Source organism: Trachypithecus francoisi, unplaced genomic scaffold (assembly GCF_009764315.1).
Source record: "Trachypithecus francoisi isolate TF-2019V2 unplaced genomic scaffold, Tfra_2.0 Lachesis_group2, whole genome shotgun sequence".
Taxonomy (NCBI): domain Eukaryota; kingdom Metazoa; phylum Chordata; class Mammalia; order Primates; family Cercopithecidae; genus Trachypithecus; species Trachypithecus francoisi.
This window is the reverse complement of record NW_022681465.1, coordinates 47,595,470-47,739,648: the sequence shown is the minus strand read 5'-3', so window position 1 is coordinate 47,739,648 and position 144,179 is coordinate 47,595,470.

Genomic DNA, 144,179 nt, shown 5'->3' with positions numbered 1-144,179 from the left:
TTTTAAAAATTTAAAGAAACAACAATTTACATTGTGTAGCAATTACTATCGGCTGTAACTGTACACTTTCGGAATAATTATTTCCTCAGATATTTGTATCATGATTGATAAACACTCCCTGGATTTCTCTCCTTTTCTCATGTGTTTGCAATTTGAAACATTTCTTGCCAGATTCATTATAAACTTGTAAGAATTCTCATTTGAAGAAAAGTTTGTTTTTATTATTCCACAAGAAGGAAAAATACAATGTAGTATTTAATTTACAATTTGTTAGTAAAGATATTACTTCCTCTCATGTTTGAAATTAAATTAACATTTACAAATGTATTTTTGGCCAGGCAAAATGGCTCAAACCTGTAATCTCAGCACACTGGGAAACTGAGACAGGAGACTCTCTTGAGGCCAGGAGTTTGAGACCAGCCTTGGACAACATAGTGAGACCCCATCTCTACAAAAATAAAAACAAAATAGCCAGGCATGATAGTACTTGCCTGTAGTCCTAGCTACTTGGGAGGCTGAGGCAAGAGGATCACTTGAGGCTAGGAGTTTGAGATTACAGTGAGCTATGGTTTCATGACTGTACTCCAGCCTGGCAACAGAGCAAAACTCTATCTCTAAAACAATTTTTTTAATATTAAAGTAAAAATCATTTTTATTTCTTTTTTCAGAAAACATACAGCTTGTTGGTGACAAGAACATGATCATCTATGGGACACCTACATTTCTTTCTTTTCATCAACCAAAAATACACTCTTTAGGCTATCCAAGTTTACTAATGGCGCTCATTTCAAAAGTTATTCTACTTTGGTTTGTTAGTAATCTGTAATGTATTTTTCTCCATAGAAATAATGGTAAACATAATAGCAAGGTAATCAAGTTAGTCCTTGGAAAAACATTCTCAACCAGGAGAATTCCTCAATGTAGTATTTTCAAGCTACAGAATATAATCCCCTTGTGTGGAAAAGTCTAAAGATGAGGCTTACTGCAAGGATGTGCTATAGCTTCTTGTGGTTTGATTGAGGGGAAAACATTGGAGTCTTAAGCTTCTTCCTGGTAACCTAGATATATCTACTTTTCTTCCCTTTACTCTTCCCTTTGGTTCTGCCTAGAATTTATCTCTTTCCTCGGTTCACATAGACACACAATTTACTTCAATAATAATAGTAGCTAACATTTTTTAAAGTGCTTACTATATATCAGATGCTGGTCCAAGCATTCCATGTGCATTATTTCATTTCATTACTAGGTGTAAAGCATTTTATGTTGGCCCTATTATACAGATGAGATTGATAAGGAATATAGAAGTTGAATAACCTGGTAAAAATTATGAAATTATGATGCTAGTAGGTAGTAGAATAAGAATTTAAAATATTTAAATTTGGGTAGTTTGACTCTGGAGTCTAGTTTTTGTTAACCATGAGAAAATAGATAAACAGATTGATAGTTGGTAGATAGATAGATTACACACACACACACACACACACATTTTACCCCTACTAACATGAAAATGGAAATAAAACTACACCTATCTTATTTTAAAAATTTAGCCACAGTGGGAAAAGCAAAGCCTCATATGTCAGCAATAACGTGTGCATCTCATCTCCATTTCATGGAAAAAAAGCTAGAAATATTTTCAAAAAAAATACTTTCTAGAATTGAGGCAGTCGCTCTGAACAGACAAGGAAAGAAGTAAATGCACTCTTGACAATGGACTCTGGCCTGAATAGGGAAATCACAGCAATTTCTTGAAGAGATCTGAAGGGAGCAACCCTTCTTTCTCTCTGTACCAGATGGTCCCACAGACCTTACCCTGGACTAGACTTCAACCAACATTGGAGAAGATGAAAAGGAAGCATTGGGGTACTGAGTTTGCCAGGTGGGAAAGAAGCCCAGCATAGGGATACAGTTAGGCTCACATGGTGTGGAGCAAAGAAGGTAGGAAGAGAGAAAAACACAAAGTAGCACATATTTACTTCTGCCATTTCAAAAAATAATTAAACAAATGTATAAAGTGAAATTTGCAAGTGTACTGTTTTACACAAAAGTTAACACTGAAAAATCTTAAGTCATTTAATGCTAATGTTAATTCATTTCTTTAATCCATTGCTGATAGCTGGGAACAGAATCAAATATCACGGACACCTCTTGAGCTAGTCATGAGTGACTTATGAGACTAAACTGTTCTCAGTTCCAGAAACTAGAAATCCTTCTCCAATGTACATTCTTTCATCCTTGCCAGGAAAAAGGATGCATTTTCCCACTAGGAACTGAACAAGGTCACCTTGGCCCAGGTTGTCAGGAACTAAAACAGTAACAAACACTTGTCTACAGAAAGAAAGCAATATTCCTATTAAACATTTCTAACATTTCTTTAAAAAGAAAAGATATACTAATTTGTAAATGTTTAATGAATATTTAACAACTATGAGATACTTTGGTTTATTAGTGCAGCTAAATAATTCTGTTAATGAATGAATGAGTAAATAAATGATTAGTCCACCAAACAAGTAGTCAGTTGACTTACTCTAGATAGGCAGAAAGGCAGTAGTTTTGACAGCAAATAAAATCCAGATGTTAGCCTATTGGGTACAAATGGAGGCTGTGCGTGTCTTTATAGAAGGATGTGTTTGATGTTGGCCACTATAGGAAAAACTAGACATTTATAATAAAAGAAAAACTGGCCGGACATGGTGGCTCACACCTGTAATCCCAGCACTTTGGGAGGCCAAGGAGGGTGGACGACCTGAGGTTAGCAGTTTGAGACCAGCTTGACCAACATGGTGAAATCCATCTCTACTGAAAATACAAAGTTAGCTGGGCATGGTGGTGCATGCCTGTAATCCCATCTACTCGAGAGTGCCATTGCACTCCAGCCTGAGTAACAAGAGTGAAACTCCATCTCAAAAAATAAATAAATAATTTTAAAACTTTTCATGTACTGACAAACATTGTACTGGGAGTCTGGAATTTGGAGATTCATGATGGATTCTGAAATGAATTAGTTTTGTGACTTTAGGAAAATTATTTTTCTTTTTTTAAGTTTTGGCTTCTTTTATAAAATTAGAAAGTTAGGGAATAAACAAAAATTCCCCAGAGTATGCTTTGGAACACCAGCTCTTTGAGAGAAACACACACAATTTTTTGTTTGGTTTTGAGACAAGGTCTTACTCTATCACCCAAGCTAGTGTGCAGGGGCATGAACATGGCTCAATGAAGCCTTGACCTCTTGTGTTTAAGTGATCTTCCTGCCTTGGCCTCCCAAGTAGATGGCACTACAGATGTATGGCACCATGCACAGATCATTTTTGTATTTTTATTTTTTGTAAAGACTGGGTCTCACCATGTTGTCCAGGTGGGTCTCAGACTCCTAACCTCAAGCAGTTCTCCCACCTCAGCCTTCCAAACTGTTGGGATTATAGGCATGAACTACCATGTCCGCCTCTTTTTTTTTTTTTTTAAATGCAAGAGTTTCTAGTCCAATTATGTTTTAGTTAGGGTTTCCTAAAGCTACACGTTATAAAATACCTATCTCAAGCTAGCTTAACCAAGAAATGGGGTTTATCCTCTGAGATAGCTGAAAAGTCCAGGGGTAGAGGAGGCCATATAGGTAACTCTGTGGCTTGAATATCATTGGTACCTGTATCACAGGAAGAATAATGCTCCCCTAAAGGTGTTCATGCCCTGACACTAGAAATTGTGACATGCTACCTTATATGGCAAAAGGGACTTTGCAGATATGATTAAGGGTTAAGGAGATTATATCGGGCCCAATCTAATCACACAAGTGCTTTAAAGTGAAAGAGGAACGCATAAGGAAAACGGACATGATAAGGCCTCAGCCCACTATTGATGACTTTGAAAATGAAGGAAATGAGCCACAAGTCAAGGAATGTGGTGGCCCTTAGAACTTGGGAACAACTCTCAATTGAACAGGCAGAAAGTAAATGGGGCCTTTGTCCTACAGTAGCAACCTGAAGGAGCAGAAATTAGATTCTCCTTTAGCGCCTCCAGAAAGAAACACAGCCCTGCCCACTCCTTGATTTTACTCTAGTGACCTATAACTGACTTCCAGAACTGTAGGATCACAAGTTTGTGTTGTTTTAAGCCACTATGTTTGTGGTATTTTATTATAGCAGCAACAGAAAACTAATACAGTCTGGTGCTTTTCATCTCTGAATTCTGCGTCTTTGTCAGCAGCTTTCACAAGCCAGGTGCTTCCAACAGTTTCAGTCCCCTTCCCATTGTCTTAATAGCATTTTTGAAAAGAAAAGACTTCTTCCCTAGTAAATTCTGGAAATATAGTTGGCCTGCTTTCCAGTCACTAGAAATGGATCATGTGTCCACCACATGCTGTTGATATAAATCACATGCCTATTTCTAGAACTGAGGTCAGCTCCTTCCGAATCACATGCAGTGAGATTGGAGAGGAAGGAGTTCCATAAAAAATAACTGGGATACAGATAGAACTTATACAGATAGCCAAAACAAGTGTCCACTAAGAATGACTTTGAAAACTTCTTTGTGAAACAAATAGAAACAATTTTCTCTATCAGGATTTCTTAGAGCCTGTAATATACATAATGAATATCCAAGAAGAGGAATATACTCTTCTATACTTCCCAAATATATTAGTTTTAAATTACTGCTGTAACAAATTGCCACACATTTATTGGCTTAAAACCATAAAAATTTATTATCTTATAGTTTTGGAGTTCAGAAGTATGCAATGGGTCTTCATGGCTACAATCCTTTTAGAGGCTTTGGGAGAGAATCTGTTTCCTTGCTTTTTTCAGCTTATAGAAGCTGCCTGCATTCCTGGGATAGTGGGCCCTTGCCTCAACTTCAAAGTCAGCAGTGGGGCATCTTCAAATCTGTCTCTCTGACTGACTCTAGTCCTTCTGTCTCCCTCTTATAGAAACCCTTGTGATTGCATTGGGGCCATCTGGCTCATCCCCCAACCTCAAGATCTTTAATTTAATAATATTTGTAAAGTCCCCTTTGCCATGAAAGGTAACATATTCTCTGGTCCCCAGGATTAGGGCATGGACATCTTTGGGAGCCGTTATTCTGTCTACCACATCAAACTTATTTTATGATGCAAAGCAGCCTGCAGTAAACTATGGCCCATGAGCCAGATTCCACCTGTTGCCTGTTTTGAAGCTAAAAATAACTTCTACGTTTTAAAAGAGTAAAAAATAACACCAAGAAGAATGTGCAGCAAAGACCATATATGGCCTGCAATACCTAAAATATTTACTATCTGGCTCTTTACAGAAAAAAAAAATTGCTTATTCCCAATGTAGAGTGTCTTACAGGATTAGTGCTTTTTGGAACACAGATAAAAAAAAAAAAAAAAAAACAGACTAGATGATTGCTTCTAGTTGCTTTCCCCCCTCTATCTAAATGAACATTTACTGATGACCTATTTGTGTGAGGTGCTGTTCTAGCCACTGGGGATATCAAAATACAAGTCATAGCCCCTGCTTCAAGCTACTTAGAAAATAATTAGAAAAATAATTTTTTATTAGTCCATTGGAAAAATAATCTATAGCTGGGAGCAGTGGCTCACACATGTAATCCCAATACTTCGAGGGGTCGAGGCAGGCAGATCACTTGAGCTCAGGAGTTCCAGATCAGTCTGAGCAACATGGAAAGACCTGGTCTCTACAAAAGAATACAAAAATTAACCAAGCATGGTGGCACACACCTGTAGTCCTAGCTACTTGGGAGTCTAAGGTGGGAGGATGGCTTGAGCCCGGGAAGCTGAGGTTGCAGTGAGCCGAGATCATGCCACTGCACTCCGGCCTGGGTAATAGAATGAGACTTTTTCTCCAAATGTGTGTGTGTGTGTGTGTGTGTGTGTATAATATTTATGTATACATATTTGCATATATATATATAGCAGTAAGTGAAAAGAATACTTTAGGCTGCTTTAGCATCCTAAAGTTGGGCTGGGTTCAGGGGAGTACAGAAGATGCCTTTTGGTGGGAGCTTAGCCCATGTCCCTTTTTCTGGGAACTGTCCACTCTGGGTACAAAGTTGGACACATTCAATTATTTCTGCAATGTGTGACCCTGCTCTGTGGTCACTGGTGAATACTCCAGGATTGACACCCATTTTAAGCAAGACTTTTTCTCCCAGGAATTTAAATTAGCAGTCACATTGGATTTTAGCTTGTTCATAAACCACTAATTCCCAGCATCATGACTGGCACATAGGAGCCTCATTATGTGTTTGTGGAATGAATGAGTGAGTACTGCCATATGTTCTCATTGCTCAGTTGGCAAAGCTAACATCGAAGGACTTTTAATTGTAAAAGAAATTTGAAACACCTTAGTAACTGCTTTCACCCCTCTAGAGATGGGCTAGCACTGAAAAGTAAAAGTTCTCTCTATAAAAGAGTGAGGCACAGAATACGTGAGATTTAGACTGACTAGAGCTCTCTTTCCCTCTTGGTCATTGTGTTTTGGGTTCAGTCCTACACTAACAGGCCGGAATCTAACCCTAATCTGCCCAGATCTTTAATCCAGGACTCAATCCTCCATGCAAAGTTAATTCCTCATTTGTGCTCCCGTGATACTGTGTCCATATTTTTATTTACCATTTAAACTAAAGTGTGATGATCTGTTTACTAGACAGTTTCCTTCACTGGCTTAGGAGTTCATATTGTGCCTCTGTATGATAAAATTCAATAATGTGTGATAAAAGAAGGAAAAAATAAATTATCTAATAAAGATGTTTAAAAAATTAGCAATTACAGATGCTAGTCTCTGTAGGTGCTGGGAAGGAATAGGAAGTTGCGGTAGATACATTTGCCTTCGTGTACTTAAAGATACATAAAAGTCTATCAGCAAATAATAAAAAATATGAGCAGATACACAGAGAGAGGAAGAGGTCTGAGACCATGTATTTCTGGATTAATAGAGATTTTTCCATGCTCTAAGGCCTCATGACCACTATCCATGGTGCTGGAGCAGATACTGGGGATCTCCTGGTAGTTAGTTTCTGTTTGTGCCGAGAGATCCAGGGAGAGTGGCTGCCATGGCTGGGCTGGCTCTTGTAGGAACACAGGTAGTGGCTATTTAGCAACTGTTATGGTAATGTTTCAAGATTTTAGCCAATGGTATGGCTGTATCTGAGCATGCCTGCTTATATCTGCGTTATAAAGCCTCACGTTCACTGAAAATAGTTGAAATCCATTTCTGCTACTTGCAAACAATCTTCAAGAAGGGCAGGGATTTTGAAGAAGAACATTTTCTTTCAGTCATCAAATTAGTAATATCTAGGCACATTGATTAACAACACAGAGGTAATTCCCTAATCTTTTAACCTTGACATTTGCATAACACCTCACAGTTCAAAAATATTTGTCCAGCCTTAAAATTAAATTTCCAGGAAGGCCTTGTTATTATTATTTTCTCTGTTTTACACATGGGGAATCTGAGGTCCAGAGAGTTTGAAGTGACTTTTCTGAGGTCACTCAGCACCTTAAAGGGATATGATTAACATCATTCATTCAATTCAATGAAATATTCCCCCAATACTTATTGTGTACCAGGTCTTGTGACAAGTGTTAGCTATGAACATGGATGAGATGCCCCTTGTCACCACCAACTGTCTCCATAATACAGCCCTATGGCTTCTCTAGGACAGACAGTAATGGATAGAGTAGTGCACAGATAGTGGAGTGAACCAAGAAAACAAGTGCAGCACTAATGCCTCACTCTCAGAGCATCCTACTTCTTCCACCAAGGGCTGGGTTTGACATTTTCCTCACATCCAGAGATTTCAGTCTTCTATAGGTTTTATCCCAAACCTTATGTAGCGTCATTCATGGGTTGCTCATGATTGGTATGCAGTGAGAAAAAAGAGTGCTCGACACAGATAGACCCTAGAAGAAGCTAGAAGAAGAACAGCCTGTGAAGAAAACTAAGAGAAACTGTCAGAACTTTAGGAGGAGAATCAGGAGACATTGGTATCAGCTTTACTAAGGAGGGGAGATTTGTTCTGTGAAGGAATTCTCGGTATTGTCAAATGTCACAAGGAATTTAAACAAGATGAAGTTTAAAAGTGTCCATTGGATTTTGCCAATAAAAGGTCATTGGTGAGTTTGCCAAAGCAATGTTCACTGGCCAAATATAGTTGTACAAGTTGTTGACTGAACAAAGACACCTACCTACATTTCACTCATGTAGCCATCTTTAGAGGAGGAGATGCACTTTTCATAATTGGATCGAAGTCCTGTTACGGAGAGTTGAAGATGAAATAGAAGGAGAGCAAGAGGGCATATCCTACGATCTAAGCTCAGTTCTCCTGTTGGGCAACTTTAAACAGCCCGAAACAAGAATTTTCACTGTGGCAAGAAGAGATTAATCAGAAGAGAGGGGTTAGAAGAATAAATGGAAAGGGAGAAAAGGAAAAAGGAACTGTGATGAAATGTGGGCTCTGGCTTTTCTTGCTAATAACTCCTAGCTTTTTATTCTCTTAATCCTTAAGTTTGTAGAGGGCCACATAGTTTTAAAGGTTGTTTTACATTGCAATTGATTATTTGAAAACCTTAGGAGATGTGTATAATCGAGCATTCTTATCTCCCTTCCACACATGAGGAAACTAATAGGCAAGAAGTTCAATGCAACTGATGGAGCCAGAGAATGTATGTAGTAATGGATCGAGGATGGATCTTGCTTGCAAATTCAGGTGCTCATTCGAGCACAGTCACTAAGAGTGAGTTACATCAAACCACAGGGTCTCTGTTTGCACAGTTGTTAAATGGAACATGTAACGCATGTTCTATAAGGATGTGAGGATAAACCAAACACCTAGGATAGAGCCAAGCACAATAAATGTACACAATCCCATCTTCACCTAGAACTCATATTCAGGTTATCTGACTCCAGGTTAATAGCTATAAACTTTATGGCTACTATGGTGATTTACTCAATTATTTATTTTCAAATCTGTGTAGGCTTCAGTTTAATGAGAGTCCAAGAGAGTTACTTGTAAAAATTAAGTTTCTTACTGTTTTTCAAACAGAACTTCTCCAATTGTACCATTACAATTTGGAATACCTCTAAAAATTGCCTATCTTGCTTCCTGCAGATGTACTCAGAGAGCTAATAGAGTTTTGTGGCTTTCAGGGAATGGAGAAGGAAGAAAGCATTATTTTTGTGTTAAACTATGGTATTATTAAGATGTAAGAATTGTTGCTAATTTTATAGCTCATATTTTATTGTACATCACATACATTTCTACTTATATGATTAGAGAACAAGAATACTAGGAGTACTAGGGGAAAATCAGCATGCATATGATCTAAGAAGTTGTCATTATAATTTTAAAATCCTTTGTATAATCAGTAAATATGAGTTTAACTTACATAATGATACACACACACACACACTGATATGATGCCAGCGTCTAAACACTGGCTGCTCGTGGAGATGCATTCTGGTAACAAAGAATATAGCATCTTAAAATTGATGCTAGCATTGTATATCCAAATAGAGAGTAAATGCAGCCAGAATATTTTGTATATGTTTAATATTGTAGTGTTGCTGACAACATTATATATTTGGTTATATTAATCTCAAAATGCACAATATAGCTGTATGATCTGTATAATGCAAAAAATGTACAACTTCATTTTGATATTTATTATCAGATTATCATCATGTGTATCAGCTTTAAAGAATCTGATCTTGAGAACAGTAGGTACTTTTTCTTCTAACATTGTACCACAGGGTATGCTAGATTTGGCTGTAGAGGATTCTCTCTGCAATTCTGGGTCTACGTAAAAACCCTCTTGCAGGTAACCAATGAAACAAAAAAAGAGGCATGTAAACAGCTGATTTATACAGATTTTTCAAAATGCTTGTATTCTGATCCAAAATATGTGTGGAATTTGTTTTAGGCTTTGTGAAAGAAAAATGGAAGTTACTCCAGCTGTGAGTCAAGAAATTAATTCCAGGAGAAAGAAGGAATACTTCTTTCCTAAAAGATAGCAACAAAATATGTTCTTGGTTTGGATGTGTTTCTTGATTTTGTGTTATTGGCTAAGAAATATACCTGCCCAGAAGAGCAATAGCATCTCATATGAAATTATTAACCTATTTCATATCTCTAATATGGGAACATTCCCATTCATAATGTTCTAGCTTAAAAAGATGACTGACTACAGTGTTACTCTTCAAAGTAGTAAAGAAAGGATTTGCAAAAATGTGTGTTTATGTATGTGTGTTTGTGTGAGTCTGTGTGTGTGTGTTTTTTATATGGTTTAGTGTCCATGAAAATTGGGTGGTAAAGTGATAAATGTCTTTATAGTAAAGATATTTATTAGGGATAGAAAAAGCACAGAACAAAGTTTTACATACAATAAACTCATTAGAAAGATCCTTGTTTACTAACAAATTCAGTTATTCCATATAAAATCAGTTCATCAGTGTTTTCACTATATCTCAGAAACTGTATTTATTTGGGTTTTATTCTCATTCCCTAACTCCACATTTGAATAGTGCTCTACCACATCTTTCTGTTTAGCCATTGTTAACAGCTGTTGTAGCTGAGCAGTCCGTATTCTTTTCCCTGTTAAAAAATTTTTAATGTTTCCTAATTCATGCTTTTTACTAAACATTGCTATATCATATTTAAATTAACAATTTGATCCAAGAATGGCATCAAAACTTTTTTATTAGAAGATAAAATGGGCCTATAACTTCTTGCCAATTTCAAGCCAACCTCAATGCCTCTGGTATTTAGTAGGCTGCTAAAGAAGATACTGGACCTGCATGACACAAGCTTGCCTATATAACAAATCTGCACATATACCCTTGAACTTAAAACTAAAAAAAGGACGATACGTGTGCCCTTGAACTTAAAGCTAAAAAAAGGAAGATACATGTACCCTTAAACTTAAAGCTAAAAAAAAGGAATATATTGAAACAAACTTTGTAGAGATCACTGAGAATAGAAACTTTCACAAAAAGAAATGTGCTGGTTGTTCTAATATTATGATTACATCCAGAATCATAACTTGGATTCTATATATATGTGTATATATAGATATAGATATATCATTTATATATCAGTTTTTTAGTAGACTACAGCTAATTTAATAATTCATTCGATATTATATCATGCTATGCCAAACTGATAAAAGACACTTTTTATAACCTCTATAATGCTTTATTCTAATGAGCATATTTATTCATAAAAATAAAATAGATGCTACTTCCTTAATTATTCTTACTTTAATTGGTATCCCTGTTTGAAAAGAAAAACAGAATACCAAAGAATAAAAATTAATCTGCTGATATTATGAATAACTGTGAGAAATAAAACAATCTGGAGCACTAATTATTGAAGACTGATTAAGTAAATTATAGTATATCCATATAATGGAATAGCATGCCACAGTTTAAGAGATGTTGTAGAAGAATACTTATTGAAATGGGAAATTGGCTCTGCCAAGAATAGTATTAATGGAATATAAAATATGACTTTATAGTAAAGATATGCCAAGATCTTAGAAGAGATTATATTTAGGTGGTCAGATTAGAGGTGATCAAAAAAATATTTTTTAAAAAATCTTTTCTTTGTGCTTCTCTGCATTTTAAAAATTATCTTCATTGGCCATTTAATATTTTTTAATTAGGAGGATGTTATAAAGATATCCTCATTATAAAGGAGAGGGAAAAACTATTCAGTTCACTTTTGTCGGTGGTCATGATGTTGAGTTCATGCCAATCCACCATCCTCTGCCATTAAACTCCCTGGTGACAAGGAGTCACCAAGACTCCTTGAGAGCAAGGAACACTGGTATTAATGGCAACAGGCCAACAAGAAATGGAATGAGTGACTGTTCTCAAGCTCCTGGTTATGAGTTTATACGTAAAATATTCTCAGGTTTGATTATGATTGCTCAACCTACTTGAAGAAATTCATCATCTGATTATAACTACTTAGCTTTTCCCCAAGTGTTGGGGTTTAAATGCCCCCCCTTACTACTAAACATATACTGATCAAAATTTTTACAGAACGTATATAAAACCACTGTCTTCATTTTAAAGACATACTTTGTAAAGTATTTTACAAAGGCAAAAGCACTTTTAACTTATTTTGCAAACGAACAAGAAAAGATCACTTCTGTTAACCTTTATCTTTACTCGATATTAAATCACCTGACACATTTGTCATTTCCCCCTCATTTGGCATTTTCTGCACATTGTTAATGCTGATTCTATCTGGTCATCTGCCAAAAGGAAATCAGGTGTCAACAGTCACTTTTGTGTTTGAGTCCCTACAGGAAATGAAGACATATTCTTTTGGTTCCAAAAAAATCCATAAAAAGTGACAAATTCTTATAGAATATTTAAAACATATATTTTTAGGATGCTGAACTTACAAGTGTAATGTTTCCATAGTTGCGTGAGCCAGAGAATAAAGACAGATCTGGAACTCAAGAATACTTCCTTCAAATATTAGGGTTTTGAAAATCAAATCATTATACATACAGTGTTGGAAAACATGGCCTAAACTTCTTGCCTTTTTCCTAAGAGGTAATTTTAGAAGACAATAAAACATAATTCAAATGGTACTGAAAATTTAAAAAATGATACTAAAAGTAAAAATTACTTGATAGAGAAATAATCTATTCATAGTCCTAACCGAATTGGTTTGAATTACCTAATGATACAAATGGAGATGTATGTTTCTTAGGGGCCAGCACTGTGAGTCAAGAGACATGCCAGCTCCACCCTCAATCAATACTGTGACCTTGGGCAAAACCCAGGACCTCTCAGGGCTAAGGTACCTCAGCCACGCTTTACACAGCAATTTTGATCAGTATATGCTTAATGGTAAAGGAAAGAATATTTAAGCCCATAATAATGAAGGATTGGACCTGATAATCTATCAGGTGCATTCTAGCCTGAAATTTATTTGTACACATGCACAAACACACGTGCACACACACACACACGCACACACACACACATATATAACATTTATAAATTTTAAAGAATAAAGCTATACTAGAAATGAAAGCTTATATATTGAACTGCCCACCTTTCTATTTGCAGCCAGTTACCACCCCAGTCTAATTTACTTTATATAAATTCATTTATTCTTTTACTCATTTCAAATACATGATATAACTATAAAATCAACATTTAGTTACTCTGAATAACCCAAAATAGCAAATAATTTAAAAATCACTTCCACTTGACTTTAGAATCTATTACATGCATTGTTTTTCCAGAAAATTTACCTCATAATTATGTTGTGTGAGAGTGAAATGAGTTTCAATTCCAAATTCACACATTGAATTCTGACGGCTGTGTGATGAGAAGTGTCCCTGTATTAACATTTGCCATGTTGCCATGGATAATTAGGACTGATTGCACGTGTTTTTTAACTCTAAATTTGGTATCAACTCTTATGAGTTCAGGTTACCATTTACTGCTTTATGTCCTTCTTTTGGACTTTGTCAGGATCTCATCTTTTCCTTTTACACATTTTTTACAATGTGTGCATTCTGCAGGAGACTTTTCATTTCCATACTCCATGCAATCATTATCTTCTCTGTTTCAATGAGAGTTACCTAACATAATAAAAAGTAGAAAATTCTTTAAAGAGACCGCCCTCACTAAAGCTTACTGTATTTATAAGATGTTATTATATAAGAATAATTCTTAACTGCACCCCACCCCGCTAAACCTTCATTGTAAACTGAACTCAATTCAGGTCCATCCAGGTGAAGTCCGCTCTTCTTGCCTAGTGACTTTCTCACTTCCTGGGTCACCATTCACCATAAGAACTTTGAACAGCTCTCACTCTATTCACTCTGTATGTGTCTTTGTCAGCCTATTTTACTCTATCTCTGGATTTTTTTTAAATTTTAAAGTTCCTCTCTACCAACAACCTCAAAAACTTTGCTTTGTGTATAGTAATACTTCAAAGACCCACTTCCCAGAGGTAGTATAATATATTTTGACTACTGAAATACTATCACCTGGATTTATTAGCCCCTTTGTAAGCTGAAACATTAATAATTGATTATGTCACAGAGGTTCAGCCTAATGTTACTTTTAGTATAGGGTTATTAATTGCTACATTTCTAAATATATATTTTTAAAAAATATCTAGGGCTTCATTTATGTATTCATTCAACAAATATTAATGACTGTTACAGACCACCAATGTTCTAGCTGCTATGGGAGCAGTGGGAACACAGCAGACCAAACGCCTATTTTCATGGATAATATTTTCTACTTGGGAGAGTTGAACAATAAACATAAAGGGAAAATATCAGATAGTGGTATGAGCTATGAAGGAAGAAAAACAATAGGGTAATGGATAAAATGTGTGTGGGTTAAGATTTATATTAGGTGGTCATGAAAGACATCTGAAGAGGTGACATTTCAGCTGACTCCCAAATCACCAAAAAAAAAAAAAAAAAAAAAAAGGCAAACCAAAGATCTGGGGCATTAGAGCAGATGCTAAGGCTGTAAGGAGGTGTGAACTTGACTTGTTAATGGGCAGACTCTCTGGTTGGGACACAGTGAGTAAGGAGAAGAGTGGGATGAAACGTGGTTGAGGATGGAAGTAGGGTCCAAACCACATAGGGGGCATTGTAGGCTGTGGAAAGAGAAAGCAGGGGGAAGCCATCAGATGATTTAATGGAGTAAGGCACACTCTTCTATTGTTTTTTGTTTGTTTGTTTGTTTGTTTGTTTTTGAGACGGAGTCTCGCTCTGTCGCCCAGGCTGGAGTGCAGTGGCCGGATCTCAGCTCACTGCAAGCTCCGCCTCCCGAGTTTACGCCATTCTCCCGCCTCAGCCTCCCGAGTAGCTGGGACTACAGGTGCTCGCCACCTCGCCTGGCTAGTTTTTTGTATTTTTTAGTAGAGACGGGGTTTCACCGTCTTCACCAGGATGGTCTTGATCTCCTGACCTCGTGATCCGCCCTTCTCGGCCTCCCAAAGTGCTGGGATTACAGGCTTGAGCCACCGCGCCCGGCCCACTCTTCTATTTTTAAAAGATGATTCGCTGCGTGCAGACTAGACTGTGGACTGGCAAAGGTGGAGTCAATAGATCAGTATTAGGAGGTCTTTGGCATCACCCAGCTGAGAGACAGTGGTCTTGGATTGAGATGGTAGCTGTGGCATGCTGAGTAGAAATACTCAGGATATGTTTTGAAAGTAACACTAATACAACTTGCTGCAGGATTGACTGCATGTAAAGGAAATACAAAATTAGGCTGATTCTGAGATTTCTTGCCTGGGCTGCGGGGAAGATGACTATAGGAAAGAAGCGTTGTTGGAAAGCACAGGGATCCTCATCAAGTTTTGGTATGCTAACTTTGAGATGCCTATTAAATTTCCAGCAAAGATCTCAAGCAGGCAATTCGACTGTAAGTTTGGAGGTCAGGTGAGGTCAGGGCGAGACATACAACTATAAAAGCATACATGAGATAAAATAAAATAATACATATAAAAATCTTCCAGTTTTCAAATAGTACTCAATATGATCTCTTGTTTTCTCTTTCGTGGGGAGAGATAATCAGAAATGGAGGTTAATTGTTCCACTTTGAAGGTGGAGGTGCAGAAAGCCATCTCTCTTTGAGGTAGTTCTTTTCCAAGCTCATTTATTTTATATTTCTATTTTTTCTTTGTTCTGATTCTTTACTCTCTCTTTTTTCATTTCAATAGATTTGGGGGTACAGGTGGCTTTTGGTTACATGAATAAGTTATTTAGTGGTGATTTCTGAGATTTTAGTGCACCTGTCACCCAAGCAGTGTACATTGTGCCCAATGGGTAGTATTTTATCCCACACCCCCCTCCCAACATTTCCCCTCACACACAGAGTCCCCAAATTCCATTACATCATTCTTATGACTTTGCATCCTCATAGCTTAGCTCTCACTTATAAGTGAGAACATATGCTATTTGGTTTTCTACTCCTGAGTTACTTTACTCAGAATAATGGCCTCCAGCTCCATCCAAGTTGCTGTAAAGACATTATTTCATTCCTTTTTATCTCTGAATAGTATTCCATGGTGTATATACACTACATTTTCTTTATCCATTCTTTGGCTGATGGGCACTTAGGTTGGTTCCATATCTTTGCAATTGCGAGTTGTGCTGCTGTAAACATGTGTGTGCATGTGTCTTTTTCATATAATGACATCCTTAGGGTAGATACCCAGTAATGGGATTACTAGATTGAGTGGTAGTTCTATTTTTAGTTCATTAAGGAATCTCCACACTGTTTTCCATAGTGGTTGTGCTAATTTACAATACCACCAGTAGTGTAAAATTGTTTCTTTTTCATCACATCCATGACAGTATCTTTAGTTTTTTGACTTTTTACTTATGGCTATCTTTGCAGGAGTAAGGTGGTATCTCATTGTGGTTTTAATTTGCATTTCTCTGAGGATTAGTGATGTTGACCTTTTTTTTTTTAAATGTTTGCTGGCTATTTGTATATCTTTTTTTTTTTTTTTTTTGAGATGGAGTCTCATTCTATTGCCCAGCCTGGAGTGCAGTGGCACGATCTTGGCTGACTGCAACCTCCGCACCCCCAGTTCAAGTGATTCTCCTGCCTCAGCCCCCTGAGTATCTGGGATTACAGACGCACACCAACACACCCGTCTAATTTTTGTATTTTTAGTAGAGACGGGGTTTCACCATGTTGACCAGGCTGGTCTCGAACTGCTGACTTTGTGATCTGCCCGTCTCAGCCTCCCAAAGTGCTGGGATTACAGGCGTGAGCCACTGCTCCTGGCCGTATTATCGTCTTTTAAGAAATGTCTATTCATGTCCTTTGCCCACTTTTAATGGGATTATTTGTTTTGTTTTGTTTTCTTGCTGATTTGTTTGAAAAACTCATTTACTTTAAGGATGAAAAACTCATCATGGCGACTTCATTTTGATGTGCTTATATGATCAGAGAAAAGGTACCTTTTCCTTATCCTTAGATTCTTACTTAAGAATCTGGAGGAAAAGATGTTCATGCGGTGTAGCTGCAAATATTATTGACAACACTGTATATCATCCAAAAACAAGAGTCAGAAATTCCACAAGCAAACATTCTTGTGTGATTTTCTGGAAGATGTTAGAAGTAGAAAAGTTTACTCAGAATTCCAATAAGCAGATAAATATTTATGTGGTCTTCTGTAGAAAAAAAATCCACATATTATGTCTTTTAAATTGCTTTTTTGCTTGTTATCACTAGAGAAGTGATATCATGGCCTGGCTTCCAAAAGATGTATGATGATGTAATAAATAAATGGACGACCATGGTCATCCCTTGACACATTTTAGTGGAGTCTCTTTAGTATTGCAGGGTTGTATAACTCGATTATCCTACATAATCATACTAAAGATCATCATTCCATATTTTAAAATTACACAAGTATTTTTGGGTGCCTATTATCCAGGATTTTTTTAATGTTAACCAAGTGAATATTGCCATATTAAAAGTTTTTTTATTTGTTTGTTTGAGATGGAGTCTCACTCTTGTCCCCCAGGCTGGAGTGCAGTGGTGCAGTCTCGGCTCACTGCAACCTGTCTCCTGCATTCAAGTGATTCTCCTGCCTAAGCCCCCCAAGTAGCTGGGATTACAGGCACTTGCCACCACACCTGGCTAACTTTTGTATTTTTGGTAGAGACAGGGTTTCACCATGTTGGCCAGGCTGGTCTCGAACTCCTGACCACAGGTGATCCACCTGCCTCGGCCTCCCAAAGTGTTGGGATTACAGGCATGAGCCACTGTACCCTGCATAAAAGTTTTTTAGAATATGAAAATGAGTTTTTATCTTTCCATGCATCCTTACTAATTGTAATCATTAATAGATCAGAATCACTTTAAAATTTTCATTTCCCCTTTCATCATAACTATAGATGGAGTTGGACAAGTAAATAAATGTCCAAGTCAATGAATTTACCTAATGATATGTATGTATGTTGTTCTTTGTTGTTGCTGCTGCTGTTTAAAGTTTGTTTTGTTATGCTTTGTTTTAGTGTAGTAGAAACTTTGACCTGAGTGGGTCTTGTTGTGATCTCTGAGGAGCTAGGAAGCTATAGAAGTGTAACTACTACAACCAAAGAAAACTGTCCTCGTTCTCTCCTCCAGCAATATGCAATCCAATTACTCTTGTAAAATGTCAAATAATAAGCTTTGAAGTTATGGAGTCTTCTCTCAGTAAAACTGCTTCTACTTCTACAGATCCACTGTTCTCTCCTTTCTTTTAATGCATATAACTATTACTCCATATCAGGCTCCGTTTTAGCCTAAAAATTTATATTGCACTAACAATCTCACTCATCAATGTTTCAAATTCTAAAGAAAAGCATTCTTGTTATTACTTGACATATGCGCAACATTTAATGTCTGTTATTTAACTGCTGTTTATTTGCTCTTTGCATTTCAAATTAATTATGACATTTTCTTTTCCATTGTCTTATTAATAATGTTCCAAATGCATTATGGGGAACATAGTAATCCTTAACTATAAGCTAGCAGAAAAATCCCAGTTCTTATTGCACAAATGGAAATTCAGAATGAGACTAGTAGTTACATTTGGGAAAATAATTAAAATTCATTCATTTATTCAATGCATTTCTTAAGTCCCAGTTATCGTGCTATTGATTGGGGACATAAAGATGTGTATGATACAGTCTTTCTCTCAAGAGGCTTAGTGTGTAGAGGAGGGAAATGTACATACAAAAGAGTAAGCACACCAGTGTTACGTGAATTGTGAGAGTAGTGTGGGGAGGAAGAGAGAAGCATTTTCAATTCTGTGTAATAGACTTTGCAGAAAAGGTGTCTTGTTAAAGCTTTGTGTTATTAAGGAAAAGAAACCACATTATCTACATAATTCTTATTTCTTTTATTGAATAATTTTATTTTTAAAAAAGTTATCTTTAACAGTAATTTTGCTCCTGTGATGCCAAAGCAATCTTTTGAAAAATGAAAATTTAAACAACTCATTCTTTGTTTACTAGGATGTTCTCCTCAAACCATTTGGTTGATAACTGCGATATATATTTTGGACGTAATTTAGACATAGCCCAGACTCTTGCCTGGAAGCCTCAAAGTTTTTGAAGTTACAATCATTGTTCAGACAAGTGATTCTCTGAGTATAATTAAATTCAACTCAACTCTGGTTTGAGTGCTCACTTGTTGCTATGAAAATGTACATCTGTAAGTTTATGTTTTGTGACACAATGTAAATTTTACTGCTTTTAGTTTCATGTAGGCCTAATGATTTTCATTGCAGATTTTTTCTTCTGATTTTTCTTTTAGAAAAAAAAAAACCAGAATGTCACTAAATAATAAGAAGAAATAAACAGGGTTTCCAAGGTAAATGAAAGTAGAATGGGTAGAAGGAAGGGTGAAAGTTAATTAACGTATTTTGAAAAACACAAAATAAATCATGATTATTAACCTTGGAATTAGCTAAAAAAATGGATTTTTCTTATTTTAAAATTTGATGGTCCTCTCTCTCACCCCTCATTTACCCCTCAGCATAAAGATTTCTGTTCTAACCAGTTCATTTTAAATTGCTATTGACAAGGTCACAATAACCACCTGAAGGTAAGTTCATTTTCCTTTTATTTTGAACTCTGGCAATATTTGATGTAACTGCCAATACCCATATTCTTGAACACTGTCACCCCTTTACTATATGATTCTAGATTTCCTTTCACCTATTTGGTCACTCTTTTAAGATTTTCTTTTAAGAGTATTTCTTAAATATTTGTTTGCTTCAGTGTTTGGTCCCATGCCCTCTTCTCCTCTTAGTTTACACTAGTAGTTCTCAACTTTTTTTTTTTTTTTGAGCCACTGCTACATTTGAGAATCTGAAAAAAGCTATGTGCTTACTTCAGAAAAATACAGATAGATATGTACAAAAACGTTTTGTGCATTATTTCAACTGATTCACTAGATTAGATACCTCTCCCTGTTCTACCCAATTTCATACCATAATCTTCTCCACTTGCCATCAGTGTTCAGAGTTCTCAAATTTATGCTTCCAGCTAAGATCTGTTTGCCCCATGTGCCAGATTCATATATCCAATTGCCTAGTGGATTTCTCTCACATGTTCCTCAGATGCCTAAAATTCAGCATGTCCAAAATGTAACTCCTCATCTTCTTCCCCTAAACCCATGTGTGCCTCCTCCTTTATTCCCTATCTTAGGGCATGGTACCACCATCAATCCAATTATGGGCAGAAATCTCTCCTTTCATTTCCCTTCACAATCCACCACAAGAATGTCTTTTCAATACCTCCATTGCTCTGCGTCTTCATGTCTGCCAACATCACCAAGGGCCACCATTTTCTCTGCTGACCTCCTGCGATTGCCTACTATCTGCTTCTCCTACCTCCAACTTGTTTCTCCTACAATGTATTCTCTGTGTTCAGGCAAATGAAAATTTGATTATGTCACCTCCCTCAAAGCTTCACATTATCCTTAGGAAAAAATTCAAATTTCTAAGCATTTGTTCACCAGAAACTAGAACAGTCTCGAAAGCATAGTAGATTCTTGGTATATGAGTTTCCTAGGCCTGCTATAAGAAAGTGCCACAAACTGGGTGGCTTAAAACAACAGAAATGTATTCTCTCACAGTTCTGAAGGCTATAAGTCCAATATTCCCTGAAGTCTCTAGGGGAGGATATTTATTTGTCTCTTTCAGATTCTTGCCACCCCAGACACTCTTTAGCTGCAATTGCTCCCTCCAACTTCACATGGTGGTCTTCTCTCTGTCTGTGCATCCAAATTTCCCTCTTGTTATTAAGACACCAGTTACACTGAATTAAGGCCCACTTAAATGACCTCATCTTAACTTGATTACATCTGTAAGAATCCTATTTGCAAATGAAGTACCATTCACAGGTACTGGGGTTAGGACTTCAACATATATTTTGGGGAACACAATTTAACCCATAACACTTAGTAAATAGGAGGAATATTTTGATTTACTGATTTTATTTTCTCATATTGATTTCCTTTTACAAGTCATATACTCTTCTAAGGACTTTACATGTCTCAACTCATGTAATGCTCACAATAAATCTGTGAGTTAGATTCTATTTGTCTCTAACTAATGAAAAAAAACTCCGAGGCAGAGAGGTTAAGTAATTTACCTAGGGTCACATAGCTAGTAAGTGACATAATAGGGATTCCAACCCAAGTGGTAAATGTTTGTTGAATGAATGAATTAAATAATGAAGTAATTGCTAACACAGTCTTGTAATAAGCATAAGCTGGATGATGAATGAGGGCTTAAAAGTCTCTTTTGATGTATATTTGTTGAATGAAAGAATGGATGTTTTATGAGGCTCTTTAGAAGCTACCTCATACCAGGCCCTCTGTTTTAAGGACCCTGTCCTTCCTCTTCCTGGTTCCTATCTCAATGCTATAGTCATTCTGATCTTTTGTCTCCTTGAACTATTCTCAATCACTTTCCATTTTTCCCCATTTTCCCCAACTCTGATGCTTAATAGATACTGCAGATCTAACCTTCAGTATTCTTCTGGCCTTTTAATTTGAGGTTTAAAATTGATGTCCTTGGTATTTTATCTTGACTCTAAAAACATTCTGCTTTGGCTTCCGGCTAACTCTTAGCATTCTTTCTTAACTCTAACCTGATGTCACTGATCCCCAACCTGGCTATGTGGTTGGCACCCAGCTTCTCCATAAGATGTTGGTAGAGTGAGGCAGGCAGATATTAAGCCAGAACGATCAGGCATGGGGTTTGGTCTGTGTTCTGGGAAGAAACATCAAGAACTGTGCAGAGGGAGGGGACAGTAATTAGGGTTCACAATGATGCCCAACAGCCATTCTGGGGATGCAAGGCTCTGAAGAACAAACTGGAATCCTAAACTACAAGCAGAGTCAAGCATAGGCTGCAAGAGGCAAGGTGAAATTACAGAGTACCTCAAACACATGTCGACGACTGAAGCTCTCACTCAGCTTTAACTGGGTCGCCTACAGGTGCAAGGTAGTTTCCCTCTGGGCATTTTAAAGGTGTCATTTGGCCTCTGACATTTGTACAAAGCGTAAGCAAAGTTCTCCTTATAGTCTTAAAATGTTGATAAAACTAGTGAAACGTATTTTTAAGAGATTGTGTTCACTGTAGACATATTATTTGAACTGAAATATTTGAGATGAAGAGCTCTAGTGGTGAGAGAGAGAAGAGTTTATAACACTGCATGTTTATGAATATAAATAATATTTTAGGATGATAAAGAACAAGTTGAAGATAACTTAAAATGTTTCTAATAAATCAAGAGAGATATAAAAATCTGAGTTTTGAATTATTAGTAATTTTTATTCAGATGTTTTTCATTTATTCTTTCTTTGCAAATTATTTTAAATGTTTGCTTTCATTGCTTAGTAATGTTTCACTGCACCAGTCAATTACAATAAAAATTTTTATATTTTTAAGTAAATTATTTTGTTAATACAGTCATGTACTTTTTAAATTCAATTATTGCCAGGAGATTTTTAATAAAATACAGTAGTTCTCTGCCTCATCCCCTACTTATCCAGGGCTCTCTCATAGATGCATCTACTTTCAACTCTTTTAGCTATTTCATCCAACATTTACACATCAACATATTTCCAAATAATGTGTATACTGTCTTCTGATTCATGATTTTAAGATACTATCTCTTGACTTTCTATTAATATAAATGATGATTTAACATTTACACTGTCCTACTCACTGTTTCTCTTCCCTATCTCCAAATAGTACAATATTTGATACTTATAATGACTATCAAATATTTTCACAGTCACTTGTCAGAGAGTACAGTAAAATTATTCCATTTTCTTTTTATTTTTATGTGTTTCTGAAGTTATTGATTGCCTTGCTTTTTTCACCTATTTAATTTTCTTTGCACCTATTGCTAATTTTCCTTACCTTCTAATAACTTCTTAGTACAAGTTTCTACAAGTTCAATCTTATCATATTTCTAAAAGTACATTATTTCTTGAAGCCTTCATTCCTGGAATCAACATTCTACTTTCATCTGGTTGCTCTTCATGCCCGTTTCTCAGTTCTCTTTCTATGCCTTTGCTATAATCCATAGAAATTCCTTTGCCTTCTGGATTGTTTTCATTTCCTGCACCTAATGTCTTCTCTTTCTGAGTCTGCTCCTTTATTTCAATGAAATCTATTTTTTAGAAATTTTTTTCAGGTAGAAAAGAGGCAAAGAGTATGAGTATGAGAGTCTTCAACATGCCTGACTATAGAGTCACACTGTCAATTATGGACTGGTTGCCTTTCATACCTGGTACACAATTTTTATCTTGATATGTCCAGGACAATCAACATCATCTATAAGATTCTGTTCAATTCTTTCTTGTGTGGATATCCTGTTTTCTGTAACTCATGTAATTCTATATATAAATGCATGTGTGTGTGTGTGTATAAAAATAGATTTATTTTAAGAGATTGGCTCATTCAGTTGTAGAGGCTGGCAGATCTGAAATCCAGCAGGCTGGAAATTCTGGCAAGAGTAAATGTTGCAAGTCTCGAGTTCAAAGTCTGGATTCTAGAGGCAGAATTCCTTCCTCTTCTGAGATCCTCGGTCTTTATATATCTCTTTTTTTAACACATATTTTTTAAATTGATAAGTAAAAATTAGATATATTTATGGTATACAACATGATGTTTTGATATATATGTATATGTATATGGTATATGTATATGTGTGTATATATACACATATATATATAGTGTGATTTTAAGAACACTTCAAATCACTCTTTTAGTAATTTTCAAGTATACAATATATTACTACTGAACTATATAGTCACCATGATGTACAACAGATGAATAAAAGGTAAAAATTTTGAGACTATATATCTGAAAATATATATACACACACATACATATATATATATATATTATTTATTTATTTATTTTTCAGGCAGAGTCTTGCACCATTGCCCAGACTGGAGTGCAATGACTTGATCTTGGTTCACTGCAACTTCCACCTCCCTAGGTTCAAGCAGTTCTCCTGCCTCAGCCTCCCTACTATCTGAGATTACAGGTGACTGCCACTGCACCCGGCTAATATTTTTTTGGATTTTTAGTAGAGACAGGGTTTGGCCAGGCTGATCTCGGACTCGTGAACCTCGTGAACCGCCCACCTCAACCTCCCAAAGTGCTAGGATTACAGGCATGAGCCACCCCTCCCCGGGCCTGAAAATATTTTTATAGTAACTTTGTATTTGATTGAAAGTTGGGTGGAATATAGAATTTTAGATTGGAAACATTAGGTTTTTCTTTAGAATTTTGAATACATTATTATTGTTTTCTTGCTGCTAGTGCCGTTGTTGAGAAGATCAAAGCCATGCTTAATCCTGATCTTTTGAGTGGTCTGTTTTCCTCTACTCTGAAAGCTATGTATTTATTTATTTAGTCCTCAGTGTTTTCAAATTTCAGAGACTTGGTGTTGTCATCCAGACTAAGCACTAGAGCTTTATTAGTTTGGAAAATTATGTCCTTTAATTCTTGGAAATTTTCTTAAAATATTTCTTTGATGATTTTCTCTTCTCTTTTTTAGGGACTATAGTACTATTTTTGTATATAGTATGTATACAAAGTATATAGTATACAAAAATATAGTATATTTTTGGAGGTTGTACCACCTGGAACAATATTCGAATTTTTCTTCCTTTTCTTTAATATTTTCCATTTCTCTATCATTTTGAACTTCTTTCTTGGGTATTTCTTCACCTTTAGCTTTGAATCTGCACTTCTTTCAAGTTTTATATCATAAGATAAGAACAGGAGACTCCATAAAAAGAACAATCAGCATAAAAATATTAAAAGCACAATATCTGAAACTGGAAAACTCAATAGAAGTTTAGTTGAAAGTTAAGTTTCTTAATTTTCTTACCTCTCTGAGGTTAATAATTATAGTCTTAAAAATTTTCTTCTCCCCTAGAGCCTTTCTTTCCTTAAAATGCTTTCTTGCTTCTCTTCCTTCTGTTAGATTTCCCTAGATATCTAGTAATCCTTAGTTGTATGCCAAAGATTAAGAGTTGAAGGCCGAATACTATTGCACTCTGAGCATGTAGATGGAATTTCTTTACTTTGATCTTCCTTTTGGGATGATATAGGTAGGTTATATTCGGGAACTCTTCAACATCAGTTTTAGGCCTTTATTAAGCAGCTGGTCAGATATCCCGCTAAGTACTCTGTCAATACCCTTCCTGGAGTCTGAATTTTTGGCTTCTAGAGATCGGTGGGTGGAGTGAAAGGACAAAGCTAGACATCTCAGCATTTAGTATGCTGCTTACAGAATGTAGGTAACACCTTATTCTTATGTTTTTGACATAGTACTCATGGCCCTAAATGTACCTGACATCCCCCAATCTAGAGATCCCACCTTCTCACCTTCTGCAGAGACACCAGTGACATGGATTTAGGTATTTAATATTTCTAAAACAAGTTTCTGTAGATCACAAGACACACCATTATTTCCCTTCTAAGAAAGAAAGAATTATTCTAGTTCCAATTGTAAATGACATCAACTGAAATGTGCACACCCATTTCAAAGATGTAAAAGGGGAAAAAATGTACACCTTAGCAACGACCACAATATAATGCTGGCACCCTCCTCCCCTTCACACCTATCCTGAGAGTACTTGCTACTGCTAACTTCTAAGCCTTAGTTCTTCATTTTCCCCACTATTAGCTTAGGATTCAGTTTTTTTGTATCTGCTAAAGCAGGTACACTTATCTGTCTGCTTTCCAGGTTCCAAATTTTTGTTCCTATAATCTACTGTTGTTCTTTTCCATTTTTGCAGTTCATGTACTTTAAAATATTATTCATAGTTATAGCAAGATTTGAAAGGGAGTAAAACTTGCATTGGAACAAACAATAGTTTAAGAGGATATATTAATAAATACATGAAAAGAGCTGGCCACTACTAACACAAAGTAATACGAATGTGGGCAGATCACATTGAAGAAATCTTTGCTTCAGTTGTAGCTAAGGAGCATCCAATCCATGGTATAGTTAGAAAAGAGTTGATACATAGAATACTTAACTGGCTTTCTCTAATCCCCAAATCATTCATTAAAAGGACACAAAGCCAGTGCCTTCTGGTCTTGTCCCAACTTCTTCTTTATATCTTGAGGGTTGTGATAACACTTGCCTCTTCTGGGATTTTATGAGAAAATATGAGACAGTGACAACCCTAATAACTTTTTTTTGCATGGTGCTTTATAACTTATAAGATGCTTTCATATGTGTTAACTTTTAATAAATGTGAGAGTGCTTTGAAACACTGAAACTACAAGATAAACAGAACATTTTAAAATTTCCCATGAAATATTTTATATATTGAAAGTCACCTAAGAGCCTTTTATATATGAAATATCATATGGGAATATAATATTATATCACCATCAAGGTGATCGGACAGGAAAAAAAACAAGTGTTTCTGAAGTTTGAACGTCAGTAAGCTCTTTCCAGAAGACACAGATCATCCTATGTGTTGTTGGAAGTCTTTCTGGAGGTCCATTGCTCCCTCCCATCTGCAGATAGACTAGGTAATTTTATCATCTGGAATGTCTACACCAGCCCTTGAAAAGTCACATTTAGTACAATCTTTAAAAAGCATCCATTTTGTTCAGAAGCGATTCAATCTGGAATATGATCTTTCTGTGGCTTCCCACTACTTGTGGCAGTAATTTTATCTTTCAGTGGAAAGCTTGCAATAATATTATGTTCTTGGAGGAAAGGGGGAAGGGGAAAAAGTCCATATTACAGTGAGTGACTCAAAATAATACAAAAAATTTTAATATACTAAAATCTTTAGAAAAAGCATAGAAATGTATGTACAAAACTGCTCTTTTCCTTTTTTAAAGGGTTTTGCTTGTCTTTTTGTGGAAGATTTCAAAAAGACCAAGGCAAAAGTATTTCTGCTTCTCTCTAATCTACTTGAAGTTAACTGTTTGGAGTAGGCTGACTTTGTAGTGGGAAAACATGGGCCTGAAATAGTTTAACCTCCGCTTCCTCCACAAAGTCTGGCCACAACTTCCTAAGAGTTCTTGAAGGCAGTTTGTACCTATGTCCAAAAGGAAACGATTTATGTTACCACCAAGAAAATTCACAGGATCTTTTCATGAGAAATAGCAGTTGCAATTGAAGTCACTGGGTGTTGTAACACAGTAAGTACAAGCTCCACTGACGGTCTATGAAACCACCGTGATATTTAGACAGAGGTACAACTGCTTCCATAAGGCTCATCCAGCTAGATGCAGAGTCATTTTGGGGAGAGAGTAGAAGGCCCTTTTGACCCTGAAACTAATAATCACAGAGATCTCAAATTCAGACTTTGGACATTATTTCTAAATGAGGTCACACATACAGCTGCAGAGCTACACTGACAAGATTGAAAGAAGTTCATTGTGTCACTTTAAACTCATGCCTTGCCACAAAGACATCAGTGCTGACAGCTGAAATCAAACCACCAGCATTTTCCACCTGAATTACTGCAGGAGACTCTGAAATTGTCTCCTTGCTTCCAGTCTTGCACTCTACCACCTATTCTCCAAAAAGCAGACAGAATGATCTTTTTGAAGAGCAAATATCATAACCCTGATCACAACCTTCTGATACATTCCTATCAAACTAAGAAAAAGATAAATCCTAAGTCTTTAGTACAACCTATACCACCCTACATCATCTGAATTCTAGCTAGCTCCCCTACTTCATTTCAATCAATTTCACTGCATTCCAAGCAAACTAACATTCTTACTATTTTTTGAACATGGCAGGGATGTCCCTATCTCAGGGTCTTTGCACCTGCTATTCCTTTTACTTAGAAAACTCTTCCTCCTAAGTATTTACATGACTTGCTTCCTCGTTTCATCTGCGTCTTTCTTCAAAAATGATTTTCTTAGAAAGATTGTACAGAGAACACCTTATTTAAAAGAACGCCTTTGTTACTATTCTTTCGGGATGCTTTAATTTTTTTTTACAGCACACACCATACACACACACACACACACACACACGTTTATTGTGCCTATTTGCTTCTTGTCTTCCTCACAAGAATATAAGCCCCATGAAGGCAAGGGCTGATTTTGTTCGCTGCTGTGAGCCTAGAACACTACCTGGAATACAGTAGGTGCTCAATAAGTATTTGGTGAGTGAATGATCATTGAATCATTTCACGTGTGGTGTACTAAGAATTAATCTATTTCTTGCTTATGTTTTGTGATAAAACCACTAACCTGGAACATGGCAACTTAGGGAAAGTTACACCATTTCCTGTCTTATATCCAGCTTCCTGTCCCATCCTCCAGCACTTCAAGAGGTCTCGTGACCATGTAGGGGACAGTCAGCTACATGTGTAAGACATTCATGCTGTTTCTACCCAGCTACCCTCTGCAGCAAACTGCCACTCCTTGGACACTGCTTTGGTATAGGATGTGCACACCAGCAATAAGGTCTGTCCTTGGGAAGACAGACCAGGCAAGAAGGCCAAACAGCCCTGGACATGAGTACATAGTAGTCAGGGAATTCTGGAGTTCTGAATATCTGAAGACCTGGTTTGTAGGGGGAGCATGGGCTATCATGGACTGGTCCTCTGGCATGGGAAGGGACATGGTTGAAGGACTAAAGCTGTCTAGTCACTAGTCACTCATGGCTATTTAATTAGAATTCAAATTAATATAATTTAGTGAAATTGTAATTCAATTACTCGGTTGGACTAGCTACATTTCATATGTTCAATAGCTCATGTGACTAGTAGTTACTTTATTGTCCTGGATGCAGATATAGAACCTTTTCACAATCACAAAAATTTCTATTGGACAACACTGCTCTAACGTATGGTGCCCTGGACCCTCTTGCCCAGCTTTAAGTGCAATACTCTAAGCTTTGTTAAATCTACTTGATTTATTCAGAGAACATTTATTGAACACCCACTATGTTCCACATGCCATATGAGTTACTGGGAAATCAGAAATCAACAAGGCACGATTTCTGTCTCCAAAGAGCTCACCACTACTGACACAGAGTAATACGAGTGTGGGCAGATCACATCGATGAAATCTTTGCTGCAGTTGTAATCAAGGAGTCTCAAGCAGAATTTAGGTGTTCCACTCAGGGAAATGGGATACAGGAAAAATGGAGTTTAAAAAAATAGAAAAATCATCTAACAGTATGGAAATCAAAGAAGCCCTTATTAGCTTGGAGACCCAGCACCTTGTACATAACAGAAACTTCTGCCTTTTGAATTAGATTAGATGTTAGAATAGCACAGAAATGATAAGTGGCTCGTCTTACTTCATGAAGGTTTTAAAATTTTAGTTTGTTTTTTAGGATAATTGAAGAAATTTTGTTTTTTAGAATAACTGAAGAGATAATTTAAAAAATCTACGTCTTTAAAGTTTTATTTCTCTGTGGTTTAACTTTATTTTTTAAATGACCCATTTATAATTCAAAATTTCCTCAAGTATTTATTTTTCAAGATTTCTCAATTTTTTCGTCAGTTCAGAACACACAGAAAGTTAGAATTCATTCAACCCTAATCATGTATTTTTCTGCTCAAACTGAGGAAATCTGTTTTAGAAAAAAATTACCTTAGAAAGTTAAGCCTAAATTAATTTTTCTGAATTGGACTCATTTCATTCTTGCAATTTTGTTCATCTCACAAATATATAGACAGTTTTGTGTAGATGTGCAACAATAAGCACAGGGTTTTTAACAAAGTGCTTACCTGACTTCCAAAATGGTTTCAAGTTTTCCTTCTTACTATTGCCTGACCATCATATCTAAAAGGCCCTCCCAGGAGCTTTTGAGAAATTGAAACTAAGGAAATAATAAGTTTCTCCAGGACCTCTGGGACTTTGGGACTTCGTTAAGCTTACTGGATCATTAGTTTTGTTTATGCTTCTAATTAGTGTTAAACTGTTAACTTGATTCTTCATTTCACATAAACTTTTGATAAGTGGCAGCTGTCAGTAAGGCAAGTTTGAAACATGTTATTCTGAAAGTGTAAAGACACATTTTCCAATACACTTTCTCCCTTGGAGAGGAATGCCCATTCCAAGAGATCACCATGCCAATTTTTGTAAATCTTCCCTCATTATCGTAAATGCAATATTTCATCCAAAGATATTGTCTAAATAAACTAAATTGTCATTTATAATCTATTAGCAATTCCACCTGTGTTTCCCAGAATGTATTTTTGTCCTTGACTGGTCTAGATTCTAGACTCTGAAATTTCTATATGCTTCATAGAGGTACGTATTGTATATTGTAGTGCTATGTATCTGCATCACCTTATGTATTTCTAGTAAGTCCACATGCACATTTCTATTATTGCAGATTACTTACTCAATCTCAAAATATTTATTTTTATGAATTTTAGGTATATTTAATATGCATAGGCAATTAAATCCTTTAATATCATTTTCTAATGGGCTTGCTATAATGAATTTATTCTGGAGGAAAACAAATGGGAACATTGTAAATCAGTTTAATTCTATTTATATAACCTATAAGGAAGACTTATTTGATGTGAAGAGAAATTGCCTTTGGAGAATTGGTAAATGTATTTCATTTTCAGTAGAATATCAGAAAGATAATAATAATAGTTCCATGGTGAGGTCTTTTTGGAAGATTCAGAAACTCCAATTGGAACCTTCTTCATAAATCATGTAAATCTATAGAATATCATTGTTACTGTCACATTCTTTTGAGTACATATTTTAATTTCCTTCAGTATGGCATCAGAAGTTGAACTGATAGCCAAAATTGCCAGTTATCCTGAGCACCAATTTATGAGGTCCATAAAAAGTAGCTATGCACAAAGAAGATGTATTTCATTGTAAAGTTACCTCTCAAGGAATAAAAACAAAGCTTTAAAATTAAAAAAGTAAGAAGTTGAGAATATCCTGTTATCCTAGTCTGTCTCTAGATATACTGGCTAGACAAGTTTCAGGATTTTTTAGTGATCGCTCAAACATTAACTTCTAAGAATTTAGTATATCTCTACATTTTTAAGAGAGGTTCAATATGCTGTTGAAAGAAAAGTTTATGTCTTAGCAGAAAACATCACATCAATTTTTTCAAGAAATAAATTCTACCTTTGTCTGCCTGATTGAATCAGTTGATCAAAATTTATTTACATTTAAAAAGCAGTTTTGTCATCTACAGTATTCTCACAATGTGCTCATTAGTTCTAAGATTCTAGTTTTCAAACTTGACACATCCAGAATTTTTATTTTTTAAAGAGCCCGGGTTCAAGAAGTATAATGCCCCTATTTTCTTATTAATGTTACTCTGGGTAACAAGTCTGCTAGAATTACCATTAGAAATGAATGCAACAAGAATTGTTCTAACTGCCATTCTTTTGTCTGTATTACACAAATGAATGTCAAGATTCATCTTTCAGTACTCTAGGATTCCAATGTTACTACTTTATTTTGTTTTGGAGAGGGGTTTGGAGGAAAAAATAAGCTCTAATAATTATGGGAAAAATATAAGTGAAATAAAGGATTTTTGGGATGTATTAATATATCGGAATAGGGCCTGCCTGATACATAGCATGTGCTTATTATATCCTAAAGAAGGGAAATATAATATGCAGGGTTTCCCAAACTTATTAGACAACAAAACTCATTTTTTGAGATGCCCCTATTAATATTTTTCAGAATAGGTGCTTAGCACATGGTAGATTCTCAGGAAGTGTTTGAATGAATGAACAAATGAACAAATTGCATTTGAGAAGTGCTAACTGATAAGCATACAATTTTATAGAATTTCTCTAAGGTCAGAGAGTGTTTCTAATTTATGTATTCAGATGCCCACTGCATCCTGTAACCTGTGAATACAAAATAATTATTTGCTATTGTTACTGAAAACAGAAATTAAGAAAATTGGTTTTTTAATAATAATACTTTTTTAATGGCACATGAGGAGAGGCTCACTGCCCTTTAAGCCTGTTCACACACAAGCTAGTTTTCAAGGGTATATAAACACATCTTCACAGTTACCATAGAGAAGTGAGTTTGATTAATGGTACCAAAATGAAAGTGAAGATTGCATCTGGATAGTGCATTATTTATGGCTAATATTTTAATTATCAAAAATATTACAGAAACACATGATCACAAATGGGCTACGGGAAGGATCTGATATACTGAAACGTTCTTATTGAGGCCTTCCTTGGTGGAGAATAGATAGAAACCCCCTCAACTTCATGTCCACATTCTCTCTTTGGTAGCAAACATGAGTGCCAGCTTCAACACCCTGCACCACTGCTCTGAGAAGACTATAGAATGGACCCAAGTGGATATTTTCTGGCCACCTCTGTCTTTCCAGGAAAATGCCCTGGAGTGCACACGCTTCATTACGGCCTTGGCAAAACACCAGCATGCACCAGCTGCGCGTGGACTGCTCAGCCCCTGCCTGGTGGAGAGGAATAAAAGTCATCAGTCTTCCTCTGCAGGTTTTCATTAACTCTCTGCTAATCTAGAGCATTAATTCTTGGACTTCTGGGAAAACAGAGTTGTCTAATCCTAAAATCTTAAAGGCAAACATCTTTCTTTTCAAATCTACTTCTGGAATTTGTGGGCTTTTGAAAGTAACATTCACAGCAGATTTGAAATATCCACTGTTTGTACAGGACAAGTCAATAATGGTGTGAGTTCCATCTATTACCTGTTATCCGAATGCACCAAATTAGAAGGAAAACTAGAGGGAGCTAGGATGGGGGGCAGGGTGGGAATCTGTTACTTCAGTTAGGTTTACAGGGAGTCCTTGTAAACAGGGTGCTAAAAAGTGTGTTGGGTTTTTTTTAACCTTTTGTGACACACAACAGAGCTGTGAAATCAGTGAATTAAATAGTTCCAGTCCCCTGGGCACACATGAGCAATAGCACAAAAATGGACAGCACCCATTATAACATTACTGTTATGGAGCAGATGGACAGCTTCGGTTTCAGTCTTTTGTCCTTACTTTAGAATGGGGCAGAACTGGGAAACGACTGTAAATTTTCTCAAAAGAGATGAATAGGAAAGCTGTTAACTTTTTTCTTATTAAAAAAAGAAACCTGGAAAAATTCCAAGTTACACATTTTGCAGCTCTTTGACTGCAATTCTTTAGTTTTTGATGCAAAACATCTGTAGGTGGTTAAGCATTTCCCACCCTCATTCCCCAAAACGGAATATCTCACTCCTGGCAAGACATCCAATGCCTGCAAAGACATATGTTTACCAAACCAGTTCATTGCCATATGTGTGCCAGTTTCTCCAGAGCGTGCTGCCTATGAGTTGATTGGCTTAGCTTAAGAGGCTCAGAAAGGAGAAATACGAAGGAAACAGAGGTCAAGAAAGAAGTAAAAGATGGGAAGAGAGCAAGAGAGAGGGAGAAAAAGCGGGGAGGGGGAGACAATTATTTTTCATTATACTTTGAAAACTTAATCTCTTCATTTTGCAGTAAATATTGATGAGACATTTTGCAGTCATATCACAGTTGCTTTTCTACTATTAGGTAATTTCCAAAAACATTGAATGTCAAGATAATGAGGGTACCAAATAGGTGAGCCATCAGATTTGAGGTATGTTGACATCTAGTCATCTCCAAATTTAATTCAATGATGAGTGACAGAATTAGCTAATGAAACAAACATTAATAATCACTTGAGTTTAAATTTTAATTTTGGGTTTAGAAAAGCTTAGCATATTTTGAAATATTCCAAAATAGAACTTTAAATAGAATCTTGCTAGACTCAATGAGTAATTTTAGTGACCAACGAGGGGGAAAATGGTTATTTACACAATACTTAGGTTCGTTGAAATAATTACACATTTTAAAATAATTCTGCAGAATAAGAAAAACTTACCTCTTTAGCAAACAAAAAAGGAAATTTTACATTTTATTTTTCAAAAGTTTCCGTCCTGTACATTAATTAAAATATTCTAATTAAAAATATGAAATATCAATAGGGACAAACTGTTGGTCATAAATGGCTTTTAAATGTTAATTGACCAACATGTTAGTAATCCCCTGGAGCATATAACAGTTTTCTTTAAGAGAACTTTACGTAAGAAAGATGACTTCAAGCTTTCAAAGAGGACCAGTGTTTGATATAAGTATTATCTATGAAACTGATATTATTAGTGATTCAATTTTGACTCAGCCAAATTACATTATTTGTATTATGAAACAATCTGAGAATTTCCAAAGTTTTATCTATCCTAATTTTTCTAACATTTATAACTATTTATAATCAGGGTGGACCTGGATGAAGCCTTGGAATAGCAGAAATGTATCACCACAAGCAACTTTTATATGTTCCCATAAAGTTTATGTTTTATCTTTGAAAAGTTTCTGCTGTTTAATAAGATTTAGCTTCTTACTTTTAATCTTATATTGCAGTTGCAAAAAAAAAAGAAGAAGAAGAAGAAAGATCTAGTACTGCTCTGCATGTTGCAGTGTTGTCATGGATACATAAGTATGGTACATCACTTCCTCCAATAAGTAAACAAGATTCTCAAAGAGCACTTAGGAGGACATATTAACCTTGTAGTATTGTTGGCCACACAGAGCTTTAAATAAGCAAATGGATTGTGGTTTTAAAATATCACATTTTATTAGAAGAAAAGAAAGACTAGAAGGCATTTTTTGTATGTGTTCGTTCAACAATTTTAAAGGAATTTAAAATTGTGTAACTTATTTTCAATTTTCATGTTGCCTATCAATTGTTATATTATTAATAGGTAATGTCATTAAGATGACCAGCTCCTGCTTTCTATGGCTATAGTAGTACTTCACAAGTACTAATTACTTACAAAGAGAACAATAAGATGTTCTTTATGTTATATGAGAGACTCAGTATAGGTATTTGGAAGATTACTTTTAACATCAGAGCTTTTAATGGTATTTTATATTCATTGCACTTTTTTGCTTTGTTTTGTTTTATTTTTTGCTTCTTTTTTATTGCCTTCAAATGAAATTTTGCTATGCATTGCAGTCTAAAAAGCTAAATTTTCCTTACAACAATGAACACAGGTTTTCTTAATTGTAACAAATTAGTGTCTTATAATGAGGAGGGAATAGTGATTAAAACCTATAAGCTTGTATTTCAAAAGAGAAGAAAAAAATACATGGATTATTCAGAATGGACTATTTAGTTCTATGGTATCAAACTTAGCAGGAATAAAAGTCTGTCCCATGATTAATTTCACCAACTCACGTAATAGAGAAAATTCTAACAATGGAGATAGCTTAAACTTTAAACACTTTTATCAGACAAAATAATGTGCAATCATGTCTCTGTGCATCTTGTAACAAAACATGCATAATATTTTCATTTGGAAAGTTTTTCCTCTGTGTAGTTATAGGAAGGTCCCAACACAAGTCAGTTTACATGTATTGATTTCCACTGGGTTGGTTTGTTTGTTTGAATGAATGTATCAGCAATTGGCAAAATTATCAAAACATTTATCTAGTGAGTTGCATAAACTTTGTTTAAAATAATGCATAAAGTTTCACGAATTAGGAAAAAAAGGGTATTTTATTATAGCCAAGATTGAACTGACATATTAGACTAAAATAGTTTAAATTTTGTGCAGCTTTAGAAATTATTTTACTCTAAATCTCACGGCAAAGAATAATCTGGGGGAGAAGGAAAGGGAATGATGTCAGTACCCTGATAAGGGTAAAAACTGGGCTGACACACAGGTTACAAATGACAAGATTTTGCAACAAATCTGGATCTATACAAAAAATTGCATGAGAAAATAAAAATGTGTTTCTAGTGTTTCCAAATAGATCTTTCTAAATTTAATCTGTAAAAGGCTGTTTCACTGCAGGCCTGCATGAGAACCACTGCTGTCCCTTGTGGGGACTACCTTATTTCCATTTCTCCAGACACATGTTTTCCCCTTTCTCAACTATTTTAAGAATTATAAGTAAGCAGGACTCTAAAATTCAAGTTCAGTGTGCAGAGAGTTAATTTAAATATGATAACAAATGGCTCTGCTTTTGAAATGAATGTAGCCTGGCAACTTCAACTGAGAACCCTTCGGAGGGCCTCAATTATGTATGCAGCTTCTTTGAGAAATAGTTTCACACATCTGACCCAAGGACCACTATGTAGTTGCCATGAAATAAAACTGTACGTAGGCATTGTTTCATTGCTGCACCCTCCACACACTGCCGGCCTCTACTCCCTTCCCCCACCCCGCACATGCATGTACACACACATACACACGCTCACACAAACTCTTTTATTGTCATTCCGCTTCCATTTTTCTAGTAGAGTGAATGTATTAATGTAATTATCATGAACATAATGGCCCCTGATTACTTTTACTTGCTATAAAAATATTCTGATTCTAAATGCCAAACTGTTCCGGTCAAAATCAGGAGTGGGAAACCTACAAGATAAGTAAAGGGTTAAACCACCCACACCATTTCAATTTTTTTCAAAATGGCTGCTTTGTCTGTGTGCATACACCAATAGCAAATGTCCTTCTGTTATTGTACAGCCAATTTGATGTGTCAAGTATTCATATGCTAATAGCGGTACAGTTTCTCACTTTTTCACAGATAAATGGTAAAGATTGTTACAGACAGTGAAACACAAGAATAAACAGCTTTTATTTCAGACGCGATAAATTACTTTCCATTCAAATAACATGCGACACACGCTGCTGACCATTTTGTTTCTATTCACTGTTAGTTTGCCTTCTGGGTGTGTTTTTTTAGAATAGTTTGAAAATATTTAACAGATATGGACAGAGTTGTTACTAATGACTTGATTGCATTAATTTGCATTGTAGTCATTTCATCACTGGAAGTTCATTTTTATGCTCAGTTATTACAGTGGGAGAAAGTTTGATGGAAAATCTGACACTGTTTCCCTAACATGGTACAATCAAGTCTTTTCAAAGCTTGGTAATGACAGTATTTGAAGAATGGATATCTTCCTTTCCAGGTTAGCAGAAGTGTCATTCAGTAAATAAAGTCCCTTGCTAAGAGTATCACCTAAAAAAAGACACTTGAATGAAATGCACGTTGTTCTGTCAGAACAAAGTGAAATCACTTTGGTTTTCTAAGACATAAATACGTCCTTTTAGAAAGGCTGAGTAGGTTAAATATATATGATTAAAGCGTACACTTATTGCTAGGGTAGACAAATTAATGCAAAGATGAGGGTGGGGGAGGGGACTGAAGTATGAGAGAGAATTAACCAGTCCTTAAAGAAATATTTTTAAAATAATGTACCCATGAACATGCATGCATTGATGACAGTTATAAATCAAAAGAAACATTTCTGATTTATTTCTCATCAGTTTAACAAGATGTGCTTATCTATTCTTGAGTTGCAATACTTTTAGGGACAAAAATTGGAATACCTAGAAATAAAGCTAATGATTCTTATAGCTACTTCTTAAATTCACCTTATTGTGCCTAAATCTTTTGTCTGAGCTTTACATATGACCTTCTTTTTTTGTTTGTTTATATTTGGTCCCCTCTGACGGTTACATATACTTGAATTGCTTGCTTGGATGGGGAAGCACACAAAATAAATAAGTAAACATGAAGAAAAGTAACCTGATTCATTGCTAGGTTGAAAGATCACATAGAAAAGCTTTTTTTTTTTTTTTTCCAATTGCTCACAGCTAAGTGCAAACACACACGTGCACATGCATATACACAGATACAGACAAAATCAAACTAGAGAATTTTTAGAAGCACTACCCTGGATCATGCCTTAGGACATTAAGGATTCCAAAGGTAACTATGACATCAGGTCAATGAGGCTGCAGCTCCCTAATAGTGTAATCAGCAGATTGTAAATTTTTACATAATTCTAGGACAAAAGCTAGCTATTTTGAAGCAGTCTTACAATCTCAGGCCTTTTCTCTGAGCTCCAAAATACCAGAGAAGACTATTGCATCATATCAATGAGGAACAGTAAATGCAAGTGACCAGTTTTATATTAAACATGGACAATCAAGAGACTTTTCTACTATAAGGCTACACAAATAAGCTCATAAAACTTATTACCCTTTCTTCCCCTCTAATGCCATTGTTAAAAATACAAATTAATAGGATCAACTTCAAATATCTATTTTCAATCCTGCCTTTTATATATGTTACTTTTTTTCTACAGGAAAAGTAGTTAATGGCAAATGAAATACTAATTTTTACTTTATGGGACACCCATCAAAAAGTGACTGTAAGCTAATTTATCAAAATTGAAATAAAGTAGGACACCAGTAACTATTTCAAGAATTAATTTAAAATGTGCTATATGCCACACATGCTGCATTACTCAGAATGTGTTATTAATTTAAATGTTTCTTAACTAATTATAAAGACTAAATGGAGAACTTTTTACCCGTTGTTTCTTTTTTTCCCCCATCTAGTCTTTGTATCTGTGTAAATACAATTAGGCCTCACTCAGAGCTCTGGGTCTTTGTATATTCCCTTTTAATTCCTGTCCTTAGTGTAATTAGCACCTTGGGCACAATCATAGGAATATACACAGGGAGTTTATTTTCACTGACGATTTTGATATTGCTTCTATCACTTTACCCTCAAACACCATTTCCATTTGCTCTGGGAACTTTCTAAGTACAGAGGTTTAAATCACTAACTCAAATTTTATACCATGGACACACAGTTATATATGGATATACAGGACCTGTTCAGAACATGTCAGCTGCACATGATATTTGATCTGTCATCATACACTCGTGCCCATAAACTCCAGGCAAACTTATCTGGGTTAAAGCAGTGGCATTCTACCTTCACTCAAAATTGTTTAATCATAACTGAGGTTTCAATTAAAAATAAATAGAATGGAGTGCCAGAATGCCAAGGGCCTGCTTATGGGCTGGAGGAAACAAGGATTAGAAACGAGGCTTTTGTCTTCTTGCCTCAAAAGGTACAGGTTTTAGGTGTATGTTATGAAACATCCTGAAATGTATATTGACTGACTAATTTTCAGGTAAGAATTGTAGTTTTCTTTTTCAAGAAGTATGAGAATTATTAGTGTTTTGAGTTTTTGAGTTTTTGAGTTTGAGTTTTGAGTTAGAACTTTTCTAATTCATTTATACTCTCTGTCAAAAGTTTTTGGCCTGTTATTTAAAGGGGAAAGTATTCCATAGACAGTGTGAGCAAGATTTGAAGGGATAGTTAAGTGCCGTGCAAAGTCACTGAGTTTCTCAATTCCACCAGTAAAATTACGTTCAGGAACTGAGGATGCACTGTCTGCTTCGAATTGCCTACATCTGTCTGTGGCTACCAGCTGAATGGGATAGTGTGACACACTCACTTCTTTTTCTTATAATCAAATCAACCATGAGGTGTTTCATGGTATTTTGGTGTAAATGACACTCCACAAAAATAAATTTTACATATTCATGTTGCTTTGGGTTTTTGTAGAGGTAGCAGTGTTTCTGAGTATGGTGTCAATATATAGTTTAGGCTCTTATTAAACATACAAAGGAAAATGGAGACTCAAGACAATGATCAAAATAAATCATATGGAAAAACCTTACATTAGACCTAAAGTATTACATATTTTAAGCAAGGAACTTATTTCACCTTTATCTAGAAATTGATTTAATTTTGAATTCTATTTCTCCACAGGCTCTGTATTACTAAAATATGATGAAATTGTGAATGTTTAATTATAAATTATGTCTCAAATAAATGAAATGCAGTGTGAATTTTAGTCCCTGAATATTGAGATAAGAAAACATTACCATTAAGGCTGAGTCTACATGTTACATGAAACAAAGAATTGAAGCATTATTTGAATCTTGAAAGCACCAAATACACTTCTGAAATATGCAAGGGGACCCAAGTTATCTGGATAAAGCTCCTACATGTTCACTTCATTTGCAGAGATACAGCCTGACTGCCTGCATCCAAATGAAATCAATTTAGATTTCCAGTGGTTTGAGGTTTATTAAACATAGTGAACTTAGCAAACATGCATTTCCCTCAAGTTTTCAGGTTGGTATTTTCTGCAACCATCTTTGAAGAAGCAAAATCTCATAGGCCTAGAGGCAAGAGATCGAGTTCCTGTGCTGCTTCGCCATACATAAAAACGAATGGTTTTGGTGATGTGGGCCATAACATGAAAGTCATGTTTTTTCTACTATTTAGTCAAAGGAATGATGGGTACTGTGAGTCAACAACAAGCATGGCTACAAAAGAGAGCAGGATTAATGAAAAGAGGATACAGGACTTCTCTGATTGCTCCCACAATGATGCACCACCCTGGATAGCTCATTAAGGTACTCAGAAGAACACAAAGAGTCTTTTAAATAAAGCTTCCTTGTTCCAAGAATGTATTCATCACCTCATGCCTATCCAGGATAGGAGGGCTTTCTTCTTGGAGTCTGAATGAAACAACCTGTAATCATTTGTATGGAGATGTTGCTAAACATATTTGTAACCTCAAAGAAGTCTTCATTCACCGGAACAGGGACAACCTCAGAAGAAATGGATTTTTTCCCAAGGGTACTATTTCTATTTAGCGTGTTAGTACCTTTGTAACCTATTGGATGGAGGACACTGTGGGAATAGCCTGGAGAGACTTCCCCCTTTACAAAGAAAAAAAGAAATCTAAAGGGATAGGAGCCTTGTGACAACAAAAAAGAAAAGAACAAAAGTGACTCATGTATGTCAAATGGAGCAGGCACCTAACTAAGCAATAATTACAACTTTGCCCACAATTCTCTCAGATGAGGCAGTCGCAGGCTGGATTTTGGCATAGGGTGTTAATGTGTGAAACTAGAAGTTGTCTCAAATAGAAGAAAAGCCTAGGAACATAAGGCAGAGCATCGTGACTGCATTATGGCAAAGGCAACAGGGCCTCTTTAGTTAGATGAACTATACTCAGTTGTGTCTTGACTGTGCTGCTTTCTTCTTTTAAGTTTGAAGTTAAAATGCTACAAGATTAGTCTTACCTGCCACAGAGAACAATGTGTCTAAAATGACGCAAGCCAGGAGAGCTTTCCTGAATGAATGATGCTATGCTCAATTTACAATAGCTAGAAAATAACAGTAATTATTATAGATTAAGGGGAAAACACTGTGTAGAATTGTGTTGCAAAGTTGTAAACTTCATGAGGCTAGCAAAAATTCCTGCAAAGGTTTTCAAGTTAAAGTGAAAATAAAAGACTTAAATCATTAGAGAGTGGTCTTGCGCTCTGGATCTCACGTGTTTTCACATGTGAGAAATCTCAAATGATAAAGTATGTACTTTTGCAAAAGCATCCTGTAGATTTGATTGGAAACTATGTTTAGCAATGTTTTGGGGGGCTAGCTGCCCCAATGTACAGTGACAGACTAATCAATTCTTGTTTTTTCATTGTTGAAACTCAGCTAATGAATAGTGAGCCAGAGCAAACAGTGAGTGAGAACGCTTGATGAGGACACAGAATGTAGATACATACACTTTATAAATCATCTTTAGATTGAAGACATTTTACAAATATCATTGTTAAAAATAATTATTTAGGACAACATTTTTCAATTGTTCTCATTTTTGGATGAGGTTCAAAGTATGTCTAAAGGAAGAAAGGGTGGAGCCTTATCTACAAAGAGGGTCTCTCTGACCCTGGACTCTGCTGCTGCTGTTGCTGCTGCTGCTGCTGCAGGAATTCCACCTTGCCAGGCAACTATCATGTCCTTTGCCTTCAGGAAAGAGAGATTTGCAGCTGAACACGTGCTTTACATTAGCAAATGGACAAGCTGCAGACTAATCAATGACACTTATTTATCAGCATATACCAACATATACCAGCTTATACCACACTTGGCACACATACTCTTAAGGCAATGTGAACCATGACAGAATAGAATATTTAGTTGTTATTTTACAATTAGCATTTTACCCTAATGCAGACTCTAGATGTAACTCTTTCTGAATTTAAACTTTAGTAGAATTTTCCATTTTCATATTAAGAAAATCATAATTAACTAATCTTTAAAATGTGTTGCTGCCTAAACATTGGAAAGACTGGAGGATTAAATTCAGTGCTGATAAATTAAACATAATGTGTTTGTACATATATAGTTATAGTTACAATTATATAGACACATATACATGTATATGTACATATAGATATGTAGAAAAAGATATGAGGATAGATATATAGATAGGTAAATATATACACATATAGGTGTATATGTATACATATGCATGCATATATGTCTATAACTATCTACTTATCTATAAATATAGCTACACATCTTGTGTACATACATATATACCCCTTTAATGTTTATCTCATAACTTGAGTGCTTGTATTTTATGCTTATTATTCAGTTAATTCTAGACTGTATTTTTTGCTATATAGAAATTTTAAATAACTAGAGATTCTGTTTCAATGACATATTTTAAAGTCTTCAAAAAGGAAAAGAATCAGTATGTATGTAAAAAGGAAGAATATTGGCAACCATTGATTATTTTTATTAAGAAAATAAATCCCTACTGAGTTCCTAAAACTTGTATTAGTTGCTACTTGGTGTGCATGTTTGTGTGAGTGTTGGTAAGAAATCCTATTCTGACTAATGCCTGAACAATGGAAATATATTAGGTTTTAGATGTGCAAATGTTTATTATAATACTGGTATTGGAATAACAATAATACTAGCAACTGTAAATGTGAACTTCCTGCTATTGAAGGAGGCTTGTAACTTTAAAGGCTCATAATTTTAAAGAACCATGTGACTTTGAAAGCACAAATACATTTCCCTTAGACTTTTCTTCTAGCTCAGTGGCAAAAAAAAAAAAAAAAAGTAGACGTAGTTTTTCATTATTATTTTAAAGAAATTCTATAGCTAGACTCAGAAAAACTGCCACATTATATTATGGATATCTGAAACAGGAATACTTCCACTGAGAGGAGATACCTTTCTTAGTAATGTAAGAATTTGCACCAGAGGAAGCACTAAGAGAAAATGAGGAAGACTAATGGAGAAAAACATGGAAGCTACATATGTGAGTGGTTTGCTTAAAGCAGAAGGGAGAAAGGAGTCCACGCTCTCACGTAAACACACAGCCCCAAGTTCTTCACACATAACTTTCTAAAGTATACGTCATGAGAGAGGGATACAACAGGATCACAGCAGGGAAAACGCTGCAAACCCAGAGCTCCATTCTTGCGGGGATAAGAAGAAATCCTGATGCCTTACCAAACTGACAAAGCACTGGAAACAGCTGAATAGTGTTAATAGAGATAATTGTCTCAAGTTTTGTGTCTTTATTAAAATCAATTCTAAGATTGGTAAAAGATATTTTAAATGCCTAAAATCCTAAAATTCTCTTTTGATGTGGGTTGATTTTCCTAAGTAATCATAAAGTATTTAAAACTGAATTTAAACCCACTGATTAGAACAGTGGAAATGTCTTTCTGAGGCTGGAAGCACATATACTTTGTAAGTGACTTCTTATTAATAACACATTCAAATACAAGAAGCTTTATAACATGCAAGGTCTTCCAACTAAAAGAGCTTTCCTGTAGGTATCTAATTTAGAGACAGCATTGTTAACAATGTTGACATTTAAGTGGCCATAGCTAAAGCTTTGCAAAGAACATTCCATTACAATAAATGCAAAAATCTACAACTTTTCTTGGTGTTCAATTTAACAGGATATAAGTGTGATGGTTGACAGTGTGAAGGCTGAAACAACCTTCATAACTAGAAAGTTTACCTGTTAATTTGAAACAAAGAGCCTCTTAGAGAAAGCCTCCAATAGAACAGGGATACAATAGAAATGGGAGATTTACAGCATACTCAGTCTACTTTCCTGAGTTCTATATCTGAGACCAGGATTAGCAATATAAGCCCACAATTTCTCCTTCACAGAACTAGTCAGCTCTCAAGACTCCAGCCCTAGTCTGCTACAAAACTGACTTAATCAGATTAACCCAACATCTCTATACCTATGTTGACCTTACCAACCACCATGCCCTTACCTTTCCCTCTGGAAAAAAGAAACAAAAAACTTTTTTCTGACTTCCCTGTATTCCATTTGGATCAGTTGGCAAGTAGAATTAGTTTTTATTTTTTTTAATAACTCATTTCCTAACCTTTCATCTATTGCTGTCGTTATATTCATTCTAGGCCTTTAACAAGTCATATTCAAACTACAGATATTCTAGAAGTTTTCCTGTCTCTCCACTCCATTCAACTCTGAACTCCACTGACAAGTTAATCTCCCAGAACTTCCCTTTTAAGTTGATAGTTCTTTTGCTAAAAACACTCAATGTCTGTCCACTCTCTCCTTAGTCTGGAAAACAATGACTGCCACAAGCAACATGTTTCCTATTTCTTCTCATCACCAGTGCCTGGCTATATCTCACAATGTCCATTTTTCTCTGAAAATGCCTGACCATTCCCAGCTCTCCTTTACACAGGCCACTGCCCTCTTATTTCCCATCCTCTTTGCCTTCAACATCTCACTTGAGTATCAATTTCTCCATGGATATTTTATTGACAATGGCAATCTTGACTGTCTTCAATCTTACTTCATACCTAAGTTTCCTCAGGGCAGGGACCTTGTAATTGAGATTACCTTGAAGGTGGCTTCATCCAAAGGATTAATCAATATTTCTAATTTGTTCATTTTAATTACAGGAAAACATTTTACACAGTGAGATTGTAAAAGGCAATGTAAAATGGAACTTTACTAATCAAATCACATATTTAACATAAAGTAGACCTTATTGATTAAAAGAAGTTTGTGACAAAACACTTTTAAAATATAAAAAACTGTTATTAATAATCATTAGCAGGTATGTTTGGTTTCCTAGAAATTTAAATATTCACAAATTAGTTTTTTTTAAATACAGGGTCATGTTGATAATAATCAATATTGATAATATTCAAATGTAATGATTTGATTAAGTTTGAGAGTGCAGCAAATACTTTATACTGTTTAGAGAATAAATGTTTACTGATCAGAAATAAATCTAATGTTCCTAGAACTTTTCATGATGACAAAAATTAACGTTTGTACAGTACTTACCAGATTTATTGTTTCCAGATGCATTCTCTAAATTGGCCTTCATAACATTTTAAGATATGTAATGAATACAATTCCAATTTTCGAGATTAAAAAGCAAAATCAAAGAACCTCATGCATTCATTAATACATTTGATTCTCAACACTGAAGGGTAGTTCTTTCTTTTTTATTTTAGAGAAGAAACAATTGAAGTTGTCCGAGTTTAAATAATGTGTCCATAGTCTCTAAATTGAGGGGTTTTTTAAATGCTTCTTCCAACATGTATCATGATACATACAAAGAGCACACACCATGATTGGGAATGAAAATATTTTTTATTGGGTGTCTACTTTACGTGTCAAGCTTTGTCAGTTATCCTAATGATAATCCTTTAAAGTCGTTTGATTTAGAATGAGACTCTTTAATTACACTTAATATATGGCAGGCATTGCGTTAGCAGATGGGAATAAAAGTTTGAAATGCTTTACAGATGACAAAACAGAGGACAATTAAATAAATTGTACAATCATACTACAATAAGTGGGAGACAGGATTTGAAACCAAGTCTTTAAGTATACAAAGAAATAATTAGTACAAAATCCTCATTATAACTTTAATCACGGCCAAAAGAAAACATAAAATTCACATACCTTCCATAACTCCACTAAAAATTTTTGTGTAGGATTACAACTCTCACAAGTATACTTTCTATAATTTTTTTGGCATGAGACTGCTGTAAATTTTGGGGCCATGAAGTTTGATTACCCACTAAATACCATGTTGGGAAAGTAATAATTGGATTCTCTTTCCACCCTTGACTACACAAGACCAGCTACATATTCTGATGTTAAAAATTATTCTTTGTGGGCTAAACTTTTTCACATATAACTTCAGTTAGCTTATCATCCAAAGTTACAGTGGTGAATTTTACTGGATTTTGTATTACTATATTAGATATCAAAACAAACATCATTGGGCATGTATACTGTATGTATAAGTTACAAGCCTCCTTCAATAGCAGGAAGTTCACATTTACAGTTTCTAGTATTATTGTTATTCCAATACCAGTGTTATAATAAACATTTGCCTATCTAAAACCTAATATATTTCCATTGTTCAGGCATTAGAATAGGATTTCTTACCAATACTCACACACACATGCACACCAAGTAGCAACTAATCCAAGTATATAAAATCTTTGAGTTACAGGACACAATCTATAAAGGAGAAAACACTTCTTTTTTAACTATGCCAAATTTCTTGTCATGCAGTTTAAATATGAGAAGGTCAGATTATGTGGGGTGCCTCTGTCTCCAGTAAAATATATTTTATTGTAGCAGTTCCGATGACTGGATCACATTGTATATATAGCTCGTAAGTAACCAAAAAATATTTGTGTTTATGTGAAAAGAAGTAATGCATACAAAACAGAAAAAAAAATTTGGCTTATAAGCCAGATTTTCTCAAAAACTTGATGCATCATCTTAAGCAAGAAAAATCTCTAAGCCTTTTTTATATGATAAAAATGGTGTTAAACTCTACCCATATATAAATGCATGGTGTCCACCTTAAAAAGAAACATTAATACTAAGAAATGCACCATTCCTCTTTAGAAAGAGCACCATGTAACAATTTGGCTTACTTAGCCTTCTAGACAAGTCAGACACAGTTGAGTAGCTGAAGGAGCAGAGTAGAGACTGAGGCAGGAAATGTTCTTTCTAAATTTTCCCATATCTTATTAAAGGGCCATGGGCAGATTAGGTTTTTCTCTGTCCAGGTTTGCCTTTCTGTGACATCAGGGAGCTATCTCAAAATTCTTTTTCTAATTCTCAGAAACCTAGGAAAATGAAGGCCCTTGAAAAACTTCAAGTAAGTCTAATCAGTAATTTTATTGTATGCTTTCCCCTCCCTGCCCTACTTTCCCACTTCCCTAGGGCATTTTCTGGGATCACCTACCAAATCAACTGCTTAAACATAATCTCTGTTTCAGGGTCTATTTCTAAGGGAAACCAAATTATCCAGTGCCAATTATATAAGAACTGATGATGGGCTATGTTATGGGTTGATTTATGTCCCCCTCTCTGGTCCCAAAATATATTGAAGTCTTTTTTTTTTTTTTTTTTTTTTTTTGAGACGGAGTCTCGCTCTGTCGCCCAGGCTGGAGTGCAGTGGCCGGATCTCAGCTCACTGCAAGCTCCGCCTCCCGGGTTTACGCCATTCTCCTGCCTCAGCCTCCGGAGTAGCTGGGACTACAGGCGCCCACCACCTCGCCCGGCTAGTTTTTTGTATTTTTTAGTAGAGACGGGGTTTCACCGTGTTAGTCAGGATGGTCTCGATCTCCTGACCTCGTGATCCACCTGTCTCGGCCTCCCAAAGTGCTGGGATTACAGGCTTGAGCCACCGCGCCCGGCCGATATATTGAAGTCTTAACCCTACCATCATCCCCAATACCTCAAAGTGTGACCTTACTTGGAAACAGAGGTGTTGCAGATGTCATCACTTAAGGTAAAGTCATTGGAGTGGGCATTAATCCAATATGACTGGTGTCCTTATAAGAAGAACACAGAGAAGGGACATGGAGTGAGAGACACAGAAAGAAGGACATGCGTTGACAGAGGCAGAGCTTGGCATGTTGTAGCTGCAAGCTGAGGAACGTCAAGGAATGGAAAACCACCGCCAGAAGCTAGGAAAAGACTAGGAAGGAGTTTATCTGGAGGCTCAGAAGGATCACAGCCCTGCTGACACCTTGATTTCAGACTTGGAGGCACCAGAGCTATGAGAGAATAAATTGCAATTGTTTTGCTTTTGTTTTGAGACAGGGTCTCACTCCAGTTGCCCAGGCTGAAGTACAGTGGCACAATCTCCGTTCACAGCAGCTTCAATCTCCCAGGCTCAGGTGATCCTCCTGCCTCAACCTCCCAAGTAGCTACAGGCATTTGCCATCATGCCCAGCTAATTTTTGTAGTTTTTGGTAGAGATAGGGTTTCCCTATGTTGCCCAGGCTGGTCTTGATCTCCTGAGTTCAAGCGATCAGTCCACCTCGGCCTCCAAAGTGCTCGGATTACAGGTGTGAGAGTGGTGCCCGGCAAAATTTATGTTTTAAGCAGTCTACTTTGTGGTACTTTGTTACAGCAGCCCTGGGAAACTAACATAGGTTGCAGTACCTATTTCAGGTGTTTTTCAAAGGCTGTATCATATCAACTGCTTATTTTCTCAATCAAAGTCTCCTTCCTCTTATCTCCGGGGAACCCCAGATTCCTTTGACTTTAATGTTTACTTCAATTTCTTCTTTTGTTTGGTGACATATTCATCACTATTCTCTGATTTACTAACCTTGATTTCCCATTTAATTTTTACCTCTGCACTATACTTTGAATCAGGACAGCAGTTATCAAACAATAGTATGTATCAGAATTGCCTGGAAGTCTAGTAGAAATAGATTGTTGGACCTCCACCCCCAGAGTTTCTGATTCAGTAGGTCTATGTACAGCCAAGAATTTGCATTTCTATCAAGTTCAGATTCCCAGATGCTGCTGATGCTGGTGGTCTGGGACCATACTTCAGGAATCAGATTTAGGGAGTTGTCAGAACTTCCTGCTCTAAATCACCATCTCTGACTCAGCCCGACTCCTTAACACAGTGATATCTTCTTCCACTCCCATTTTCCAAAATCAGCAGAGGATGAGTTCCAACAACAATACTGAATTCATATTCTTTTAAAATTAGCATCACATAAGATCTCATGGCTTTATGGTGCCAGAGGTTACCAGGAGCTCTGGATACATCCCGTAGCCCTAATAAATATCTTAAACACTGCTGCCCGATTCATATTTCCTTTTTGTGTGTATGAACTCATAGGGTACAAGTGCAATTTTGTTACATGCATAGATTGCATAGTGATGAAGTCAGGGTTTTTTGCGTGCCCATCACCCACTTGATGTTCATTATACACATTAAGTAATTTCTCATCACCCGCCCTCCTCCACCCCCTACCTGATGCAAGTCTCCACTGTCTATCATTCCACACTCTATGCCCATGTGTACACATTATTTAGCTCCTCTTGATATGTGAGAATATGCGGTATTTGTCTTTCTATGCCAGTATTTCTCGAACTCCTTGCCTCAAGCGATCCTCCTGCCTCTACCTCCCAAAGTGTGAGGATTACAGGCATGAACCACAATGCCTGGCCCAGACTCATATTTCTAAAGCAAAAATGTGATTAGGAAATTTATCTGTCTAATTATTTTTTTCAGGTCAAAATTCAAACTCCTTGGCATGATCTTTGCAATGTGTGGTAATCCCACTGGCCTACTCCTCCAACCTTATCTCCCATTTCTGGCCTATGGTGGGAAGAGTACACACAGAGAAACAATATTTATTGAGCACGTACTAGAGGTCGGTATTGTGTCAGTTATATTATTTCTGTTATCTCATTTTGTCATCACACAAATCTACAAGGAAGAAATTACTGATTTCAAGCAATTCATTTTGATTTAAAGGAGGACATTGAGATATAATCAGCTACAAAGATGACTGAACACAGACACTGCCTCTGATCATCCACACCTGGATTCAAACTCAAGTCTAAGTAATTCCAACACCCTTTCCATCCTGTAGTCTCCTTACTTGGAATGACGAAACATCCTGGTTTACCTGGGACAGTTCCTTCTTATTCTTATTGTCCCAAAATAGTCAGGAAAAGCACCCCTTTCACTCTCAAAAGTATCATTCTGATTTTATTGGTGAATTGCATGGTCACTCTGCCTATACTGCAAATCTACCATGCTGTCACATGTTTCAGGAATGCAATATACTTGTTCATGATTCCATTTCTTTCCCAGTGCTGTTTCTTCTTCCTAGAGTGTTATTCCTTTCCCTTTGTCTCCTGAGAAAAATATGTCCCGTTATCAGGACTCCTCTTCCTCATTGTCTCCAGGAATTCTCCCCATTCCGCTAACTTCACACAGGAGGTTAATACCCTTCTCTGTGCTCCCCATACCCTCATGTTACTGCTCTTCTTTTACATATTTTTGAGTACTTGGCTGTCCTCTCTATCAGCCTGTGAATTCCTTAAGGTTTGGACTGTACCTTAATTATCTGTATATCCACAGTGCCAATAATTTTGCATGGCTCAGAGAAAATCTTAAATATGTGTTGAATAACGGGATAAATGAAATAATAAATTGGAAAGATCTAGCCATTTACAACAATTACCATAAAAAGTAGAAGCAGTCTCTTCTAAAAGGAACGAGCCTATTCTAGCTAGATCTGATTTACTGTACCGGGAGGCTGCTTAAGTTCTGAACAGTTATTCAGAGAGCCTCGGACTCTGCATCAGCACTCACAGCCAGGCCATCCTGTTTTATGGAGTGGTTCTCCTATTTGGGGTCTGAGATATTGTTACCAGTTTTCTGGACTGCTCTCTACTTCTGCAATATGACTCATGCTCACTTAAATATTTTCCCATATTTGCTTAGACCTGTGGTTAAGAGTCACACTGCCTGGGTTTGAATTTGTGCTCCACTATTTCTTAGATGAGTGACTATGTGAAAACCTCTTAAGTTTCCTAAGCCACAGTTTCTCCATTAAAAAATTAGTAAAATTGACTGTATCTCATTTAATTAAGTTTTTGAAGGTACTTAATATAGTAGCTGGAACTTAGTAAGAATCCATAAATATTAGTTATGATTTTTATTAATATTATTATTATTCCTTCATTATGCCTAAGCTTTCCTACCAGACTGAAAACCTTGTTACCTCCAATGATCTCAATATATGTTGTATTCCCTGAATAAGTCCAACAGACTGTGAATGACTCTAGATATTCCACCACTTCTCTGGGCTCCTACCGTCTCCTTGCCTAGCACTAATGCTATTCCATAGAAGCTTTTTAATTCAACCTCTGTTTAACTGACTCATCAGATTAACTGACTGTCTTTGTATGGTTGCTCTAGAAGACAGAGCCTGAGGCAGGGATTAAAGTGATGACAGTAGGGCCATATAAGCTCAGGGTAATAAAGATGAAGAGAAAGAGAGAAGTGAGGCAATAAAAGACATGGAGTGATGCAAATCATTATCATGATGGTCACCACTTCACACGGAGTTCAAAAGAGATGACAACAGTATACCAGGCAGACTTTACTCAGCGCAAAGGGACTTCTTCCTAAAAAGGTTATAAGGAGAAGCTTACCTTGTTGCTGTCCTTGGAATGAAGAAAGGAGAAATTCACCTGCAAGATGCCTCCCATCTCTCATTTCCTATTGGTCATGATTCATCATACAAGGAGACATCTTCCGGCACTGTCAATGGACTGATAGGCCCCCTGGTAACCACTCAGGAGGCCAAATCCCATGCTTGCAACATGGCATTTTATTCATATCTAAAGTAGAAGGGTGACTTGGTACAAGTAAATACCACCTGAGAAACAGAAGAAGAAATGTCAACTAGGGGATCTGAGAAGATACACATGATTTGTGTCCAATATACTGATTCTCTGGGCCTTTTGTAAAAGTCTCAAAACTCATGACAAGTAGGCTATTCTCTAGAATTCTCTAGTCTTGTGCTTTAACTTGATGAATTACATGCTTGTAAGAATCACTTATGTTTATGTTCACTTATGTTCTTAAATTGTTTCTGCCATTTGTGCTTGTTATTGAATTATACAATTATTTAATTAAATACCACACACTAGTAAAATATGAGTGTGAAAAGAATGAAAGGTGTTTGTATGGAAATGAAAGAGTATTTTTGAAAGTCTTAATAAAGGTAAGTCTCTTGAAAAAGGTTTGCTAAGAGAGGTGAAAGTGAAATATTTGCAAAGGGCAATGTGAAGAAGCCAGAAGAGTCTGCACTAATATTGTTTCACCTATGCCTTTGCATTCTTCCTGTATGGAAAAATCCTGCATAAAGCATTATCTATTTGGTATTGCACGAAAGACAATATGAAAATACAGTCAGCACACTCATCATTGAAGAAAAGTCCTGGCTAACAACAACAAAAAAATTGGTCATTTTGTATACATTTTTTATTAAAAATTAAAAAGAACTTTTAATTAAAATTAAAAAGAACATTTAATTATTGTTTAAGATTCCTTGCTTTTGATTTCCAGCTCTTTTGATTTACCAGCTATAAAAGCATGGCTTGATTATGCTGTGGTAGCAAACAACCCCCAAATCTCAGTGAATGATACGACAAATCTTTATTGCTTGCTCACTTTAAATCTGGAGGCTCTGAAACCTATCCTCCATGTGTAGCATCTGAAGCACTTACTATATGAAGCATGTTTCATCCTGGGCCAATATGGAAAGGAAAGAGAAAACATGAAGAATCCCATGTAGGCACGTTAATGCCCCCTAAGATTGATGCACTTCACTTCTGCACATTACCCAAAGCAAGCCACATGACTACCCCTAAATTCAAGGAGGTGGAGAAGCATAATCCTCCCAGGTGCCAGAAAAGGAGAAGAGGTGGAAAAACCAGGGAGCAGCAGTGGTGTTCACCACACCAACCTACTGTGCCAGGCATATGGAGTATGAGGGCTTCTACTCAATCAAGTGAAGGAGGCTGAGGCAGAGAAATATACTGTTTTTTCTTTAAATAATTAAAAATAAATATTTAAAATCGGTAACTTAGTGGCTATATTTTCAAGGCTATTCTTTATTTCCGGGAGCTTGTAACCAATTAATTTAGTACTACATATACCCTATCTCAGGTCCAGCTTCTTTGACCTGAGTCTACTTACAATAAACAACAGCTTCAGTCCAACAACTAGGTCATGGAGAAAGCCAGGGAGTAAGAAGGAGGTGTCCCTCTCTTGGCTGTTATATTTTCAAAAGAACGCTTTGGTTAAATGATAGATAGCTTCTTTATTAGAAGCAGTAATACCTCTAAGTTATTACTTTGTCTTCAGAAAGAGTAACAAATTGTACCTACATTTAATTTTTTTTTAATTTCCATGAAAAATTGGTGTACTTACGATATGTTGTGAGTCATTAGTGGTAAATTAAATAAACCAACTTATATTATAACCAAGTTATACTATAATATAAAAATGTCAAGCTGGGGAAGTGTAGAGATTAAGTCTATTTACGGTGCTAAAGAAAATCCAACCGCTTTTTCCTTTTCTGTTAGTCTAAGCAGCAGCCAAGTGTGATGGAGTTTGGAGGGATAGGAAGAGAGACTGTGTGATCACCGCGTACATTGTATAAACTTTGTAGATCATTGTCCCTGATTGTTCAGAGTCAATCATCTTTAGTTTTCATTCCAGCCTTTAGTCATTCTCAAGAAATCAAGAAATGTCATTTTTGTAATATTCTAGTTCAAGAATCTCCCCACACATGGGGAACCATGTCTTCCAGAGTATGGGAAAAGTATGGGGGATTTAATTTACCAATTAAATCAGAATTTTGATGCCCTGTGTGGACTAAACCAGGTAAGCAGCCTCTTCTCCAATCCTGCTTCAGTGAGGCTTATGTCTGCATGGGTGTGTTACTCATTGAACACAAATATAAAGGTACCACCAGACAAGGAGTTTTTCTGGTTCATCATTATACTGCAGGATGCCATGAAGGAGTCACAGGCTGTGGCTTCCATGAAGCCCGTGACAAATTTAATACCCTATTACTTGTGTCGTCTGCACTAGCACTTCATTTGGTGACATCACTGGGTACAACTAAAGTTGAAATTTGTGTGACATTTTTGCAGGTGTTGCTTTTCACCAAAAATGTTATTTTACATAGTTTAGCCACAGTGCAGTGCTTTAAGTCTAGAACTAAACCTCAGGAAATCTAATGAGGTTGAAAAGAAAAGCTGCAGCTTTAACAAAGGCTCATCCTCCCTCAGGCTCTAAAGAGTCAGTAACTGAGTTCGGTAACTGAAAATTAAATTAGAAGAAATGCCACCTCTGCAGCTACAGTTACCTTTAGCATTAACAGTAGCATTAACAGTAATATAGAATGGGATGGGGGTAGGGGGGTTCTGCTCAATAGAGCCATCAAGAAACTTTCAGAGCCTTTAAATGGGGCGGAATCTGCTCTTACACCATGTTTTAAGCTTCCCGTCGTTTTATATTTTGCCCTCTCTCTAGCCTTTATTTCCCTCATAGACATATCCTTGTCATATATTTTCTGTTCTCTCCTTTCTGCTGTTTTTTTCCCCCATTACAAGTCTTAATTTCCATTTTCTTCTCTTCCCCCACTGCCACATTTTTTTCCCTTGATTCTCTGAGTTTGTTTTCCCTTCCCTCCCATATTTACATCTTTACAGGAATAATTTAACTGATGACAAGGTTTTTGTGATTTGCCCTGTTCAGAATCTGGGAGAAAACAGTTAAGGATTCTCCAGGGCATAAGGCTTTTGACTTTATCTGGTCACATCAAATGAACAGGAACCACTTTCTCAGGATCATATTATCACAGTAAGTGATAAGGATGTGCAGGAAGAACTTATGAGCAGTGGCTCACATTTAAAAATAAAAGGCTGAGGGGGGGAGTGGCAAGAAAGGAAAACAAATTAGCCTTTGTCAGGCTCCTCCCCATTCTCAAATAAGCATCTCTAAAAAACAATCAAGCAAGGTTGTCAGTTTGGCCAAAAATCAGCAATGCTTTAATATAATAAAATACTACTGCCACCGTTTACTTCTAAACAAATTGCAAAAGAACCTAACTATATTATATAGCTATAAAGAAATAAAGGCTATTTTATCATAATTTGATTATGCTACAAAGCACTATGCATAGCAATTCGTGGATCTAATTTTAGTAGTAATAATCTCTTGCCCTGTTATGTAAATGGAAAAAGACTTTCTACAGGCTTCAGATAGAGATAAGCTTAAGATCGAAAGCATGCAAAAGCCATGGTTCAATTACTCTAAAGTGATCTGCATCATATGTTACAGTACATCTTTCTGCCTTTGCACAAAAGCTCGTATCTGCTGCAAATTAGCCATCCTTTTCTAAATGCTACAGATGTCCTCTGAGAGTTAACTGATTCAAATTAAACCAAAATCCTACAACTACAAAATAATAAGGGGCATTTAAAAATTTTTCAAAATGCTTTTCCCTTCCACAGTTTTCCCCAATTTTTGCACGCCCCCTCCTTTTTAAGAAAAGACAATTGAACCTTTACAAATACAATTAGTTTTCATTCCCAGGCCAATCCATTTTGTGTAAGGATAAACTACCAGGATGGTCCCATTCCATGTTAAGTCTCCACAGGCCACAGAGATGCAAGCTCAGACCAGACTTCTCAGGTACTAGCCTGGCCCCCAGCAGACAAAACTCTCACCCACATCTTGGAATACAAGTCTCTAGAAATAGAGCACTTCACCAATCCTTATTCTCCAGTCTCTTTGGTTGCTCATCGAAATGAAGTTTATATTAATCCAAAAGTTAGCTACCCCCCAGAGCACTGGGGCTTCAGAGATACCTGGAGCCACCCATTGGAAGTACCAGGCTTCCCTCTCAGCTGGCTCATTTCCTTGCATCTCTCTACAACTTATCTTTAAGTTGTAGACAGTCCTACTGCAGACGGTCTTTTCCCATACTCTGGAAGACATGGCTGTAAACCCCCATCAACTCCTCTTCCATAGCTTCACCACACAGGAAGGCACGGCCCTCTGCCCTACACGCGTGTATAGGATATGCTGAAGGAGGACCCTCCTAGGCCCTCCTTAAGTCAGTTGTTCCCTTTATGTGGGCTCTCACCCCCACAACACCCACTATGTCTTGGGAAATTACCCTGAATCAGTGGTTTTCACTAAGACTGATTGGGATGGGAATGCAATTTCCTAGCGAAGAAGTGAGTTTTGTATCCAGAAGAAAAAAGATTTAAAATAGTATATTTCCATTCTACATGGGCTGTGGCTTTCTCAGTTTGTGTGAAGACCAAAAGAGAGAGAGAGAGAAAAAAAAGAATAGTTAGATGTTGATGCTTGAGGTTAAGTGCATTGTTTTTAGCCCTTTACCCTATAATTTAATAATTACTGTTGTTGGAGGTGATGGATATTCTAGTTACCCTGATTTGATCATCACACATTGTACACATGTATCAAAATATCACATGTACTTCCAAAATATGTACAACTATGATATAGCAATAAAAATATTTGTAAAAGTTAAAAAATAAAAATTATCACTATTTCCCAAATTTTCCCCTTATCCTAGGATTTTATACCTTTTGTTGTTCCAAGAGGAAAAAATTAGATAGATAGATGATATATATAGATAGATAGATAGATGATAGATAGATAGATAGATAAATAGATGATAGATAAATAGATAGATAGATAGATAGATATAGATAGATAGATAGATAGATAGATAGATAGAGATTAAAGCCTTTTCAATACTGACTTTCAGTGATCAAGATACTAAATACTTCTAGAGGGCAGCAAGGATGGGATATGATGTTTTCTGTTGATTAAATTAGAACTGTTATATCTGAGTAATACATGAGAGAATATAGAATGCTTATTGTACAGGTGTATTATTTTATTACTGGGTCTTTACATCTGTTACATCTTTAAGATCTGTCCTCACCCAGCCTTCCCGAGCCACTCTACACCCAGCCCAGGAGGCATCATAATATAAAATGGTAAACCCATTGCTAAATTCTCTGGGTTTTTAAAAAAATTTCTATATAAATATTGGAATTAATCACAAACTTCAATCCTCTCCCCAAAATGGAGTTCTATATAATTTTCAGTAATATAAAGAGAAGTTGCTATTTCAATCCAAATTGTAATACGCTTTTTTCTATACCCCCAAAAAGTTTTATTGTACTTTTCCTATATGCCCAGAAAAGTTTTATTATACTTTTAACTTGTATGTTTATTGTTATTAAACTTTGTTATACATAACACTAGAAACTTTAACATTAACATTATAAGCAATGTTGTTAGGTTGGGGAACTTGAGCTTTAATTCAAGTCTTATTAGATCACTGACTGGCTACATGGCATTGGTTAGGTCAGTTACTGTTTCTGGGCCCCAGTTTTGTCATCTAGGACATAATATAAAACATGCAGAAGTCCTTAGCAAACTCTAACATGATGTACAAAAATATGCTAAAAATGAGGTATTGCATCAGTCAGGATTCAACCAGAGAAGCAGAACCACTATGCATATTTTTATATATGTATTTTAAAATACATATAAATACCTTCTTTCCCCTGCCCCCCGATTCCATTCCATCCTGAGCTCTTCATCATTAGAAATGCATTCATCTATTATAAGCTAGTTATGGACAAAAAAGCAACATCACACTATCATGATTTTGCTTTAGTTTTGGACAAAAGATGCCTTTATATATGTATTTTAAAAATACATATATAAAAATATAAAAAGTATACATACATATATACATATGTACACACTTATCCATTTATATGTATGCACGTGTATGTATGTGCGTGAGTGTATTTACTTATTACAGAGAATTTCTGGCTGAGCAGTCATTTTAATTACATTTGGAAAACCCCTTCCCAGCAGCACCTACACTAGTATTTGATGGAATATCTGGAGGATGGTGTGTGTACACTATTAAATGCCAGCTGCCTCTCTTCTGTCTTTCAACTCTTGTGAGAGAATCTCCTTTAAAGTCCATCCTAACCAGAAACACACTTGAATGGGAATTCTGGGGAAAGTGATTTAACCTAGCCAAGATGACACATCACAAAGCCATCATGGGTATCAAAAAGAAAGATTCTATCCAGAAGACAAAATGAATGACCTAGTCTACTAATGACCAACATGGCCCAAGGAGTCATTCTCTGTTCTTGTTCATCTCTTCCCCTCTCCATGCACATTCTAGTTGACAGGCAACACACCTACACCATCTTTGTCCCAAATGAATGTGGTGCACATTGAGGGAGGCTTGCTTTTCCCCTCCTTGATCCTATCCCTTCCAGAGTTCTTCATCATTAGAAATGCATTTGTCTATTATGACCTAGCTATGGACAAAAAGCAACATCACATCGCCATTATTTTGCTTTAGTTTTGGATAAAAGATGCCTTTCTTTTTCCCTTAGAAGTCATCCTGGTCCCTCCTCCTACTTTCTTTACACTGTCATTCTCCCTTTAGGCTTTGGCTTTGAGGAAAAGGTTAACTGTGTATTTTTAAGTACATTCTCTCCTCCACTGTTTCTTTCTTCACTCTCGTGAATTATAGGGAGTGTACAGGTCAAAGCACACTAAGAATGAGGCTATTTGAAGAATTTTTTTAATGCATCCACTAAATAAATAGACCACTGGGTATTTCTTGGTAATTTTCTAGTGATTCTCAGTAGTGGAAGGAGCTTTTGACACTATAGGTGCCCAGGGCCTGACTAAAATGAAGTTTAACTTATTGTCCATTATCTCTCTAGCACTGAGGGTCATTCTCACAAGCTATAGCTTCAAGCCTTTCCCAATGGCTCCTAATCCTGTATCTGAAGAGACAACAGAGGCCACATTCAGTGTCTCAGTATCAGGTCACCCTCCTGTCAGCCCTACTGTAATCTTGCTGCTACTTTCCAGGATCACAACGAGTTCTTTTTTACTCTACAGTGACCGAACCTCCAACACACAGCTCTGTCCTAATACTCTGGGTCTCCATCCTACTGTACCAATTTCCTGCTTGATTCTCTGCTTCAACTCTGACACCTAGAACTTTGACTTGCCCCTCCTGCCAAGGCTGCCGAGGCTTGTCAACTGCCTCTGAATGTCAGTTGCTGTGACTGGGTATTCACTACTAACAGCGGGATCCTCCAGAAGATTTCATGGAAGTTCCGTCTGCCTGAATCACTCATTAGTCATTATTAGGCAAAAACTAGCTCATGTCCTCTCCAACCCTCAGTCAAAACCTAGCCCTCTTCCACACACCTGCTAATGCATACACGTTTTGCCTGCTTGTGGGTCAGTCTCACTCTGATTGTCCAACTGTCCAAAATGCCTCTGAATATCTACTGCCAGCACTTCCCTTGGGAGCTTACCTTATACTCTGTTTAGGTTCTCAGTTCCAGGTCTTATCAGGCAGATCCATTTTAATGCCAATCAAACAGCTGTGTTTGATAAGCATGAACATGTGACTTTTTTCCTAGAGATGCAAAAATCATAAGATGCTAAAGTATATGAAGAATAAATTTCACCAAATCTTAATGTTTCTATGTTGACAAAATAATTGAATACAGAGCTCCTAAAGACCTTAGTGAAACAATCATGGGTGTTGATTAGAACAGTTTATGCTAACTGTTATATACTAACAGTATGTAGTTAGTATAGAAAAGTCTTGACCGCCTGCTTGCTGGCTGGCTTTTTCTTTCTTTTTTGCTCTTCTTTCTATTCTTTCTTATTTTTAAGCATCTGGTTTTGAGCCAGAAATTGTGGTAAACATAGGGAGTACAAGATGAGTTTATGTATCTATAACATGCATGCACAAAACACACGTTACTGGCCCTTTGAGTTCTCACATCCTAAATAATGAGACAAATGGAAAAAAAACAAAAACAAAAACAAATAATTACCACCCGTGATGAGAGCTCACAGAAATGAAAGTGCATGATTTTGTCTAGAAATGTGAGCAGGAGGCATTTTAAAGAAATGAACTTCAGTTGACTTTTGAGGAATGATTGGAATGAATCAGCAGGCAGATAAGTGGAGAAAAGGACTTTCCAGGTAAATGGAATAGAAGAGAAGAGACATAAAGAAGAATGTGGTACCTTTGGGGAACTGCAGGGATTTCTCTATTGCTGGCATCTAGGACTGGTCCAGGAACAGTTGAAAGTAATGAGTCTGAAAAGGTAGACAGGTCTCAATACAAAACGTTCTTTATAAGTCGTGTTAAGAAATAAGGACTTTATCTTGCAAGTGATAGGGAAGTTTGGGGAAGATGCTAAGCAGTGGGGTGACATGAATTTGTTTTAGACCAAAGGGAGGTATACAGAAGAGGAGAAGGCAAAGAGTTAGATAATTCCAGGGAAAGTTCAAACAAAAAGCTTTTGAAAACCTAAGAAAAGGTAGTTGCAAAGAAAACAGAAAGGAGAGGAGGTTAGAGATAAAATATTTGGTCTCTAGAGAATACAATAGTAGCTACAGGTTTAGATGAGTAGAAGAAGAATGTATAAAGTAAGATGAGAAAGTTAAAGAAGACACATTTCTAAATGGGTACAGAATCCTTCACTTATTTCAGCTGAGGTCTCAATTTCCCCTAAGTAAGTATGTGATGCTGGCTGTCCATCTTTTTCTTGGTGATATTCTTTTCTTATTTGATATGACCCTCTTTACTGGAATATAAAGTCATTAAAAGAAGAACTTCATTTTGTTCATCTTTCTTGAATAAGATATGATGAAAATCAAAATGGGTCAAGTCAGTGTATCACATCCAGGTTGTGGGTTGGAGTCTTCAATTCTTGCTAGGCTGAGGATATTCCAGGCCTGTGCATCACTTATTTTTCTGTTTAATCTGCTTTAGCATTTCTTATAACAAAATATCAGGTAATGATAGAGTTTTGTGTCAAATTTCTGCTTGATGTCCAATGACTGCCTTTATTTTTGTGCTGGCTGTTTAGAAACTCTTTTTTCGCTTTAGATGTATCTTTCAGTTCAGAGTCATCAGCATACAGCAGTCCCAAATGACTCTCTCAACGACTTTTAAGGATCCTCACAGCCAGAAGAACCTCTCAGAGGATCAGAAGCACGTCTAATACCAGCTTACAGATTCCTTATTACATCCTTACGCATGAATAAAACAAGCTAGACCTATTATGCAGCTATTTTCTCTTCATTGGTGACTGGGAACTGATCTAAAAAAATTTACGCAAAACCCAACACCCCATCTTATATAACATTCTCCCCGCAGCTGAATTAGTCAAGTTACAGCAACGGTGCCATCCTCTTGTCCAAAACATCCTGCAATTCTAGGACTACACAGTGGGCAAAATTAGAATGTAGTCAATCCACAACATCCCTGACAAGTACCGTGCCAGAGCAATTCAATGTCTAGACTAGTTGTTTCAGTCAGGAGATTAACTGGCTTATCTTAACCCCAAGGGCAACCTTTGGCTCACATCCAGGAAGTCAGCAGTTTTCAGGTTAGCCCCTGACAGATCAAGCCATCAGTCGTTTGCTTAATCCCAGCATCATACACAAAATTACAGAACAGGACTTTTTTCCACACAATTTGGGGTTTTAGCTGTTTTCTCTTTAAGGTTTAATATATGATCTTAAAAAGCATTTTTTTCAACAAAATATTTGTTTAAATTTTCAGAAAAACTGCATGCCTTTTGGAAACATCACAATTCTTTAGTGAGAAAGAAAATTTTTAAATATATCTATATTTATAAAATGTCTTCCTAGAAACATTGCTTTACAAAAAATTAACTAATTCTAGAAAACCAAAATATGTTCCTGTTTCCTCATGATTTACAGCAATGTGCTTCAAGGTCCTCTTTCTTTCTTAAATGGGCCAAAATGATATCAATGCCCCACACAAAATTTCACCTTCGAACTGACTTGATTCATGACCCTTGTTAATTCTATTTGCTCAGAAATTCTACTTTAATTATTTTGAAGAGTTGTTGTGGAGCCACTGGAGTTTTTACTTTGCCACTGTATGATGGTTATAGGCAAGGAAATTTTAATATATATTCTCGAAGAGAAATTTACTTGTAACATTATACTATAATAATCACAGTTTTCAAATGCATATTTTTAAAAAAATCTATCACAGAAGCTGGAATGACTGAGTTGCACTTTTTTTTTTTAATTCCTGACAATATTTCAAGGACTGAAATTGGTGTTGGGCTGAATTTTGTGCCATGATAGATAGTGTACAAAGCACATTAATTGGCAATAGCACGTTCTCTATAAGACAGATAGTACTCATTCAGAATGTCAGTAAATATCTCCTGAATGCCTGTGTGCCTGGCACTATCCTAGGCTCTAGACAACAAGACAAATCATCAAGAATTCACAAATACATTATTTAAATAATAACTGTGTATCTGGCCGGGCGCGGTGGCTCAAGCCTGTAATCCCAGCACTGTGGGAGGCCGAGACGGGCAAATCACGAGGTCAGGAGATCGAGACCATCCTGGCGAACACGGTGAAACCCCGTCTCTACTAAAAAATACAAAAAACTAGCCGGGCGAGGTGGCGGGCGCCTGTAGTCCCAGCTACTCGGGAGGCTGAGGCAGGAGAATGGCGGAGAAGCTCGGGAGGCGGAGCTTGCAGTGAGCTGAGATCCGGCCACTGCACTCCAGCCCGGGCGACAGAGCAAGACTCCGTCTCAAAAAAAAAAAAAAAACTGTGTATCTAATATACATTATGACTGCTCTGTGTTATAAATAAAATACATGTATTATGTATGGATATTTTACATGTAATACCCACTGTTGCACATACACAGGAAAAGCTTTAGGTGGCATTTGAAAGAGTATGCTTAATGAAAACATCTCCTTAACTAAGATTATATTTAGCACTGACTTGCCAGAACAGTGTTTGTCAAGTCCATTTTCCTTTGCATAAATGGACTACAATGTGTAGCTTCAGTCTCTTAAACTTCTGGAAAGTATATCTAAAACATTGAAAAATCTTGTGAAACTAATGTTTGCATTGAAGTCAAAGTTTGTGTTTGAACTTTAAGAATACACTAGGAAATAACTTCTAATCAGGCCTAGAAAATGTAGTGGATAGAAGTGCTGAGCCCTTCCAGTTTTGAAGACCAGTGTGATGCAATGGAATGAGCATGGGAAACAGTTTAAATTTTGACTCAGTCAAACTTGTGCATGACACTTAACCCTTCTGGACTTTAGTTTCCCCCTTATAAAAAAGCAAAGTTGGTGGAGCTGTCCCAGAGATGAGCTCTGAGCTCTCACCCTCTAGTTCTACACATTCTATTACCTTAGGGAAGTGGGAAACAGAACCCATTCCAGGGCAGAGTTAGCTAAAGAGAGTGTCATAGAAAATACGAATAAATGAAGACTAGGATGGGCATACTTCACATTGCTATCATTGTGAATGCTGAAATATCAAAATTCCCAGATAAAAAGTACAAATTCTTTTTAAATTTTCATTGTGTCAAACATCTGCAGGTTTGAATATATCAAGAGATACTTTTTACACATGCATTTAACCTGCTGTGTTCTATAAACCAAGCTATTAAATCTAAAGATCAGTGCTGAATAAAGCTGCTAGTAGGATGGCGATTAATTATAGTTAATGTTTTGACCCCTCGCTCTTTGCCAGGTATTATGCTAAGAGCTTACTTAAATTATTTTGTATTTTTAATGCTTGCTTTCAACAAGCATTAGTTCATTAATGCTATCTATGTGATATTATTTGTATTCCCATTTTATAGAAAAAAGAATCTTGGACTTAGGCTAAATAACTTGCCCGAAATCACTCAGTAACAGCTGTGAAATTCTACGCCACAGCTGTCCAGCTCCAGAGGACAGGCTCTTAACTGTGATATTCAATATTACTGATACTCAATATTGCTGAATTCAAAAATGTATAAAATTGTGTACAATTGTTCTTTTTAAAAACAGAACGAAGCTTATAATACATTTATCAAACATAATGCGACTTTATGGGACTTTTATTGGGGCTAGCTAAGGGGCTTTATGGACTCAAAAATTGGAAACTGACTACTGCAATTAGTTGTTCAGAATAAAAGCCAGGCTTGAAAGTCCTTCTTTGCATTGAATTTCAAATGTTCCACTTGGAATGAAACAGATGTTGAACTTTAGATTAGTTCAATCTGCATTAGATTTATCCTGTGCACACAGTAAGATAGCACTAACATGGGCACTTACACTACTTTCTCTTTAGGGACACCTTTCCCCAGATCAGCTTCATCTGCAATTTAAAAGAGGTATTTTCAAAGAAATAGAGGATTTTACTTAAAAGCACAAGTATTAATCTAGTGGGTCTGAGCCATGGTCCATCCAATATTCTGTCTCTACTAGGAGCATAAAGAACCATGTCACATGAAACACCAAAGACTAGGGATACACCCTGAGACTTCTTAATATTTTTCTGTCCTCTGTGCATTTAGATTAACCTTTCTTAAAGCCTGTATTTTTGGGGGTTTTTGATAAAAAAAAATTTCCAAGTATACTAGACCGTTTGAGTAAACGAACATAGGAAACACCTTGGATTTGTGGATTCCAGATGTCATAGTGCAAATATCTATACTGATCTCTAACAGGGTTCGACTTCCTCCTTTTTTCCCATTGAACTTTGTCAAACCTACCCAGGTTCATCGTAGATTCAGTTGTCTACTGAATTCCTATTCTTTGGAAAAAGGGATATTAGCAAGTGTTAGGTGTTAAAAACATCTAACATCAAACTGAGACTTTCTTCTTGAGATAATCAGAAGAATTAAGTAAGAATTTTATTTTATTTTATTAATTTTTTTTGAGATGGAGTTTGGGTCTGTCGCCCAGGCTGGAATGCAGTGGCACAATCTCTGCTCACTGCAACTTCTGTCTCCCAGGTTCAAGCAATTCTCCTGCCTCAGCCTCCCTAGTAGCTAGGATTTCAGGCACCCACCACCTACCCTGGTTAATTTTAGTATTTTTAGTAGAGACGGGGTTTCACCATGTTGGCCAGGCTGGTCTCAAGCTCCTGACCCCAGGCAATCCACCTGCCTTGGCCTGAGTAACAATTTTTAAAATATTTTCTTTGGAAGTCAGTAGCTGTTAGAAACACTTTCTATAGAGCGCAATCTCTCTCCAAATGACTACGCATGGTGTACAGAATAGCAAATGAGACTTGTGTGTCTCCAAATTCCCAAATAAATCATTCTAATTGTCTAAGCACATTAAATCATGTAGGCTACTTGGGAAATCCAAATCACAATTCTTTTTATTTTGTGAGTATAATACAGAGACTTTTATATCAAAATTAAAAATGAAAACATATCACTATGCCAAATAATGTGGGTACCTTCTCAAACTCTTTAATCAAAGTGCAATCAGGAAAGAAAATGTACTGGTTTTCCCTTTATCAGTCTTAAATTTATCGGTTTAAGAGGTCCACCTATTTGTCACCTGTTTGATTTAGTGAGCAGTCTATGCTCAACCACTCTGTACATATCCTTTGCTATTTCGTGAGCTTCAGCTATATCATCTCAATTTTTACCTCTCTAGTCTGAGGAGACACACTAATTTAGTCTTTCCTCATTTCTTTGTTCTTTTTTTAAAAATTATAAAAAGTAGCCTGAATTGGACATTTGATGGTTTTTAGGTTCTCATGTTGGATACATTTTCTTAGTAGATTCTAACTAATGTTGGGAGTACGAAGAAATCTAGATTGAACTGAGTCCCTTCTTTTAAGCTACAAATCAATAAGAGCAAGTGCAATGGTCCTGACTCTCATTTCCTTAACTCCTCTCCGGAACCTTTTTTTAAAGGCTATCTTACCTCTGTGCTTACCATAGGACCACTGGGCTTCATGCAAATACTAGAAACAGTCCTATGGACACTAAAGTTTTCAGGACTACTTGGTGATTTTAAATTGCAGTCTGTGAACTTTCTCTTGTCCAGATATGCAACTTTTAGGGGTCATTTTTGAATGAATATCTCAGTGCTTCAGATGTCTCCTACCTCCTTAGATATATTTAGCACAGGATGAATCAGGCAGGTTGTCATAGCACAATGACCATTACACTTGGAAGTCATCCTGACTCTATCGCCAGCCATCTTAATGACTAGAAAACTAGAGCTCTGGGATCCATTTTCTTCTACTGACAAGCAGAGAATTAGGAAATGGTTTTCAAATTCTTCCAGAGAGTCTTTGGGATTTCTCTGGTGTCCTTTCCCATGCCATTAGGAGATGGGAAGCAGGATGAGTGATTGAGTGGATGGAAGTTTGGGCACCATGCCTCCCTACCAATCCCCATAACATCTCTGTTTTCCTCTGTTTTATGTATTTGACTTCCTCCCAAGGCTGCTTAAATCAAGAATTTCTAGGAGGGAAAGAAAAGGGAAAAAAAAAAGGAATGGAAAGGAGTAAAGAAAAGAAAAAGAAAGAGAGAGAGAGAAAGAAGAAAGAAAGAAGAGAGAGAGAGAAAGAAAGAAAGAAAGAAAGAGAGAGAGAGAGAGAAAGAAAGAAAGAAGAAAAGAAAGAAAGAAGAAAGAAAGAAGAAGAAAGAAAGAAAGAGAGAGAGAGAGAGAGAGAGAGAGAGAGAGAGAGAGAGAGAGAGAAAGAAGAAAGAAAGAAAGAAGAAAAGAAAGAAAGAAAAAGAAAGAAGAAAGAAGAAAGAAAGAAAGAAAGAAAGAAAGAAAGAAAGAAAGGAAAAGGGAGAGAAAGAAAAAAAAAGAAAAACTCTGGGTGTGTTGGCTCACACCTATACTACTGACTCTTTGGGGAGGCAGAGGTAGGAGGATCACTTGAGGGCAGGAATTCAGGACCAGCCTGGGTAACATAGAGAGACCCCATCTCTATAAAAAAAGAAAAAAAAATTAGCAAGTTGTGGTGAGGGGTGCCTGTAGTTCTAGCTATTCAGGAGGCTGAAGCAGGAGGATCTCTCGGGCCCAGGAATTTAAGGTTACAGTGAAAAAAAGGAAGGAAGGAGGACCAAAGGACTATATATAGTATCTGGTAGCTTTGGGTTGTGTAAACCTCTATCATTATAGACTTTATAAAACAATAGTATCTTAAATTTGTATTATATGCAAACCATTTATATTGTGTAAAATTTATATTCATTTCCCATATAATTCACAAAAAATTTATAATTCTAATTTTTCCTATCCTATCTTGATGATTTGCCATATGCCAGAAACTTTGCTAAGGGATTTACTCACATATCACTTTTCATTTAATCTGTACAGTAACCCTTTGAGGTAAGTATCATTATGCCCATTTTATGAGTAAGCAAGCTATGACTTAACTATGGTTAAGCAATGTGCCCAAGGTTTCAAAACCAGTGTTTTAGATCATTCAGTCTGCTACACAAAATACCACAAACTGGGTAGCTAATAAACAACATTTGCTTCTCATAGTTCTGGAGGCTAGAAAGTTCAAGATCAAGGCACTGGCAGAGTTGAAGTCTGCTTTCTGATTTTTCTCACTGTATCCTCACAAGGTATAAGGAACAAGGCAGCTCTCTTGAGCCTATTTTATAAGGGCTCACCCTCATGATCTAATCATCCCACAAAGACCCCACCTTCCAATATCACCACATTGGTGATTAGGTTTCATCATATAAATTCTGGGGAGATACAAATATTCAAACCATAGCACCTGCTAAGTGACTTCACTAAAGTTCAGACACAATTCCATCAGGTTCCACAGATTAAGTTCTTAAGCCTTAATGCCTCTAAAATATTTCTCTGAACAGAAGCCATTCACATGGACAAATAAATACACCTCACAAATACAACTCCAATAGTCACATTACAAAAGAACAAAAATTTTATTTCAGGAATTATAATTTAAAAATAAATAAGGAAAAAAAGCTATACAATTGAAATTTTGCTTTGCAGGAATTCAGTTTATTATGACAAACTAGGGTTTTTCACATGTACATTGTGTCTTAGTCTATTCTGGCTGCTATAAAAAATACCATAGACTGGGTGGCTTATAGATAACATAAATTTATTTTTCATAGTTCTAGGGCCTGAGAAGTCCAAGATCAGGGTGCCAGCAGATTCAGTGTCTGAGGGCCCAATACCTTGTAGGCAGCTATCTTCTCACTGTAACCTTACATGTTGGAGGGGGCAAGAGATCTCTCTGGAATGTCTTTTATAAGGGCACTAATTCTGTTTATGAGGGCTCCGTCCTCATGACCTAATCACTTCCCAAAGGCCCTACCTCTTAATACTATCACTTGGGAGTTAGGATTTGAATGTATGGATCTGAAGGAAACATAAACAATCAGTCCATTGCAAATGGTAGATAAATTACCATGCAGAGAAACAACAAATTGAACTATCTACCTTGTGTAGGTGAAATCATAATTGTTTTCTTTATTCTTTCCCCTAAATCACTGTTTCAGGACATATGAGAGATTAAAAGAAGTAGTTAACCACAATTCTATAATTGTTTTGTATACATAGTTCAGAGAGCTATAATTGCATAAAAGATAAAGGCTATAATGTTCCCTAGTAAAACTCACTCTGTGTATAATTTTGGCGTGGATATATTTTGTATGTGCAATTACTCATGGATACAGAGTAAACACTTGTAATTTCACCAATGATTGAGCAATTCTAGGTCATCCTCAAGTGCTTCAAAATGATTACTCTGACTTCAAGTGACCAGTTGGAATGAAAGCTAATTGACTGCTGCTTATTTAATCTTCTTCATACCTCCCTGCTCTCTGACCTTTCATTCACATAAATATTACTGGTCCTCCTTACTCCAAAGATATTCCCAGACTATTCTCCAGAGTGCAGCATCATTTTCCCATCTGTATCTACCTACCTTTTCTGTACTCTGCCTTCTACAAACCTCCTCAGATACATCAATTTCCGTAAAGATTTAGTGATTTTACAAATACATTCATCTCTTCTTCTAGCAACCCAATTGTACAATATAACCCATTATGAAATACAAATATAACTTTTAAAATATTCATTTATTTATAATATAATTTATATTTTATTCGTGTTAACCTTTTATATCGTTAACTTCTTGATGTGGCCAACTGATTGATTGTTCCTCAAACACATCTCCTCTCCTTTCTAGCATAACAATTTGAGGAAAACCACAATAATCTATTTCATGATGAAGTCCTCAGATTTAGTAATTAACTAAGTTTATTACAAAAATGGACAATCCAAAGAAGTTATTATAATACACTATCCTAGAAAAGAGTAAAAATATGGATTAGAGCATTGTGTACTTTATTATCCATGATCTTATTAAAAATAAATAAAAATAACGGCTAAGGTAATACTCGTATTTTTATGTCTCATTGATGCATCACAAAACCTATTCTATTTTCCACAATGAACCAACAAGTTTCTCTTGAAAAGATGTAACACATTTTCTGTTGGATAGGAAAAATCCGAAGTATGATTTTAAATTTTGTTACAGCTTTGGTGCAACTAGTAGTCAAAACAATTATTTTTAATTATCTGAAATAATTATTTTCTAATCAGATACTAATGTGAGAGGAATTAAGTGTTTTTGTCTTTCTATTTTCCTCTCTCCATCATAAACTCAACTGCCAGCAAACGCATAAACACGTATTTCACTTCCCAGGCCTCCCTGAGGCTCACGAAACTGCTAAAATCGCAACCTCTTTTTCAAAGTATTCATTTTCAAATAGCTCTCCTATAACTATTTGTCCTTTTTCCTCCTAACTCTCAATAAGAATACAAATAATTATAGGAGAAAATCCCAAAATTTTCTATTATGCTATTGAATGTCCAGTTCACTTCTCTTGCTCATAGGAGACATTCTTTACCTTCATCAATTAAAAGCCTTGCAGCTCCCATCTTGAAAATTACATGAAACTGAAATATCTTAATCAATAGCAATAAGCAGAGGTTTAATGAAATATTTGGCCATTCCAGACCATCCTGCAGATAACATCAGTACCTCAATAGTTCTACACTAAAAGTAATCTGATTTTTAGAATGTCATTCTCCATTTTGTAAGAAACTGATGTAACCCTGAGGACCTCCTCCTGATGTTTTTCTTGCATAAATTGTGTAATGGTTTCCATAGTTTGGAAACCATGAAAAACAAAAAAGAGTGACTATATCCTCCTTTGTGAGCTTATGACAAGACAGATTCTCTAAATTTAATCTTATAACTATGTCTGTTTCAGGAGCACCCAAAATACAAAAGAAAGAGAGCCCAGTAGTAGAAAAACCTATACTCCAGGAGTACACACTTGTGGTTTGCCTCCACAATATCAATTTCCATTTCCTCCTACATTCAATTACTTGGAGACTCTGTCCTCCCCTACTCTGGTCCCATAGCCCAGGCTCAGTCAAGTATTTCCCTGACCACAATGTTGATTCCATAATGGGTATCTGAATTAAGCCAAGTCCTGGCAGAGCAATGGCTGCAAGTTTTAAAAGAAAATAGTGTAGAGGTTACCTGTGAAGAGAGCTAAAAGAGGAGAACGTAGAGATTAAAGCCTTGGAAGGAGACATCATTTAAAAAAAAAAAAAAAGAATCATTTTTTAGCCCTATATCCAGTTATATCTGCAGTCAGAATACCTCTGGAATTTTCAGTTACCTGACTCAAGGTTAAAGTAGATTTTCCCTCCTACCACATGCTACATAAAGGATTCTAGCTGACTTCCTACCATAGTATCTGTTTACTTTCTTAAGTTTTTAAATGAAATCACAGGAAAAATTAAAACAGTCTCCCACTATCCAATGCATACACGCAGAACAACAACAGTAGTCCATTTAGTACACTTTCCATGACAGCTACAGTGGTTTCTGCCACTCCTTCATGCTGTCTATTTTGTGGTTGGTGGTTTCCCACAGACTAGTGGTCCTTCCTACCAGACCATGCTGGGGAGAGGACAAGCAGAATATTCTTATGGCATTACTCATTCAAGTGGATAATTAATGTGGTTTGAAATGTGGTGTTACTGACCTCACAAGTGCTCAAAAACAAGAGTGATGGTAATTTTACTTTCAAACCACTATTCTTGGACATGAGATTTAAAACATAATTTAAAACAAAAACAAAAAACACTTGGCATAAACACAAGAAATATCATTCAGTTTGTACATAAAAATATGATTAAAGAAAATAAATGTAATATGATAGTCATAGGAAAAAATGCAAAAGTTGTCATTTTATTTCAACATTTTGACTAAAAGTTTTCTCTTTGAAACAGAAAATTGGTTTTATGTTCCCCTACTTATCAAAGCCATTTAAGGAGATGAGGTTAGAGATACTAATCACAAGCTGTTGACAGCCTGTGTTCATGCTGATACCCAATCTGACAGGTACACTATTTGTTTGTTTTAATTTAAAGATAATTTACTATCCATAAAAGGTAGGAGATTAATGGTCCTAGAAATTGAAATCAGTTCTCTATTTACCAACTAAAGGGAGTCTAATCTAGGAAAGTCTGTATTTTCATACGAATTTTTCTCATAGGTGAGAATGTATTTTGTACATTTTAACAATTCAATCCTTGGCTTTTCTCTTGAGATTGCCCACAAGGGTGCTAATTGCACTGGTGACTCTTGTTACACTCACATTAAGAATTACTCTGCGTTCTCAACATCATTTTGCATAAGCTAACAGCTAGCAGATAAAACGATTGTTTGTCACTTCCAATACTACCATTTTGAACCAGAAGACTCTATAACCCATTAGCAATTCCACAACCACTGAAGGCCCATTTTTTATGTCATTCAATACAAAACTATAATTGTTTTATATTTACCTCTAAAGAAGCATTTAATCTACTCATACATTGGTGCCTTAAATTTAGTCTTTCAGTATAAGTCAGTATTTACATAGATAGTGTTGAGTAATTTAGAAAATTCTCCAAATTGGGTTGATACTGTTATTGTAGACAGACTTCAAATTTAAGGGCTTATAATAATTTTACTTAGCTAAGAGTTTTCAGCAGTTTTACACATATGACCTCCACATACAACCACCATTGTGATGCCGTCAGTGTTTGAATTTAAAGCAGAATTATAAAAGAAGGCAAACACCTCAATGAGAAAAAAAGTGCAAAGAAACTGAACAGGCAATTCACAAAAGAAGAAATGCAAGGGTTCAGTAAGCATGTGAACAAGTAATTAATGACACTAGCAATAATAAAATACTGGATAAAATAACAGTGACACCATTTCTTCACCAATCATATTATCTATCAATGATTGAAAAGAACCAGGATACCTAGGATTAACACTGAGAATGCAGGTAGAAGTGTAAAGTATCACAATAACTCTGTAGGAGAATTTGACAGTCTTTATTTAAATATATTTCACTTTTAGGAATGTATCCAAAAGAAATAGTTGAAACTGGTACAAACATATCTAAACAAAAATGTTCATAATTAAGTTAAGCCATATACAGAAATATGCATTGTTCTTGTTTTTGTTCCCCCTCCCCTTCATATCTTCAGCACCAAATATATGGTTTGGCATAGAAGTTCTATATGTGCTTAATTAATTATCTATATTGTCAAAAAATTATCCTCCAACTAAATATCTAAAATTAAGACATTGAACAAAATAAGTTATGTTATAGCTTTATAATAGAATACGATGGATCTTTATAAAATAACAATGTCAGTCAATATTTGTTAATTTGGAATGACATTTAAAATAAGTTAAGTATTAAGTTATAAAATGGTATCGTTCTAATTTTGTAAAAATAAATTGTAAAATATTTTCAGAACATACTCTACACTATAGCTTTGGGAGTGTGTGGACTATGAAATTTAACTCTTTTTAAAATTATTTGTATTTGCAAAACTTTATGAAAAGGTTGTATATTAATGATATAATTTGAAGAAAATGAACACATTTTTATAAAATCATGGAGTAAAGAAGGGTTTTCTAAGAATAACAACAAAAGCAGAAGCCACAAAGAAAAAGATTGAAGTTATCCAAATGTTAGATTTTTGTCTATTTTATACCATTATTTACAAATTTAGCCTTGAGTCTATGTTGAAAAAGGAGAGTCTGTCTTTTAGAGATCTGTATTCAAATACTGACTAATTAAATGTTATGCTGTGTGGGATGTTCTTCAGCATAATCAGGAGCTTGGAAGAGGTAAAATAGGGGAACTGATTGGAGGAAGGTAAAACCGACTAGGCATGAGTTGACCATTATTGAAGCAGGATGATGAATAAATGGAGTTTATGTGTGTTATTGCTACTTTCGTATGTGTTTTGAAGTTTACTGAATATAAAAATCTTAATTCCATACACAAAAGTGATACAGAAATTATGAACTGGGAAAAAGTTGCAAATAAATAATAAAAAAAATTAATAGGTTCTTAGCATATGATGAAATCATAAATCAATTAAAAAGGTTAAACTGGCAAAGAACATAGACAACTCACAAAAAAGAAGAAATGAAAATGACAATAAGCATATGAAAATAATTATATGATTATGTGATAATATATATAAGTGTATCTCAAAATCAAAAAATTTCACTTAAAATGGGATGAAAATTTTCATTTGTCATTGTTTTAAAATGACAAAAATCTATTACTGACTTGAGTAAAGTGGCAGTCTGAAATACTGTTGACAAGAGTATAACTTGTCAGAATTTCTGGTAATACATACTAAAAATATTTAAAATTTTTACCTATCCTTAGACCCAACAATTTTAGTCTAGGAATATAAACTAAAAAAATAAAAAAATCATGGGTGTGCAAAAAAATTTTTCCTGAGAAATATATGTAGGAAAGTAATTTTTATGATAATAGAAGAGATGTAAACAACCTACATGTTTTAAAATAGGGGCATTAAGTCACAGAGCTGCATTGATAATGGGATTTTCTTCTTCCTTTTATTCATTCATGTATTAATTTTTTTCAAAAATGTTTACTGAGTTCCTACTAAGTTTCAGGCATTGAGAATAACACAATGAATAAAGATCCTTTCTCTGCTTCAAGGAGGTACTAATGGAAACAAAAAATAAGTAGCAAAAGGGATAGGAGAAAGCTGAGGGTGGGGAGTGGCAGTCACTCTGCAGTAATCAAGGAAAATCTTTCTAAGGCGCCCAAAAGGTTGAGACCTGACAAGTAAGAAGAAACCCGGCCGGGCGCGGTGGCTCAAGCCTGTAATCCCAGCACTTTGGGAGGCCGAGACGGGCGGATCACGAGGTCAGGAGATCGAGACCACCCTGGCTAACACGGTGAAACCCCGTCTCTACCAAAAAAAAATACAGAAAACTAGCCGGGCGAGGTGGCGGGCGCCTGTAGTCCCAGCTACTCGGGAGGCTGAGGCAGGAGAATGGCGTAAACCCGGGAGGCGGAGCTTGCAGTGAGCTGAGATCCGGCCACTGCACTCCAGCCTGGGCGACAGAGCGAAACTCCGTCTCAACAAAAAAAAAAAAAAAAAAAAGAAGAAACCCGTGATGCAATGACCTGGGGAACGAAGATTCCAGGTCACTACAATAATTTTGTGAAGAACATTGTAAACATGGTAAAACGTCTGTGGTAAATTAAGTGGAGAATAAGTAAATTTCAAAATCATATGTCATACAGTAATAATATCGATAAAATACATACATTACACATATAATAGGAAGGATATATACCAAAATTTTAATTCTATTTTTTGTGGTGAAAATGTAATTTTTTTCTTTTTACTTATCATTGATTCGTAAGTTTCCTAAGGTAAATATATATTACTTTGTAATACGAAACAAAAAACATTTTTAAAAGATTAATTAAGAGTTCTGCACTTATAAAATTATGGTTTTCAAACTTAGGCTTTCTGGAATTGAAGATGTGTGGGTATTGATGCCATAGGACACGTTGCACGTCTTTCCTTAATATTGAATACACTGGAATATTTGGGGCTATGGGGAGGAATTAAATAAGTAGCAAGTAACTAAACTATCAATTTTATATTAAGGTAATAAGAAACATATTATGAAATTTAAAGCAACATTTGCATCATGTCCAAGGGAAAAAAAAGAGAAAACTTAAAAAAAAATGTCTCTTAGAGTTACTTTGGACTAGATTTCTAGAAACTCAGGAGTATTTATTTACTATCATCTTCTAGAGTGATTATTTTGAGAAACAACAGAGATCCAGATAACTGGTCATGTAAATTGCTACGGAGCTGGCAAGGTGCGGTGGCTCATACCTGTAACCCCAGCACTTTGGGAGGTCGAGGTAGATGGATCACCTGAGGTCAGCAGTTCGAGACTAGCCTGGCCAACATGGTGAAACCCCGTCTCTACTAAAAAAAAAATACAAAAATTAGCCAGGCATGGTGGTGGGCACCTGTAATCCCAGCTACTTGGGAGGCTGAGGCAGGGAGAACTGCTTGAAACAGGAGATGGAGGTTGCAGTGAGCCGAGATTGCTCCACTGCACTTTAACCTGGGCGACAGAGCAAGACTCCATCTCAAAAAAATAAAAAATAAAATCAAATAAAAAATTAAAAGAATCGCTAAGGAGCTCACACTAAGATTGGCAGACCTGCTTTATTTAGATGACATCTTCTGGAATACTGAAGACACTTAATTATTGCACGCATACTATATTGCCAAGGCATCTTGCTAAGTAGTGTGGACATCAGTAGACAATACAGACAGGGCTTCTATATTATAAAACTTATGTTCTAGTTTTTATCAACAGAGAATAAGTTTATTAACTTGTTAGTGAGTAATTTGCTCTGTCGCCCAGTCTGGAGTGCAGTGGCAAGATCTCGACTCACTGCAATCTCCACCTTCTGGGTTCAAGCGATTCTCCTGCCTCAGCCTCCCGAGTAGCTGGGATTACAGGTGCACGCCACCACGCCCAGCTAATTTCTGCATTTTTTAGTAGGGACAATGTTTCACCATGTTGGCCAGGCTGGTCTCGAACTGCTGACCTCAGGTGATCTGCCCATCTTGGCCTCCCAAAGTGCTGGGGTTACAGGTGTGAGCCACCGTGCCTGACCCAGTAATTTTCTTAATATTTATTCAAGAAATATTTATGGAGAGCTTATTATGTCAGACAATGTTCTAGGTAGTGAGAATATAATAGTAAACAAATACTCCCACGTTTACCAAAATTTGGACAAGTTCCAAATAAGGAAAAAAGTAAAGACAACTAGGCCAGGCATTGTGGTTCACACCTGTAATTCCAGTACTTTGGGAAGCTGAGGCAGAGGATTGCTTGAGCCCAGAGGTTGGAGATCCATCTGGGTAACATAATGAGACCCCATCTCTACAAAAATAAAAATTAAAACAAATTGGCTGAGTGTGGTGGTGCATGCCTGCAGTCTCACCTACTCAGGAGGCTGAGAGGTGGGAGGATTGCTTGAGCATAGAAAGTAAAGGCTGCAGTGAGCCGTGTTTGCATCACTGCATTCCAACCTGGGTAACAGAGTGAGACCCTGTCTCAAAAAAAGATAAAATAAAATAACTAATAGAACTGTTATCTACCTGAACTTAAAAACTGGCACTGTTCATAAAAGTGCAGTATATAAGCAAATCATTTCCATATTTATTTACATAAATTAAACCTCAGTGAAATATTAGTGGAAATATTTTCCATTTTACTGATTTCCAAAATAGTAGTACTAACCAGTAATATAAAAGGATAATAATATTCTTTTCCATAAAAGAGGCACTGGAAGAATATGCAAGTTGAAAAGTTAAAACAAAAATCAACTACTCTATGTTTTCCTCATTGTAATTTCCTGGGTAGCCTCATCCTCTGAGGGCTGCCAGAGAAGACATCACATAAAACAAAGCGACTTATAGAGTAAGTGTTGGAAATCCTAGATGGTGATTGACTGGAGAAGTCATGATGTATAATTTACCCAAGTGGCAAGGAGCTTGAGCAAGCTCTAATGTAATTTTGGGCTTAATTATTTGGAAAAAAGGTAAATGGCACATGAATGAAATCCATAAGTGATACAAACCTGGGAGCTGTAAATGCCAATGAGAGTAGGAAACAGTGCAGAGGTGTAGGGAAGTGGCACGTATCAGGAGGGAACAGCCCAGAGAAACTCTACTTGGAAAATACACAGCAGATATGAAGGACTAATGTTGTCTCCTGGGCCTATCAACTGGAAAACCAGAGTTAAAGGTTTGCAAATTGCATACTTACTCTTGTACACATGTTATTGCATCATGTATACTTTCATGGTCAAGAGTTGTAATCTTCTGATATAACCTTCTATTTAAAGAACCTACAGATGAACAGATTTCACTTGTGAAACAGATACATTTATTCAAGCAAGACACAAACAGAAATAAATATTAATGGAGAACCAAATAAAAGAGACTTGGAGAGCAATGCAATGGGTACCATTGGATTCTACGTTTTAAAAATCCAAACATGGTTATAATTGAGAGGTGCTTATCTCCGATTATAGTTTAAATCTACTTCTAAAATCCCAAATCCCCACCACTCCACTATAGAAAGCCTCACATTGTTCTGGTTCTTCCCAATCCTTCATGTTCTTTCAGTCCAGTTCTCCCACAAAATAGTTTTTTTCCTCAAACCATGACATAGAGAGAATTTAATTCCGTCTTCATTAGATGTCACTCTGTATGGGTCAGGGTTTATCCCTGAGGCCATTTACTTCTTAGTAGGCAATATTAGAACACCTCACAGCCCACTGTGGCCAACAGGGATTCAGAGTGGAACTATTTTCCCATAATGTTTTCTCTACAAAAAATAGCTTTTTTTCCTAAAATGGTGATATGTAAACATAAATGTTTACTAATATAAATACAGTATTTTAAAAGTATATTAATTAAATAAAGGGAAAATATAAAAATGTATTACCTAATTACAATTAATGTTCTTTCTCTGTCAACTCCTTTCTTCTTTATTTAATTGAACACTTACTTGTTCTACCTTCACACATAACCACTTAGAACTTTTCCTGATGTTAGGACCTCTCATGATAGGCACTCTCCTATCTTTGGGATCTTGCTTGCCCAACCTCTTATCTGTACAAACTTTCCCATCCAGAAGATTTAGCTTTGCTTCTGCTGTGCTCTGGGAGCCAGTGATGCTGACTCTTACCACCCAACTGGACATTACTTCCTACTTTTGTCTCTTGGAGACATCAGGAGTTCAGCTTTTCGTCCCATGAGGATTGGCAGAGACTGGAAAAGTGGTGTGTGTGTGTGTGTGTGTGTGTGTGTGTGTGTGTGTATGAAATACTATTTTGAAAACAACCTGATTATTTTACTTCCCAGGAATTCACTCTTATCCCCTCCCATTTAGCACTGGCCTCACAAATAAATACAATTCATCACCTTTCAAACCAGTCCCAACTTGGAGAAATCTACTGAAATTGAATTATATCTAAAGAATTGGAGGTATAACGAGGGTTGTACTGTTTTTTGTTTGTTTGTTTGTTTGTTTGATACAGACAATTTATCATTTATAGTTTAAGTTCTTCCTCTTTCATGAAGACATTTCACAACATCTTGCTGCAAAAATGCCTTTTTTCACCACCCAGGTGACAAACCCTTGTAGAATAAGGCAGACCAGACATCTGCATCCTCCACAAAGTCAAACATTCAGTACTTTCTTGATTGGCTGATTGACTTCAGCTAAATTGGAAGGTTTTAGATGAAACCAGTGATTTTCTTAATCCATAGATAGAGTTGCTCTATTCTAAACTCGAAAGTAAGACATATACAATGACAAATAATTTTTTCTGATCTGCAAATTCACTTATATGGAAAGCTGTAATAAGGTTTAAAACACAAATCACATCTAGTCATTCATTAACACATTCTTTCCCAAAACGAATAAAAGTGATACTATCAACAGGGAAAATACAGAATAGGTAGCATTCTAGTCATCTTTTTCTGTGTAACAGATCATCCCAAAACTTCATGGTATAAAACAACTTTCAGGGTTCAGGTGGATAGTTCTGGTGCGGGATCTCAATCATGAAGTTACAGTCAGATGCTGGCCTCAGACAGCTTGTCAGTAGGAGGCTATACGGGCATCTCTTTTATTTATTTTTTATTTTTATTTTTGGAGATAGGATCTCGCTGTCACCCAGGCTGAGTGGAATAGTGCACTCTCCTGCCTTAGCCTCCCAAAGCACTGAGATGCAGGCATAAGCCACCACACCCAACCTTTGGGCATTTTTTATCTTTACTTAGTCTTATGGTTTCTGTATGTGGTCTTGACAAGAGGTCTCTCCAGCAGAATGAACTCAGAATAGCCATACGTTTTACATGGTGACTAACAGCTCCAAAGATGAATGTCCTAAGCTCATCTAAGAGATCACATAACTTCAATTCTGCCATAGTCTTTTATTATTTGCCATTAATTTTAATGACAAAAACCGCAATTACTTTTGCACCAACCTAAGAGTTGAGGTATTCTCAAAGGGGAGGAAAGTCAATTCCATCTCAATTGTTTAACATGTTGGGCTTTGTTTGTTTGTTTTGTTTTGTTTTGTTTTTTTGAAGACAGGGTCTCATTCTGTCACCCAGGCTGGACCGCGCATTGGGGCAATCATAGTTCACTGCAGGCTTGAACTCCTGGGCTGAAGTGATCCTCCTGCCTCAGCCTTCTGAATATCTAAGACTACAGGTGTGTGCCATCACACTCAGCTAATTTTTTAAAATTTCTCTTAGAGATAGAGTCTCACTGTGTTTCCCAGGCTAGTCTTGATCTTCTGGCCTCAAGCAATCCTCCTGCCTCAGCCTCCTAAAGTGCTGGGAATACAGGCATGAGATACCACACCTGTCCCACATTTTTATTTAAAAAATACCATACAATGCTAAATTGAGGTGAACTATTTGTTTTGACAAATGTATAAATCCATGAAACAATCACCACAACCAAGATAACAAACTTATCAATTGCTCCAAAATTTTCTCATACTCCATTTTAATACTCTACTCTTCCCCAACTCTAGGCAACTACTGATCTACATTCTATCAGTACTGATTTTATGTAAATTGAATCCTACAAGATGTATTCTTTGGCTTCTTTCCTTCAGTAAAATTATGTTTAAGATTCATCCATGTTGTTTACATCAGTCGTTAATTCTGTGTTCATAGGGAGTAGTATTCTCTTGCATAGATATTTAACAATTTGTTTATCCTTTCAAATGTTATGGACAGTTGGATGTTTTCCAGTTTGTAGCTACTACAAATAAAGCTGTCATCAACATTTATGAACAATCCTTTGAATGACTACATGCTTTCATTTCTCTTGAGCTTCATTTTACCAAGTGAATTGACTGAATCATATGATAAGTGTATGTTTAACTTCTTAAGAAACTGTTAAACTGTTTTCCAAAGTGGCCACAACATTTTACATTACCACCAAGATATTAGAATATATTAGATTTCCATTCCTCGCCAACACTTGTTATGAGAAGATTTTTAATAATAGGAGAGTACTGGATTTCATTGTACTGTTGATTTGCATTTCCCACATGACTAATCGTGTTGAGCATCTTTCCATGTGCTTTAGTGTCATCAATATATCTTCTTTGATGAAGTGTGTTTGAATCTTGCCTATTTTGAATTAGGTATTTTTTCTTATTATTGAGGTTTGAGAAATCTATATATATTCTGGATACAAGTCTTTTGTCAAGCATATGCTTTGCAAAGATTTTCTTTCAATGTGTGGCTTGTATTTTCATTCTCATAATAGTGGATTCTTTTTGCTTTTAATTTTGGAATAATTATAGATTCATAGGAAGTTGCAAAAATAGTACAGATACTTCTTGTGTATCTTTTCCCCACTCTCCTCCAATGATTACATCTTACATAGCTATAGTAAAATATCAAAACCAGAAACTTGACATTGGTAGATAATTCTATGCCATATTATCAAATGTATAGATTTATTTCGTTACAGCTACGGTCAAGATATGGAACTATTGAAACATCACAAATAAATTTCTTGTTGCACTACGCCATTGATAGTCCCACCCACCCCTTTCCCCCATTATCCCTAACCTCTGGCAACCATGAATCTGTTCTCCATTTTCATACTTTTTATATTTATAGAATTGTCATACAGTATGTGACTTTTTAAGGTTAGATTTTTTTCACTCACCATAATTGCTTTGAATCATCAAAATTGTGATGTATATCTGTAGTACTTTTATTTTTTAATGTTAGTACTCCATGATATGAATATACCACAATTTATTTAACCACTCATTTACTGAAGGAAACATTGTTGTTTCCAGTTTGGAACTATTATAAACAAAGCTGCTATGAGCATTGTATACAGGTTGTAGTGTGAATGCACATTTTCATTTCTCTGAGATAAATGCCCAAGAGTGTAATTGCTGGATTGTATGGTAAGTGATTGTTTAGTTTTTGAGAAACTTTTACACTGTTTTTCAGAATGGTTTACCATTCTACATGCCTATGAGAAATGTATGAGTAATCTAATTTCTCTGTATTCTCATCAACATTTGGTGCTGTTTTTTCTATTTTAGCCATTCTGATTTACTCATTATGGTTTTAATTTGCTTTTTCCTAATGGTTAATGATGTTAAACATCTTTTCATGTGACTATTTGCCTATATCCGCTTCAGTGAAATGACTATTCATGTACTTTGCACATTTTCCAATTCTGTTTTTTTACTGTTGAGTTTTGAAAGTGCTTTATATACTATATACAAATCAATTGTCAGGTCAATTATCTTTAAGAGATTTAAATAATAAGAAAAAAGATTCATGAAATAGCCATGTCCACTACATTTCATTTACATCTGGTCTCATTTTTCTTCTTCCTTAAAGAATTTCTTTAACTTTTTTGAAGCACGTGTTTGTGGGTGACAAATTCTTAAAAGCAGCCAGCCTTATGTTTTTTCCTCAGTAAAAGGTGCCTTTTTTCTCTGGCTGCTTTTAAGAATTTTTTCATCACTGGTTTTGAACAATTTGATTAGTGTAGTTTTCTTCATATTTCTTGTGCTTGGGGTCCATATAGATTTTTGGATAGTTTTCGTCAAATTTAGAAAATGTCCCACCTGTATTTTGTCAAATGTTTACTTGATTCTTCCCCTTCTTGAGGGACTCTACACATATATTAAGTCTTTTGAAGTTATAACACAGATCACTGATGCTCTTTTTAAAAAAAAAAAATTGCTTTTTTCCATGCGTGTTTCATTTTTAATAGTTTACATTGCATGTTTTTGAGTTTATCAATATCATTTTCTGTAATACCTAATCTGCCATCAAGCCCATCAGTGTATTTTCCATGTCAGATATTACAGGTTTTTAATCTTTGGATGTCTGGTTTGTTTTTTGTATTTTTTATCTTCCCTGTCTCTAACTAACTTTTGGAACACCTAGAATACAGTTATAAAAACTGTTCTAATGTCTTGTCTTCTAACTCTAACATTTCTGTTCATTTTAGGTCAGTTTCATTTGTTTGTTTGTTTGTTTGTTTTTTGTCTTTATTATGAGTTATATTCCTCCCTTTTGAATACACCTGATAATTTTGGACTGAATACTAGACATTGTGAATTTTCCTTTGTCGGATGCTGCATATTTTTTGGTTTTTGAGCTTTGTAGCTGGATGCAGTCAAAGTCCTTGAAAACAGTTGATTCTCTTGGATCTTGCTTTTGAGCTTCATTAACGGGACCAAAGCAACATTTAGTCTAGCACCAACTATGCCTTATTCCTGACACAAGACCCTTCTAAGTATTGTACCCCAGGCCTTTAGAATTATACAGTTTTCTAGTCTGGTTGGTGGGAATAGACATTATTCCTTGTCCTGTGAGAGTGCCAGGCACTGTGTCTTCTAGTCTTCTGGGATGTTTTTCCCTTGGCCTCAGCTAGTTCCATGCATGTACTGGCTGATCAGTGCTTGCCTGAATACTTGAAGGCCGCACTCTGCAGATCTCTGGATTTCTTTCTCTGTGTAGCTCTCTCCTTTTTGGTGCTCCACCTTGTGGTACCAGTTGCCTTGATCTCCCCAGACTTTCAACTACATTTCCTCAACACAAGGAGTCCAATGAGCTCTGCCTTGGTTTCCCCTTTTTATGACATGGCTTATAAACTCTTTCGAGTTACTAAGCTGGAGCAAACATGAGGCTCATCTCATTTTTCCTGATCTCTCAGGGATATCTGTCTTTCATTATCTGATGTCCAGTGTCTTATAAACTATTGTTTCAAAGTTTTGGTTTTCCTTTTTTCACTTCTCATTACTGTTGTTTCAGATGGGAAGGAAAACCCGGTCCTTGTTACTGTATCTTAGTCACAAGCAGAACAATGCCACCTCTTGATGGAAAATGTGTCATAGAATTTGTGCATTAACTTTTCCATGGAATACTGTACAACCATAAAAAACAATGAGTTCATATCCTTTGCAGGGACATGGATGAAACTAGAAACCATTATTCTCAGCACAGTCACACAAGAAGAAGTGCATGTTCAAACTTATAAGTGGGAGTTGAACAATGAGAACACATGGACACAGGGAGGCGAACATCACACACTGGGGCCTGTCAGGGGGTAGGGGGCTGGGGGAGAGATAGCATTAGGAGAAATACCTAATGTAAATGACAAATTGATGGGTGCAGCAAACCAACATGGCACATGTATAACTGTGTAACAAACCTGCATGCTGTGCATATGTGCCCCAGAACTTAAAATATAATAATAAAAATAAAAAGAATTTGTGCATTAACTTTTAAACAACCATATATGGTCATCGTAACTATGGATTATGGAAATAAGGTAAAGGGAATTAATATTTTGGGGATACAATTGTTTGTTACGTGCTTTGGTTTCCCTCGTTTCATCCTCACAGCAACTCTAAGAAGTAGGAATTGTATATTCCACTCCTACTTGACATATTACTGTAACGTAAGTTCCATGAGAATTGGAGTTTGCTTGTCTTGTCAACTATTGGATTTTCATAACCTAACATAGTACCTGGCAAGTATGAGTGTATGAATAATAGAGTGAAGATCAGAAAGCTATGGTTCAGGCAGTTAAGTGAATTACTCAGTGTCACTGCTAACAAGTGGCATGTTTGGGATTCAAATCCAGTAACTAACTAATGCCGATTCTATTATCACTAGATTACCCTGTACTCAGCAAAGTGCACTAATGACATGAAGTTAAAATGAACTGACTTTTCTTTTCAACAAGTGGTGCTAGGAAAACTGCATATCCACATGCAAAAGAATGTTACATACAAAAATTTTTGACAACATTATATTCTAACACTGTATACAAAAATAACTCCAAATAAATCAATGACATAAATGTAAGAGCTAAAACTATAAAACTCTTAGAAGAAAGCATACAGGAAAAGCTTCACATTGAATTTGGCAGTGATTTCTTAGATATCATACCAAAGAAACAAGCAACAAAAGAAAATATAAAATAATTTGACCTCATCAAAACGAAAAAGTATGCATCAAAGGACACTATCCACAGAGTAAAAAGGTAACCCACCAAATGGGGGAAATATTTGCAAATCAAATATCTGATAAGGGATTTGTTTCAAGAATTGACAGAGAAATTCTAAAACACAACCGAAACAAAACCCAAATAACCTAATTCAAAAAATGGAAAAGAAATTGAATACATATTTCTCCAAAGATACACAAATGGCCAATAAACACATTAAAAGGTGTTCAAAATCACTGATTATCAGGGAAACGCAAATCAAAACCTCAATGAGATACAATTTCACACCCATGAGGACAGCTCTTATTAAAAACAAAATAAAACAAAAAAACAGAAAATAATACATGTTGGCAAGAACGTAGAGAAATCAGAACTCTTGTGCACTACTGGTGGGGATGTAAAATGTTATAACTGCTATGGAAAACAACACATTGTTCCCTCAGAAAATTAAAAAATATAATTACCCTATGATCAGCAATAACACTTCTGGTATGTACCCAAAATAATTGAAATCAGGGACACAGTGAGATATTTGTATACTCATTGTATTAGTCCATTCTCATGATACTAATAAAGACATACCAGAGACTGGGTGATTTACAAAAGAAAGAGGTTTAATTGACCCACAGTTCAGCATGGTTGGGGAGGCCTCAGGAAACTTACAACCATAGTAGAAGAGGAAGCAAACATGTCCTTCTTCACATGGCAGCAGGGTGGAGAAGTGTCAAGCAAAGGGGGAAAAGCCTCTTGTAAAACCATCAGATCTCAGAGAGAACTCACTCCCTATCATAAGAACAGCATAGGGGACTGTCCCCATGATTTAATCACCTCCCTGAGGTCCCTCCGCCAACATACTCAGATTACAATGCAAGATGAGAGTTGGGTGCGGGCACAGAACCAGACCATATCACTCATGCTCGTAGCAGCATTATTCTCAATCACCAAAAGGTGGAAGCAACTCAAGTGTTCACTGATGGAGGAACAGATAAACAAAATGGGGTGTATACATACAATGAAATATTATTCAGCATTAAAAAGGAAGAAAATTCTGACATATGCTTGAAGACTTCATGCTAAGTGAAATAAGCCAGTCACAAGAGGACAAATAGTGTATAACAGAAACAGATAGCAGAATGATAGGTCCCAGGGGCTGGTGGGAGGAGTTAATGGAGAGTTATTATTTAATGAGTACAGAGTTTCAGTTCTGCAAGATGTAAAAAGTTCTGTGGATGGATGGTGGTGATGGTTGCACAGTGTGAATGTACTTAATGCCCCTGAACTGTACACTAAAAAATAATGAAAATGGTAAGCAATATGTTATATATATCTTACCACAATTTAAAAAAATAATTTTCAAAAATGAACTCTTCTGTGCATTAAACTATGTTTAATTTAATTGATTAAACAGCCCATCTCACTTTGCGTTGATTATACTGGCTGCTGAAATTTACTGTAATAGCCATCAAGAAGCATTGCTGCCCAAAATATTAATACCTCACATTAAAAAAAAAAAATCAGTGTTATTCTGGGACTGTGAACAAACAGCAATGAAAAACAACCCAGAACCTGCCTGGTCCCAAAATGCAAGGGCTAAAGAGCAGCCCATCTCTTGCTGTCTTGTCTATCACTTCTCCCTCATTGCTCACCAGAATGTGAAAGCATGCACAACACTTAATGTACAGTTAACTGGCCTAGGATTCTGAGTCGTATCTCCAAATTTTAGAATGGATGATATGGATAGATTTGAACAACTCATCTCTTGTGCATTTTTCCCAGATATCAGTGCATTGTATATATTTTATATATCTGAAATTAGGACCTTACAAATTCAATATGCAAAATACACAAAATGATGTGGAGATTACCAAATAATATTTAAATAAAGACATCTTAGTTCTGGGGAAACTGTGATATAGTGATCTTCCTAGGAGTCCATGAAAGTGTCCTTTGATGACTGAATTCCTTTGACAAATTGGATGTATGTATGGATGGATGCTTTATCTATTTTTTTGTAGATAAGATTTATCTCATGTGCTTTATTTTTATTATTATTTTTTACATTTTTGAAACGGAGTCTTTCTCTGTCACCCGGGCTGAAGTGCAGTGGTGCAATCTCGGCTCACTGCAGCTCTGCCTCCCGAGTTCAAGCAATTCTCCTGTCTCAGCCTCCTGAGTAGCTGGGACTAAAGGCATGTGCCACCAGGCCCAGCTAATTTTTGTATTTTTGGTAGAGATGAGGTTTCACCATGTTGGTCAGGCTGGTCTCAAACTCCTGACTTCAAGTGATCCACCCACCTCAGCCTCCCAAAGTGCTGGGATTACAGGTGTGAGCCATTGAGCTAGGCCTGTCTTATGTACTTCATATATAAGATGTACAGCATGCCAATTTTTAATGAGCTGTGGCTGGATTGAGGGAGTGCAGAGCAATAGGGGAAATTGGTCCAAATTGTTGTAGAGAGACTTAACTGCAATTCAGAAAACCAGAATTTTACTCCAATTCTGTTGAGACTAGACTGCCTGTATGACCGTAGATTAATTTTTGTGGCTTCCTAGGTTCGTTTCCTCTACAGTAAATTAAGTATATTAAAATTGATTTAATGAGGTGATCTTTACGTGCTGCCAACTACAATAGTCTGAGTTCTATTATCCTATCACGTTGACTGAGAGAAGCTAGAAAATATATGTGCACTAAGAAAGAAATAACTGGTAAAAGAGAAGGTGAGGGATTTAGTTACTGTACTTTGGGTTGCAAGTAACAGAATTCCCAACAAGGTATGACTTGAATAATAGGGGTTTATTATTTCATACGACAAGAAGTCTAGAAGTGACAGTTTCCAAGTTGGTTAATTAACATCTCACGAATGTCACATCTCTGGGTCAGCTTTCATAGGATTCTCTTGGCTTCTCTGTTATTGTTGCCACAACTCCAAGCCCCCATCCTCATGAAATATAATGAAACAAGATTTAAAAACATGGAGGAGCATGAGATTTTCCTCATGAGTTAGTCTCTCTTTTTTTTTTTTTTTTTTTTTTAACAAAAGGAAAATCTTCCACAACTTTTTGTGTTCATTTGGTGAATGAGTCACATGCCCATCCCTAAACCAATCCCTGGCAAAGGAGAATTATGATGAAAGGGATAGACCAATTATGGCTCATGGGCATATGTGTACCTTCTCTGACCCTATTTTTTGCATGGTATCTGAAAAGAAACCAGAGTTCTGTTAGCAAGTGAAACTGGAAAAGAAAAATATGGAAAATCAGAGTAAAGACCTGAAAAGCTTGAGTATATAAAAAAATTAGGACAGGAACCATTTAAGAGATTTTATATTTCTAAATGTAGGCATCATGTAATAAAAACAATCACCTCAGGTATGACATATATATTTAGCTGGCTTGGGATTAGGGTACGGATAGTGTATGTACACGAAATTACTATCCTGGGCATTCAGGCAGAATTAGTCTTTGGTGGGAAAGGGGTTGGCCCTGACTGTGTAAGGATAGTGGGCCTCGGTTTACATAGTTTGTATAAAGAGATTTTCCACTATGAGGAAAAATAACTCTAAGTGCTTTATCGCATTCTAGAGATAATAGAGAGTGATAGAGTGGAGAGGATGGAGTTCCTAGAGCAAAGCTGGGGGTAACATTGTAATTTCAAACCAAAGTCTAAAGAGGCACCGTGATCTTCAGTCCCTCAGATGGTGCCAGTAGAAAAGATGAGCATAGCATTCATTAATCCATCCTTTTGTATGTCCCCAGCAATTCATCAAATAACCTCAGGGTTGAAGAGGCAACTTATCTGAGAGTCCCAAAGGTCATTGCATTTTAAAATCCCGTTTTTAGCCAGTAAAAAGCAGAGTCCTTCATGAATGTGGGAATTTCACAGCCAGGCCCATCATCATAATCTAATAAAACTGTTGTCACTGAAGCACTCTTTAGACTGTGAAGGCTCATATCAAAGTCTTAATTACACTTCTTCACAGTAGTAACATTACATGAAAATGAGGGCATAAGGATACATCAGAAAAGATTTGATTTAATATGTTTAAATCAGATTTAACAGAACTCAGATGTATTCCAGCACATCAGGCACAAAGTCCCTAATCTTTCAGCCACTTTTAAGAAACATCTGCATCTTTGTAAAAGATCTAGTAAGATGAGCCAAAAGTTTAAGAATGGACACAGCCACCTGCAAGATAATAGAAAGAATTGTTAGGGCAACCAATTCTCCTTGTTAGATTCCCATAGACTTATAAACATCTAGGGCCTAAAAATACAGAATGATTTCCAAGAGTTGGACTTTAGTGGTAACCAATTCCATCATCCCATTAAACAGAACAACTGGGTATCACCATCAAAGAAGGACAGAATGGTAGAATTGGTTTTAAAGTTTTCTAAACATTCACTTCACAAATAAATGCACAACCATAAAAAGTATTTTATTTTAAAAAGAGTGCATCAGAAAATATCTTTCATGTACCCCACTCCTTTCATTTCTGAAAGAATGATCTAAAAAAGCAGACAAAATGTGTGAATAAAGATTAGATAGGTCCAGATTTGGCTTAGAACAATGCCTTCATCAAGGGGCTATGCTCCTCTAAAAGAACTAGTAAGGCAGAGTCAAAAATATTACATGTTTATCCTTCCAGTAATTAAATATGAGCTATTGTCTTATGGAAAGTGGTAAATTTTAAGGTCCTGCCATAGTTATTCTGAAACTAGCATATCAGGAGTCCATTTATCCCATATACTTTCAATAATAAACAACACATATGAATGTCCTTGGTTGCCCCAAGTAGGGAGTAGGGAGTTTTCTGACTACAGATGATATTACACATCTCTCAGTTAACATGGTAATCCACAGGCAAAGTCCAGCCCTTAGAGACATTGCCCCGGGGATTTGTAACACTCTGAGAGTCTTTCGTCCTATAACCCAGACTGGATTACACTCACCTATTTGAGATTTTTAAATGAAAGATACGATAGAGATACATGATGCCATTTTCATATGTTGCTTTTTTATGAGACGATATAAGCACTAGAGTAAAAATGATGAACAGAATTCCTCCTGTCAATTGGATATATTCTTCATTTAACCATTTGGAGACACCAAAGCATAAGAAAGGCCATTATTCTAAAATATGGCAGAGTATTTTTATCTGACCAGTAAAGTGTATTGCTCTGGCTCAAAGTAAGAACTGTGACCCAGCTGAAGGAAAGAGTCACACTTAAAATCTGGTTTGTAATGTGTCTTTCATTTCAGCAAATGACCTCCTTTCTGTCACATATCAAAGAAGCTGTATAGGGTCAACTGACCTCTTCAAAGTGGGTGAGACAAAAGTCGATGCTTCTACATCGGCAGCAGGGTTTCCAAGTTTGATTCTTTCCCCTAAACTGGGATGGCATAAAGCAGTCCCCAGCCACCTGGGTGGGAGACAGCCCACCCTTTGGGTTTGTATAAGTCATTTGGGGCCATTTTAATAGCAAAAAGGCATGAGTCTCTCAAATTGTTCAAATCAGGATACTTGTGAGGGTGAAAGGAAGTACTGTTAATAATTATGTAAGGACAATAGACAAAAATAAAGCTTGTCCTGAGAAAACAGGGATGTGTGGTCACCCTACTCATATAGAAAAATGAGGTCAGATTTGTAAGGAATGTAAACAAGTATCTACTAAAGTATGTCTACTAAAATATATCTACTAAAACTGTGCTCTATGGCCATGATATTGTCATAGAAACACAAACGAATTTGCGGGTGGAAATCTTTTTCCAAGACAGCACTGGTTGATGTCGCTTGTGTCGTTATCACAGGAGGTGAAAACTATAGATGAGAGAGAGCACTTCCACAAATAGCACAGGAGCTTCTGCTAATAATTATAATGTAAGATTACTATGGGGAAAAATGATACTCAAGAAGGACAGAGTGGGTTAGGAGGTGTGCATCTGCCGCCTTTCATTTTGGTCACTTGTTCCTTTTTTGATGGCTACCAGCACAGAGGAGGAAAAAGAATGTGTCTGAAGCCAGAAACTCTGTCCTCACTCCAGCTGTGAGTCTCTAGTGGGAAGGAAAGCTACTCAAACTCTCCCAGTGAAACAGAACATGATTGTGGGACTCCCACCAGAGCTATTTCAGAAAGTAAGCTCATATTTTTATAACCAAAACCACTTCCAACAAAAAAAGGGTCCAGGAGTTAATTTTTGTTTTAAGCCCTTTAAGTGTAAAGCTAATACTAATTGAGAAATCTATTTAGCAAATATTTAGGGGGAAAACTACCACACCATTTTTTACTGTTGTTGTTGTTGTTGTTGAAATGTTTCCCACTCCTCACCCCCTCAAAAAAAGGGGTGCGGGTGTGGGGACAGAACAGAGAAAAGGAGAAAAGTGGCTTCAGCTCAGTGGAACACTAAAAAATGCACATGAATCAATTATGAAAAAGAGAAGGTCCCTTTGAATGACGAAAAGCTGATTGGAATTAAGATAGGCTTTGTTCCTATCTGGAAGGTACAAGGAGGGGACTTTTCAGCGGAACAGAAAAGGGGGATTTGGGACTGTTTGGCTGCTTAATGCCATAGTGCTTCAGAGCCCATGTGAAAATTTGCTGCTGGCTATTAATCATCATTGTGCCCCTGCAAAGAAGCTGTTACAATGATGACTATATGTCATTATATTCCCACTGTAAGTAACGAATCAGAGAGCTGGGAAAGTTGGATAAGAGCGGCTGGCAAACTTTTAAGCGGTCGAATCTATTTAAATAAATTTACATTACATTTGCTACTTTCTCTGGTATGGGAATCATACTTTAAAATGAAACAATATGCTGTGTTCATGGGGCCTGGTCTTTTATTCCCCTGTCTCTGAGCCTACTTTCCAGGTCAGCCTTTGCCAGCGCTGACAGCACGCTTTTCTCATAGCCTCTCCTTCTCATAGCCTTTGGTTGCTTTCAAGTTCAATTTAGCACAATAAAGTTGTTATGCATGACAGTTTGGAGAGCAGAATAGGTGGTGTCTGAGCCCGCTGTGTCGCTACAAAGTGGGCCCATTCTCTGTGGGCCGGCTCAGTTACTGGAGCCTTACTGGTGGGATACAGCCATGGACTTCCAGACGTTCCCATCCTGACGAAAACAATTAGCTTCAAACTGCACGAAGCCTCAGGGTCAGCCTCTCTTTGACTGAGACTGCGCCATTTAATATGCTGCAGTGGATTTCAAATTTATGTTGATTTATCCTGTTGTGTTCCTCTTTTATGCACTTTATTTACAGATGTGCAAAGAACAGGAAAGTTAGAGTCCCCCATGCTTCAAAAGTTTTATTCGAAATCTAAACCATTGTTTTATGTTTATTTTATCAAGAAATAGAGTTGAAACATGTCAGGCTTAATTCCATTAGGCTGAACTGCCCAGAACAGAGCCCTGGGGTTTGGAAGACAGAATCTGAAAGGAAGTGTCTCCTTAGCTAAGCATCATCAACAAACCAAACAACAAACAACCTCAAAACACCACTGTTGTCAAGATAGTTTTCTATTGTGGGAGACTATCCCTCCAAAATCCCACTCTGACCTAAAAGTGACAGATCTTTTAATAGAACCAAACTGTAATTTTTCAACCATTACAAGCCACCGTGTATATCTGTGTATGTGCATATGGCTGTATCAGATCAATTAGTGTTTAGTATTCATTGACGTCCACCCAAGTGCTTACTGTCTTTAGATATATGATAAAAAATTCTGCTGCCAGAGAACAAATATTATTTGATTTTGATGCTGCAGAATTGTCCTCATGCAGAGAATATAACATCTTCTCTTGTCCTCTGAAGAGAATCCTGTAACAAAGCAAATTTAGGTGTACTTTCAATTTTACCATCAGAGTAGTCCAGGCTAGATGTCTTCAGTCTCTTAGGTCTCCTGGTAAAATAAATCACAGTTGTCTTGATTACCGATCTCACTAATTATAGGATACGATCATCAAATAAGCCTCCTTCTACATTATAAATTAACTGAAAGCATATCTTAAAAGCATATTTTACTTTTCTAAAAGAGTTTATTATCTTTCTGTAAGCTATTTGTATTAAAATATTTTTTCACCAACCCTGCCACATAATATTTGCTTTAACTGTGTATTAGTACAGAATAGTAAAAAAAAATAAAATTATGTCATGGAATTTCCCTGAAATAATTTTATCTTATAAAATTTAATATAATTGCAAAATATTTTTATCCAGATTACATCATTAAAAGGAGAAATCTATATCTAGTTTAAGCAACGTTTCAGAAGGGAAGTCATTTGTTTGCCTTGGTCAGCTCTCTCCTTCTGTTATTATTTGAATATTATTTGGTGTCACTTTTAGTAAGCCATTTTTTAAAGTCCTCATTTAAAATGGTTCTTGAAAATACAGCTGGACAAAGAAAAATTGCATTATGAGAGACTGCAAATGTGTCTGTGACAAAAGCACTGTATCCTTTCTACTTTTCAGATGGGATAATTTCTTTGCCATTCAAATGAGTGAATACACCAAAAATTGACTGAGCTATTTAACTGGTAACATGCACTTAAACAGTCTTTTATTCTTCTTGAAGAAATATATAAGAAGCATCAAAAAATATCTCCATGCAAAAGTAATGCAAACAGAAGATGGTGAGGTTTTAGTCTGGAAGGGTACACCTGGAAGTTTATATATACATGGACACACACACACAGCACATGTGCAGTAGGTCTGTATGGTACAGGCTATAAAACTTAGTATATAGCTCTTCATCTGGAATCTCCAGTAGAAATGCAGGGTAACTTACCATAAAAGTTTTTGCCCTCATCTACAAAGCAATTTCCTAGAAAAAAAAACTGTTAAATTAATGGAAAGATATAAAAGAGTTTTGGAAGAAAGCCTGAAGGATTATATAACATATCATAAGGATTTTATAGAACATTTACAGAGACCCTGAATTTTGGACTGAGAGATTTATATTCATGCTCCATGAGGAAAAAAAATACAGTAGAAACAATTGTGAATCGGTAGATCACTGTTACTCATTAGTGGAGCTACTTTTATTAAACTGATGTGAAAGATGTCTGATATGGAAGAAATTTGATATGGAAGTTGATAGATCTTCAATGTTCTCTAGGAGGAAAAGAAAGAGGAAGAGAAAGAAAGGCAAAATGGAAGCTCATTACAGGGAGTGAATTCAAAGTGAGGCAATATAAATGCGAAAGAGAGAGAAGGTACTATTTATCATAAATGGCATCAGCAATGTTAGCTAAATTTTACCAAGGTCTTTAAAGTCCTTTGGCTGAAACAGGTATTCAGGACAGTATAGGCTTCAGGAGAATATGGTATTTGGTTTAACTTGCAGCATTACCATTTACTTGCTTTATGTCCTCAGGTAAAAATTTAAAGATCCAGAAGCTTCTCTTTGCCCATCAGTAGAATGGAGTAATAATAATTTGAAAATATACAGGGTTGTTGTGGAGGCAAAACAACATAGGTAAAGTACCCGACACAACAACTGGAAAGTATCCTTTAAATATTAATTTCCTTTACCTTCTCAATATTTTGATATACCTCTTGCAATTCTCATCCTCAAATTTCTCTGTTGGTCAAAATTGAGTCAAATCTCCTGATATAAAATCTCATAGAAAAAGAGAATTCTTAGCAACAAACCTTACCATAATGGATTCCAATGGTTTAGACCTTACAAAAACTACAACCACATAACTAGTTTTTGTTTGGTTGTGGTTAGCCTTTGCTCATGCTAGCCTGATCACTGAAGCAAACTAATGAAGACCTGAAGAAAGGTTGCTCATATTGTGACAACAGTATCTTCCCTTATGCAGACACGAGTCCAAAGAGACAATTTCATAATAACTACACAATAATCTCCACAAAAAGTCTCCCAGGGCCTTAGTTGAAAATCTGAGATGTCAAAAATAAAGAGATCTTTGACTTTGACATTATTAAAAAAAAAAAAAAAAAGAATTCTGCTTAGCAATTAGTTCTGTTGCCCCAAAATAGTATGCTTTGGAGGAATAACACTTACTTGGTCATGAAAAAATAAGCAAATTCATGACATAGCACTCATTTATTTATTAAAGACAAGTCCTCAGAGGTAGAGAATCATGTTTCCCTAGTAATAAGCTTCATTCTTGTGAAACAGTCATGGAACCATGGATAAGTGTAATAGTGGGGGTTGACCTCTTCTTATTTGGTGATTGAACTTTGCTTCACCAATCTTACACTTGAAAGTATTTGGCAAAACGTAACTCAGGTCAAAACATTCAGAATATGTTCTACCTCTACTTATTATGTAGCATACATTTTCTAGTTACTGGCAATGATCTTGACCAGGTGATTGGTCAAAATTATTTTTTCTCTTATATGGCCTCCTAATTGAATTCTTACATTAATGATAACCTTATTTTAGACAATGAAATGTATTTTATGGAATTAAATAGATATGTGTAACTAAATATTGTATCAGTCTGCAGAAAAAGACTCAACTCTATGTTGGAAACTACATAGAATGGAAGCATGATGAACATTTTTTACCATGTACAGCACACAGGCATATCATCCAGTCTGTTACTTTTAATGCCAGTTGATTACGTTTCTTAATGAAATGCTTTCTACACACTTAAAATATGCAAAATATGAAAAAGCCTTCTGACTTGACGTTTAAACCCATCTTTCTTTGCAACTACTGTTAGAAAAGCAAGAAGAGATTAGCTATATTCTATTTCTGCCTATTCCCCCGTATTTAAAATATAACAGGACATACTTTCTTATATCTTATCATCATTTAGGTGATTTTTTTCAAGACCTATAAATACTGAATTAAACACATGCATGTTATATCAGTCATTTGTGCAACACAGTATCTTTAAACATTTTTTTTTGTTGTTGTTTTTATGGGCAAGCTATTAATAAAGAGACATATGTGCTGTGTTTTATATATCCACATACTTTACTACCATTTTTTAGATAAGCACCATAACTTAAGTTGTCTTCCATACAAAGTTCTGGCAAGCTTCAATAGATTCATTAGTGGGTTTTTCTTTACAACCAACCAAGCTCAAAGAGCTCCTAACAATGGAGCTAATCACTGCCTCTTCCCTGACCCAAGCTTAGGTTTTCCCTCCTTTCACTTCAGACTCTTATTTCATTTCTGAGCAATTGGATTTCCGTGGCATTCCCAGAACAAATAAATATCTCCCTTTTCCCCCTGCTTACATCTTTTGTGTATATTTTTTCTATACGACTGCCCGTATTTAAACTAGTGTGGTAATGGCAGGGTTCTTCAGGTAATCTTTCATTGGACATAAATGGTGTAGCATTAAAATGCAGATAATGTTACCTCAATTAGAGAATGCTGTGCAAAACTTGAAAAAGACGTAGCTAAATGTTTGGACTAAACAAGTAAGTCTATGTTGTTAAGAGTGGGGCTGGGCAAGTTGCATTTTCAATAGATCCCTTAATGAATAAATGTTAGACTGTATCAACAGTCCTGAACAGGCTTGTGGTTTGTGTGTGCATGAAGTGTAATGGTATCAATTGACTGGCTCTTTGTGGTTGCTATAAAGTACTCTTGAATGTGTCAATGGAGAGAAGGCCTGCAGACAATGAAGCCATGACAGCTGAATGTCAGCAGCGACCTTGAACCTAAACTGGTTTCACCATTCCAGTGACTCCAGCTACAGTGAAGACATGCACTGGAGCCGGACCTTCGGCATTGCCTGTCATTTTCTGTGTTCAGATTCCAAGCACTTAAGTGACAATTTCACCACGTTGCTAGACCCTGCTAATATGCATCAGTGAACGTTCACTTATTAGTGATGGGACTAACGATATGTTCAGCATTTTAATCAGACTTGCATTGGCATTTAAAAATACAAAACACAAAGCAAAACAAGGTATCATTCTAGACTAAATGTTTTATATAAGCAAACTCATCCAAAGAAGATACCCAAAACATGTCTTTTCTGCAGCACTGAATTCTTTGATATCGATCTTGCATTGCATAACATTACTGCACATACATTACTACACTCTTTATTGCTGCAAATAGCACATGATTAGTTAATTAAAATATGGCATCAAGGAATAATTAATATTTGTAATGCAGTGTTTCTTTAATGAAAAACAAGAGAATTCTTCTAAAGGTCACATTTACAGATTAAATGTGTCTTTAACATAAATGGAATGTTATTAAGCTAGGCTCAATATTCAGGAGAGAACTACAAAGCCTTTTGTGGCAAAACACTATTAATGAATTCAAGAAACTGAATCCCTTTGCTAATGCTAGAGTTGAGCAAGGTTAGAAGCCCAACCACAACGGAATGTTCTTAATATGTTCAATGTACTCTGCAGTGAAGAACTGAGGGAAGGGAAGGAAAGGAAGTGGGTGGAGGGGGGAAATAAAGAAGAAAATAGAGAAAGAAAAGGAAGATAGAGAAAGGCAGAGAGAGAAAGACAGATATAGAAAAAAGAGAAAAGAATTTGGTTGATGAGAAACATCTAACTATGGTCATGCAGAAAAGAGCAGAAATACTGAATATTGGCATGCGGGTATTGTAGGAAGAATTTTTTTGGTTTGAAAATGTTATGAAAATTATAGCACTGTAAGCTGATTACAATTCATTCTAAGAAAAATGTAGCAATTTCTTAAAACGAGCAATATAAAGAAAAATAATAATGTCACAATTATGAAATTTGTAGATGTAAATTTGTTATTATAATGTCATTGTGAATCGATATGAGGTATGATATAGACACTTCATTTAACTAGCACATCTGTGAGTCCTAATCATCAATAAAAACTGTTGTGTGATATATTATTTTTTGAAGTAAATAAAAGTTGAACACTACTATCTCTTGTTTCTCAGTGGTTATCTCAAGTTCTTATATAATAAATAGTTAACTATTCGATTACATGTGTTCTTATAAGTCCTTTAAAACATACAGAGGAGAAAAAAAATGTTTGAAGGGTATATCTGTGCTTCTTAATTGAAACAGCTGAATGCTGGCAAAGATTTTTCTGTATGTCTCTAAAAAGATAAGGTCACATATTTTAAAATATAAAAAAGTTTCTTAAATATAAATATGCTACTCAGAGAAATACTTATTGTCCAGAAAATACTGGATATAAAGTTTACTATTTGTTTAGTATAATAATTACTTAAAGTGTATTTTATCAGACTATATGGTACTATAGAAATAAAGATATATTATCATGATTTCACATTGTAGTTAAAATATTTATTATGTGAAAATCATGTTAAAAAGATTATTAAACTACCAAAAAATAACCTAGTGAGCACTAAAACAGATATTCAAATAATGACCTAACATCATCAACTTTCTTAGAGAAAAAATAGACCAAATTAAATTTAGTATATGATGAGGTTCTTTGAGGCCTTAAAATCAAAGTGCAATGAGGAAAATAAATAGTAAAATAAAAATATTTTCTTGCATGAATTTTTATGTCTGTGCTTCATAGAGAGAAAACTCTTTGATTAATAGATTCAAAGATAATTCTTTCTAATCTTTGTAGATGCACTTGCAAATTTGAGCATTCAATGTATACTTTTTACATTAGCATTATCACCTATAAGAGGGCTGATAGCATTAGTTGGCAGCTATAAAAATTATTTTCTTCATATGTTTATTTTTAGTTTAAGATTACCCCGTAATGTTATAATTTTTCCAATCCACAGGTTTTATACCAGAAAAAAAAAATAGCATCACCCAGTTTTATTTTGAATCACTGAGATTTATGTGAATTACATGCACTAGAAAAATATCATTTAGAAAATTTTCATATTTATATTGGCACTTAAAATGTATATAGATGCATAGTTTTTATGAATACCAGAGAATAAAAGACCTCTACAGATGCCATCATTCATTATGAAGTGGCATCTCTGCAAACTCCTGTTGGTATCATACTTTAAATGGCCTCTTCACTTTGCTATATGGAAGAACTTTCAAGGAGACAAGCTCCAAATCTTGAAAAAATTGACGGTTGGAATGAACAACTATTTTTCTGTTACAGTTATTCTTAAGTAGGATGGTAATTCTCAATTAATCCCCTGTGCATATATGAGTTATGGAATTTAAGTTTAAATACAAAAGTAGTCAGAAATGAAATTCAGGTTAACAGGTCAACAGAATGCCTACAGCTGAGCTACTCATTTTTGTTGACCTACATACTTCAGCAATCTTGATTAAATCTAATGTAGGCGGTAATGTCTGGAAATATATTCTTCTTCACAAAATAGTTAAAGAGTATACCTAGTAAACTTCTGGCTATGTTATTTAAGAAAATATTCTGAATAAATGCTTTTGTTAATTAAGAAATGAGAGACCATTCTATGAATAAATGTGTGACTATGATAGAATTTGTGGTGTAAAAAGTTGTGCAAGAAGCATGTATTGATATGGGTTTATTCTTGTGCTTTAAGGTGCATTCCATAAAGATGTATCACAAGTAGTTCTTCTTCAACACTTACGAACCTTTAGGTTCATATTGATCGATCATTTTAGAGTATCCTTCACTCTTAAGGTTCCCTAAACTTTTTATTAAAAAAATAAAATAAAAGGGTGAGGGTGAACTCAGAATTACTTATTTTCAAACTTCAGTGACTTATATATTAAATTTATTTATGTATTCATTTATTTGTGTATTCATTCAGTAAATATGTATTTAGTTTATCACATGCAAGGTTGTATGTTATAAAGAAAAAATAACAATGGATTTCTGGTTTATCTTTCATTCTTTTTTCTTGTTTTTAAGCAGCTAGTTTTTCCAAGTCTTGTCTAAGTTCCATCTATGAGGAAAGACTCAAGCCAGTTTCACGTGGTTTAGATAAATGTGGAAACTTGATCACAGAACCAAGCAGAAGCCCAACACGGGGCCTTGTCGCTTTTCACAGATGATGAAGGGACTCTGTGCGCCTGCCCCCGTGCACCTCTCAGGGAAAACAACCGTTCTTAAGGAACCACTCAGCTCTTCATCTGTCCTGGACTCTATCTACACATTGAAATTTAGATTCAGTCACTAATCTGGGTTCTCTCTCATTTTCCATACACAGTACTAGCACATTTGTCATATGATATTTTATATAATCTTTAGAGTCTCTGTGTTACGAAGAAATATCTGAGATATAATAAGATGAGGTGATTAACTCCATGTAAGGAGAAGTTATAATTCTAATTCAGATCTCTTTACTCCATAGCCAACCCTCTCAGGGATCCTACATGTCTAGTAGTATCGATACTGAGTAAAAATATTAATCAAATAGAAATTGCCTGAAAAGATTTTTTTAATCTATATGTAGAAAACTATGGAAAAGAGAGTAAGCAAAGATACACACATCCAGTACCTATAAGCCTGGGCTCAGACTAAAAGAATTCTGACACCCTCCATCTTCAGTCAATTTTCACTCCAAGAAAACCATGCTTTCCATCGCTGCCATAATAGTGAAGACCAGGAGTAATTATTGGTGGGATTGTGCCTCTAATTTTAGCAAAGCTTGAGGTTATGATGCTATAGCAGAAACTGGGTTGCTACTTGGCCCAGCCATGGTTCCATTCCTGTATATGTTCCCTTTCCCTCTATATACCAGTCCTACACTGCTAGAGATCACAGTGTAGGTGAGAGCAATTAAAGTTCATTCTCCTTAGGGCCCTAATCAACAATGTCATCTCTCTCAAAAAAATAAAGAACAATTCAAAAGCAATTTATCCTGTGCTCAAATATTCAATATTAATAGATTTTCAATTTTTTAGTCACATTTAAATTTTTCTGTCATTACCTAACAAAATTTTTCAACACTTAAAGTTCATTCTTTGTATTGTAGCTAATGTTTACATAATATCAAATAATTTTAAAGGAAAATTTAATTAAGTTCATGGTGAATACTTTCTAATCTAAATAAAAGTATATTTTTATTTTTGTTCACTGAAGTTATAAATATGTACAAATTAACATTAAACTTTATAAAACATAAATGTCTTTTAAAATAATATTTTAAAACCCAAAATAGGGACTGCCAATTAAATGCATGTGATATTAATACTCATAGCTCTATCTGCTCTCACCTAAACTACACTTTCAATCCAGCAATGTATTATCAAACAGAAAATTTACTTGGATTCATTTTGTCAGAAGAATATATGTCATATTTACATGCGTTCCAATACAATAAATGTTTTTGTCAAATTTTGCTTTGGGAATTTTTCTTCTCATGTGAACTTATTTTACTCTCTTCAGTCATACTGTTGTTTTAAAATGATCCAGATAACCATGTATATTTTACGGTGTTACACTCAAGACACAAGTTATTCCAGAGGTAAAGATTCTCTTGTAAATACTCGAGCTTCATGTTTTGTCCTGCTAGTACATAATTGACATTCACTAACATTGGTTGGACAGTTTTAGAAATGAATGTTATAGTGTAGTCCCATTAATGCTGAAGTAATTATTAATAAAATCCTAAAAAGGAGTTCTGTTGTCCAGAAAGAAAAATGCAAGTTCAGTTTACTTGTTATCACAAAGTTATATTAATACTATTGTACAGCTAAGCACATTTGGAGACACCATGCAAATCTACCTGTCATGTTTAATTATAAACTACTGAGGAGACTGCTAGTAAAATTAACAAATAAATACAGCAATATTCAGTATTTAACTGCTCTGTTCTAAAAGCATGAAAATTGTCACTTATAAATACCAAGTGCCATTTAAATAATTAATCAATGAATTCATTGTAACAAATTATCTGAGAAGTGTTTGTGATGAGGTCAGCTCCCTACGACATGACCCCATATTTTAAGATGTAGTCATGTACTCATCTTAAAATGGTGACATCCATGATTTCAGAGTACTGAGAAGAATGTAGACTAGGAAATATGAAATACTTTTGAGTATTTCAGGGCCATTGTTGTTTGGATACATATATGCCATGGACCAAATAATGTCACACAAACATTGTAACCACAAAGAGCAAAAAAGTCAGAGGAACTCTAGAATATAACACTGATTTGGTGGTATCTTCAGACACTAACAGAATAAAAGGGATTCACTTCTATCATACTGAAAACACTGGTTTTCTTAGACTATATAAAGGAAAAAAGAAGAAGAAGGACTCATTCATATTAGGCCAATGTAAATTCAAGTAATATCCCTTAAAAATTAAGGGATAATACAGACGTTATATCTGAGATGTGGAGTCTTGCTTTGTATGAAATGATAAGCTTTACTTATACAGTACAAAACCTAGTTTGTAATGTTTTTCTTCATCATCATTAGGTGACTATAGGTGTAAATTTACCTTGGGTTAATGCAGTTTATGTAAAATGACTTGGCTTTCAGTTACTTCTGTAGTATACTTTGTTTTCAGTGCCTTTTTCATTAAAAAAGTATTACATTTAGTAATCAGGCCACATTATGCTTGGGTGTATATCTTTTCATATGTCTACAGGAAGAAATTTCTGGAAAGTTTCTATCTGAAATAAAACCTAGCTCTCCATATTCCTATGTATTGCAGCATAGGCAAGGATCTCCTCATTGAGCTTACCTCTAAACTGAGTGAGAATTTGTAAAAATCAAATATTTCAATCCCACTACAGGTGTTGTACATTCCTCTCTTCATAGCCTACAAATAATTAGCCTGTCTTCTTTCAACATAGAGCTAAAGTTTAAGAACCACAGGTACATTATGAACCTTTGTTGGGTAGGCCCTACATACGTAAAGTATAGAATAGAAAGTACATTATGCCATTAAAGTGTTCTTGTTTCCTTTGGAATAATATCATTTAGAATGCACCTTAGCATATTAAGTGGTTGACAGATAGCATAAACAAAAATAGGTTTTACATTGCAGCTGTACACAATACACCTTTGTACAGTTGACTGATTGCTTACAACAATAAAAAATAATTGTAGCATTCTGCTGTCAAACTTTCTGGGTAGTTTATAGTGAACTTCAAAAATATGGTTCCTTTTTTGCAAATGCAATTAATTTGAAGATAAAAGTAATGTGATACCATGAAACATAAATGTTTCATACCAAAGAAGAGATTGTTATCCCATAACAATAGACAAAGTTTCACGTCCCAATTTTTCGAAAGAAAGCAATGGTACCACTTAAGTATGCAAGGAAAAGCTTTATGTGGCGATGAGTACAATATCATTAATATAAAAAAGAGAAAAGTATTTATTTACCAATTTTGACAGTTGTCATAGACATCACTATTTCAAATGGCATTTTTGACAAAACAATTTGCTGGCTGATAGTTACAGGGGAACTGAAAGATTTTTTTTTCCCTGTGTATTTACAATATAAAAAATGCATCCTCAATGTAACTTTTCTGCTTAAGAGGAAAAAGAATGAGTTCTATAAAACAACCCTTCCAGTGCAGTTTCTGTAAGAACAAATGAATGCAAGTGTTAACGAGGTCTAATCTTCTCTTTTGTATTTGTTTCTTCATTAAGCTCTAACTATGCTCTAGCTCTTGTACCCTGAAGATTTGATGTGAAGATGGTATGACAGGCTTGGCTTCTCCCGATGCAGCTGGCACTCCTGATGCCAAAAGCCAGAGCTTGTGGTAGTGGGATCAGGAGAGAGTCGTTCCCAGCACAGTTTGCCTGTCAGTTTCCCATCCGCCTCGCACTGCAGCGCTCCCTCCCCAAGTCCCCTTAATGAGAAGTGGAGGACAATACCAGTATTGTTGTTTCTACTCACAATCTTGTGGAAAGAACAATCGCTGTTTACCCAAGCATTTGTATTACCCAAACTCTGTCGATAATTACTTCTAGAGTCCCTGATTAACTCTGCTCTCTGCCTCAGCACAAAAAACCTATTGAGATAGACACCAGACAACTTTTCTATCTCTTAGAGCCTTTTAACAGTTTACTGAATATGACTCAGTCCTTATATTTACTAGAAGAAATGTACCTACGTGATTTGCACTCAGCTCATCAGGAGCTTGCTAACCATGTAAGTAGCACAGGTGTACTTTGGAAGGCTTGAAAATTCACCATCACCCTCCCTTCTCCCCTCTCTCCATCAAAAAAGTTAAAAAGCACTGTCTCCTTTCAGTTGATATGTCCCTGTACCTAGTAGTCTATGATAAGTGCAAGCACATTTCAACTAACAATGATATTTCTAGTCAGTTTTTTGCTGTTAACTTTTTTATAGTAAAATATGTAGGAGAAAAATTTCTAGTTATTTAATTACTATGAGATTTTATGATATGCTTTTGTTTTCTAAGACCTAACAAAATGGAACTGTTGCTATGTCTATTTCAATGATACTGGTAATAATTTTAATCTGTCACATCACTTCCACCCCCCTTCACGTCCCACCCCACATGCAGTCTGCTGTTAGCACTATGCAAAACACCATCATGAATATGCGTAATTATGGAGATTCATGGTAATTTTTCAGGGTTATCCGATGTGACGTTTATAGGACAGCAGCATACATCAATTTAAACGAGTGTGACAAATATCTTATCCTTTATATTTCTATAGTATTTTTAATATTTTCTTGGCCCCTCTCCAGGGAGTAGTGTGAAATGGTAAGAACTTGAATAATAAAAATGTTAAACAATCAAATGCTTCACTAGAATGTTTTTTAAAGGCAAGTTTAAAAATGATTCTCTACCTGTTGAAGCTTAAAAAGTATCATATACTGAATTTTTTCTTAGGCAGTACTTTTTATTGAGCATCTTACACATTTCCAAACCAACAAAAGCACGGACATTTGCATGTGCCATTTTATGATGAGGCTGAATTGCTTAATTACTTTTAAACTATGACTGCTTGCCTGACAAAATTATTTGGCAAACATGGTCCACCAACTTTATTAAGCATAAGCATTTGAAACAATAATCTAATTGTGGTATTTTTGAATTTTGTTCTTAGTCTGTAGCACCTCTTAGAGACTTGCATATAATCTTTATCTCAGTGACTAATTAGGACTAGCTTGACAATTTCATATTTACAATGATTACCAAGTAGGAATCCTCTTCCTTGTTCAGTATGTTTGTCATGAATACTGTACAATCCTAATTACATTGAAGATATAAAGAGCCCCACGATTTGATTGAGAGACATCTTGAGTTTAAAGTGAGTAAATGTGAATTGTATCGAGAATTTTAAACGGCAGAGCAATTAATACTTATTTCTCATGCAGTCACTAAGAAAGACGAAATAACTGTGTGCATGCAAGTCATTGTATCAGCCATATTTTTAAGGGTGTTAACAATAAAGTCATTAAAAACTGGCTTGATTCAAAGTGATCTTCCTCATTCCAACCAACTGAATTCAGAATTCCTTTTTCTCAAGCATATACTTTCAGGATTTCGGGCTGAGGGTCAAATTTTCACAATTAAATGTTCCTCAGTACTATATTGGCAACACACCATCATGAATACTCTTCGTACAATTAGCAGGGCCTACTGTGGAAGTATACTGCTAATAGAAATAATAACGAAGAATACTGGGGCATTAGTATGCCGGAGTAGGTTGGAGAAACCTAGTTTGCATGATGCATATGTAATTGTATGTTACATCTAAACATCACTGTATATTGCTTTAGAAATAATTGCTTAGAAAAATATATTTAACACTTCCTCTCTTTTAAGGTCCCAATTTGATTAACAAAAAAGTTCAGTGATATATTAAGCCTATAAGTTAGTGATGTCTAAATGAATGTGTTCTGTATTTGCATGTTTCTTAAAGTGACACTTTCTGAAGACACACAATTGCCATGTCTATATACATGTATAAAGCGAAGTGAAGAATTGATGCAATCATCCAGATAATTCAAGGGAAAGACACTTTTGCCTCAATTATCTATTGCAAGCAAAAGTGAGGGGTTTATCCTGAATTGTTCAAATAATTGCCTTGATTATCTTCACTTTGCATGTGTAGACACTTTTACAATAATATTTATATTAACATTTGCAATTTACATACATATAAGGCAGAAATATTTCTATACACAAGATGATCAAAATCTTTTCACAACAATTTCTACTCTTTGGTTGTCCCTAATTTTTCATACAGTCAGATCATTTGTGTGCGCATTCTTATATGGTAATTGAATCAAGGCAAAACTAGGCAGACTCATTATATTCATTTATTAAATGCTTGGTTAATAAACTGACTGGTATACATGATACTGATATCTCACCATTAAAACGTTCATTGATATATTCTATCTAAAACTTCAATAATATATACTTCTTACTGGGTATAATCGTAAATTCATTTGAGGAAGTAAATGTGATTCATATGTATATTTACAATAAAATACAACATTAAAACAAAGAAAAATTTCCAAGAGTTATATCTTATATTGTACTTATTTAAGATTTGTTATGAATAAGTTAATATTCATAAAGAAATCAATACCAGAACACATTTTCAAAAGTTCCATTGACACATTAAAAATTCAAATATATAGCAGATTTTACCGTGTCTCCTCCATATGCACTGACAAAAACAATAATATAATTACCGTCACTTGTATTATTTTTACCTTATGTTTATTAAATATATAAAGTATATTTTCCATGACTTTTAAATCTATACTGTTTATTAATACATGAGGAATCCTAAATTTCTTCTGGGCCTGCTTAATCACTATTTGAAGTCTTTATTCTGGTCCACAACAAAAATGCATTTCAGAAAATGTAAAGCAGCTCTACCATGTTTCTTCATATTGGTAGTATGTCAAAATATGTTTTGTTTGAACTTTAGAAATTAAATCTTAGTTTAGTTAAAATATTGCTAAAGTATTGGATTATAAGTGTTTGTCTGGACAAACAATTAATATCTAAATGTTGAAAGACACCAGAATACTTTATGGACCTATTTGGCAATGAAAATGAACTAGCTATGTTATAAATTTGGTAGATAGGGCTCATATGTAGCATTCATTTATAATTTTCATGCTTTATATAAAAGTACGTAATTGATGCTTACAGTACAACCAAAATCTTCTCTGTGCTCATAAAAACACATGAAGCAGAGGCAAAATTAAGCATTTCAGAGTATTTTACTGTTCTAATATTGTTTTAACTTGTTCTAAAAATCAAGTGTCTGTCTCTGAATTTTATTTATCAAAAATCAACTTCCAGAATTAAATGAATACGTTTTATAAATACAGCATGGGGATTGATAGATATTTTTCTTTAGAATTGTTAAAGAGCAAAATATAATAATTTGGTGGCAAACATCTGGCTGGCAATCATATATGATAAATTCATAAGAAATACAGGAAAGATATTTATTTACTGTTACTGCTAAGCCAGACTTTATTTGTCTTAGAAGATTTTTCATCTATGAGTGGAAAACAAACTTTCCTTCAAGAGGTCTGTGAACCGAATAATAAATGTCAGGTCTAAATCCTGTATGAAAATCAGTCCGGTTTAATCCTGGATATTCTTCAGCATGCAAATGAAGACTAGAGGTTTCCCTGGACCCGCTGTCATACAGGCAGCCAATTTACAGACCCTGGCACTGTGTATGTGTTATGGGCTCGCCGGCTACCCCTCCCCCCCAGCCTAAGACTTGGTCTCAGCTGCCTGCCTTTCACAGAAAACCACAAACCAAGGAAACATATCAGTAATAGCGCCCTGTAAATTAACTTGACATTTGATGCAGAAAAAATCTAAAAGCTTACAAAAGACATTGAAAACAAAAGCCACTCAGGACCCACACTACATATATTGTGGATTTAAGAGATCTGGAAGGTGGTTATTCTATTGTAACTAACACATACAGCCTTCATCTTCTTTGTTAAGACAATTCAGTCATTCTTTGTTACAGACATAGTATCCGTCAAACAAGAAAACAGTATTTTCCACCAAAAAAAACACAAAAAACAAAAAAAAACCCTAAAAGTCCAACTGATATTATAACAATGATTCAATTAATGGGTTTTTTTACATTTAAAAAAAGCCATACATTACTAATGTTTAAAGAAAAGAAGTTAAAAATATAATTTTATGTTTCCTTGGTAAATAAGACATGTTGACATTGCTAAGATGTAAATAATGTAACATGCATTGGAGAATGGTGTGAATCTTGCTGAACATGAGGTATTCACAAATATTGTTGTGAATAAAAATTTTCCTTCCAAGGCATTTAATTTTTTTCATGCTTGGAAACCCCTGAATCTCTTTTAAAAGAAAAAAAAATTTTTTTGGGTTCAAAGAAGGACTGTTGATAAAATATTAAATGGTTCTTTGACATCATCTGTGGTGTGGGGCTGGAGTGAGGCACTCAGCATATTTAAGCCATTAGACATGCAGGAATGTTAACATTATTATGCGTTATTGTGTCTGGCTATGTGTCCCCCTCCTTATTCTCAATCTCTGCCTCTCACTCATTTTCCCTCCCTTCTTCCCTCCGCCCCACCTTTCTCAGAGTCTCTCCTACCTCTCCCGCCCTCAGCAGGGCCTGCTACACGGCATCTTACAAATGTCTGGTCTTATAGTTTACAAGCACAGAACTGTACTAGTAAAAATGCATAATCTTAGCATCTGTGCTTCTTGATATTCATGGATTTATTTACAAGTCCCTGTGTTCTACTTTTTTTTTGCCTGTTTCTATGGTTTATATTACTGTCATGCCTATATTCTTGTGGGAATTTCAAATAAGAATCAAGATATAACTGGCAAATATTCTGTAATGCAGTCTGCATTTCCATAATTTAGCTGTTTTTTAAAAGAGACAATTTAAAGAGGTTTATGGACTTAAGGATACATGAAGAGTATTTTGATTGGCTTTTTTAGTACTTCAACTGCTTAAGGTTCAGTTTGTGCAAAGTGGATGTAATAAAATAAATTTATGAACATATATATGCTTGTGTATATGTAAATGCATTTAGAATGATAAAGTTCATAAATCTAGGTCAAATTTGCTGATTAAGTTCACTATATTCACATTTGGCAACATTAGGATATTTCACGAAAGGGTTCAAAGGTAAAAGGCGAAGCGAGCATTTTATTTCTTCTTAAGATGCTAGCCTGCAAAAAGCTTAAATATTTACAAAGCAAGTATTCAGGTTCCTGTGTTCCCCCAGCCTTCAACATACATACCCCTCCCATTCGTGGACCTAGTTTAACAGCAGCCTTTTAGTAGCCATTGCCCATGCCAAATAAGTCTCTTTTTTCTTTTTTTCAAGCTGTAAAAACAAAGTCTTTTGAATAATTTAATTAACAGCAAAACTAGAAATTTAACTTACTTTACAATAATTCTCTAATCATTTCCCATCTACCCACTCCCCTTCCCCACACAGAATTCTACCTTCACATTATCAATGTACTTATTTTTAGGGATTAATATTCACAAGTTTAATGTAACACTGAAATCAGAGAAGTCTATGTACGTTTGCTGTCTATAACTCCAGTTTAATTACTATGTGTTAAGTCAGCTAGATACTGAAATGAATTTTATGAATATCTTTCAAGACAGCAATATTTTGGACCTGCATATGAGAGAAAATAGGATGGCGGGGACACTATATTAAATGATCTTTATGCCAGTATTCTTGAAAATTCACATTCTGTGTAGGAAAATGTTAAATATGAGAACATTACGATAAAAGCTTGTTATAGTCCTAAAGTGTGGGATATATAAAATACTCAGATTTGCACATGTATACTTGCAACACATGCTAAGCAGCACAGATTATTAAGCAAGATTCATTCCTTTATTGGAGAGGGAGGGGAGTAATTTACAGACAAGAGCTAAGCAATTCTGTTTAACACAACTCTGTCTAGTTGATTGTAAGGCATGTGTAGTATTTTTCCAAAGCCCGTCATCAATAGTAAAGCAATTTACAGCTCAAGAAATTTTTTAGAAGATACTCATTTTATTAAGAGTCAATAAGATAGGTTGTGTGGAAAGATATACATGTATTTGCAATTCATATCGTTGCTGTGTTTCTATTGTGTTCTGAGCTTCCATCATGGCTGGGAGATGGGAAGCTGGCATGCAGTGCAGGAGGGTAAGACAGAAAGCCCCAAATAAATACTTAGAGCATTTCCTAATTATCTCTTATTATGACCACCTTTTGTTCCCCCGACCCACCCTGGGTGAAGGAGGGGAGTGGGGAGTGATAGAAAGAAGATGATTATAAGTGCAGATCATATCCGTGCCATTAAATAATATTAATAATTCTTTTGGTCCAAAGGATGATGTTTTCATTCTGGACTTTCAAGCTCCTCAGTCTACCCATTCAAAGCGATGACAGAAAAATGAATCTGAAAGTGTAGGCATTAAACATTTAAATTCTCTACTCCCTGGTCATTATATCGACTGTCATATTTTACACCTTCCCCTCCCCCACTATGCTTTTGCTGATTTGACTTCATTTACATTGGCTCATTATGCATCCGGTCTTTGTTCTACTGAACAGAATACAGTACAGTGACAAAGCAAAACTTACGTGTCGGCTGGAATGTTTTTCTGTTTTAAAAATTAAGTTTCAGTACTTAAATTTACATTTAACTTCCCAATATTGTTTAAATTGGAGGCAAGTCTTTTCTTATACAATAACTATAATCTATATGCAATTATTTTAAGAGTGGTTAAAATTACCTCAAAATGTCATTAGGAAATGACATTTAAGACCTTTTATAACAAATATTCTACTGCTACCTAGGCAATATTATCATATTAGAAGTATTACACTGTTCTTTCCAAGCCTCTGTTTGAATTTCTATGTAGGCCCAAGGAGCAAGCTTTTATCTATTTTATATGAAGTTCATTGTTTAGAGCTGTCCCTTATGGGTCTTGTTTTAATGTATCAAAAAACAAAGGTAATGTCAATCCTAAAAAAAAAGAAAAAAAAAAAAACAGATTCCTGCTTTGCATTTCTTGCGATTAAAAAGGTTATCTGATTTACAAACCAAATTTTCATTAAATTAAAAGGAAGTCCTAGCTGACCGATCACATAGAAAAATATGAAAGTTACATTGAGCTTTAAATGTCTATCCCCATGACAGTGCATACTATCTTTTCATTTGTTACAACCAATGGAGACATGGGATTAATCTAATACAGCCTAATTAAACACCCATTCACACATGAGGGTTTTTAATGGTACTAGTGGCTAGTGGCACAAATGCTACTTTGTATCACAGTTAGTAGTTGCATTGATTTGACATTGGGCAATAGATATTTTTGAATACAAAGAAAATGGGAAAAATAAAATATTGTGGAGCATGCTTTTGAAAATGCAAGCAATTTCTTGTTTCCACCAAAATAATTGTCACATATACAATGTAGGTTTCATTTCAGATACTTCGATCAAGATGCTTTTCTAATTTTTGTCATTTATCAAAATGTATAATCATGGTGACAGTGGCAACATGTCTAGGGCACCATCTTGGAAGAAAACAGCATCATGTCTTCTTGGTTCTGTTAATGACTGTGTGAACTTTGGCTGGCCTCTCCTTTAACCTGCTTGTGCCTTGATTTTTTAATCTGTAAAAAGGGAATATTCGTCCTTTACTTACCCCCATTGGGTTACCATGAAGTTTAATGAGAATAAAATATTGCTCCTAGAATAAAAGTATCTTATGAATGAAAGTTTTCATTTTATTTTCATTGATTAACTTTACTACATGGTAGGGAATGCAGTGTTGTAGATTTGCCTGTACTCAGGCAATCTCTTTTTCTTAAGTTTGGAACTTTTGATTCTAGAGTTAATAAAAATAAAATCCAAATGCTTAATTAGATTTTTTAGAGATGGAGCAGTCACCCACATCTTGACAGTTTATATAATTTTATATCAGCTGCAAGATGTTCCTATGAGCATAACTGGTTTTAGAAAATGGCTTCTGCAGTAGAAATAGTCAACACAGTAGCATTCAAAATGACTTCAAGCTTGCAGGAGAGCTAGAAATTAGGCAAAGAATTCCTACCCCAATGGAACCACAAGGGAAACAAAGTAAATTAAAGTTTTATATCTGTAGTTACTTTGAAACTATCTTAAATTTTCCGATGAGTCCTAGAAATTTTAGATATTACACAATATGTATCTCCAACACAGAAATCTATAAGATGGCATCATTTGAGCATTTATCTAGACTTACCTAAAAGACATCCCAAACTCAACACCATTTCCGAAATACAAACTGGACACAATTAACTCTATTTTCATTCCTAGCATCAGAATGGTGTTATTTAATGTCTTCACACTTCAACCGAATCATCTGTTATATAATGGGGTTGATGTAGATTATCAACGAGACTCTTCCAAGATCCAAAATGAACCCGGTCAGTATTTGGACATAACATCCTGAGAATTTTAGGCACATGCCCAAATTTAAATATTTTATTAATTATTCCATTTTTTGTCCCTTTATATGATGAGTGTTCACCAAATACTCAGTATATATCAGGCATTTGTTAAATTCTTGAGACCTAAAAAAGGAGCAGGTTGGAGGCACAGATAAAGATAACCTCGCTAAACTCTGACTGGTATCAAAGTCTATAGGGCATCTAATGACTTGGTACACATATGTGCTTTAAAAATATTAGTGAGCATGATAGACAGTATTAATGTTAACTAATATCCTGTGTCTCTCACTACAAAAGGGTTATATCTCCTGCCTTCATGAAGTCAGGCTAGATATGTGAATTGCTTTGGCTAACAAAATACGTAATAGGTGTCTTGCAGGAGAAAACTTCAAGAATCAGTCCAGACTGGGCATGGTGGCTCATGCCTGTAATCCTAGCACACTGGGAGGCCGAGGCGGGTAGATCACGAGGTCATGAGTTTGAGACCAGCCTGGTCAACATGGTGAAACCCCATCTCTACTAAAAATACAAAAATTAGCCAGATGTGGTGGCACGAGCTGGTAGTCCCAGCTACTCTGGAGGCTGAGGCAGAAGAATCGCTAGAACCCAGGAGGTGGAGGTTGCAGTGAGCCAAGATCATGCCACTGCACTCCAGCCTGAGCAACAGAGAGAGACTCCATCTCAATAATAATAAAAAAAAAAGAACCAGTCCATATTCTTCCATTCTTTCTTTTCTTTTTGCCATGGTTACCATCAATGTTCTTGAGAGTTTCTGCTCCACCAAATTATGTCCCAGAGTGAGGGCTGTAATGACATGGAACAAAATAGCCAACCAATACATAATGGATTCTGAATGAGAAAGAGGAAGGAGTGAAAAAAAAAAAAAAAAAAAAAACACTTTACTGCTAAAGTCACCAGGATTTGAAAATTAAATATTATCATATTATAACTTAGCCCAGGGATTTTCAGAATGTGTTTTGGAGACCCCCGGGGTTAGTGAAGCTTTTTCAAGAGGTCTATGAGGTCAAAATTATTTTTGTAATAATATGAAGATGTTATTTCCCCTTTTGCTCTCATTCTCTCACAAATGCAGTGTGGAGTTTTCCAAAGGCTACATGGTGTGTGATATTGCAACAGACTGAATGCAGAAGTTGATATAAGAATCCAGCAGTAATATTCACTGAATGTTTGTGTCCTCCCCAAATCCATATGTTGAAGCCCTAATCCCCAGTGTGATGGTATTTGTAAATAGGGCTTTTAGGAGGTAATTAGGTTGAGATGACATCATAATGGTGTGGCCCCTGTGATGGAGTTAGTGCCCATATAAGAAAATCAAGAGCCCAGAATCTACTCTCGCTCCTTCACGTGAGGACAGAGCCAGAAAGCAGCCATCTGTAAATCAGGGAGAGGGCCTTCACCAAGAACCCAACCATGGTGGCAGCCTGATTTTGAATTTCCAGCTTCCAGAACTGTGATAAATAAATGTTGTTTAAGTCACCCAGTCATAGTAGTTTGGAATAGCAGCCTGAACTAACTAAGACAAGCAGGTTAGGGATTGGCAAAAATGTATAATGGTGCCATTTTCCTCACTAAATTTTTATTCTGTTTTATAAAATTTCATATTTTATATTAAAAAGTTAGTTATGTTAACATAATGGATTTATTATTGTCATTTTTAATTAATGAATGTTTTTAAATGTTCTTAATTTTAATTTCAAATATAAAAAAATCAATGCATGTAACCAATATCAATAAAAACTCTTTACGAGTCCTCAATAATGTTTAAAATAAACCAAAAACTAAAAGTTTGGGAATTGTTGACCTATCCTATTCTGACTGATGTAGTGAGTTCCACCAGGAGTAGCTTACTGGAACTAATTCAGCTCTGTCATTTGTGGAGCTCTCTGGATAGAAAACTATAACTTTAAAAGTATAGTTAGAACCAATCATACAATTTAGTTACTTAACAGAATGAGATGGGACTTTTCATGCTATGTAACAAAAGACTGGTTTTTGCCCAATACAACTACTATAAATAATTAGTCTAGACCTTGTCAACTATCTCTTTGGTAAAGTTTGACTGAGTGTATTTTCCTCTTTATTCTGTTAAAGAGAGTAAATGCAATTTCCTGCAATAAGTATGAACATACATATGCTAAACTATAAGTCACCCTACACATGTACAATGTGTCCAATTTAGAGGGAAAAGGTAACAGAGGGGAATAGAAGAGGGCTTGTAAGATGAGAAAGTTTCAAATCACGCTTTTGATATCCAGACACATCCTGAGTGCAACATACCATCCCAAAGCAGAAAATCTGAATTTAAAATGGTTGGGCCCATTATCTCTCTTCCAGGCCAGCAATTTCTATATCAATTTACTCTTACTGGCATCGTGATTCATAAATGGGTTTTCCATCGTTTCAGTTCTTGATGTGCATTCCTTCAACTGGATCATAAGCTCCTTAAGAGTAACAATGATACCTTCTATTGAATTTGCCTCTGTCCCCACCCAGTGACTACACCTAGTGCTCCACATGAGCCTGGGACTCCATAAATGCCAGCAGATTAAGTAAAACAAGACAACATCTTTTAACTTCAGAGCTCTTAGCAGGTCATAAAATGAATAACTGGTTAGTGGGGGGAGGTTTACTATTCCTGTTAACTTAAATATAGCTAACACTATAAAATCAATATTCTATGAAATATTAAATGGTCATTAAAGGCAAAAATAAACAGAACACATCTAGCCCAGATGTCCCATTGAAGAAATATTCCTCTATCCAAAATAATTCCTGGATGGGCTCTGCTCTGTTCCAACTGCCCTTCAGGAAATTTTCATTTAAATATATTCCTCCTTTCTATAATATCCAGTTGTAGAAATTCCTAAAGGAGTTTATTATCTTAAAACATAAGATATTTCTTCTACATCTATCAAGTCACCCGATTTTGGAGAAATCTGTGAAGAATTTGTGGAAATTTGTAGAAATTTCCTATTTGTAGGAACCAATCTAAAAAAAAAAAACTTTTATGAGCGTTTGTATATATAATTTTTATAGAATTTGCTGGTTTATAGACATTGTCTATGCTGTATACATTACCCCATCTGAACTTCTCAACTAACTTGTAAGATAATTATTATGCTTACCCTTATTTTAAAGCAAAAGTATTGCCAAATTAAGAGATATGTCCAAGAACATGTATCTAGTAATGGAAAGCAAATTCAAGTCCAGAATCAATTCCAGAGTCACAATGCTTTCTAAACTGTTAAGATATGAACCTGATAGAAATGTTTATTTTTATTCTTCTAATAAAGAAGACAGTATTATTTCCCTAAAATGATTTCCAAATTGTATTATACAGACAAACTAATTGTTTTTCCACAGCTTGTGTGAATGAGGGCATAGGTGAATATTTCTAGTGTAAATATAGGCAATTGGAATGTTTGCAGATATTCCTGAGGAAAATAACTCTTTCTGAACTTCAAAATGTTTATATTTCATTTGATTCTTTATTGTGTCCCTTAATTGAATTTTCCTTTATAAAAAATCCATTTATAAATTTGAACAAAGTCTAAGTGTTAAATAACTCAAGTAGATTGTCTTGGAAATAACCTAGAGATACTTCTTCAAATACATTTTTAAAAAGGAATATTATGGTAACACTTTTCTTAAGATTTCTAGTAGGTTGGATGGTAGTGATTTTTTTTTTTTTTTTTTTTTTTTTTTTTTTTTTTGAGACGGAGTCTCGCTCTGTCGCCCAGGCTGGAGTGCAGTGGCCGGATCTCAGCTCACTGCAAGCTCCGCCTCCCGGGTTTATGCCATTCTCTCACCTCAGCCTCCCGAGTAGCTGGGACTATAGGCGCCCGCCACATCGCCCGGCTAATTTTTTGTATTTTTTTAGTAGAGACGGGGTTTCACCATGTTAGCCAGGATGGTCTCGATCTCCTGACCTCGTGATCCACCCGTCTCGCCCTCCCAAAGTGCTGGGATTACAGGCTTGAGCCACCGCGCCCGGCCGGTAGTGATTGTTAATACAATAGTTAATCCATTTGTATTTTCAGCAGCTATTATAATAAAAAATAATTAAAGAGCCTTTCATTTAGATTTTCTGGTGATTTTTTTTTTATTATACTTTAAATTCTGGGATATGAGTGCAGAACATGAGGTTTGTTACATAGGTATACATGTGCCATCGTGGTTTGCTGCACCTATTAGCCCCTCATCTAGGTTTTAAGCCTCTGGTGAATTATTAACTAGCGTTCGTTTCTCATAAAAATTCTCTTAAAAATCAGTTAAAAACTTTGCCCCAATCTAGAACGCAGAGTAATTTAGAGTTAAAAAGCAAACATTAAGCTCTATACCATGGCTAATAAAAGCAAGGGACTAAAATTTATTTATTTTTTGCTTGGTTTCTAATAGCAACAATCATAAAAGCATACATTTCCCTCCTTCTTTAACTACAAAGTTTGATACAAAATGTTGTGAACACTTACACTCTTTACAAGAGTTCAGAAAGCTAGAGAGGTATTGGAAGACAAGGATAGGCAGGTGAGATGGAAATAGCATTCCAGAACTGCTATTACTCAGCCTTTTGCTTGAGAGGTTTGAAATTGTACCCCAAGTTACTACACATGTGCAATGATTGTCAGGGTACTCTAACTCTTATCTGGAAGGAATATGTCAATCGAAGAAACCGTGTGGTCCAAATGTTATTTTCTTAGTATCTCGGAACTCATAGTACAATATTTCCTTGACATTACGTCTTCATTTCTTTCAGGTAACACTTTCCCCTGGTCCTGCCACGTGTTTAGGATGGTTTCTCTTGGGCCTTCCCAAGAAGTCTCTTAGTCTAGAAACCTCCTACATTAACCTTTTCTCACATCCTAAAAGATACCATATTCGTTTGAGTGACCTCTATAACCTCAACCGCATTTACATGTATATGAAAACCACAAAGAAACCTACTAGACTCTTGATAGTTATAGATTTATCGTTCATGGTTTTCCCTCACTAGATTAAAGACTCCATAAAGACAAGGATCTTGTCTTATTGATGAGATGCAACATTTGTTGAATGAATTAAGCAGATGACAGATAATGAACTCAATGGCTTGCAATCGGCAGTCTACGATGTTGTCAGGTATAGACTTGAATTTAGCAGAGGATGAGGTTGGTCTGTAGGAGAGTCAGCAAGTTATTGAATTAGCTTAGGAAACGACTTGCTGTTCAGAGGGTAAATAGTTTTCTGTGGTAGCATTGTGAATCCTAGAATTCTCAAAGCCCTCTTCTCCAGCTCTAATGAAATTTAAGGTCCTATCTTGCACAATGCTTCTTTATGGACACAGCACAGTGCAGGAGTGAGGGCAGGGACTTTATAGCCAGATTTTGTTCAAGTCTCAGTCTTGGCACTTACCAGCTATATGACCCTGGGAATGTAAATATCACTCACTTTCCAAAATTGTGAGGCTTAAAGAAGATATTATTTGTAAAGATATTAACACAAATCCAAACATAGTAGGTGATCAATAATTGTTACTTATTTTTATTATCATAAAATTTCTAAGTGATCTCCAGGACTGTCATACTGGACCTCTAATTTAAAATAAATACATTAGTTAATATAAGAATAAGACAATGTCTGAAGAAGAGTTAATTAGGTTTAGAATTCAGTTAAGAAGAAATGCTTTATATTACTGGAAGAAATTGGAGCTGTTAGAGATTACAATATAAACATCGATAATTGACAGCTCTGTGGAGATTTTAACACTAGTTTTTATTAAGCTTCTGTGCTGTGAGATTCAACCTCAGTAAAAGCCATCGGGAACCAGACACATACATTTCAGCATGTTGAAAAGAAGAGATATCGGTTACTGTTGGTGCCTGCGTAACCAGCATAACTTCAAAGTGGAGCCTGTTTATTTTTATTTTGATAGCATTTAAATAATCCAAAACAATGAATTATCTACCTCCAGTTTAAACTAGAATTTTGAGAATTTTGTTTGCTTACATTTAAAAATAGGCACAGAGGTTTTCATAAGTTGTAGTTCAATTCTTTTTTTCAAGTTTAATTATCATGAGTGGCAGCATTCTGAGTACAAAGTATTTTATTGACTTTATCAATGAGCAGCATTTTGTTGAAACAAATTAATCTTTCCATATTTAAAGGGTCAAATCCTAGAGTATGTCGAGCATTTGTAAGAAATTTAAGTGAGTCTACCATTCACAGCCATACTGTATTTTAAATTCAACGCCTACAAAGATAAGCTATGGAGAAATGATCTTTTTTTTTTTTTTTTTTTTTTTTTTTGAGATGCAGTCTCACTCTGTCACTCAGGCTAGAGTGCAATGGTCTGATCTCGGCTTATTGCAACCTCTGCCTCCCAGGTGCAAGCAATTCTCCTGCCTCAGCCTCTCGAGTAGCTGGGACTACAGATGTGCATGCCACATCCAGCTAATGTTTGTATTTTTAGTAGAGATGGCTTTTCACCATGCTGGCCAGGCTGGTCTCAAATTCCTGACCTCAAGTGATCCGCCCACCTCGGCCTCCCAAAGTGGTGGGATTACAGGTATGAGTCACCGCGCCTGACCAAATTGACCTTGTGAAAATCCATTTTTTAACTATTTCTATGAGACAGGGAGAAATACGAGGAAAATGTAAATGTCTCTACACATAGTTCCATGAAGTACCAAGAACAAGAAGTAGTAAGTCTTCTTAAGTGGGAATTATGGAGGGAGAGTTCTCAGTCTTCCCAGCAAACTGATAACCATGCCCAATGAGCACTTTCTAGCTCTGATCTAATTTGTCTTGCCTGTTGCATATTATATTATTGATCTTTCTTCTAATTATCTCCTATTCCACAATAATACTCTTGAAGTTTACCTCCTACCTCTTCAGCCATTTCTTCTCATTTTCATGGATTATTCTGCCCTAAGTTTTCATCCTCAACCTCTTCTCTATTCTCAAGTTACTCCAAGCAAGGTCAGGGGACCATCTGCAACATCTTTAATGATTGTTAAAATTCAGACTCCTAGGTCCATTTCCACTCTCCTGAGTTAAAATCTCTAGGTATGGGAGAGAGTCAACTGTTTCCTGTGGTGGCATTGTGAACCTGAGAATTCTCAAAGGCCTAGTTATATGTTCTCTGTGAAATGCAGGGGCCTATTTTATATAATGCTTGTATTCGAGGCAACATGGTATAGGAGAAAGGGCAGAGACTTTACAGCCAGATTGCTTGGGTTCGTATTTCAGTTTTGGTATTTAATAGCTTTGTGACCCTAGGAAAATAAACATCACCTACTTGCTGAGATGGTGAGGATTAAAAGATAACATATGTAAAGGACATTACATAATGTTACACATAGTATGTTTCTTTTTTAACAAGTTTCTTGGTGATTCTAATGCAGACCAAAGATAGAGAACCACTGGGTGATATCATCCATTGCCAACGTTTTTAATCCACGTTTAGGATGATTATTTAAAACTCTCCAATGGCTTCCCATTGTATAAGATTCTACATCACTTCATCCTTGCTTTTCTTTCCAGCCTCCTCTCTTGCCTTCCTTTCTACTGAAAACAAGTTGTACAGAAATTTTTCAGTATTCTGTTTTGGCTCTCAGCTTTCCTGCTGACTCTTCATTCTTTCTAAAATAACTTTCCTCTGTAGGCTCCTTTGCCAGACTTATCCAGTTCATCTTGTAAGTCTCAGCCTAGATGTCAGCTCCCTCACAGATCACCAGGTCTAGGTTTGGTGCCTCTCCTATGAGTTCTCATAGCACTCTGAATCTCCCCTATAATTGCATGTATCACATTTTATTGCATTTTCTTGGTTATTTAGTTCTATCCCCTATAAGGTATTTCCAGTTCCATGTTGTGGCATTTAATATATGCCTCATTAATAGGTGCTTTACTTATGTAAATTGATAAATGGATGAATGAACAACTCACAGAGATAGGCTTCCAGATCAGACCTCTTCCCTAAGCCTTCATATCAAACTGGACTTGTGAAAAACGAAATTCCTTATCTTTCCCCAGCAAAATGTTTTCTTCCCCTCTCTGTTCTTTTCAGTGAAATACATAAAAATTTGCCCAATTTCGGGCAAAGAATAGGAACAGACACTTCTCAAAAGAAGACATTTATGCAGCCAACAGACAGATGAAAAACATGCTCCTCATCACTGGCCATCAGAAAAATGTAAATCAAAACCACAATGAGATACCATCTCATACCAGTTAGAATGGCGATCATTAAAAAGTCAGGAAACAACAGGTGCCAGAGAGGATGTGGAGAAATAGGAACACTTTTACACTGTTGATGGGACTGTAAACGAGTTCAGCAATTGTGGAAGACAGTGTAATGATTACTCAAGGATCTAGAACTAGAAATACCATTTGACCCAGCCATCTCATTACTGGGTATATACCCAAAGGATTATAAATCATGCTGCTATAAAGACACATGCATACGTATGTTTCTTGCAGTACTATTCACAATAGCAAAGAGTTGGAACCAATGCAAATGTCCACCAATGATAGACTGGATTAAGAAAATGTGGTACATATACACCATGGAATACTATGCAGCCATAAAAGAGGATGAGTTCGTGTCCTTTGTGTGGACATGGATGCAGCTGGAAACCATCATTCTGAGCAAACTATCACAAAGACAGAAAATCAAACACCGCATGTTCTCACTCATAGGTGGGAATTGAACAATGAGAACACTTGGACACAGGGTGGGGAACATCACACACCAGAGCCTGTCATGGTGTTGGTGGAGGGGGGAGGGATAGCATTAGGAGATATACCTAATGTAAATGAGGAGTTAATGGGTGCAGCACACCAACATGGCACATGTATACATATGTAACAAACCTGGTGCACATGTACCCTAGAACTTAAAGTATAATAAAAAATAAAAATAAAAAATTGCCCAATTTCTAAAGCCAGACAGTTGAGGATTATCCAAGGCTGCCCTACCTCCCTTATCCTCATATCCAATCTGTTATATTGCACATTAGCAATAGCCTAGCTCAAGAGATTTTTCCAAAGTGTGATTATTGAGGTTTGATTCAAGAGGGTATTTTGAGTGCATGTGTTTACCTTCCCTCTTTACTAAAAACTCACCTCATTGAAAAAGAAGTACAAAAGGGAACATATTTATAACTATTCTGAGAACAGGAAGACCAGAGGGCCTGATGACTCTCTGTAACATGAGCAGCAGGTAGAAACTATCATATTAATAGGTAAACAAAAGTGGAAGCCTCCATTTCAAACAAACATAGGAAAAAGCTCTAACAGAAAGAAAAGCACTGTTCCTGGCTGTGAAGCCACAGAGAGACTCCGAAGGAACAGGTACAAAGATTGGGGACAGATAAGGAAGGTGACTGATTGAAAGACTGTCCACAGGCAGTGTTACAAACCTCAGCTGATCATAAAATTAACCTGGAGTTCTTGTTAAACAGAGAGAATCTCTGAACTTATCCCTGAAGACTCTCGTTCAGTGAGTCTGGCCATATGACCCAGGAAGTTGGATTTTTAGCAAGAGTACCATGTGATTTTTATGGCAAACAAGTTTGGGCAATATTGGAATATGGACAGCTCTTTGTTCAGGAACCCCATTCCTGCCACTTCCACACAGATTGATGTGGCATACAGAATTAACGTTTGCCCCACATTCCATATTTAAATCAGATAATTAACTTCCAAAGAGATGTTAAAATCATCTGGGATAACTAACAGAGATGGTAGCTCCCCAAAATAAGCCTGTCCACATTCTGGCATTTGGGAATGCCAGATATTTCCCTGACTTAGCATCTGAAAGTGAGTCCTGCCAGTCTGTGTGCCCAACCACACACAGAGAGCTCTGCTAGTCCCTCTACTCAGGGAAGAGCCTTGTTAGGGGAAACAGATAGGGAGTTAGTCATATTAACTCCCTAGACCTTCAGGCATACATGTATACGAAAACCTAAACTTGCCAAACATTTGAAGAAAAAATGACAGCATCAAAGAGAGAAAAAACTGAACAAGTAGAATCTAACAAGCCTTAAAAAGCAAAAAGCAGAGATGTGATGAATGCAGAGATGAACCACATAGATCCCTCTTCAGAAACAAATTATTTATTCTTCAGTTGCTGGGAGAGCTGACCCCAGAAAGGCATAAGGGAGGCATTGGCGGAAGACAGTCACTTCACCCAAGATCATACTCCTTTCTGATGGCTACCATATCCAGTGACTGATAAACATGGATATACAAAGTTCTGGCCTCCTTATCCCAATGTGGAGAAACATTGAAGAGTCATCCCTGCATGATAGTTCTCTAGGTGACTGTAGATTGACTCTGCTCTCCCCTATTTCCTGCTTAAGAATAACTATAGAATGTGCTGGAAATGCAGCATCCTGAGATGGGTGTGGAGAGAAGCTGGCCAGAACAGCCTGGGCTCTGTCCCAATCTCCCACTAGAACAAGATTACCTTCAACACTTTAGCCCAGGCTGCTTCCCAGGGTCCCTGAGCTGTGATGCAAGTGGGGCGTGCAGGGGATCTCCATGCACCCCGAGTAGCTTTTTGAGCCCTGGGGGACCAACTCATAATGAATCCTAGGCTTCTGTTGTCCCTTGCTGCCTATCTGTAGGTAATAAACTTGCTTCGTGTAACTTTCTGCACATGAGTATGTTCTCTCGCACCAGACAGAAAAGTTGGTAATCAGAGCACAGCGAACCTGCTTCACAACTCCCCAAAGCTTGGATGAAAGCTCCATTGAGATTACATTGCAGCTCAACTTTTCCCTCTGCTCAGTCCTGAATCCTTTTCTTCTCTTTGCTTCCTCGGGTGTTGACCCCAAAGATACTTCCTAATAAACCTCCTGCACACCAATCTGGAACAAGACAATATGTAGTAAACAGAAAAAAAAAGATTAAAAAAAAAAAACTTCAGGGAGATTGATATTACACATGTATAAAACAAAAACATGCAACTGTGGAAAAGATGAGAAGAAAAATAAAGAGGTATTGGAAATTTACAATATAATACTTGAAATAAAGAATTTAATTTAAAAAAACAGAACCAAGTTGAGAATATATCACAAAAAGTACAATAGAAAAATAGATGATAAATATAAGAAAAACTTAACAGATACAGAGAGTTACTCTAGGAGGTCTAATATTCATACAACTAAGTCTGAAAATTATTTTTTAAAGAAAGGAAGAGAAATAATCAAAAAACAAGTAGAAGAAAATATCCAGAGGTGAAGAAGGATCATCTCTAGATCAAATGTACCACAAAGTGATAAGCAGAATGAATTTTAAAAAGACCTACAACTGGACATTCCTTCCAAAATTTCTGAACACCAAGATTTCAAGATAATTTTGTAAAAACTTCCAGTATGAAAGAATAGAAGTTTAAAATAAATATGAATGAGAATGACATCTCACTACTGATGGTAGAAGAAAATGACACAATATTGGTAAGGGTGTTTTCTTTCTGGTGGCTTTGAATAAAGGTAGAATCGGTCTTCCTACCTTTTACCTTTTTCAGCTTCTGGAAGCCACCCACATTCCTTAGCTTGGATCCTTTCCTCAAATCAATTCAACTTCTTGCTTCCATTGTCACAACTACCGATGACTCTGATCCTCTTGTTTCTCTCTCTTACAAGGACACTTATAATTACACTGGATGCACCAGATAATCCAGGGTCCTGTCTCCATCTCAGGATAATTAATGTATCACATTTGCAAAGTCCCTTTTAGCATACAAGGTCATACATTCACAGGTTCCAGGAATTGGAACATAGGTATCTTGGGGGCCATTATTCAGCCCATCACAGTCCCATTCTAACATCCTGTTTTCCATGTGTTGGCTTTATTTAGAAAAAGTTAAATGTGATTATTATTAATCTGTCAATTTTATTGATTCAGCTCTCCTAAATGGCTCCAAATAGTCAATAACTCCTTTCTGCCACTGTCTTTGTTCAGTCTTTTCTCATTTTTGGCCTGCAATACACTAGTGGTGAGCTGTTGGGTCTCTCACCTAGTTCATCCTCCTTCTTCCACTATGGTTATGGGATTGAATTTACCAAAATCAAGCCAATCTGCTACTCCCCTATATAAAATAAAATGTATCTTCATGGCCTTCAGAATAAATTATAAGTCCATTTGTGTTTGGCCACTGGCTACCTCTCTCCTCCCTCATCCACTAGCAATTCACAAACGTACTGTCACATGTGCTTTATACGCTTTCCTGAATGGGCCACATTCTGTCATTGTTTTTCTGGCACTTCTTCTTCTTTTTTTTTTTTTTTTTGCCTGGAAGACCCACCCCTTTTCAGTCTGACCTCTTTCCAGGTGTCCCTCAAGACTCAGTTCATTCACACTTTATACCTTCTTGTAAGCCTTAACTGACCACACTCCTGGGCTCTTCACTTCTCTCCTACAAACTTCTTCATGATATTGAAAGACCTTCAACTGCAGCCTGAATGTCTCTGTATTATAAGCATTGGCTTATTTGTCTGTCATTATAAATTGTCTGTGGAGATTCTTTGAGGACATTGACAATGTAATCTATTTCTGTGTATTGGTAGAAGACCTGGTATACCCTCAAAAAAGTATTTCTTGGGTGAATGAATAAACCATGATATGTTTTGGCCAATCACCTTTTTATAGCTGTTTCTCACTATCCATTCTTTAAATCTATCTAGAGTTTTCCCAGATATCTACATGGACAAACTTTTATACACACACACACACACACACACACACACATCACTTTCTACTATCTATTCTAACCACTGAGTTGGCAAATACTCATTAGCATACATTATGCACAAGTGCACAATATATACCTGAGTTAAAATAGACTGAAGTTGTATCAAAAAACCACTGTGGAAAATCAAGGAAAACTGGAGATTTCTTCCCAAGAAGTTTTCTTCAAACTTTACTCTTTTAAATTATAAGAAAGCTAACCTGACCATCACAAGTATATCTCAAGTTTGTCATCATGTCACAGTTTTCACAGGTTTTAAAATCAACTCTCCATTTGATTTTCAAGATGGTATGAGACAAACAGGCTAGGTATATATTATCTCAATTTCAGAGATGCAAGAATAGAAGCTTAAGAGAGTTTGAGTTCTTAAAAGGAATTCACAGAAATTAGAAATTTTAAAATGGAAAGTAGAACTGTGGACCCATCTGAAAAGTTTGTGAAAATACTGATGCCTGATCCTCCCCCCAAAATAAGTAAATTAGACTTTTGGGGAAAGAAGGTATCTCTGGCATCTGTATGTTTTGAAAGCTAACCAGATATTTCTACTAGGCAGCCGGAGTTGAGAAGCACTGAATTAGAAGCCAGGTGTTGTGATTTTACTTCTATGGTTTTTATTGAAGTACAGAATGCCAAGTCACATAGTTGGCATATTATATCACCCAACTAGTATTGGCATTAGGTTACTTTTGTTATAGTGCCTCAGAGGAGTGGGGATAAATATTTTTATTTGTTTTCACCAGTTGAGTTAATATTTGTTAATGATGTTTAAGGAGAGAGTAAGGTGGCCAACATTTAGATAGCATTCAAGACTTTGGTTCTAAGCATGTATTTTCCTAGCACCTTGATAACAAATAACAAGTCTGACTGTGGGAAAGAATGGAATGAGGTGGAAAAATGGGGAGGCAGGCATGATACATGGCAACAAATGTGTTCCATGTCTCTTAGATACTGCAAGAGAATGATTCTTCACCAAATCCAACCCAAGTGCTGCCTCTCAAGTATTTGAGAAAAATTCCTAACCCCCCTTAATTTGAGGTTTCCTCATTTGCACAGGGCATATTGATGGTAGCTTGGTAGATCACTTAAAATATTAGTTCTTGAAAACTGAATGATAAATGTGTCTCCATGTCATTGTCACATGAGGCTGATTGGTAGGTAACACACACCTCACTAGGGCATTCTAAGGAGTAAACAATGATTACATAGCTCTTAGAACTACAAATAGCACTCATTAAAAAATGTTACTGTGCACATGCTTTCTGCCAAGGTAAACTGTAATTTACACTTTTACCCTAGGCATAATTGTTAGTTTATTCCTTTTTTCTGTTCACACCCACCTATCCTTCCCTTGGGCTTCAAAAAAGCCACAAGAGTTTTTACGAAAATCATCTTTAAAACATGTATTTACCCTCTTTTTGACCCCTCAAACTAGCTCTTTATTACTCCAGGGCATTTTAAATTGTTCTAAATTTGTTTTGGAGGCTATGGTTGTACTCTCCCCTCTGTATACATTCATAACCCCCATTAACTTCCACAGGAATCAGCTACACATGTATCAAAGTGAAACGAGGCTCTCGTATATGTTTAAATCTGATTAAAATTTATTTGTGATAAAATTAAAAGTAAGAACTAAAATCTAGGGAAAAGAGTGTAAAAAAATGAGACCATGTTTTGCATAATTAAAGGAGTTTCCATTTATGGATAACCAAAATGGCATACCACCCCTGGCACTATTTCCAATATGTCTTCAGTTTCAAGTTATTTACTGTAAAGCACCCATATTTTAAAATGAAATGTGTGCAACTGTCTCACAAACTATGCTTGGCCCTGTGTGTCTTGGTTCTGTGTTATAAATGTAGAAGAGCAAAACCACTGTTTTGACCAATATTAAGTCACCTGTGGGTAGAATTTGATCTTACCTATTTACTGTCAGATTTTAAAATTATGTCATAAACACTTGCAAAATTTGCATATATAAGTCTGCCTACTATATGCCCATGAAAATTGAGTAATGGAGTTCCAAACAGTCCAATTTTTTCTTATAAAACCAGATCTGTGTAGTGCATACCCTCTATGAACATTACTAGGAGGCAAATACAAACTTTACATACATATTTTAGTGATCCTTTGAAATGTTTGCTTTGAAATACAGATATATCATACATGCAAATAAATACACTAATTCATCCATGCATTTAATGATATGAAGTCAACTCTAAACCCCACAGCAGTAAGAGGTGCAATATTAAAATTCATTTCCACTTTACAAATAAACACTGTGCACTTCTCAGATAAAATGTGAGAAAATATGAAACTAGGTGTTTTTCAAACATAGTTTAAAATAAATGGATCTTTACTGACCTACATGGTCATTCTGGAGAAATCTGGTAAGGTATTTCTTCAGTTGTGCTAAGTTAGTGTTTAGTCATTAGCTAAGTAAATAATACTTTATTAAATCATACTCTTATGAAAGGAAAGCATCAAATGCAGCTTTCAGAAACACCCAAGGAACATCTAGGAAGTCAACAGCTTGGGAGAATATGTTTTTCCCTTATATAGGAAATTACAATGAAACTAGATTTGAAATAAGCATTTTAAAGTTAACAGATATGTATGATGGGATACAGATGTTTTAGTAATGCGCTATTCTAAACACAATATGATTTTCCATTCCCTAAGCATATTTGAAAGGAGCCAAGTTAGGCTATTTGAAACTACTGAAGATCTTCACCTTTTTGTATTCTCATAAGTTTTTCACATTCTCCTTTGGAGCAGCTATAGTCTATATCCTCAAATGAACTGAGTTACCCAGTCTCAATCCAGAGCGTTTGATTAAAGTGACTATACAATGGCAACTGTTTTACAGAGATGTCAGATGACTTTTCCTAACACTTTTGCAATAACTATAGTAATTGATACCATTCATTAAATCCCTACTACAGTATAAGAACTGTGATACTTTATGAATAGATTTACTAACCCTTAAAGTGAGTTTACAAAATATGTATTTTACAGATTAGTCAGATGGTAGTGTGTGAGTAGTAGAGCAGGATTCACATCTAAGGTCATCAGCCTCCAGTGGTGAGCTCCCCTCTACCTCCTGTGGACTCCCCCAGTGTCAGAACCTCACACACTTCACAAAGTAGATACCTACATGCAGGTCCTGCCACTGTTTAGGAAAATCCCATAGAATGTGGCCAAGTCAGCACCACTTTTTAATTTCGCTCAAGTTAAAGAGCCAGTTGAAAGCTATCCAGTCAGGAATGGATGGAATGAGATTTAAGAAAGGAAGTCATGAGAGAGGACACCTGAAACTAGATTTAGATCCCTACAAATTACAATTCAATGTTCACCCTCCTCTCTTTCTTCAAAATGCTAAAAGAGCAAAAAGAATATACAAAATCGATAGTAAAGACCAGAAAAACATTGGAATCCCCAGCTCATGGCATGACAATATTTCAGGGGGAAAAATTTTAATTCTTATCTAAGAGCCACTTATGAAAAACATGAATATTCACACCTTCTTTAAATTAAGATCTATTTATAAACTGTTGCTTATCCTTCAATTACCCTTAAATTCTTCCTAAAGATCAGATCTTGACAATGAACTTATAGTAAAAAAGAATAACATGTAGTAAAAAAAATAAAGAGTTGCATGTTTTTGTTTTTTATTTTTAAGCTAAAAGGGACCTTAGGGAATTGGTTTGTATAATCCCCTCATTTAAACAGAGGAAAAACACAATTATTGGTATTTTGTTTAGATATAAGAGTATTACCATGACATCTTACTATAAATGTTGTCATTTCATCCAAACATAAGAAGATTTTGTTGGGGATTACCTTTTTAAAAAGCCATTACATTACATTATATTCTTTGTCTCATGACATCTTCCTGGTCAGCTACGTATGGCATAAGTGTGATGCGATGACTACCCTGGTTCCAGTGTAAACTAAGCCAATGTTATTATTACTAACTTTTTCTATTTGGTTGCATATACGCATCCACAAATCACAATTTGTCCTCATTTCTTGCCTTACTATAATCTCTGAAAGGGCATGACCCTGTCTGTTTTATTTGCCACTGTCACCAGAATTTAGGACGGTGCCAGACCCATAGTAGAAAGATAATAAATACTCCTTGAATGAATACAATGCCAACTTTTCTGCCAAAAATAAAAAAAGTTGAATCTTAAAACTGACATTTACCTGTCTCCCTTACCTGGGCAAATAGTCCATCACCAAGTCCTCTCAACTTTCGTAACTAGTTCTTCAATCTGTTTCCACTATCATCCCTCTAGTCCAAGCAAGTTACCAAGCTCTTGTCTCAAATAAAGTGAAAGATCTACTCTCTGGTCCCTCCCAGTCCTCTCTGACTTGACACGGATCAGGTCTCCACACGCTGCAGCTGAAAGACCCCTGACAGCATAAGGCTGACTGGGTCGCAGGCTCTCATTCGTTTCTCACGGCTGCTATAACAAATTACCACAAACTCTGTGACTTAAAACAACCAGAATTTATTTTCTTATAGTTCTGGAGGCCAGAGTCTGAAATCAAGGTGTCTGCAGGATTGTGTTTCTTTCAGAGGCTCTAGGAGGCAATCTGTTCCTTGCCTCTCCCGTTCTCTGATTGCTGTCATCATTCCTTGACTGTAGTTGCTCACTCCCATCTCCACCTCCATCTTCACATGGCCTCTCTTTTGGGGTCCTTCTCTTTTGTCTCTTAGAAGGACATGTCATTGGATTTAGGGGCCACTGGGATAATACAGGATAACTCCATCACAAGATCCATCACTTAATTATGTCTAAAAGGCCCTTTTCCCAAATGAGATTACATTCACAGGTTCCAAGAGTTAGGACATGGATATAGTTTTATGGGGACCACCATTAAACCTTTTTTTCTCAAGATATTTCCACAATTGCCACTTTCCGTCAGGATAAAGGCCAAGGTAGATAAACGGACTAAAAATCCTTGAGTGGTTTGGCCCTTGATTAATCTTGTGCTTCTTTCCCAAACAACTTTAACTTTTGCTTTATTTCCATTTCTCCCCTCAGCATATTCCTCTCACCTGAGGCAGTTGCATATGCCTTTTCTTCTACAAATGGAAAACTCCTTCATAGGTCACCCTACTCAACCTTTTGCAGAGTCTTCCCTAGCACCCCCACCTCATCCCCAGACAAAGCCTGGTTATTCTGAGTAGCAAATTACTTTCCATAAAAACATATCTGTTTGTAATTTTTTTCATGAGTATGATGATATGATTAATGCCTGGCTCCTCCACTTGTCTGAAGCTTCATGAGAGCAAGAATCATACATGTTTATTTAGTTTTTTTTGTATTTTCTGTTTTTTTACCTACTAATGTATTTTAGAGACTAGCACAGGGCTTAACACATACTAGGAAGGCAGAAAATGTTTGTTTATAAATAAACGAATGAGTGAATTATTGAGAGAGTAGATTAATGAATGAACATATTTACCTTCAATGTTATTCCAACCCTTTGGGGTCATTCTAGTAAAATGGATTAATTAGTATTGATAGGATATTGCAATAAATCTAATAAAAAAGATTACATATACACCAAACTGACATGCTTACCAACTTAAATGAAGAATTGAGTTATTAACGCAGAATAAAACTGAACTTGTATGTATCAAATCTCCAAGTAACTGTGATTTTATTGTTTAGTACAGGCACAACCTACAATTCAAGTCTATTAATAATCTGCCAGTTTATCACTAATCACTAAATTTGAGTTAATTGGGATCTAATAGATCCTACTCTCCTGAAATTCACTAAGAAATAGCAAACCAGGCCGGGCGCGGTGGCTCAAGCCTGTAATCCCAGCACTTTGGGAGGCCGAGGCGGGCGGATCACGAGGTCAGGAGATCGAGACCATCCTGGCTAACCCGGTGAAACCCCATCTCTACTAAAAAATACAAAAAAACTAGCCGGACGAGGTGGCAGGCGCCTGTAGTCCCAGCTACTCGGGAGGCTGAGGCAGGAGAATGGCGTAAACCCGGGCGGCGGAGCTTGCAGTGAGCTGAGATCCGGCCACTGCACTCCAGCCTGGGCGACAGAGCGAGACTCTGTCTCAAAAAAAAAAAAGAAAGAAAGAAAGAAAGAAAGAAATAGCAAACCATTTCCTCTAGAAAGAGTAACAGATTTTGTATAAAATATAGCTCTCACCTTTTGTGATTCTGCAAGAACCCCGTCCTAACAATGGTTTTAGCTGAGAGAAGACTGGCTCATGTTAAATCCAAAGTCATGAAATATCCATGCTATAGCAGGGGGACATTTTATTTTATGACTTAAATAAAAACATTTCTAAAATCACATATTCTGTGATAATAAGATTCAAAAAAAAGCCTAGGGTTATTGGAACACATGAAATTCAAGCCTGAAAAGAATTTAGTTGGTTTAAAATTATTTGAAGACCATATGAAAGTATGGAATCTCCTTCTAGCTTCAGCTTAATACCTACTATCACTATGGGGATACAAGTAGCTAGCAAAAAAATCTTCCTGCTTTATGATTCATATGCCTACATAGAATGTTTCCTAAACTCTGTGTTCACTGAATGAAAGACTATGACTAGAGTATATTTAGTTAATCATTAGTTCATGTATAACATAAATCCCAAAGAATTCTCAAGGTTATGACAAATTAAAGCTGTCTGTATTATGACTCCTCTTACAATGAGGAAATAAATCTACCAGTATAATACATATAATTACTTTTGCATGCTGAAAATTATTAAAATGGTATATGTAGTCACTATGTATGTACTATCAGTTTTTCTATATACTTAATTCTGAATACTTTTTAAATGAAAGTCATTTAGAATGCTAAAATCAAAGAAGTACTCAGTGAAAGTTATTTTCATGTAAAAAGTTCATTGGAAGTTCCAATTTATTTAAAGACTGGAGGGTTTGCAGGTAGGAAAAGCAAACAAACAAACAATAAATATATAAATAAGTAAAGACTGGAGGAAATTGTATAATCATAACCAAATACCCTAAGTGATATTATCATATTCCGCTATATTTTCAAACTGTATAGATGTAAAGAATATTTCAGTGACTTTAAGATGAATTTTTACATGTGGGTCTCCATTTTGCTGACCATAAAATAGCATTATAAGGATTAATTTCAAAAACTGAAAGATTTCCAAATCTAAATAACATAATAAACAGAAAGGAGTAGATGATCCAATAGTACAGCATCGTAAGTATAAACTTCATGTTACTTGTTAGGTAACCCACTTTATTTCCTCTGCATTTTAACATTAAAGAGAACTCTCAGTATGATAGCAATCATGTTCAATCATCAATAAATTCTGTTTGCCACAGGAGGTCATAAGGGTAAGTAAAACTTTGTTATATCACTTCTGGTTCCATTGACTAAGATTCCTTTTAAAATGTTGGTGTTTACCATGTCTCATAGACAGACAGCATTCCCAGGCTTACCCATCCTCTGACTCTGGGCTTCAGGCATTGGAACTTTTGCTGGGTGGATACCATCAATACAGAGTAGCCCAGACTTATTTCATGGACATTTTCTTCATTTCAACTGTGTCACCATAGCTTTGCAGAAAGGACCTCCTGGTCGAATCTCTAGATTATTCCCAAAAATCATTTTGGTAATTGTTTTTCTAGAATAAAAGTCAATAAACTATTTGCTTTCTAAAGTCCAGTTTTAAGTGGTGTGTGTGTGTGTGTGTGTGTGTGTGTTTTAAAGAGCTGCCCATATGACATCAATAAGCTCTTTTGTGAGCACAGAAGTTTTATGAGGAAAGCTTCTTTTGGTCCTTACAGCAACCCACTAGTACAGAATGCACAGATCAAGGGAAAACAATATTTCTATGCTTGTAAGGCAGAAGACACATGGAATATCCTAATTTTAGAATTGTTTAAATGGAATCAGGAGTGGATTTTATGTAAACTCAAAGAATTTGTGAAAGCAGCTCCTCAATCTGCAGCTCACACTTACATGTGCTATGGGTTCAGAGAAAACTATGAATTACCTTTGAAAATTGACTTTACTTTGTTAAGGACACTTAAGCTAAATTCAAATATTATTCTGTGCCTATAGCAAGTAAGGACTCACATATTCTTACCCAGTATACAGTTGATAAATTGGCACCTAATAGGCAAGAGGATTTCATGAGGGGTAAGAGAAAGCACAAAGTTATTTAATACAATGAATAACTTTATCATCCCAATCTAAATCATCCAAGCAGAGCCAGATGCAATGGCTCATGCCTGTAATCCCAGGACTTTGGGAGGCCGAGGCAGGTGGATCCTTTGAGGTCAGGAGTTCAAGACTGGCCTGGCCAACATGATGACACCCCATCTCTACCAAAAATACAAAAAAACTAGCTGGGCATGGTGGCACACACCTGTAATCTCAGCTACTAGGGAGGCTGCAGCAGGAGAATTGCAATGGAGGTTGCAGTGAACCAAGATCACACCACTGCATTCCAGCCTGCGTGACAGAGTGAGACTCCATCTCAAAAGTAAATAAATAAATAAAAATAAAAAATAAATAAATCATCCAAACTTTTAAAAGAAATTGAGGCTAGAGGAATGAAATATATCTTAGTCTTTATATAAACTAAACTAATTTTGACTTTGTTATCAAATTGCTCTGTAAAGAAGATGTAGCTTTTAAGAAAACAAATTGAAACTAAAGAGGCAGTATCTGGAGTGGTTAAACACATGAACTCTGGCATTAAACTGCCTGGATTTGAACCCTGACTATGCTACTTAATATAACAGCTGGGTGATCTTGGGCTTGTTACTTGACTTATCTGTGTTGTTTTCTCGTCTGCAAAGGGAGATAATAATGCCTATCTCATAGGGATGTTATGAGAATTAAATGAGTTAACATGTGAAATTCACTTCAAACGACAGTACTGACATGCTGTGCATTCATTATTACTAATGACTACCTGATTACAGATGTGGCCCCTTATCATATAGTGAGAGAATAGCAAGGAAATATAGTGAATGCCCCATATTCCACTGGCCGAATTGTCTTCAGTTTTGCAAGTCAAGATTTTAAAAGGTAGAAAATAAAGGAATTGGAACACAATAAGAGAAATATCATAAAACTTCTGGTGCCTGGACAGTAGCTAAAAGTTCTGACTGTAAGTTCAGAGATGCATGTTTAAATCTTCTTCTGTTTCTTACTAGCTATGTTACCTTGGACAGGCTACATAAAGTCTCTGTGTCTCAGTTTCCTAATTTGCAAATTAAGGATAATAATTTGCAGATTATTATTTATACCTAACTCATAAGGATGTTGTGAGGATCAAATGAAATCCTACATGTAAAGCACTCAGGACATAACAGGCACTCAATAAACATTGTCTCTTTTTATTTAGTCACAATGTAGCAAGCACATTAATGAAGACATTGCCTATATAACACATACCTATATCACCCTTAAAATGTTCTAAAGTGGAGGGAACCAAGTAACATACTTAATAAAATTGTTAAACAGTACATATAACATTATAACCACATTTTACATCATGGCCATTATATTCTTGCAGATAAGCAAGTATGTATAGGTGTTTTCCATACAATAGTCACAGAATGATTTAAAAGTGAAAGAGAAAGGGAAAAATCAGTGATGCCATGGAACAATTCAATACATATTTAATTTCCATTTGAACTGAATTCTTAACCTCCACATTTTTCTCTAAAAGCAAAGGATTGAATAAAAATAATATATTCCAAATGGTTTCTGTGATTTACCCTATCCTCTCTGGCTGAAGTGTAAAAGGTCCTCATGGCCTGCCCACAGTAGTTTGGGCCTGAGTGTCACACTGAATTGGGCAGGTCATGTAACTAGAAGACCTATGTAAGGGCCACATGAGTAGCTCAGTGAAACAAGACAGTGCTCACACAAGTTTTTAAATACAAAACTTCCTGACACCGCCTCAAAGAATTTGTGAAAGCAGCTCCTCAATCTGCAGCTCACACTTACATGTGCTATGGGTTCAGAGAAAACTATGAATTACCTTTGAAAATTGACTTTACTTTGTTAGTGGATACCAAGGAAATATTTCTGCACTTAACTTTTAATTTCCTGTGCTTGGGTTGATCCAGCCTTAACATTAAGTCCATTTCATAAGAAGAAAATCGACTCATCATTGAAACCAAGCTTTGGTACAATTTCATTGATGTTTCCAGAAGCAGAAGAACATGCAGAGAGATTAATAAACAAAGTAAAACTTAATTCTGCCAAGTAATATTATTAACTTTAGTTTTCATACTATGATTCTACCCTTTGAGAACCATCAGAAAGTCTCAGAGATATTAGCTGTTATTAATAAATACACATTTAAAAGTCAGTAGCTCAAGGCACTAGAAGTGTTCCACAGTAGAAGTTGCTAAAATAAAACTGAATTATTTCTCAATAAAATCCTACCCACAGATAAATCAGAGCCAAATTCACCTAGAAATATAGAAATTCTAACAGTATCACAAAATATGAGAGGAATGTGTGGTATCTTTGTCTCCTATTTGGGCTCTCTTCCTCCTCCCAACTTCTAACTATAAACATAGCTCAAAGTTTGTTGGTAGAATTTCTATATTTCTCAGAACACACTCAGTCAGGTGGCTTTAACTATTTATTTTCAACATATGACTCCAAAGTTTAGTACTTCAGCCCTCAGCTTACATTCATGTTCCAATATATTTTCTCTACTTAGTAGACCTTTTCATCGTCTCAAACTTAACATCTAAAATTAGCTCCCACATGTAACTTTTTCTCTCCTAATGAATAATCCCACAAGTTTTCTAGTCACTCAAGCTGAAATCCTCCATATGTGACTTCTTTCCTCATACCCCACATGTGGTCAGACCCTCAAAATGCTTTTATGGATTGATGGCCCCCAATGAGCCATGCCCCCCAGTGTCATACCTCCCACACTGACTTGCTTTGGCCAATGGGACATGAGCAAGGGCAATACAAGTGAAATCTTGATAAGTACTTGCACATTGTGGCTTATGTCCTCTTGAAATGCTCTCTCATGGAGTCTTGAACTACCATGCAGAGGTCATGCTACTCTACTGAGGAGATTTTGTGGTGAGAGAGAAGCCCGGCCAGCTGCCACCTGTTCCAGTCAGTTAGAGGAGGTGCCAGACATACTAGTGAAGTCATCATGGCCATTCCAACACCAGCAGACAACCAGTGAAGCAGAAGACAGCTAAGCTCAACCTGGATGGTAGGATTAAGACAAATAATATGAATTTATGGTTTTAAGTTACTGTATTTTGGTGTGGTTAGTATGCAGCAATAGATACCTGAAATGTTTTTTATGCAGCCATCCTAAAAACTTCAAGTCTGCAGGGATGTCTACCCCAATCAAATGCTTATTGCACCTTCTGTGGACTTTTTTCTTGCTTCTTCATCATATAATGTATCATCTTGAACCATGGGACTTTAATTCATTCATGTTTTCTTCTCTAGCATGACTCTAAGTGTTCTGAATCTAGAATATCATGGACCCAAAAATTATTTGTTGAAAAAAGAAAGAAAGAGAGGGAGGAGAAAGAGAGAGAAGAAAAGTTAGTAAACTACAGAAGAAACAAGTAAGTCAAGTCAAACTGAACAAAAGTGGACATAAGGCCATGGGTAAAAGTAGGCGGAAGAGTACTGATGTTTTTGCACACTGGGCAAAGATAAGAGAAATGTGCTGCCTAGATAACTATGACAATAAAATATGGGTCAAGGTAAATGCTTGAAACATTTTTTACTTTGCCATAAGATGATGGGTAATAAAACAGAAATAACCGTCTTACAGAAACTTTGCTATTATGTACTGACATCACTTCTTTTCAACACATGCTTTTGTAAGTGAAGAAAATGCCATCAATGTAAACACTATCAATATATTTCCATATATATTTCACGTACAAACTGAATTAAAGGAGACTGAGTTTGTGTTGAAGAGAAGTTACCAACAGTTAGGAATACAGTGAGTGATTATAATTGATGACAGTTTTAGCATGGTAGTAATGAGAACAAGGTAGGTTTTTCCCATTTCCCACTCCTATCTTCATCACTAAAATAGATTCAGGGTGTGCCATTTTCTCTTCTTATTAGTCTCTGTCATAAGAATATGGCATCAGAATACTAATGCCAGAAAGAACCTAAGGAAAACAAAGTTTTGTAGCTTTAAGTCTCTGGTGTGTAGAATTGCTAGCTAAGAAAGAAAAAATTCAAGTACTTCTTCAGAAATTTTAGTAAAAATTGTCTCATTTGTTAGATGTTTTTCAAAAACGCTTTTAGAACAAGTGTTTTGTTAATTAGAAAATTAAGTGATAAATATTAAGATACTATAAATTGTGTATGGTGTATAGAGTTGCTAGCTAAGAAAAAATTCAAGTACTTCTTCAGAAATTTTAATGAAAATTGTCTCATTTGTTAGATGTTTTTAAAAACTCCTTTTAGAACAAGTGTTTTGTTAATTAGAAAATTAAGTTATAAATATTAAGATACTGTAAATTCTCAATAAAAAGTCCTGAATTTCTCCTTGTGTTTTGCAAGAAAGGTTCTTTAATAGTAGTATGAGCTAGATAAACCTCACTTGCAATGCTATCATATGACTAAAATAGTATTAAACACAAGGGAAAGTTATTGAATCACATTTATGGCATGTCTAAATTATAATCCAAATAAATTTCAATCATGTCAGCTTGTCTAGAAACCATCTTCATCACTCAGATTAATGAAGTTGAAACAGAATAGAAGATGTAAGTTATTTTGTTCCCAGGAGGTTGCTTTGTTTATCTGCCAAATTCACAAAGACTTCACAATTTATCTATTGGAGCAGCATTCTGAAAAATTCAGTACTGTATAAACACCTCTTAGGGCAGTGCTAAGAGAACTTGACTTAGAACCAGGAGACTTGGGTCCAAGCAGCTTTCCTATGCATTCCCACTCTGGCCATGGGAAAGCTAATTAACTTCTCTAAGCTTCAGTTTCCTCATCTGTAAAATGGGCATAATAATTGATTACGGGGATGTATTAATACAGCTAATGTGGAAAATACTCTGTAAACTCTATTGCATTGGGTCTCAAAGAGTGGTCCTTAGATCAGCAGCATCAGCATCTTTTGGGAACTAGTTAGAAGAAAAAAAATTCTCAGAACTCTCCTTTGATCGACTAAAATAGAAACACCAAGGTGAGGGACCAGTAACCTCTGACTTAACAAGGACCCCAGGTGATTCTGATGGGTGCTGAAGTTTGACTTTGCCACTTACTGGCTTAGGCAAGGGCCTTAGTGACCTAACTCAGTGCCTAGGTTTTCTCAGCCATAAATGCAGGTTTGAATTGTGCCTACCTCATAGCAATAACATCTGTAGCAATAGCAATGTGTTATCATCTGTAGGGTACAGAGAACAGTGTCACACAAGGGGCAAACATCATTTAAGAGCTGGTTATTATGTTATAATCCAAGCACGATTCTAGGCTCTGGGAATTCCAAGGTGAACAAGATAGATGTGGTCCCTGGTCTCACAAACAAGACAGATAACATGAAGAAACAAATAAGCAGCAGAGGAGAAATCAAGATAGGCGATTGGAAGCAGCTGTGGTCTTCAGCACTCAAAGAGAGGAATGAAAGGAACAAGTGAATTCAGCACCTTCAACTGAGATACCTGGGTTCTCATATTGGGACTGATGAGGCAAACAGCTCGACCCAAGGAGAGCAAAGAGAAGCAGCGTTGGGTGACGGCCCAGCCAGGAGCGGCACAGAGCCAAGGGAACGCTTACCCCCAGTGAAAAGAAGCATGAGTGATTATTTGACCCCACCCAGGAAACCTCACTTCTCCCACAGATCTTTGCAACTAGAAGATCAGGAGATCCCCTCATGAGTCCATGCCACCAGGGCCTTGGGTCTGTTACATGGAGTTAAGTGGAGTCGGCAGAGTGGCCACCCAGGCACACACAGAGAACCCAAAATTTTGCATATTCCAGCCCTGTGCTCTGGGCAAGAGATACATCCATGCATGGCCCTAGGAAGGAGGCTGAGTCCAGGGAGCCAAATGGCATCATTCTGTGGGCCCTACTTCCACAGTGGCTTGTGGGTTGAGACCCACTGGCTTCGAATTCCAGCCGGCCTACAGCAGCAGGCTGAAGTCTGCTGGAGTTGGGATCAAGTTCCCCAGGGAGAGGGGCAGCTGCCATCTCTGTGGATTGGTAGACTTAATCATTTCAGCCCGCCAGCTTTGAAGAATACGGGTGGTCTGGACAAGAAAGTGTCCCCCACAGCAGAGCATAGTTGCCTTACCAGATCGTGGCAAGACTGCTTCTTTAAGTGGGACCCCAATCCATTCCTCCTCACTGGGCAATACCTCCCTGTGGGGGCTTCAGCCACTCCAGCAAGGGTTCCATAGACAGAGCTCTGATCTCTCCCTGGGACAAAGCTCCCAGGGAAAAGGGAAGCTGCCATCTCTGTGGTTTGGTAGACTCAACCATTCCAGCCTGCTGCCTTTGGAGAATACAAATGGTCAGGAAGAGGAAGGGTCCCTTCAATGCAGTGTGTCTGTTGTACCAAAGGGCAGCCAAGACAGCTTCTTTGGGTGGATCCCTGATCTCATTCCTGCTGACTAGGTGAAACCTCCCAGCAAGGCTCTCCAACCACCTCCTATAGGTGTGTTCAAGCTGGCAACAGGTCAGTGTCCCCTGGGACAGAGTTTCCAGAGGAAGGAGCAGGCTGCCATCTTTGCTGTCTGGCAGCCTTCACTGGTGGTACCTCTGGGAATGGGAAAAACAGAGGCAACTATGATTGGAACAGACTCCCAGCAAACCACAGCAGCCCTATGGAAGAGTAGCTTGTTAAAAGAAAAACAAATAGAAACCAACAACAACATCAACATCAACAGAAAAGAACCCACAGAAACGCCATTCAAAGGTCAGCAACCTCAAATATCAAAGGTAAATAAACCCATAAAGATGAGAAAGAATCAATGCAAAAATGCTGAAAACTCAAAAAGCCAAAGCATCTCTTCTCCTCCAAATGACCACAACACCTCTCCAGCAAGGGCACAGAATTAGGCTGAGGCTGAGATGACTGAACTGAAAGAAGCAGTAGGCTTCAGGAGGTGGGTACTAACAAACTTTGCTGAGCTAAAGAAGCATGTTGTAACCCAATGCAAAGAAACTAAGATTCATGATAAAACAATACAGGAGCTGAAAGCCAGAACAACTAGTTTAGAGAGGAACATAACCAACCTGATGGAGCTAAAAGACACAACATGAGAACTTCACAATGCAATCACAAGTATCAATAGCAGAATAGATCAAGCAGAGGAAAGAATCTCAGAGCTTGAAGACTATCTTTTTGAAATAAGACAGGCAGACAAGAATAGAGAAAATGGAATGAAAAGGAATGAAAAAACCTCCGAGAAATATGAGATTATGTAAATAGACCAAACCTAAAACTGATTGGGGCACCTGAAAGAGATGGGGAGAATGGAGAATGGAACCAAGTTGGAAAACATACTTCAGGATACCATCCAGGAGAACTTCTCCAACCTAGCAAGACAGGCCAACATTCAAAGTCAGGAAATACAGAGAACCCCAGGAAGATACTCCACGAGAAGATCAAACCCAACACACATAATCATCAGATTCTCCAAGGTTGAAATGAATGAAAAATTGTTAAGGACAGCCAGAGAGAAGGGTCAGGTCACCTACAAAAGAAAGTCCCTCAGACTAACAGCAGACTTCTCAGTGGAAACCCTACAAGTCAGAAGAGACTGGGGGACAATACTCAACATCTTTTTTTGGGGGAGGGGAACGGGCAGTGGCTCACCTCATGGTGGACTGCCCATCACAACATTCTTAAAGCAAATAATTTCCAACACAGAATTTCATATCCAGTCAAACTAAGCTTCTTAAGTGAAGGAGAAGTAAGATCCTTTTCGGGCAAGCAAATGTTGAGAGAATTCATCACCACTAGGCCTGCCTTGCAAGAGTTCTTGTAGGAAGTACTAAATACGGAAAGGAAAAACCACTACCAGCCACTGCAAAAACACATTGGAGTACCCAGACCAGTGACAATACAAGCAATCACACAAACAGGTCTGCAAAATAACCAGCTAGCATCATGACAGGATCAAATTCACACATAACAATACTGACCCTAAATGTAAAACGGGCTAAATTCCACAATTAAAAGATACAGAATGGCAAATCTGATAAAGAGCCAAGACCCATCAGTATGCTGTCTTTAAGAGACCCATCTCACATCCAAAGACACACATAGGCTTAAAATAAACGGATGGAGAAAAATTTACCAAGCAAGTGGAAAACAGAAAAAAACAGGGGTTGCAAACCTAGTTTCTGACAGAACAGACTTTAAACCAACAAATATCAAAAATACCAAGACCGGCATTACATAATGATAAAGAGTTCAATTCAACAAGAAGAGCTAACTACTCTAAATATATATGTACCCAATATAGGAGTAGGCAGATTCACAAAGCAAATTCTTAGAGACCTACAAAAAGACTTAGAATCCTACGCAAGAATAATGGGAGACTTCAGCACCCCTCTGTCAATATTAGATCACTGAGACAGAAAATTAACAAAGATATTCAGGACCTGAACTCAGCTCTGGATCAAGTGGACCTGAAAGACATCTACAGAATTCTCCATCCAGAAACAACAGAATATACATTCTTCGCATAGCCATATGGCACTTACTCTAAAATTGATATCATTGGAAGTAAAATACTCCTCAACAAATGCAAAAAAAAAAAAAACTGAAATAATATCAAATAGTCTCTCAGACCACAGCAAAATCAAATTAAAATTCCAGATTAAGAAATTCACTCAAAGCCACACAACTACATGGAAATTAAACAACCTGCTCCTGAATGACTCTTGGGTAAATAATGAAATTAAGGCAGAAATAAAGAAGTTCCGTGAAACTAATCATAATAAAGAGACAACATACCAGAATCTCAGGGACACAGATAAAGCAGTGTTAAGAGGGAAATTTATAGTACTAAATGCCCACATCAAAAAGCTAGAAAGATTTCAAGTTAACAACTGAACATCTCAACTGAAAGAGCTAGAGAACCAAGAGCCAACAAACCCCCGAGCTAGCAGAAGACAAGTAATAACCAATATCAGAGCTGAACTGAAAGAGAGAGAGACATGAAAAACCCTTCAACAAAATCAACAAATCCAGGAGCTGGTTTTTTGAAAAATTAATAAAATAGATAGACCACTAGCTAGACTAATAGGAAAACAGAGAAGAATCAAATAAACACAATCAGAAATGATAAGGGGTTATCACCACTGACTCCACAGAAATACAAACAACCATCTAGAAATGAATAAATTCCTGTACACATACACCCTCCCAAGACTGAACCAGGAAGAAACTGAATCCTTGAATAGACAAATAACAAGTTCTGAAGTTGAGGCAGTAATAAATAGCCTGCCAGCCAAAATAAAACCCAAGACCAGACAGATTCACAGCTGAATTCTACCAGAGGTACAAAGAAGAGTGGGTACGATTTCCACTGAAACTAGTCTAAAAAACTGAAAAGGAAGGACTCCTCCCTAACTCATTCTAAGAGGCCAGCATCATCCTGATACCAAAACCTGGCAGAGATACAAAAACAAAAGAAAACTTCAGGCCAATATCCTTGAGGAATATCGATGCAAAAATCCTCAATAAAATACTGGCAAACCAAACCCAGCAGCACCTCAAAAAGCTTATCCACCATGATCAAGTTGGCTTCATCCCTGGGATGCAAGGTTGGTTCAACATAAGCAAATCAATAAATGTAATTCATCACATAAACAGAACTAAAGACAAAAACCGCATGATTATCTCAATAGACACAGGAAAGGCCTTTGATAAAATTCAACATCCCTTCATGTTAAAAGCTCAATAAATTAGGTATTGAAAAAATGTACCTCAAAATAAAAGAGCCATGTGTGACAAACCCAAGCCAATATCATACTGAATGGGCAAAAGCTGGAAGCATTCCCCTTGAAAACTAGCACAAGACAAGGATGCCCTCTCTCAGCACTCGTGTTCAACGTAGTATTGGAAGTTCTGGCCAGGGCAATCAGGCAAAAGACGTAAATAAAGGGATTCAAATAGGGAGAGAGGAACTCATATTATCTTTTTTGCAGATGACATGATCCTATATCTAAAAACCCTCATTGTCTCAGCCCAAAAGCTTCTGAAGTTGATATGCAACTTCAGAAAAGTTTCTGGATATAAAGTCAATGTGCAAAAACATCTAGCACTCCTATACACCAACAACAGGCAAGCAGAGAGCCAAATCATGAATGAACTCCCATTCACAATTGCTGCAAAAAGAATAAAATACCTATGAATACAACTAACAAGGAAAGTTATGGACCTCTTCAAGGAGAACTACAAACCTCTGCTTAAAGAAGTCATAGGAGACACAAACAAATGAAACTACATTCCATGCTCATAGATAGGAAGAATCAGTGTCAGGAAAATAGCCATACCACCTAAAGTAGTTTATAGATTCAATACTATTCCCATTAAATTACCATTGACATTCTTCATAGAATTGGAAACAACTATTTTAAAATTCATATGGAACCAAAAGAAAGCCTGAATAACCAAAAACAATCCTAAGAAAAAAGAACAAAGCTGGAGGCATCATGCTACCCAACTTCAAACTATACTACAAGCCTACAATAACCAAAACAGCATGGTACTGCTACAAGAACAGACACACAAACCAGTGGAAGGGAATAGAGAACTCAGAAATAAGAATACACATACCTACAACTATCTGATCTTTAACAAGTGGGAGTGAGGATCTTTAACAGAGTGGAAGTGAGGAAGAAAGGCAACAAGGACATGTCCTATTACTAAATCTATTAGGCCTGGTTTATTGAGTCCTTTCAAATATCTAAAATTTAGTCCTAAGGCAAAAAACAAAACAAGAAATGCAGAGGGGATTTCAGCTCAACTCTGCCATAATCAGCTGTGTGATCCTGAGCAAGTGACTCCGGGTTCTTCCACTCCCTCAAAAAGCCCAAAGTCACTGAGGCAAGATTTGAGAATTTCCTTACATTTGGGTAAGGCCCTGGTGAACTCCCGCAAGTCAAATCCAGTAGGTGCTTTCCTAGCCAAGAACAATCCTAGGCAAAAAGAACAAAGCTGGAGGCATCACACTACCCAACGTCAAACTATACTACAAAAATGAGCCCTTGACATTCTCTCCTCTCTTAGCTTTCACAGACCCATTCCCTCTGGTTCTCCTTCTTCATATTGGATTATGCCTTCTCTTTTTCTAACCATGTTCATCTCTTCTCTTTTTATTCCCAACATGTTGTGATTCTGTAGAGTTCTTCCTTCAGCAGCCTACTTCTCACCCTACATCCATGGCTTCAACTACCTTTATGGGTTAATGACTCCCAAAACCTATAGATCCAGGCCTATGCAGCCAATGACTTAGTGGGTTTTTACTTACTGAAATTTCATAGTCACTTCAATGCAATAATATGTCTTCCTCCTATTTACCTATTTGGATAAATAGAACCAAGGTTCACATGCTCATTAGAATAATAATAATATTAAAAGTCCAAACATCTACTTTGAAAGTTTTAGGGCCTTCCAGATAATTAATATGTCATTGTCACTTCCTTTTAATTCCCACTGCTTTTGCCTTAGCTCTGGCTGTCATCATCTCTTACCTGGACCATTTCAACAGCCTTTCACTTTCTCCATCAGTCTCCCTAGCATCTACATCGCAGTCAGGGTGATATTTCTAAAATGCAAATACAGTTGATCTGATTCTGTCATTCTCCTACTTACAATCCTTCAATGGGCTACACACCACCAGTTCAAACTCCGTGGCATAGCATTGAGAGCCCTCTGTGATCTGTCTCCTGCCCATCTGCCCAGCTTCCATATAAGGAATTTACATAAGCCCTAATCCACAGCATATCTGGAGTGTTTTAGGAACAGCTAGGAGGCCAGCGTAGCTGGAGTGGAGTGAGCAAGAGGGATACTGGTAAGAGGTGAGATCAGAGAGGTCATGGGAGGCAAGGGACAGGATTTCAAGGAGGGAGGGAGGGAAGGAG